General features: G+C 41.6%; 2 protein-coding genes across 3 annotated transcripts; one reads left to right on the top strand and one right to left on the bottom strand.

Moving 5' to 3' along the window:
• Positions 1 to 3,852: 3,852 nt before the first annotated feature.
• On the bottom strand, positions 3,853 to 65,385 carry DMGDH (dimethylglycine dehydrogenase). Of its 2 annotated transcripts, none has more exons than XM_008516561.2 (16): positions 65,156 to 65,385; positions 64,130 to 64,304; positions 57,740 to 57,838; positions 56,301 to 56,465; positions 54,753 to 54,957; positions 48,382 to 48,630; positions 45,935 to 46,133; positions 39,757 to 39,926; positions 39,227 to 39,380; positions 37,346 to 37,511; positions 36,751 to 36,881; positions 35,262 to 35,479; positions 33,730 to 33,887; positions 31,476 to 31,535; positions 10,199 to 10,333; positions 3,853 to 5,002 (listed from the first exon to the last, which is right to left on the bottom strand). In XM_008516561.2, the coding sequence occupies exons 1-16, from the start codon at positions 65,251 to 65,253 to the stop codon at positions 4,787 to 4,789; spliced, it is 2,598 nt and encodes an 865-aa protein (XP_008514783.2). In that variant the 5' UTR covers positions 65,254 to 65,385; the 3' UTR covers positions 3,853 to 4,786. The 2 variants fall into 2 exon arrangements, with proteins under 2 accessions (XP_008514783.2, XP_070427650.1); XM_070571549.1 differs by having other exon boundaries at positions 63,453 to 64,304; positions 65,156 to 65,303.
• LOC103548669 (S-methylmethionine--homocysteine S-methyltransferase BHMT2) lies at positions 65,237 to 86,329 on the top strand. Its single transcript, XM_070571550.1, has 8 exons — positions 65,237 to 65,422; positions 75,849 to 75,981; positions 78,130 to 78,221; positions 79,184 to 79,375; positions 80,955 to 81,102; positions 81,342 to 81,524; positions 81,782 to 82,010; positions 85,326 to 86,329. Exons 1-8 carry the CDS (start codon positions 65,252 to 65,254, stop codon positions 85,405 to 85,407), a joined length of 1,230 nt encoding a protein of 409 aa, XP_070427651.1. The 5' UTR covers positions 65,237 to 65,251; the 3' UTR covers positions 85,408 to 86,329.
• The last annotated feature ends 16,987 nt before the right edge of the window (positions 86,330 to 103,316 follow it).

Here is a 103,316-nt window from a genome sequence, read left to right as displayed (position 1 = left end):
TTAAATAAATGTTATAGTATAAAAAAGCAAGGAGTTAATATTTTTAAATTATTGTATTTTTGCAAAAGGAAAACATTTAGACCTATATATTGGTCTGTTGTAATAAATTGGTCTGTTGTCTGTAAGTAATGAAGTCACCTTTTCTGTTTTTAAGTCTTAAGCTTTGCAGTGACTTCACTGAAATTAATCTTCACATATTAAGGTTTAATAGACAGTATAGAACTCTCCTTTCAAAAAAACTCCAGAAACTGCAATACTATCTTTGTTTCTTTAGGAACAATTATAGTGGCTTTCAAATACCTCTGTATTTGAAAATTTTCTACTAAAATAACTTCATCAGAAAATTCATCATACATTTCTATCATATACAGTAAAAACTTCTGAAGTTTTTCTCCATCTGCTAAAATTGGAGGAAATGGCTGAATGATAACAAACTTTGACATTATTTGATCTATTGCTTTAGAGCAAGTGCCCAATTACTGGTGAAGAAGATCAAGGCATTCAAACACTGCTCTACTGATTTCGACCAGCAATGTAAGACCAGCATCTTTTGTTGCTTCTGGCATTCTTTGAAATTTGATTATTTATTCTGAATAGATGACCATTTCCTTAGATTTCGTTATTGCATATTTAATTGCCTTCTTCACAATTTCTGTGTACTGCTCCTTTGATTAGAGTCTGATATAATATTTTATGTGAATAATTTGTCCAGTAACTAATAAGTTACTGAAATGTTATAACTTAGGTACCACTGATGTAGAATTATAGTTTCTTAATTCTTTCTTTAGTTTTAACACAATTAACAATTTAAAAAGAAGACATTTGAATTTTAAAGATACCATTCAAAATCAGTAAGATATTTCATGTATGACCTAAAATTTGCACTTAGTGAACACAATATTATACTTCACAATTTGCCCTGTTTCATAATATTTATAATAAACATAAATAGAAACTAAATGACCACATAGAACGACAGAACTGAAGAAACTCAACTTCTGCTTCTTTGTATTTACAATCACTCTGCTATCCTTGTTTATTTCCAACCTACTGTTTAAACGTAGGATAATTAGTTCCACAGGGATTGCCCAAAGTAGACTTGAATGATTCCAGCAAAGAACCTCCTCTCGAAATGAACGCGTGTGGCTGGGTCTGTGAGCAGCAGGGGCCTATGGTATAACTAGGAGTTTTCCAAATTAATTCCCATGTAGACTATATTAAAGGAAGTAATAAAAATGTGCTAATTTGAAGTAGATAGATAGATAGATAGATGATAGATGATCAAAACATCAATAATTGCTACAACAAAAGATTTAGACTAAAAGTGTTTTTAGGGGGAGAAGGATTTGACAGCATGTGAAAAAGAGAACTGAGATGTTTAATGATGCTATTAAGCTTCCTCCAGACTTCTCGCTCTGTGATTTAATAAAATAAATAATGGCTCGCACTGCTGTTAGTGGGGTATTTTCTTACCTGTGACTGAAAGCTTCTGAAATGATACCGTTTACGACCAATCTTTTTAGGATCTGCTCCTGGATAGTGAGGTTCCGCTCCTTGTCTCCGACTCCCTACCTTCCATCATTTTTTGATGCACTGTGGCTTTTGCCCTCACTGGTCCCCTGCAGTAGTTCATGCCAGTGGCACCAGTGACACTCTGCTGCTTACCCTGAGGGGTAAGCCTTTAATCCTACCTGACGTCTTTTATCTTCTGACACTGTTTGCCATCCTCTCCTCAAAATGTTCCCTCCCCTCGGCTTTCATGACACCTCAGTTTGTAGCTCAATATAAACCTGCTTTTTTTTTAGTTAAATGCTTGACCTCTCTGGTCTTTGAACTCCACAAAGGCAGGCACCGTGTCTATTCCCTACTTTTCTAGGCCTGGCCTGTAGTAAGTACTCACCGAACACGTGTAGACCAGCAACACTTTAGTAAGGAAAGCAATTACTCACAGAACTTTAAATACAGGAAAGGACTTTTGTAGATGCTTATGTAGTCTGTGCTTGACTGACAACAGAGCTGGGAAAAGCAAGTCTGGTTTTCAGCCCAGCGGCCTCTGACCACCCCAGCACCTCTATGCCTCACGACATGGTAATACCTCCAAAACCCATACCTGGAGGAAATATGTGTTGCCCTTTTATAATTCATGATGTAGCTTCTATAGGCTACTGGACTATTCTAGGGAAAGATTCTAGCAGGGACATAAGTAAAGGCAGGATGATAATTTTTATTTTTACATGAAGATTCATCAGAAGAAGGGTATAATTAACTTGGTTTTTAGCTAACTTGATTTTTTGGTTTTCTGCTTTTTTGAGAACTTGGTTAAAGGATGCCATTCGTGTATCTCAAACTTTCTTCTTTTCGCAGTCCCAATAATGTCAACCTTTCTTTTTGTTCAATTCAAATATACACAAAATCCTCTCAGTAAAATTCTAGAATAATCTGTCTGCTATTTAATGATCCACACAGCATACTTAAACATTGTTTTCCTCTCACGTTTCCAATCAGTAGAAAAGGAGAAAGACACAGATCAGTCACATCCAACCCAAATCCATAAACGTCATGTAAAGTGTTGATGCAAAGTGCTTTTGCAACTCTGAGAGGCTTTCCTGGCTCGAGGGAAGAAAGTGCCTGTCATTCACCACCACTTTCTTGAGCACACTTTTTTCTAAGCTGCAGACACGGCCTCTGTACATCACTAGGGTACTTTCAAGCCTGCTGGTGTTTGCTGTTCACGGCTGATGCTCACCCTTAGCTCATTCCTTTGAGGCCTCCCTCAGTGCAGAGTCCACTTTCCAGCAGCCGGTAGTATCCCAAAGTTTTCACCTGAGAACTGGGCGATGGGCCGTCAGGAACTGAGAGCTTCAGGAGCTAGTCTTTTACTCTCAGTCTCTGCCTCAGAGCCTCTCTCCTTGTCAGGAGCTCTCATCGCCCCAAGGCCTCAAAGCTTCTCTTACATCTATGCATCTTCTCAGCTCCAATTTTTAGTATGAATCAGTTCACTCTCTGATGGCTCAGGTCAAATTCCCACAGGAGGAAATCCGATTAACTCGGCCCATCTTCCCGCGGCCAAGTTGTGTTGTGGATCATCAGTCAGCCTATGGACTGGCTGATGCCAAACCTGGTACCTAGGCCAGGACCACTGGCTGGGTGGCAGTGGGAGGGCTGGGGTGACCTGATAGCACCCAGTATACCAGAAAAGAAGGAATGAGAGAAACTTCGCAAGGAAATCAGGAAGTTGACTTCTTTTATACTGTGGGTAGGATTTCTTTAAACATTTAATATTCATCTAAATGTTCTATTCTTTTTATTGATGTTTTAGTGCTATCTTAACTGTATGACATGAATTCAATGTTGCACTTTCATTATGGCTTCTTGTTATTATAGTATCAAAAAAACCTGGAAGAGTCTATTTTGCAGAGGAGGAATCCAGAGATGGTAATAAGTATCCTAAGGTCAAGGGGCTACAGAGAGGCAGAGAATGAGAAGCGAGATCTCCGAGCCCCAGCCTAAGGCTTTAACCAGCTCCTGATACCAGAACGGAGATGGAGGGTCTGGTACATTCTTGGTAATTAGGAAAGGTTTGTTACCAAGAGGATTTCCCCCTTTTCTCCTGTAAAAGGATATACCAAAAAGAAGTGAACGGCATGTTGAAGAGTCCTAATATGTGATTACTTTTACCAAACATTTAAAATGTAAATTTGGCACCTTTGCAAAACTTACAAGACATTATTTTAAAATGTTTTCTAATTACAGAATCTTATTGTGCTTCACATTTAGCTTTAATACCTAGGAAAAGCTCAATAAATGTGTAACAAATGCTTGTATAACATAAATTATAAATGACAAACTACCTTTTACAAAACATTTGATTTATTCACTCAACTACACCCTAATAATTTCAAGAAGTATATCAAAGAATTATTTCTAAATGGATTTTTTTCTTGCTGTACACAGTGCTAAGGGCAATCCTGTCAGCTCTTAAGCTCTTGTTTGACCTGCTTTGTCAAATGCTTTGTGAAGTGATACTCGGAACGGCATGACGTGATGTCAACTTGCATTAATTCTTTCCCAAAGAGAAGTGTTCAGTATTCACATTGTGTTTGTACTGGCACAATCTATTTATGTTTCCGCTTCATTTCAGAAGGTTTGCAACCACTGCTTCCTTTAGAAGACTGTTCTTTTTTGCTATTTTTTTTCTAAGACAACCTTTGAAAGGACAATAATGATGTCCCATAAAACTGCTTTCAGGAAAGCCACTGAAGATAAATATTTCAGAGAATTGAATAAAAATGTTATATATCAATATTAAACTTTCCTGTTTTTATCATAGATTTATTGTGAAAAATTAAAACTATCCCCTATTCGACTAATCTTTCTCAGTGAAGTAAGTCCATCAGCAATATTGCATTTGTTTTTATGTAAAACATATCGAGAACCATATGCATATGATCCTAAAATTGTATAACATCCTCTAATTCAGCTGTAATAATGATTGTGTATTAGCAAAAACTTAAAAGTTTTGCAATTGAGATCCACAAACACCAATATAGGGTAATAAAAACATTCATTTCAAATTTCTCCACTTGAAAGAACAATGTAAATCACTAATCCATTATTCTATTTTGCTTAGAGAAGAATTAAGAGAAAGGTTTTATTCCGATTCTAAATCTAGATTTCGATGATCTTGAAGTGAATTCTTGTTTTCCCATACTCCCTCAGGAATCAACCGTCATTTCGAGCACAGGCACAGTGCAATCGTAAGTCAGTTGCCTGCTGAAGGTCTTTTTCAAATTTTGTCCTTCCCACCTTTTTTCTTAAGCCGGTTTCTGGTTGGTTCTGTCAATACCAAGGGCTCTTGTATGACGATTGCTGGGTAATTTTTGCCGAGGAGTTCAACTTCCACTTGCTGTCCTACTTTCCCGAGCTCCACAGGGACATACGCAAAGGCCAGGCTCCTCTGGATGCTGTAACTGTAGCTTCCGGAGGTCGTGTTGCCAACCACCTGAAAAGCCAGACCCAACAATCCTCAGCATCTTGGTCACAGCTGGGTGTCCTCCTCCCTCCCCAGAGGGAGACACTCAAGCTATAGACTCAACTTACAATCCGAAAGTTTTATGATACACTACCTGTGGGGATAACACCAGGAAAAGAAACTTCACTTTTGTGAGAAGATGAATGAAAATTGATAAATTAATGAAAAATAATTTTCAAAATACATACCTAGATTACTCTGAAATTTCTCAGTTTTAAATAATAACAGGTAGTTTCTTAATACCTGGCACTATTTTGCTCAGTTTTGTGCCAAGAGCTCTGATAGGAAGGAGAATCAAATATTTTCATTTTAAACCAAAAAAAATTCTCTTCTATCATCAAACTAGCATCGCAATAACAGGTACAAGGGAGAAAAATCTAAAAGTCCAAATGCAAATGTAGTCAACCGTTCCTGTTGGGGTATAGATAAATGGCCTGCCAAAATCGTGCTGAATTAAACCATTTATTAATATATCAATAGTCAGTGTGACTGGACAGTCTATATGAACATATAGAGCATTTAAGAATTCCTGACAATTGCTAGGCACTTAAATGAATGTTAACTTTACTCTCTCTAACTCTACCACGCACAAAACATTTTGCTAGACACTCAGGAGAATGAGTAGAGGCCGGGTCCCCACCCTCAGGAGCTTCCAGCCTAGTTGAGGAATTAACGTGGAGAGACAAAACAAGATAACCAGGAAGCCAAGGCAATAAACGTGAGGAAGGCAGCATTTTTCCATGTTTTGAAGGCTGGGGAATGAGGGGGGCAGAGAAGGGAATGAAACTTTCCACAATGGGTGGACACATGGAGTTAGGCGTGAATCACCAAAATTAAGGAGGATGAAACAGGATAACTTGGGAGGGCAAACCAGATCTAAAGACTGCAAACCAGGAATCAAAACTTAAGAGATGGAAACAAAGGCTTTATGCTACAAAAACTATCCATGTAACAAGGCTGATTAGAGGAAAAGAGGATTAGAAGAAACCAGATCTAAAGGAAAGGATGAAAGAGAAGGAAAAGCAGAGTAAAATGGCAAAAAATACGATACAGAAATGTCAGGTTAAACGCTACATTCTAAAATAAAGGAAGACAATAGGAGCAAAATATGATCGATAGCCCTACTCAGAATGGCTTCTCCCGGCTACACAAGGTTGCATGAATCCGTGCAGCCTCGCTCTAGCACAGCCGGCTGCTCGCGCTGGTGCTCACCAACATTCCCGGACTTGAACCAGCCTGGGGATCTTTCAGCTGCCTCAGCAGAAAGCCCGCTACAGTCAACAGTCTTATTATAGCATTTCTAGTCTTTTCAATGCTAACACACTTGTGTCATTAAATACAGACTCCCATCTCTGCAGCTCCAGTTTTTAATTATCTCATTGAAACCCCAAATCAGAAGCTCTCCATATAATTTCTGAGGTTATTATGGTGAAGAACTGGTTGATTAAAGAAAAAAAAAACCCAACGTGAATGCATTCATTAGTAAAAGCTTCTCTCTGGCAGATGATTAACTGCCGAGGTGCTGCAGCGCTCACACGCGTTTCAGAACGGCCTTTCTCCCTCAGATCACAGCGATGTGGTGGAAGGCCGGGATTTTGGTGAGGGAAGTTGGGGTTTTAGTCATTGTTCTTCAAAAGACTTTCTTGGTAACTTTGGTTTCAGTTCCCAGTCTGTAAAACAGAGATCTGCGCTTGGAGCCCTGGGAAAGTTAAAGTGATTTGCTCGGGCATTTTAAGGGACCAGGAAGAGGCCTGCACAAGCTCTTGGCCAGAACCCCTAACTCACTGGGTCAAGAACCCACAGTCCCTTTTCAGAGCCTGTGCGCGCCCTTTCCTCAGGTCCACCCATCCCTTCAAACCCCCAGTCATTCGCCTGCAGTTAGTTCTGCTTTAGTAACTTTATTTATTTTGTGAGTGCTATTTTAAAAATATTTATTGAATGCTTTGCTTTCCGCTAGATTACTTTCATTTCTCCTTTAATTTCTCTCTAGCCCAGGGGTTAGCAGCCCAGAGTATTTCAGAAGTCTGACCTTTCCTTTTATCTTATTTCTTCATTTCCAGGGAAAGGCTTCTCCTAGCATCAATTTTATATTGTTCTACCTCAAAATCTTCTGGATTCAATTAAATCCATTCCTTCCTTTTGCTCAGTAAATTGCAAGAACCACCTGTCCCCATGCTCTTCCTCGTAGATTCTCATGTTCTTTGTGAAGTCAAACATTGGCTTTCATCTTACCGATGTAAACAACCTCATTTCTTTTTAGCCTTCTCTCACGCCTCCCCTAACGACGAGGCTAAAGACGCCTCTAACTGACCTAAAGAAGGTAGCAGGGCGAACGGCCTTTGAAGGAGGCAACATAATTTATGCTGGATGATGTATTGTGTTTCTTTGGCTATCCCTGTGTGTGTTAGTTTATAAATAATGGTAAAGAAAATTTTCTAAACTCTCCAAACTTCCTTTCTCTAAAACCTCCTCTTCAAAACTTACTTCCCAGCAAAGCTGCCTTGCTAATTAATGAAAGCCCTTCTCATGTCCACCCTTACGCCTTGAATTTTAAAAATTAAACCTTATTTAAAATCACAATCCCTCCCTCCAACACGCCCATCTCCCAGCTGGACTTTACTTTTCCCCAGGGCACTAATCACTCTCTGACATGCCATTTATTTTATTTATCTTGTTCATTGTGTCTCCCTCCCACCCCTCGAATATAAGCTCCGTGGGGGCAGATTCTTGTCTGTTTTCTTCACTGCTGTATCCTAGTATCTAGAATATTGCTGCCACATAGTAGAAACTCATATTTGTTGAATAAATGAATAACTGTGTACCCTATCTCTAGCACTAGAAATATTTGCAAGAATAGAATACCAAGTGCCAAAGGCAGTGTAAGTCAAGACAACGTCAGGAATGAAAAGCAAAAGATAATTCAGTGCATTCCAGAGCATGAAGAGGATCAAAGAGGGTCATGGGCACGATAAAAGGATGACCCTACCAAACAGCAAAGAGCAGACAAACTGATATCAGGAAATTCAAGAGATATTAATAAGAGAAACTACAATTGGATTAGCAGCTCTCTAAGCAGATGGCATGTAGTAGGAAAGACGAAAAATATAGCACATAATCTCAGTGCACAGATACGGCAAGGGAAATAAAATTCAAAAATGGAACTTGGGTTTCCATCCAGCGTTGGGATATAATTAACATATAATACTGTATAAGTTCAGGTACAGGTTTCCAAGTTTTTAAACTCTAATTTGGGTATGGCCATATTTAAGATGGCTAAAAATCTGCCATCTTAAATATGATCATCTGATCAACCAGTTGATCATGGTTGATGTGGGGTTGCATACAGAATATTACAGCATAATCTCTCTTTCACTCCATGACCACATAAAACAGAATGTTGGTGGAAGGATGGGCATGGACCACGCTAGGAAGACTGAGGAAGCTGGATGGGAATGAAGTGAGAAATGCAAAACAAAAGAAAGATGAGGTGGGGAAATATAATGACCGGGAAAAACTTAATTAGAGGTGGGAAGAACCTTAGACGTGATCTCATCCAATGGTTTCACTATATAGATGAGACGACTGAGGCCAGAGAGGCTAAGATCTGGACAAGCAGTTAGTTAATGGCAGAGGTGGGTATCAGTGGAAATCGTGGGCAGATACGAAACTGGAGGAAGAGCCTGTCAAGAAAAGAGGGCTGAACCAGAGATTTAGAGTAGAAAGAGGAACAGGAGACAGTGGGGTAAGAGTAGGAATGGTTCAAACAGAGGAGCGAGCTCAGCACAATTAAAGGTGAGACGTCTAAGAACTGGAGATCGGAGAGAAGCCTGTTGGCTTCCTAGTGTCTAATAGTATCCACCTGCTACTCAGATGTACAAGAACTGTGGCTAGATAATTAAATGCTAAAGAGGATACAGTGGGACATCAGCAGAGACTGAGAAAAGTGAATTGGAGTATTTAGCGAGGCTTAGAAGAAAGGAGAAGCAATTCAAAGTCCACCTATACCTGGGTCAGAAATCAGCTCCATCAATCACTAGCTGTGTAATGTCAAGCAAATTACTTCACCTCTCTGAGCCCCAAAGCCTCATCTTTAAAATGGGGTTGGTCATACTTATCTGGGAGGGGTGTGGTAAAATTAGATGAGAGAGCACATGAAAAATAGCCAGCACATAGTAGGAAGTCTGTAGATGTTAGTTCTACATCAAACTGACCCATGCCTCAGCCCAAAGGGCCATTCCTTTAGTGATCCAAAGGCTAAGATTTGACACCACTGGCTTTCCCCACCTCCAGGGTTCTTTGTGTCAATGAAGAGGGGGGGGAAATGGAAACAAATAACAAGTAGGCTGCAGCGCAAGAGAAAAGCCCAGGCACGGAATCTCTGAGTCTCTGGGTATTGACCAAGCAGACCCTATTCAACGTGGAACAGCTGTTTAGATAAGCCCGGAAGGCCCTGAGCCAGCCCCAAGGTCTAAACTGAGTGTCCCACACCTGCCTGGTAACACCAGCCAAAACACTGCAAAATCTTTACCAAATTGAGTTTTACAAACACTTGTAAAAAGCAGAGGAAATGAAGTTCTATCGGTAAGATATCTGGTTTTACTGATTACCTATAGAGACAATGAAATGCAACATTCCACAGTGAGAAGGTCATTTTTTCTGAATAACCAAATGGTTTCTACTTTTTGCTTTCTTTCTAAGGTTCTACCCTCTATTGTCATAGATGTTTTCATTCAGAAATTTTTTTCTGCTAATGTGCTCAGGTTAGATTTGCCTCCTTCCAGAAGATCCCCAAGAAGCTAAATCAGAATGCCAAATTCTTTATAAAATCCATCTCTTGCATTCACAGATAGGAATCTGGTGAGCAAATAGATCATTTTACCCTCTAAATCAAACTTTCCCCATTGCCCAAGGTATTTCAAGTCCTTGGGTTTATTTCCTTAATCAAAGCATATAGAATTTTATGTTTTCAAACATGAGCAGCATTTCATTTTCCTTTCAGTTAATTGATTCTGTTTCTTGAATGTCAGCTCAGAAATCAAAAGTGTGTCATCCCACCATAGACAAAGAAACAGCAAAAAACTCTAAAAGGAAACTGATAGAGACAAGGAGAGTTTCTGTGGCAGAGAAGTTGCAGTGGCCCCTGGCCACGAGGTCCTCAGCACTCACCTTGCCATCGTACCAGATGCTTTCATTTCCCTCTGGATCAACATCATCGGTTGCCAAGGTAAGGCAGACCAGTCTCCGTTTCAGCCCCTCGGCTTTAATCTGTTTCAGTGCTTGCTTTCCTATGAAGTCTGCTGGCTGCAGGAAGCCAAGATAATGAAGATGAATGAATGCTCAGACACTGTGACAAGGTTAGAGATGCAAGCATTTAAATTTGTCTTTGCTATTTTCTCACCAATTACACATTAAATAAAAATACAGATTGGATCAAATGTCTAGACAAATATTTCTTAGTCCTCAAATGACAGTATCAGCCACCTATTCCTTCAGAATAGGTTGGACTTCAGGGTAATATCTTGGGATAACAATGTTACCAGAACCACCGGGGCAGAACAGTGTAAGACATGGTATTGCAGTGATGGATTATGAAAGGGACCCTGCATCTCGTGGTTCTAGACAGTGGTACTGGCTGGTAGTGGGCAAAGTGCTACTCAGTTTCTACCTACAGTGAGCCTTTCACAAGAAGGAAATTCACTTCTTTGAAATGTGATGCCAAAACAACCCCAAAATGCCACACGGTTTTTTCTTTCTTCAGAATAATGGTCTGGGGAATGTATTAACCTATTGGGTCACACTCATTCGTTCAGTCAGGAAATGGATCGAGCCCCTGCTCTGTGTGAGGCATCATGCTAGGCCCCGTGTGGGTTATAAAATTAGTCAGATGCAGAGATTTTGATCAAAGAGCTTATGTTCTAATACTGCTTTTCAACCTCTTTTTCTCCTGCCATGTAGCACATGACAGATGACCTTTCTATTCCTCATACAGTCCCCTGGGCACACTCAGGGTTATTCTCAATGCGATGCAAGTGAGTGAGAGCGACACGGTGACGGCATAAACTTGAATCCATTCTTACATGTTAAAAAAAAGGAACCATGCCCACTTCAGGCCTTTCACATTTATTAGTAACACACCTTCCAGCAAAGAGGGGAGCAATGACTCCCCAGTGGAGACACTTAGCCTATGGAGGAGATACAATTCTACCCAACCAGAAGGCCAGGGACACTTGACAAGTGTGAGAAACTGGTCAGGGGCTACGAGTAGTGAGGGCAGGGGAGGAAGGCTGCCCCGGGTGGGACGGCGGGACAAGGCTTCTACGTAAGTGTGCCCAAACAAGCACCTCTTATCTTAGGCGGGAAGAGGGGAACTTGTGATATACAAGCCACATCTCTGTGAATGAGATTTCATTAGTGATTACAATGTGGGAAACAAAATTCTCAAAACAGTTCTCATGTACGTACAGAGGAACTATTCTGTGAAAGAAAGGAAATAACTTTAATTTCTTCACTGGCCAAAGAAGAAAGAAGACAGTATTTCATGCCAAAAATGTCCTCTGCTGTCACCATTTAGGATTTATGCAGCTCTTTCTGCACACAAAACATTTAGGATTGTGTGTAATACGTCCCCTTAACCTCTCAGTGTTGCAGCAGGAGGGGTCCTCACATACCTTCTGCCTGATCCACGCCCCCTCACCCCCCACCAGTTCACTCCTTGACTGATTCAGAACTTCTAGGATAAGCCCACAATGAAGTACAATTTCTATGGATATTGCAACTTTCAATTGCTGACCTACACAGGAAGCTAAAGAAAGTTCCCAATGGCCAAGGTTAAAACAATTGGAAAATGAAAGTCCAATTCTTTCCCCTTCCTCAGTTTGATCCAGATGGTGAGAACCAACAACAAAGTTTTAGTATGAAGCCCAAGAAAAATTCAAAGAAGACCGGACCCACATTATTTAAGACAGGACTACCGGGAAAAAACAAAACAAAAAACCCACAGAAAGAGCTTGATTCATTTGAGTTCATATGTAGGATAAATTCATGATAACAAGAGTCATAACACATCACAACACACCGAGTCCTGACATTATTCCATCTCCTCAATGTCTTAACAGAGCAGAGGAAAAGAGAATAATGTGAGATGACTGGAAACATGGTAGAACACGACACACGACAACATAAAAATTAGCTATACCAATGTGAAACATGACTCAAAGTTGGTTCTATGAGAGTGTAAACATGACATTTTCTAAATTTAAAACAGACACTGTCTAATGTGTGGAGGCAGAAATGCAAACAAACAGATCCTATGATGGGATATATACAGAGGAGGCTCAAGAAAGAGTGTGATCGATTCTCTCTGGGGCAGGGGCAGTGTTCTCTGGCAGCAATTTTATAGAGGAAGCAGCCGGAACTGAGTTGTGAAAGATGAGTTTCATACTAACTATTGTCTGCATGGCCTTTTCCAAAAGCCCTTGCACTTATATTATAATTTGACCTTCACAACAACTCATAGATGGTGGATTTGAGTCTAAAAGAACTTAGCCAAAGACAACCAACAAACTGGTAAGAACCCAAATCTCAGAGTCCCAGCCCCGCCTACTTTGAGCTGCCTTCCCTGAGCCACTGCAGCCAGTATCTGCTACACCTTTGGAGGGGCTGCGGGGAAGCTGGGCACGACCAAAGCTTTCAGAAATGGGTCTTTTTGGGGTGCTGGATGAGAACTCCTGGGGAAGGAGCTAGAGGGGCAAGGGGGATAAGATGTGCCGGAAAGGGAACCAGCTCTATCTTCACCAAATTCACAATTTTACCAAAGTCTAAGCAGGAACATAAGGTATCAGCTAATCACAAGCAATAAGAAAAGGAGAGGACCCCAGAAAACTTCCTTGAGGAGAGAAAAATTAAAGTAATAAATTCAGTACAAAATAAAAAGTAGTCGTAGTATCTACAATTTATTGGGCACTTGCTATGTGCCAGACACTATGGTGAGGGCTTTACATTCATGAGCTCATTTAATCCTCATGACATTCCTATGAGATAGACAATTTTATCCCCAGTTTACGGACGAGAAAGGCCCAGCAAAGTTAAGGGTCTTTCCTGAGGCTCAGTTACATGGTGACGTAAGTCAGCACCTTTAGATTTATCCATGTATGTTCTTAAATGACTGTACCTGGAGTCCCTCATTGGAAGGCACAGCTGATGTAAACACTCTAAAGATGGTTTCTCTTAAATCATTTCTAGGTAGGCTGAACCTATTTTGAATGACATTCACTACACAATATTTTTGTACTATGTCAAAAAATTTGAAAACACACCACAGGTTAATGTTAATGAAATTTGACATATCTGGATATCCTTGAATTAGGAAGTGATCTTGTCAGCAATATTGTCCTCAAACATGAATGAAAATAATACTCTAACAAGTGACAACAAAAACCTCATTAAAGTAAGGAGCACAAACTTACAACACAGGCAAGGGGCGACACCTGCCCCTTGAGACAGCTCCCCCTCCCCAAGCTAGCCCTATGCCCGACGGGAAGACGTAAAGTGGGGTGATGGCATTTCATTCTCGTTTTACTTGGCTGTCCTCCCAAGACTGTAGCTTTTACCTTATTATACAGTTATTAATTAATAATGAGAGAGGAAAATGTGTCTGAAGGTAAGTGCTGTGATTAAAATTAGTGCTTTCAGGATGACCTGAGAACAGAAATATATTTCTTTAATGAGTCACTGCCAAATTAACTATATAGATAGCTATTAATGTCTTTGAGAAACACAAATTTCTGGGCACTGAGACTACAGCTTAAAAATAGTCTTGGCTTATATTTTTTTAATTTATTAATTTTATAAAGCAGTAAGAGCCATTAAAACAGCCACCTGGAATACATACCAACGATAACATCCACATAGATGAAAACATTAAGTGAAATGTAATTACTCATCTCTTATTAACCCTATTAAAAGCACATACATTAGCTAAAAGCCCATGGAAATGAAATAAATTAAACCAGTATATTTTTGGTTGTGATTCTCAGGGCAATGGAGAGTTCTCAGATGTGTAGCTAAAGCCGAATTTGACAGCAGCACTGGGAGGAAGGAAGGTCCTGATACGGAGAGTCAGGGTAATGGACTCAGACCAGGAGAGAAACTATAAAAACCCAGGTTTTGACCTTTTCTGTTCCATATATTTGGAGTCATAACCCATCAGAAAATTCAAGGAAGTCATCAGTTTGATTTAATGGTTTAACCATAATCCTTTTAACCTAAATATCAAACGTTTCCAAAGGCATAAGAGAATCAGCATAATATCCTGGGTCCCAAGAAAGCCCCTTAGAAACCAGGTGCAGCGCTGGTTGCGGAGTCATGCTCCTGCATTTACAGGCATGGAGAGAGGTCCAGAGAGACCCACTGGCCACCAGTTACCGCAAGAGGCAGAGCAGAGATGAAAATCCAGGTGACAGACTTCTGCCACTGTCCCTCAATACCTTCCTGAAAAGTTCCGCATCTAAAATGGGGCTCAGGGATCATCATTTAAAAACAATCCTGATGGGAATCCCGTTGTAAAGCATGTGGCCGTTCCTAACCTATGGTCTACGGTCTACGTAAATCTCAACTTTCTCCACTCAGCTGTGAATGCCAGGCGCTTCCGTGCTCGTCTCACAGCCACACTGATAAAGCCATAGACGGGATTGGTTCATTATGGGGAATGCATCGACTGACCTGCCAGCCCATCAAGACAAATTACACCATCATTCATTTCACAGTCACGTAACTAGAATCGGAAGTTTTTAAGCAGGCAGACAAATGTAGTCCAATCTCACTTTTCATATGAGAAAATTAAGTCTCATAGATAAGGTCTTGCCTGAAGTGACAGTGGGTTAGCACCAAACCTCAAACCCAGGCTTCTCAACTGTCGCTTCCTTTTCCACTGCGCAGAGCTTCATAACACTCCACAAAAGTTTATAATAACCACAATTTCAGTATCTCTTTATTAGCAAAACTTTAAATTACCGGTTCAGCAACTCAACACTGTTCTTATTGGCTGGAAATGAATACTCCCACATACACATAATTTTCATTCTCTGCTCTCAGCAATTTATTATTTATTTATTATTAATATTTTTTAATCTGATTCTTTTTTTTATTGAGGTCATATTTGTTTTCTTGGTAATTTAAAGATTTTATTTTTCCCTACTTTTCCCAAAAGCCCCCTAGTACCTAGTTGTATATTTTTCTAGTTGTGGGTCCTTCCAGTTGTGGCATAGGGGACACTGCCTCAGCATGGCTTGATGAACAGTGCCACATCTGTGCCCAGGATCCAAACTGGCGAAACCCTGGGCCGCTGAAGCAGAAGGCGCGAACTTAACCATTTGGCCATGGGGCCAGCCTCTCTTGGCAACTTAAAAGAAACAATTCATCTAGCATTTTTCTAACCAAAATTACCAATCACTTAAGTATTCCTTCTCAAAAAAAGTCTTTAATATAACTAGAAAAAGGGACTCTATTAACCAAAAGAAAGGCAGGGATAAATAGAAACCTGGAGAAAATATTTAAAATATTATTCCTAAGCCAGGCCAATAATTTGGTTAATTAGCATTCAAACTAAACTAGATTTTTCAAAACTAGAATAACCTCCATTACATGTGTTTTGTGACTTTCACTGGATTCAATATTAAAGGGAATATTTAGTTTTCAGTTTTTGAGTCTAATGATTCAAAGGAAAACGGTGGAATGGACCCACAGCTTTGTCAGATGTACTGTCATGTTTAAGTGCATTGGCAACAATTACAATATAGACTTTTCATTAATAGTTTCCATCTCTAGACTGGAGGGAAGAACAATTGCCCATTTGATGTTTTAAATAGGGCATGCAAGCCCAAATGCAGAGTAAATAATTATTAAAGGAAATAAGAAAAACAGGAAGAAATGAGGCCTCAATAGGACCCAAGATCTCTTTTGCTGGGGTCTTCAAAAAACTGAAAGGATTTTACCTATAGCAGTTTCCCCCTAAAAGATTTTAGATTCAATTCAGTAAGATGGAAGGGAATTAACATTTATTGAGGTATCAAATGTTCTTTATCTCATCTAATACTTATAACAAACTCAGAGGTGGATATTTTCTTCACTTTATAGAAGAGAAAATTGAAGTGTTTATAGGTTAAGCAACTTGTTTACTTTTAGGATCAGTAAGTGGCAGAGCCACGACTCAAATCCTTCAACAAATACTTACCAAGTCCCTACTAATTATCAGACATAGTGAAGGTCCTAAGGATTCTTAGCCTCTGTCCTCAAGGAGCTCAGTGCCTGGCGGCAGAGGCAGCCAGTATTGTGGGGTACAATAAGCACCATAGCAGAAGAGGGGCTCCCAACACTTCCTAGCGTTAATTACCACCATTATGTGAATGATCCAAATTCATACTTTCAGAACACATGTCTCCACACCCATGTGCTTAGCTGCTGTCTGAGACTCCCCACTTGGCTGTCCTATAGCCCACAAGTCCTTCCAACCTCCTAATCACAACCCTCTTAGTTCATCAACAGTACCCTAGATGCTCCTTTCCGCTCCCTTCACATACAGTCCCTCGTGTGGTCTCCATTCTGCCTTCTTAGTATCACTTACACCTTTTTCTTCTCCATCCTGTGGCCGCTGCCTTAGTTGAAGTTCTCGACATCTCTCTGTTGGATTTCTTCAATAATCAGGAAGGTGATCTCCCAGTCACCAGACTGATTCCCTTTTAATCTGTTTTCCATCACCAGAGTATCACTCCTTCCTCAAAATCTTTCAATGGCATCCTGATGTCTCTAGGATACACTCGAAATTCCTTAACCTGGCGGATGAGTCCCTTTGTCACGAGATCCCAGTACCTCTCCAGCATCATCTCTTGACACTGCCTTCAACAACAGAGTATTTGCTGGCATCTGCTATGTGCCAGTCCTGAACTAGGTGTTGGGGATAAAATAGTAAACAAAACATATTTTGTATTTCCAGAAGCTGTACTAAAGATGCTTACATTCCATTCAAAAGAAAAAAAACCAAAATAATTGCAAGCTGTAACACATCCTATAAGGAGGATGTAGCTACAAAATTTCTTTGAGAAATTATCTAATAAAATCCAACAACATAGAAAAAATAATACATCATTACTAAATGGGTTTTATCCCAAAACTGAAAAGTTGGGTTAACATTTGAAAATTAATAAATTTAATTCACCATATAACAAAATAAAAAAGAAAAACCATATGATTATCTCAGTAGATGCAGAAAAAGCATTTGCCAAAATCTAATGTTCCTGATTAAAAACAAAACAAATTTTTAGCACTAGGAGTAGAAAGGATTGTCCTCATCCTGATAAACACCATCTCCGAAAAAACTATAGCTAACATCATACTTAATGATGACAGACTGACTGCTTTCCACCTAAGATCAGGAACAAGAGCTCTCATTGCTTCTGTTTAACTTTGCTGAAGATTCACTCAGGGGAGGTTCCAGGCAGTACAATAATGGCAAAAAAAAAAAAAAAAAGAAAGAAAGAAAAGGCATCCAGAGTACAAAAGACAAAGAAAAACATATTTATATACTTATTTACTAAAAACTTATTTTTACACAACATGATCGTCCATACAGAAAATTGAAATGGAATCTACAAAAAAGTACTAGAGTTACTGTGTGAATTTAGCAAAGTTGCAGAATATGAAACCAATATACAAAACCCAATTGTTTTCTATATACTAGCAATAAACAACTGAAAATTGAAATAAAAAATACTGTTTACAATAGCATCAAAATATGGAATACTTAAGGATAAATCTGTAAAAATATATGCAAAACCTATAAACTACAAAACACTTTTGAAATTAAAGACTACCTAAAAAAATAGAGAGATACACCTTGTTCATGAGTTGGAAGACTTGAAGTGACCCAAAGATATAATGCAATTCCAATCAAAATCTCAGCAGACGTTTTTTGTATAAACCGATGAGCTGATTCTAGAAATTCATGAAAATTATGGGGCTGGCCCCATGGCCTAATGGTTAAGATCAGCACACTCTGCTTCGGCAGCCCAGGTTTAGTTCCCGGGCACAGAACTACACCACTTGTCAGCAGCCATGCTCTGGGAGCAACCCACATGAAAAATAGAGGAAGACTGGCACAGATGTTAGCTCAGGGCAAATCTTCCTCAGCAAAAATATAAATAATTAAAAAATTTTTTAAATCATGAAAATTCAAAAAAGCTAGAATAGCTAAAACAACTTTGAAAAAGAAGAACAAAGTTTCAGGGCTATCACAACCTGATTTAAGCTGCAGTGATCAAGACAGTGTGGTTTTGGTGTCAGAAAAGACAAATAGACCAACACAACACAACAGAGTCCATAAATAGACCTAAACATACATGGACGACCGACTTTTCACAGTGGCACAAGGCAATCCAGTTCAGAATGGATAGTCTTTTCTACAAATGGTGCTGGAAACAACTGGACGTCTACATGCTAAAACGTAAACTTCAATCCATACCTCACACCAGATACAAAAACTAAATAAAAATGAATCATAGGCCTAAATGTAAAAAGATGGTAAAACTTCTAGGAGAAAACAGCAGAAAATCTTTGTGACTTTGGGCTAGGCAAAGATTTCTTAGACATAATACCAAAAGCATCATCTGCAAAAGAACAAATTGATAAGGACTTTAAAATTTTTTCAATTAAAAACTTCTGCTCTTTGAAAGACACTATTAGACAAATGAAAAGACAAGATACAAACTGGGAAAAAATATTTGCAAAGCATGTATCTGATAAAGGACTTGTACCTAGAATGTATTCAGGAGAGTGACATTAGCATCATGGCAGAGTGGGTTGTTTCCATTGTCTCTCTCCTCTAAGTTACAAATACTAGGACATTCATTGACCAACAGAGGAGTCCCTGCACAGTACATGAGAATGCCTGAGAGATCCATACACCTATACATCTGAAGGTGGGTGGACTGGACCTCCTGGAGGTGGTAGGACTAGGGGAGCAGTGGCAGCAGCTCCTGAGACCAGAGGTTCCAGGATCTGTAGCTGTTCCCATGAACAGAGGCCCCAGGAACTGAGGTAAGCCCTGTGAACAGAGGCCCCAAGAATCCAGGCAGCCCACACTTCTAGAGGTCTCAGGAACACTGTGGGCCCGTGACCAGAGATTCTGGGAACCGTGAGATATCTGTGACCCAGGCCCCTCACTCTTTCTCAGTGGCAGAGCCCCTGACACCAGCCCATCCAGCAGTGGGGGCTGCATCCAAGACACGAATCTCTCCCTAGCAGTGGCAGCAATGCCCGTGAACTGAGGTTTCAAATGGTATGGGCAATGGACACCAGAGGCTGCAGAAGGAGCAATGGACTCACAGCTCCGTCCCCCCTCCTCCCCTAGCAGTGACAGGTGGTGCCTGTGACCTAAGACTTCAGGGGCTACAATAATACCTGTAACCCAGCCCCCAGTGGTGGCACCCCTGACACTGGCCCTACTAGTAGTAGGGGCTGCATACAAGATCCTGGGCCCCTGGCAGCAATAGCAACACCTGTGAACCCAATGCTCCTGGCAGTGGTGCTGCCAGCACCCCCAGATAACCCAGGAGCCCCAGGACAGTTAGTGCACACAGCAGCAGCACCCAAGCCCATGGAGAGCCCACAGAAAGCCAGTGGTGAACACAAGACCCAGGTGACCCTGGGAGCAGCTGAGGTGCTTGCAACCTGGTGACCCCAGTGGCAAAACCCATGACTGCAGTGACATCATAAGCAGCAAGGTACCAGCAAGCTCAGAGGCATAAGCAGCACAAGGAGGACACTGATGATGCCTCTGGCAGATGCAGTAGAAGGTGGAAAGAGCAGGCTCTCAAATACAACCAGAAGCAGCTCAGAATTTTAAAACAACCAAAGCCTTACCCAAATAAGAAAGTGTTTACTACTACAAATCTGCTAGCAGAGGAACAACTCATCAAGCACCATGAAGAACTATAGTAACATGGTAGCACAAAAAGAAAACGACAACTCTCCAGAAACCACACTTGAAGGCATGAAAGATTGTGATGTAACTGACAGAGAATTCAAAATAGCTGCCATGAAAAATTCATCAAGTTACAAGAAGACAAAGAAAGACAGTTCAATGAGGCCAGGAATAAAATTAATGAATAGAAGGAGTACTTCACCAAAGAGATTGAAACTCTAAAAAAACAAAACAAAACAAAACAAAAACCCCAAACAGAAATTCTGGAGCTGAAGAACACAATTAATGAAATGAAAAATAAAGTACAAAGCACTGGAAATAGAGCAGACGATATGGAAGAGAGAGCTAACAAGCTTGAAAACAGAAATCTAGAAATGATTCAGGTGGAAGAGGAAAGAGAACTAAGATTCTTTAAAAATGGAGAAATTCTATGAGAAACATCTGACTCAATTAAGAAAAACAACATAAGGATAATGAGTATCCCAGAAGGAGGAGAGATGAAGAAAAGAGCAGAGAGCTTACTCAAAAATATAATAGCTGAGAACATCTCAAACCTGGAGAAAGAACTGGATATACAAGTACATGAAGCTAATAGAACACCTAATTATCTCAACACAAAAAGATCTTCTCCAAGGCACAGTATATTTAAACTGTCAAAAGTTGATGACAAAGAAAGAATACACAGGGAGGCCAGAGAAAAGAAAATAACTTATCAGGGAACAGCTGTTAGGCTATCAGCAGATTTCTCAGCAGAAACTCTACAGGCTAGGAAAGAGTGGAATGACATTCAAAATATTGAAAGATAAAGACTATCAGCCAAAAATACTCTATCCAGCAAAGTTATCCTTTAGATATAAAGGAGAAATAAAGGCTTTGTCAGACAGACAAAAACTGAGGGAGTTCATCAACACTAGCCCTGACTTACAAGAAATGTTGAAAGGAGCCCTCCTACCTGAAATAAAAAGGCAAAGATATACAAAGCTTTGAGCAAGGTGATAAATAGACAGAACCAGAAAATTGCAACTCTATATTAGAATAGGTTAGTAAACAATTATACCATAAAGGCTAAAAGAAAAGAAGGCATCAAAAATAACTATAATCACTTCAATTTGGTAACAAAGATACAATACAAAAAGGGGTAATTTGTGACAACAAAAATATAGAAGGAGAAGAGGAAAAGGAAAGAACCTGCATAGGCTAATGGAGATAAGACACTATCAGCAGAAAAAGGACTCTCATCTACGAGATCTTTTATACAAACCTCATGGTAACTACAAAACAAAAAATTCAGAGCAGAGTCACCGAACATAAATAAAGAGGAAACTGAGAAACACATCACAGAAAACCACCAAACTAAAATGGTAGACAGAAACAAAAGGAAAAAAAAAAGGAAAAATAGAACAACCAGAAAACACAAGATAAAATGGCAGTATTAAGCCTTCATATATCAGTAATCACTCTAAATGGAAATGAATTGAAGTCACCAATCAAAAGACAAAGAGTGGTTAAAAAACAAGACCCAACAATATGCTGCCTCCAGGAGACCCATCTCAGCTCAAAAGACAAACATAGGCTCAGAGTGAAGGAGTGGAAGATGATACTCCAAGCAAAGGGCAACCAAAAGAAAGCTAGTCTAGTCATACTTATATCAGACAAAATAGACTTTAAGCCAAAAAAGATAAGAGACAAAGATGGACATTATATAATGATAAAAGGGGCATTCCACCAAGAAGACATAACATCTGTTAATATATACGCACCTAATGTAGGAGCACCAACGTATATAAAGCAACTATTAACAGACCTAAAAAGAGAAATTGACAGCAACACAATAGCGGTAGGGAACTTTAATACTCCATTAACATCAATGGATAGATCATTCAGACAGAGAGTCAACAAGGAAACACTAGCCTTAAATGAAACACTAGAACAAATGTACTGACTAGATATGTATAGAACATTCCAGCCAAAAGTCACAGAATATACCTTCTTCTCATATACATAGAACTTCTCAAAAACAGACCATATGTTGGGAAACAAACAATTCTCAATAATTTTAAGATTAAAATCATATCAAGCATCTTTTCCAATCACAATGTGGTAAAACTAGAAATCAACCACAAGAAGAAAGCTGGAAAAGTCACAAATATTTGGAGACTAAACAACATGCTACTGAACAACTATTGGATCAAAGAAGAAATCAGAGGAGAAATCAAAAAATACCTGGAGACCAATGAAAAATGAAAACACAACATGCCAACTTTTATGAGATACAACAAAAGCATATTAGTAGGGAAGTATATAGCAATACAGGCCTACTTCAAGAAACAAGAAAAATCTCAAATAAACAATCTAACAATACACCTAAAATAATTAGAAAAAGAAGAACAAAGTCCAAAATCAGTAGAAGGAAGAAAATAATTAAAATCAGAGTGGAAGTAAATGAAATAGAGATAAAAAGACAATAGAAAGATCAATGAAACCAAAAGCTCGTTCTTTGAAAAGATAAACAAAATTGACAAATCTTTAGATAGACTCACCAATTAAAAAAGAGAGAAGGCTCAAGTAAATAAAATCAGAAATGAAAGAAGAGAAATTACAATGAATAACACAGAAATACAAAGGATTACAAGAGAATACTATGAAAAGCTACATCCCAACAAATTGGATAATCTAGAAGTGGATAAATTCTTAGAATTATACAACCTTTCAAAATTGAATCAAGAAGAAATAGAGAATCTGAATAGACCAATCACTGGTAAGGAGATTGATACAGTAATCAAAAACCTCTCAAAAAACAAAAGTCCAGGACCAGATGACATCCCCGGTGAATTCTAATAAACATTCAAAGAAGATCAAATAGTTATCCTTCTCAAACTCTTCCAAAAAAATTGAAGAGAAGGAGACACTTCTTGACTCACCCTACAAGGCCAACATTACCCTAATACCAAAACTGGACAAGATCAACACAAAAAAGGAAAATTACAGGCCAATATCACTGATGAAGATAGATACAAAGATCCTCAACAAAATATTAACATCAAATACAATACATTAAAAGGATCATACACCATGATCAAGTGGGATTTATTCCAGGGATGCAGGGATGGTTCAGTATCCACCAATCAATCAATGTGATACACCTCATTAACAAAATGAAGAATAAAAATCACATGATCATCTCAATAGATGCAGAGAAAACATTTGACAAGATACAGCACCCACCTATGAAAAAAACTCTCAATAAAATGGGTACAGAAGGAAAGTACCTCTATATAATAAAGGCCACATACAACAAATCCACAGTCATCATTACTCAATGATGAAAATTCAAAGCTATCCCTCTAAGAGCAGGAAAAAGACAAGGATGTCCACTGTCACCACTCTTATTTAACATAGTATTGGAAGTCCTAGCCAGAGGAATCAGGCAAGAAAAAGAAATAAAAAGTATCCAAATTGGAAAGGAAGAGGTAAAACTGTCACTATTTGCAGATGGCACAATTCTATATATAGACAACCCTAAAGAATTCACCAAAAACCATTAGAAATAATTAATGAATACAGTCAAATTGCAGGGTACAAAATCAACATACAAAAATCAGTTGCATTTCTATACATTAACAATGAACTAGCAAAAAGAGAAATCAAGAATACAATCCCAATTACAACCACAACAAAAGGAATAAAATACCTGGGAATAAATTTAACCAAGGAGGTAAAAGGCTTCTACATTGGAAACTACAAGACATTATTGAAAGAAATTGAAGAAGACATAAAGAAATGGAAAGATATTCCATGCCCGTGGATTGGAAGAATTGACATAGTTAAAATGTCCATATTACCTAGAGCAATCTACAAATTCAGTGAAATTCCAATCAGAATCCCAATGATACATTTCATGGAAATAGAACAAAAAATCCTAAAATTTATATGGAACAACAAAAGACCTTGAATAGCCAAAGCAATCCTGAGAAAAAAGAACAAAGCTGGAAGCATCACACTCCTTGGTTTCAAAATATACTACCAAGCTACAGTAGTATAAAACAGACACACAGATCAATGGCACAGAATCAAGAGCCCAGAAATAAACCCACATATCTGTGAACAGCTAAACTTTGATAAAGGAGCCAAGAACATACAATGGAGAAAGGAAAGTCTCTTCAATAAATGGTGTTGGGAAAACTGGACAGCCACATGCAAAAGAATAAAAGTAGACTACTCTCTTACACCTTACACAAAAATTAACTCAAAATATATTAAAGACTTGAATATAAGACCTGAAACCATAAAAGCCCTAGAAGAAAACATAGGCAGTATGCTCTTTGACATTGGTCTTAGCAGTATCTTTTTGAATATCATGTCTCCTCAGGCAAGGGAAACAAAAGAAAAATAAACAAATGGGACTATGTCAAACTAAAAAGTTTCTGCACAGCAAAGGAAACCATCCAGAAAATGAAAAGACAAGCCACCAACTTGGAGAAAATATTTGCAAATCATATATCCAATAAGGGACGAATATATATACAATGGAAGACCACTCAGCTATAAAAAAAAGATGAAATCTTGCCATTTGTGACAACATGGATGGACCTTGAGGGTATTATACTAAGCAAAATAAATCGGATGGAGAAAGACAATTACCACATAACTTCACTCTTATGTGGAAGATAAACAAACACATAGATATGGAGAACAGATTGGAGGTTACCAGGCTGGAAGGGGGTGGCGGGAGCATGAAAGGGGTAAAGGGGCACATGTGTATGGTGATGGATGGCAACTAGACTTTTGGTGGTGAACATGATGCAGTCTATACAGAAGTCAAAATATAATGATGTATATCTGAAACCTATATAATCTTATAAACTAATGTGACCTCAGTAAGAAAAGAACTTTCAAAACTCAAAGACAAGGGGAAAGAAACACAAAAATGAGTGAAAGAGTTGACCAGACGCTTCACAAAAGAAGAGGTGGGAATTATAGACAGGCATATAAAAGTATATTCAACATCACGTCATTAAGGAAATAAATTAAAACCATGATGAGATATCACTACATACCTCTTAGAACAACTAAAGTTAAAAAGACTGACCATGACAAGTGTTTGGTGAGGACGTGGAGGAAATGGAACTCTCATATACTGCTGGTGGGAATGTGAAACATAAAATGGTACACCACTTTGTAAAACAGTTTCTTAAAAAGTTAATAAATATGTGCCATTTCACCCAGCCATTCCACTCCTAGGTATTTACCCAAGAGAAAAGAAGGCATGTGTCCATACAGATACTTGTACACAAATGTTCACAGCCATTTTATTTGCAATAGCCCTAGGCTGGAAACAACCCAAAACTCAAGGAGTATTTAAACAAATTGTGGTAAATACATACAATGGAATCCTACTTAGTATAAAAAGGAATGAACTATTGGTGCACATAACACTGCAGATGAGTCTCGAGCTAATTATGCTGAGTGAAAGAATCCAGACAAAAACCCCAGAATGTATAGCATGACTCCATTTATATAAAACTCTAGAAAATATTAAATAGTCGTTAGTGAGCAAAAGTTCCTTGGCGGCATGTGGGAGTCCAGGGAAGGTTGGCAGGTAGGGATTGCAAAGGGGCAGGAACAAACTCCTGAGGGTGTGGGTTATGCTCACAATCTTCATCGTGAAACCCCTGTGATGGTTTCATGGGTGTACGCGTGCATTAAAACTTATCACGTGGTTCACTTTAAACATGTCAATTTATTGCATTTTTTAGGTAAGCTCTTAAAATAAAAATAAAGTACAAGCAATCTAAAGAATTACTTCACTTCATGCCTGGGCCAGGGTTTCCACGGACTTACAAATTATAAAGCAGTCAGCTAAACAGCACACTTGAGCTTTTAGGCTGGAATTAGAGTATTATTTCTTAACAGAAATTGGATATATTTGAGGATAATGGTTCAATGGCTGTTAGTTTAATATACTCTGACAGATGTTTCAGGAATGATAAACTATGTCTCAGCCTAGGTTTTACTTTCCTTTTTCTTTTCTTTTTTTATCATTCAGCAACAGAAACAGGTAAGAGAATAAGGATAGCTTAATTAAAATGACCCAGTTATACATAGTACCAATGTCTTCAAGCACTCTGCTAGGTGGTATTTCATAGGATTGTAGACATGCAAGGGAGCCCTCATTTTACAGATTAGCAATCTCAGGAGCAAAATGAAGTTAAGTAGCTTTCTCGAGGCCACACGGCTAGAATTTCAGGACTTTTTTTTTTTAATTCACTTACTGCCCAGTTCAAAAAAAAAAAAAAAGAGAGATTTGGGGCAGAATATAATCAGTAGCGTAGCCGGAAGAGGTCACACATCTACTGATTCACTTCCAATCCACCACAGACGCCATAGCACCATCCTCTGACCAGCCCACCTGTTCTTCTGCTTTCCTGTTTATTCACAGGACCACAACAGGCATGAGATTAGAAATAAGACAGTGGTTCTCGATCTTCATTGTGTAATAAAATCAAGAATCCCAGGCCCCCGCTCCCCAGTTGATCAAATTGCTTAGGTCAGTGTTCTCAAACTTGAGCGTGCCTCAGAATCACCTGGAGGGCTTGTTAAAACAGACTGTCTCGGGGGCCAGCCCAGTGGTGCAACGGTTAAGTTCGCGCATTCCACTTCGGCGGGCTGCTGATTCTGATCCTGGGCGTGGACATAGGCACCACCTACCAAGCCACGCTGTGGCAGGCGTCCCACACATAAGAAGAGGAAGATGGGCACGGGTGTTAGCTCAGAGCCAATCTTCCTCAGCAAAAAGGAGGAGGATTCGCGCTAAATGTTAGCCCAAGGCTAATCTTCCTCAAAAAAACCCCCCAGATTATTGGGCCCCAGAGTTTCTGATTTTTGGGGTCTGGGACGGTACTCAACAACTTGTATTTCTAACAAATCCTGAAGTAACATTGATGCTGCTGGTCTGTGAACACACTTTGAGAACCATTCCAGGGAGGGCTTTGGGTAATATAAGTTCTCCAAGTTGTCGAAAAGCATTGGTCTAAAGCAATCATTTGCAATCTTTTCTGGAGTCACCTGGGGAATTAAAAAAAAAAATACTAATGCCTGAGTCCCTATCCCAGAGATTCTTTTTAAATTGACCTGAGATGCAGCCTGAGCCTTGGGATTTTTTGAAGCATCATATGATTTAAAAGACTCACACTCCAGATTATTGCAACGTGCAGCTGAGACGGAGAGTCAGTGAAAATCTTCTGCCTCCTCGATTCTTATTACTCCAATGGAGTTCGGTACTTTTGCCACTGTGACATATCAGAAGTTCCTTTCTATCTTGCCATCCATACACAATGATTTATTTCCACTTCGATGTTTTAATGATGCTAGCATTTTTGTATTCTTGGATGTAGTGGCCTGGTGGTGAGTACTCCGTTTTTTTGGTTTTGTTTTGCTTCCTGAATAGTTATGCTTTAAAAAATCCTTTCTCCAAGGGAGAAACTGTATTTTCTAGAATGAACATTGTCTTCTAACTTGTGGCTAATATGGATCACATTTATCCTGTTTCTGCTGGTTACAAGCCCAGGACAGGAAAAGAGATGGAGAGAAAGGAAGAGGAGGGTCGGGAGAGAGATCTTATAAAAAAAAATAATTCTTCTGATCCGCTTAAACATTTTACACTTAGTACTCGATTCTCTGTGAATCTTGGCTGGGGTCCTCCAGAAATGGAAAAGGACTCAGTAATTCCAAGAGGAAAATTCCAAGAATACTCACGACTCCATCTCAAGGCACTTGATTTTCCTTTACTCTTAATTAATGCATTTCTTTCATTTCCAAGTAAAAAAAAAAAATGCCACTAATTTTTTTCCCAAAAAGGAATTTTCCTTGGAACAAATTATAACGCCATTAATAACAATGATATGAGTTGTTTCAGGTAAAGTCGTTTTAGTTCAGGAGATTTAGAAGTCGATGTTCAGCTATTTTTACCTGCATCACAGTTCTGGTCAAGGCTTCCTCTCTCTTCCGGCTCTCTGCTCACTCTCCACAAGATGGCACTGTTGTGTACCTCTAGACAACTCTCCTTAACGCAGAATGTCTTCAGAATTAACCTTAAGAATGTTTCCTACAGCTTTAGTTCCTGAAATACCATTTATTTCAAGCTTTCTGAGATCTCACAGCCATCGGAAGTTATACCTTTACCTCTTAGTCCTATGGCCTAGCAAGATGTTTAACAAATGATACTTAACAAATGTTGACTGGACAAATGAATGCATGCACAGGTGTATCTACTGCACATGAGCCAGCACCATGGAGGGACGAGGCTCCCACAGCCCTAAGAAATCAGGAAGAGCAAGTGCCATCACGCCACCTTCCTTTGCCACCTAGGATTTCTTCAATATTCCATTTTTCTTTTCCCTACTTTTGTACCGGTTTTGACAAGAAAATAGTTCACCCTAATGGGGGCTGGTGGCCCATCTCCTCAGCCACGGGTTTTCCTTCTCAAAATGGGCAAAGCAGCTATTCTGATCTTACCATAGGACACAAAGTTAGTTGTAACAGAAACATGACTGTGGGAGGTATCAATTAATAAAACATAGTCCATGCAAATTCTATGCTATATGTTGCCAGAAAAGAAATTCCGGAGCAGTTATTCAAGGCTGATAAACCCATTATGGGAAAGGACCTTGCTGGGGAAAGCAGTGAGTGAGAAAGCACAGTGAGGTCAGAGTTCAAGCTGGCTACCCAAAGCACTGCAGCCAGCTCACTTGACCTCTTTGTGCTTCCCTCTCTCGCCCTCAAATGAGGGGGCGGTGCTGAGCACTCCAGGGCCCTCCGAGCTGGGACACAGCCCGCATCTCTGTATTTTCTTCATGTTATGGCTTATGCCATCACTGCGTAAACTCTCCCAGGCCAAGCAGGGACGCTACATATCTGCTTTGAAGGGAAGGAAAGAATTGATTTTAAACAGTTGTAAAATGCCAGGATTTTGGGGGGTTTTTTGTTTTGTTTTTATTTGTATCGAATAGAAATAATCTTCTGTATTAGCTGCTGCTTTGCTTTTCATATCCCATCAATTTTCCAAAGCAATATGGACTTGCATTATATTATTCTTTAAAATGTTCTATGGAGCCAGCTTGGGTAACACTTTGGTTCCTATGCATAGAACTTGAACTATCAAGTTACAGAATGTAGTTTGTAATGTACGTAAGTTTTTCAGGAATCGGTTTCACGTTCTAGCTACAGTTATATAGTTGCCACGTTACTGCTACAAAACCAGGTTAAGTTGCTGTGAAACCACCAAATAGGATCTGGACAAAGTTGATCCATCCTGTTCACCTGTTTTGGAAATTAGCAAGCAACCCTAGGGTTAGGCTGATCCCCACTAACCACCAAGTCAACGTGATTGAAAAAGACTGGCTCGGTTAGGGCCAGGTCCTTGTGCTACATCAACGTTCACCCAATGAAAGCATGAAGAATTAACCGTGTGACACCAGAACAAGAACAAATGATTCAGAAATCATAAAAACATACCGTAAATCAAAGTCATTATCTAATAAACAACTTACTTCTGAGCTGAGCTTTGGTTATTGAAATAATTGCAAGCAACTAATAAATGCACAATCCACACCTGCTTATAATCATAAAGGGAGTTTTAAAAATCCATTGTCAATATGAAGAGATCATTTATCACGCCTTATCCCCAAACAATAATAGCCAAACACTGAAGCAAGAGTCAGTCATCTATTTACCTACTGGTGACCAACAACAGAACTTTAGTGCTTTCAAGAGTCCGGCCATTTTCACCCTGATTTTAAACAGCTCAGCTAGGACTTCTGCTATCAGAAGGAGCAGTCTGCTGCTAGGGTCTGCCCAAATTCCAAGCACCTGCTGTCTCTGGTCTGGAGGCAGATGGCACATCATAAAACTAAAAGTCATGGGGAAAATGTGCAGAAAGATATTCCCTTTAAAACCCTTTAGGAGGTTCTTTTTCCTAAAATCTAATACTATAAATATACATGTTTATGTTACTGTCTTAGCTTAGAATTTTGGGAACTGATGCAGGGGCATTAAAAATTTTTCTTAGGCTGATTCATGTGCCTGTGTTCACATACTTCCATAGGATGGGAAAACAGCCTTTGCTTTAGCTTCTTAGCCCTAAGGCAGGCCAGTTTATTTCTGGAATTCTAACGAGAATCCTGAAGAGCAGCAGCCGCTGTCCTTATCCTTCGGTATTGCCACTAACCGCGCCTCTATCAAGCCTCTCATGGTAACAATGACACCGCCCAGTGGGTGTCTGAGTCAGCTCGGGCTGCAACGAAGCACCACAGGCTGGGTAGCTTCAACAGCAGGAATCTATTTCTCACACTTCTGGAGGCTGGGAAGTCTAAGATCAAGATGCCAGCCAATTCGGTTCCCCCATGAGTCTTCTCTTCCTGGCTTGCAGACGGCTGCCTTCTCACCGTGACCTCACATGGTGGACTGAGAGAGAGCTCTGGTTTCTCTTCTTCTCACGAGAGCACATGGGGCCCCACCTCATGACCTCATCTAAACCTGATCACCTCCCAAGGGCCCACCTCCAAAGAGGAGGTAGTAGGGGTTCGGGCTTCAACATAGGAGTCTGGGGAGGGGCACAAGCATTCAATCCACAACAATGGGGTAACCTCATTTATATTTGTAGGACTGTATAGATGAGCTAGGCTGTAATAAATTGGCTTCATAATATGCTTTTCCACAATAATTACATCAGTTGGTGCTTCTCAAACTTTAGGCGCATCAGAATCCCCTGCAGCTTGTTAAAACATAGATTTCTTGGCCCGACCCCCAGAGACTCTGGTTTAGTAGGTTCAGGAGGGGACCTGGAATTCGCATTCCTAACTGGCTCCCAGGTGATGCTGATGCTGTCTGAGAACCACACTTTGAGAACCACTGATGGAGGGGTTCCCTTTGGAATGTTAGTATCGGTTACGATTCATGGGCCTGTATTGGCTTGTCAGTAAATACCCATTTTATGCTGAACACATTTGAAATATGTCATTTGGTTATACTCAGATGTTGCAGTAACACACAAAGATGCTTAATAAGCAGATGGAAAGATCTGCTGAGGCAAGGCCGCCTCCTGCTGTGAGCCCCCAGGGAGAGTCAATTACTGCAGTATGTTTCATGAGCTAATGTGTGACTTCACAAGTCACCAGGATTTACAAGGATGTCCGCTGACATCTTACCCCTACTAATTTTTATCTTAGAATTTAGATTTAGTCTTTAAAGCTGCTGGATTCTGCTATCTTATATCTACAAGCACACTGCAATGGCCTGAACTGATATCAAATTTTCACAAAGCTTTATATGAAGCCCTTCAGCAAGGCTTACTATTGAAGTTCAACTCATTTGTCCTGCGATCACACTTAGTTACATTTTAAAGCATGGTTGTGTCGTGGAACAGCATAATTTTCAGATTTACTTCAAGTATACTTTGGAATGTAAACGTACCTTATTTAGCTTTACAAAATATTCCAGTCCAGCTTCCAAGGGATTTGTATCACAGTTCATCTAAAAGGGAAACACATATTTTAAATCTTGGACGAGTGCAAATCATTTCAGTAACATCGCTTTCATATATTATTTTTTTAGAGAAGAGAACACTTTTTGAGTTTGAATATAGATTCTGAAAAAGGAAAATTATAGACTGGTCTCTGAAGTAATTTTTTAAATCTAAAATTCAAATGTAGCCTTTCAGTAAATACTGCTATTTGAATAGCAAATTAGAAACTAAAATTCACAGTTGTTTCCATGGCTCTTTTATTATAATAAACATGCGAGGGATACCACAACATGAAGTTCCTTTCAGAAACAAGACTTTCATATGTTTTTATGCAATAATTTTACATAGTTAGGTTTTGAAAAGTTATTAAGTAATCTACATATCTTACAATTATCCAGGGATCAGGATAAGTAGAGGAGAAAGCAGATGGTAGGAAAATGGCTTCTACAGAGTTCAGAAGAGAGAAAAGGAAAAAATAGAGGTTGAAAATCTTGTCAAATACAGTTGAGGTTTACAATATACTTCAAGTCGGAGCTAAAGCCACTATTTGGGACTAGCCCTGAAGTTAATGGTTTTTGTTTGTTTGTCTATTTTGTTGTTATTGGTCTCTTTGGCTCCAAGAGAATTGGTCTAAATCCCATACAAAGTAGCCAAAGTTTTTTCAAAAAAAGACATCACAGCCCTTGTATAAACAAGATGAGTAACATGAACTTGTTTTACAAGATATAAAATTTGGTCTCATATTTCCTAATCAATTTGAGTAACTCCAATATTATTTTTATCTGCTCAAAGTTTCAGAATTTCTCCATGAAGAAAAAATTAAAACAAAGCACAGAAGATTGATTGCTGTAATAACACCAGAGGGCGTGCTGGCGCTGCTGGGAAATCAGAGGGACCAGAGATGGAGAAAAGCTCTGAAGAGGAGGCTCCCGGAGAGGAGGTGCGAGAAAATGAAAGGCAGGAGGGTGGAGAGGGCCTCGTTCCCAAAGGCTGCTGATGCCCTGCCTTCCTGTGGGGTGTGGACACAGCCGTCCTCTGTTTTTCTCCCTGCAGCAGCCTCGTCTAAGGTGCCCATTGGAGGCTGAGAATCCCTCAACAGAGCACCACCCCCCCTGCAAAACGATGGCTTGCCCAAGGAGGCTGCCCATCCAGCTCAAAGCCCATTTAAGCTTCTCCCCAAGGGGCCCTGCCTGTGCTTTCAAACCCACTTTGCCCTCCAATTAACTTCATTCTACTATGTGCGAGGCGCCTTATTTAACATCTATGATAACTCTGTAGGATAAAGACTATCTCTATTTCAGAGGAAAGTAAACGGAGGCTCTGGAGGGTTAAGGCCATGTAGCTACTTTGTGGTAGAAAATAAATTCAAATCCAGGAGTCCCCACTCCGAAGTCCACCTTTACCACTATCCCTCATCTCACCTCCAGGCCTAAAACCTCAAAGTCTTCCAAGGAATAACTAGCAAATCCGAAAAAATTAAGAGGTCTTGAGACACCCTGCCACTTTGGAGATAAAATAGGAGAAGAAAGTTGGCCACTTCTGTGTAATCTGGACCAAGTTGCTCACTGTTTCTTAATGTAACTGTGTGTAGAATAGGAATAATTTAGATGCCCCTACTCCCAACCCCTTGTGCAAGAATCACCAATACCTTCTCCAGGGAGAGTTGAGAGGGTACATGAAATCAGGCATATGAAAATGGTGTGCAACCATACAAATAGAAATCCTTAGTTCTCATTATTAATGGTGGGAGTAGGCTGGACCAACACAGCCCACACCATCCACCCTGCCCCTCAGAAATACACCTTTTATTGTTATTTCGCCAAAAGGTGCGTGATAAGAAGGAAATGAGGATGGACAGCACGACAGAGGGGGAGGAAGAATCTGAAAGGTGGTCCTCCAATCCTGTGCTAGGCAGGCTCCCTTGGAGCAGTCACAGCTCCACACACAGTCAGAGACGGATGTCCAGGGCTCCTTGCCAAGCAGGAGGAGTTAAGGCAGAATAAACATTATGTCATAATTCCACTGAACTTTCAACTGGGAAATTGAGGGGAAAAACCTCTTCCCCTAATTAAGTAAAGTTATCTAATAATACATAATTTCTCTTACAGCCAGAACCAATGTTAATACACTTAAAACTAGCCCTTACATAAAAATTAGATACAATAAACACAAAATTTTAACGAAGATGCTAGCATTTCAAACCTCTGACCCCCAGGCTCTGAAAGCTTTCTCCAGTCTTAAGGCATTCAGGGCATATGTTCCAAAATTGTCAATTCCCTCTTCCTGGCCCGCATTCATGATAACATCATAAAGTGCAGCGGAATCTTCTCTTCTGTGGTACAGCTCCCAACCCAGCTCACCTGAAAAAAACCCACAAGTGCCATGCCAGATTAAGAGCAATGATAACCAGGTCTACTGTGCATCAGCTAAAACACATAAATAAAGGGAGAGATTCCATTTATGCAACAGAGACATTGTTGAGTTTTAAAAGACCAATTCACAAAAAAGTTGCAACCAAACCCACTGCAAAGCAGCCCGCCATATCACAGACGCATTCGTGCCCAATCCTGTCTCCCACACAGGGGCTGGTAAGGAAGACACCTCTTCTAATGACACAGAAAGACTGTAATGCAGAAGTTAATCTTGACCCCTAACCTCAGCTTCATAACGTTAGATGAGTAATTAGCATGCCATAGTTTACCAAGATAAGGGGTTCAAGGTTTAGACACCTCAACCTGCAACTCTTTGCCCCAAAATCACAAGGCTTAAAAATATGGACAACTCACAATTATTTAAATGATCTTCATTGTGGGATAGCCATAGTCTGTAATGCCCCCCTACTCCTCACTTCTTCCCCACTTGATCATTTCATTCACCATTAGAGCTGTGGGCCAAAACCAAAGAAAGTGAAACCCGACCCAAATAGTCTTCTTATTTTTTCTTCTGCTTATGTTTTATTCTGGTCACCATTTTGCCAAGGTGGAAGAAGGTGGAAGGTGGAAGGTGGAAGAAGGGTGGGAAGAGGCACAGCAGAGGCCCAGGGAAGAGCGGTGGCCTTCATCCTGTGTGTTCTCCTTGTTCCCCAGTGTCGAGGGCTGCTGGTGATGTTTTTCCAGAACACCACCAGAACATGGGCAACATGTAATTGAATGAATGCCTGGGCACCAAGTACTCCTTCTGTGGAGGGACAGCTAGATCTAGACGAAGTTAGAAGCCCAGAGCACCAATGGGGGACTGAAGAGCATTCACGCATCTCTGTTTTGAATACCTACTATGCAGAAGGTTAGGTGCTATATGAAGACTTCTCTAAAGCACTTAGAATCTAGAAGGAAAGACGGACAGTGGTAATGCTTGAAGAGGTGCCTGATAAATTCAAGATGGTCTCTGTGGGAGACTCTACCTCTGGGAGACCATCTTGAATGTTCCCATTCAAAGTCAGCTGGCCTGAATATTCTGTCAACGCTTCCAACTATTCCAACAGGCATCCTCTTCCCACTTTCTTATCCACGCTTCCAAATGATAGGCAGCTCTGGGACTGGAACAACAGTCTATGGAATGACTCTCTCAGAGTAGGAGCGAATAGACAGACTTGTCCTAAGTGTTGGGCAGGAGAAATCTCCCTCCAAAGTTGCATTGACAGAAGCAGCTGTGTGTGGGTGTATGCACATGCCTGCATTTCTAGTCGCTTATTTTAAATTTTAGAGACTTACTCTAGGTTGTTTTCCAATTCTTACCAGTATAAGATATCCTAATAGCAGTGACAGGAATGTTGGAAACCTGTAAAGACTTGGTTTGAAGAAACTTGAAGACATCGTCACTAAGATCTTCAGAGGTCAGTTTCTGAAGGACCTTTCTTGCCTGTGGCCCTGCAACTCCAAGGACTCCAAGCTCATCGGTTACGTTCTTAATTTCAACATCATATCCGCCTCTGACTGCCACTTCTTCAATCCATCTGCATTTGAGTCATAAACATTGTGTTAAATCTTTCTTGAATAATGCATGTTGGTAACATATTATCTCTCTGAAGACATTCTCTGTGTCTAGAATTACCCAAAAGTCCCCAGAGTGCCATTTCATATAATCACCTAATTTTTAAGGTTGAGGAAACTGAGTCCCAGAGACATTAAGTGATCCTCTTTAACCTCCCCCTTATAAATTTGGGGATAATTGTTCACAGTACAGAAGGATCCTTCTATTTAAATGGGCTCTACCACACAATTCTTTTAAATAGTGACAGACCCATTGCATTTAAACTAATGATTCAATGTTCAAAAATTAATTTAAACCCCAATTTTCTCTAATACCTGTACATAGGAGGCACACTTGTGTGGCTAAAGGTTAGTAGAGTGCCTGCCACCAGTCACACAATTGCTTTGACAATCATAAGGAAAAGATAAAAATTCTAATGACAAGTATCAATTTCTAAGTCTTGATGAATCATTGGAACCCAGTTATAGGGTTTGTTTATAATTTATTGAGCAGTCCCTGGAGGTACATAAGTCTAACATAAAATGACCTTCTGGATTTTCACAAGGCTAAGCTAAGCTCACTCCCAACACTTGCAGTCATATTATTTGGAGCACATTATTTACATTGTTTTACAACCAGAGTGAGAATTTATCAGAGTAAGACATTGATTAAACAATAATATTTCAAATATTTTTGGAATAGTAGACCAAAGACTACAGATTTTACAGGAGACGAGATGGTAGACTAAAGGCTCATGTGAAGAATTGACTCGGTAGGTCAATGGCTTAGATCTAGCTGTGGGACAGAGAGCACAAAGCATGGAAAACGGAGAAGACGCCCAGGAAGGCAGCTCACTGAAGTGGACCGGATGACGGCATCAGAGTCGGAAGACTGGCTCGAGCAGCTTACTTTAACCCAAACTCCAGTTTCCTATCTGAAAATGGGAATAATATATACCTCGCAGATATATCTTTTAAGAGAATAAATTGAGATAATGTATAAAAAGGGTTCTGACATATCGATGATGCCTAATAAGTGGGAGTTAGTAAAACCTATGGATGGATTACCTTGTGGAGGGGAGTGGGGACAGGGCCCCTCACTTCCAATAATTTCCTATAAAAGACATGATGTTTATTTGAAACAATAAGGTTTAAGAATTAAAGTTGTACTTTCAACTACTGGTAAAAGAAAAACTCAGTGCAAGATTGAGTCAACATAGTCCATATAAAATTTTCTGACTAGGTGTGCACTTACCTAAGATCATGAAGTTCTGATCCAGAACCAGTTATTAACAGAAACTCCCCAGGAGACTGATGGGAAACAGTCAACTCAGCATACACCCGACCTTTGGGTGTTAACATGTGACTTATATTTGTAAAACCCACCTACACAAAAGAATTTAAAATGACCTCAGGATAGAGTAAAAATCTTTTGTATCCTTTTAACACAACATGGAAATTAAAATATGGGTGCCAACAATGAAAAACATCTGAATCTTATCATTTACATCAATTGTATAAACTATCTATAAACCTAAACCCAAGATTGATTCTGAAGTTCTCAGATTAAATGGTCATTACAATTATTTGTCATAAAAATTACACTCCAATTTTGCAGTTCCTATTGACACAATTAAGCAAAGTTATAAGGTCATGGGAGGATAAGTCATTCACCAAAAATTTAAATTTGAAAATTAGCAGAATACTCTTGGTCAGATGAATAGTTCTAGTGTTCATACAGAAATCTTTAGGTAGACTAAAATAACACATTGGTGTTTTAAAAACAATGAGAGGATAGAGAATTAAGCAGGCCAGAATCCTGGACCTTTTACCCCTGTAAGATTATTTACCTTTGGAATGACATTTGCAAAGAGATGGTCCAACAGTCTAATGGAGTCCTGGCCTTTGATGTTGAACTTGCCAAATGGCGACAGGTCAATCACCCCTACCCTTTGCATAACCTGTTTATACTCAGAGCCCACAGGCTCAAACCAGTTTGTGCGGCGAAAACTTGGCCTGAAACACAATGTTTGTCATAAAACAACTGTCATTTGAATAGTTTCAGAAAATTATAGAATAAGGATATCTTCATAAGCCCTATTCATGTAGAAAATCCCATTACGGGGCGGGGGGGGGGGGCGGAAACGCAACCTAAAATTCTGTTCTGTAAATCATACATATATGTTGGAATCTGATTTTTTAAAGTTACTCATCTATCTCTTTGACCCACTTTATAGTGAGTGAAGTATTAATTAACTAGAAAATAAGATAGGACGCGTGGGCACTCAGATCTGAAGAGCTTAGAAGTCAACCAGTCATATGGGTTTCAACTTTGGTTGCAAATTAGAATCACCCAAGGAGCATTTAAAAAATACCAGTCTTTTGGAACCTAATTAAATCAGAATAGAAGGAGGTGGAGCTATCGTGTTCAGTACTCCTGAAACAGTAACGCAAATATGAGTCACTTGCATTTCTTAAAATGCAGGCTCTGATGCAGCAGGTCTCCGGTGGGGCCCTGTATCCTGCCTTCTCACAGGCTCCCAGGTGATGCTCATGCTGTGGCCCATTCCTGGGTAAGCAAGAACTGGTCTAACAGCTTCATTTTTTAGAGAAAAGGCACAAAGTGACTTCCAAGGCCTTTGCATTAGTTAACGATGGAGCCGGGCCTGGCACAAAGGTCTCCTGCCTCATTTGCAGAGTCCTTTCTACTTTACCAAGCGGGCTGCTAATGTGGTATTTGAACTTTAGAGCAGGATGCTAAGTCAGTGAAATGAGTTTTCAGTAGTTTAATGATTAAAATAGTAGGATAAACAGGCCAGATCCAAAGAGCACAAGGTGAAGACTAGGTCTGGCATTTATCTGAGTCATTTAGGAAAACCAAACCCGTATGCTGCCCCCAGATAATCTAGACTGGCTACCTGCAGAGCCCAAATACATCAATCAACAACTGGCCCTCTACGAGACTTTGCACCATTTAGATAGGATCTTAAAGTAGACATAACAACCTGTTTAAATAAGCAAAATGACAGGTCAAAAAGAAGGTAACTCAATTTCTAGATTTCTGATTTGTTTTCTCTTGGTTTATGGATTCTCAGGAGAAAACATATAATCATTATTAATCCCAAGTACAACAATGGCATGTAATCCAAGTACAACAATGGCAATAACTTTAGACAATTCAGAGTTGTTTTACTGACACGCTTTATGTTTCAGCTGAACCTAAAACGTTAAGTAAATGATCTTTTCCCCTAATGTATCAACAGTGCATTTAATTTGCATCACTCAGTGCACACACACTACAAAGCAGTTGCTTTGAGCTATTCCTTGATTAAAAAATCCATATTTTTTTTACTATTTCCATATTTGGGGATTCAACTAGGCACCCTAAACCAGGACAAATCTTTTGGAGCCAATGGCAGCCATGTGTGGATTTGGAGGGGTGGGGAAGGTTCCTCTGAGCTCCCGGAAAATACCAAACAGAGGCTTCACCTGGGCTGGTTGTAGGACTATCAGGGCCATGTGGTTCCTAGATATGGGCCAATGTCATGTGGGATAGACTAATGCCTCTCCTGCCAGAAAATAGTTTTCGTAGGAAAAGGCTCAATGCTCTTTGGAATGGGGTGGTGCGATGGGGCGGCAGGGGAACCAGCACTCCCCTGATGTCCCTCCATTCCAGGTCCGGAACTTCATTCTGCAGTCAGAGCCACCGGCAGCTTAAGTCATTCACTTACCTGTACTGAGTGTCCTGGCCCGGTTTGTAGAACCAGTGTGGCTGCTCCCAGCCCGCATGGAACCCCATGGAACACTTAGACTGCAGAATTTTATAAAGGCCACTGACTCGCTGAGTTGGCCTCCCGGCAAACCGTTCTTCTTTAGGATAACCAACTAGAAAAGCAAAACCGGTGCTCTAATGAGCATCTAACCAAACTGAAGATACTTTGAAGGGATTCAGACAATGGAAAACATAGTACTTAAAATCCAGAAGCATATATATGTATTAAATTTATGTAAAAAAAACCCCAAAGCTGTCATTTATATTGATCATCAAATGGTAAAGTAAAAGTAGATTTAAAACTTAAAATCACTGATGCACTCCACACACTAAATATATACATTCCCGGTTGTGCCTTAGAGGAACAATGCTTTTCAGAATCCCTAACCACTCCCACCACCACATACAGAATAAAAAGCAGCTAAAGTCAGAGGCGCTGCCAGTCAATTCTGTGCACACTTTGTAGACAGCAGTAAATTTGCACTTTACCAATATTGTTGAATCCATATGACTCTCTTGCTTTGGCCTCAGTGTACTCAGTTGTTGTCCATTTGCCATAGCGATTGGGATCCAATTCTATCAGATCAAAAGGAGGCTCTCCATGTAGGATCCAGTCGCTGAGATATTTCCCTACCCCACCAGCGTGGACTATGCCATATCTTTCAAATACAGAGATAAAATATCCTGTTACTGACATGTGTTGTTTTCAAATAATGAAATACATCCAAGCATTTTACAGGCCCTCGAAGTTGGAGCGTTCTGTGCTATTCAGAATACACAATCAACATAATCTTTATGATTTTTTTCCTCAAAAAAATACATGTTTAGGCATCCAAATTAAATGTGCCTGACTTGATAGCTAGTCTCTTCCCACAGCTTCAAGAGATACATACCTGCAAAATAGCCTATGACTCTTAGCTAGTAAGGATGCTCACTTTAGGAAAATGGGAGAAAGGAACTAAACAGGCAGTTTTGGTTGGCACCTTATCAGCCCTCTTGAGCTACAATGATCCTGACTGATAGGAGCCTTGCAGGAGAAATATGGACACTGTAGAGGGGCACGCCCATCTCTTCTCAGACTCACTTTAGTTCAGGTCCCCTTAGGCGATGGCCTTCATGCAAGGATCTTGGGCCATTATCTTAGAAGCATTCAGACAAAGAGGCACTCACCTAGGAACTTGTGGGGAGGTGGGGGAAAGGAACACTGGCCCCCATATTTTGCAATTAATGGGTCACTTGGTGGGGAGGGTGAGCTGATTTTCTATTTCCATATGAAGATGATTTAAAACCAAAAACATGATTGTGGCAAATAATTTGATATCAGATGAAGGGGTCACAGTTTAACACTGGCCATATGTAGTTCTGTCCACCCACTTTTGTCTAATGAAGGACTTTACTGTGGGTTTATCTGTGCTAAGTCAAGAGAAGCTTCTGAGGAACTGGATGAGCAGGAAGTCAAGGCAAGATGACCAAGAAAAGGAGCTACGTGAGCAGGCCTCAAAATGCAAGAAATTCTAGTACCCCAAATGACAGCAGCTTAACAGCCAGAATCACAGGTTCTAAGAGCTTGGAGGACCTTAGCAAAGCCTGGAAATGTTAACTAACTTTTCCCACAACAAGATACCAGTTTTGCTATTTTATAAAAGTAAACGCCTAAATTTGTTACAAGGATATTACTCAAGCAGAATAAAAAGCCAGCAACTTACACGTCTCTGGTTAATTTATTTAAAAAAAGACATGGGTCATCCAAATTACCCACCAATAATCTAAGTTTCAAGAAAGCAAGAAAAATTACTAAATGTATGCTTAAAATAATTTGAAATATATGCTTAAAATATTTATTCACTTAACGAAGCCCAACACATGACATACAACAGCTGCCATTTTTGAGAGCTAGAATATTGTTTACAAGACTTGAAACTGTATAAAGTTTTACTGACATTTATTGAGTGCATACCACTTACCAGGCATTGTTTCTATCTAACATGTACCAGCTGACATTCTTTAGCAATTCTGTTTCACCAGTGAGAACACCAACCCGCACACAGGGGTAAAATGAGGTCACACAGCAGTAAAGAGCAGAGTCAGGATACAAACTCAGTCATCTGACCCCAGTGTACACTCCCTGTTATTGGACCTTACTTCTTCAAAGGTTCTCAATCTTTTTTCAGTGTAGACACACATGACAGATAGAATTCACATCCTTGGCAGACTCCTTGGGCATAGCCAGGGTTGTACTTCCGTTTTCTGTGGTCTCACTGCTACACCACCACATTCTTTCCCTTTCAACAATGCACACGAGCAAACGCATGGGGCAGAGTATTGTTATTTGAGGATAATCCTGAATCAAATCTAATTTATTTTTAAAAAGTAAATGTTTTACAAACTTCAGCTCTCTAACCTTTAACAAGTTATATGTAAAATGCCACACAGCTGAGTGTTATGAAACATCTATCGAGAGCCTCTGGTTTAGTAGCTAAAACTATGGAAGCACGGAGTAAGAGAGATCTGGGTGCGACTTTTGTTCTGCCATTACGAGCTATGTGACCTTGGGCAAGTCGTGTAACCACCCTGAGCTTTAGTATTCTCTTGTGCACACTTTCTTTATAGTGCTGGAGGAGAATTAATGGACACAGCATTTAAAGGCCCATAGTAGACAAGCAATACCTGGTGGCGGCTGGGCCCTTGTATAACCAACAGAGTCTGCCTGTGCCCAGTCGATAAGATTTTCACAAGGAAGCCATGTGTGAAGCAGAAGTGGAAGGGAACTTGAGGAGGGGACAGTCAGGTTCTTCTTCTATGTCTAGCCTTAATCTGCAGACCCCGCTTCTTCTGAACGGCCCAGCTGCTGTCTTTTTGAGTGTTTGCATCTGCTGTTTAAGATAACTCTGTTAAACTGTCAGACGTTACATCTTTTGTACTCTCCCCCTCTTGAAATTTGCTGTTTATAATCTGTTATAACCCAAGAAAACTAGATTCAAGTCAATAGAAATCATTGAACATTTTGGGGGGTATTGTGTTAGTCACTTCAAAGCAGAAAAACTTGTTAGAACTGTGACAAAACAAAAGTGAACCAGCTTTGACTGCGGGTGATCTGTGAGCAAGATAAATGAGCACTGGTGCATATATCGACAGTTTGCAAACACCTATTCCCTGGACTGGTTGTACCAGAATAACAGACAACGTGGAAATGCAGATTGCTGGGCCCCTCTCCAGACGACTGAATCAGAATCCACAGGCCTGGTATCTGCGAATCTGTTTGCTTGTTGGTTTTCCAACTCAACAAATCTTTCACGGGTCCCAGTGACAAATAATGGGAATTTCGCAGGTAAGATGTCAAGGAGAATGAAACACACACAAGTGACTAACCCCAAAGCTGAGAGTCTGCTTTTTAACATCCCCATCAGGCGACTCTGGTGCTCAGCCAGGTATGGGAGCCACTGGCCTTCAGAACCATGCAATGGATCACTGTTACAAGCCGGGAGGGGCAGCCAATGTGAGCATTCCATCAACTTACATAAGAAGTATTTTAGCAATCTCAACTTTTAGATAACAAGAAGGCCTTTTCGGTCAAAGGGAGTGAGGCACTTTGCCCACCCCCACACCTGTCATCTTCCCCATTCCCCTTCCAATGTCTACAACCTGGGAAAATTACCCAGAGCGATCAGAGCAGAAGTCCGATATCAGCCCTGTGCAAATAGATACAATTTCTAGGTAATAAATAATTGGTGTTCTAAAGAAAGCAGCTTCCTAATTTCCTCAGCAATTAGTAACAGGTGTTCCATTAAAGTATAAATATCATGAGGCCAGGGATACTGTCTGCTTGTTCACAGGTCAGAACATGGCTTACGGTCAATGATTCACAAATCTTTGTTTACTAAGTCAATAATTCTGTGATTAAGTCAATTGCAGAATCAAAAATAAAATCCTTAGAAATAAATTTAGCAAGAGAAGCACAAAACTTATACTCTGAAAATTACAAATCATTGTTGAAAGAAATTTTAAAAGACCTAAATAAATGGAAAGACATCCCATGTTCATGAATTGGAAGACTTAATATTGTTAAGATGGCAATAATCCCCAAGTTGATCTACAGATTCAATGCAATCCCTGTTAAAATCCCAGCTGGCTTCTTTGCAGAAATTGACAAATTGGTCCTAAAATTTACATGAAAATTTAAGGGACCCAGAATAGCAAAAACAATCTTGAAAAAGAACAAAGTTAGAGAATTCACACTCCCCAATTTCAGAACTTAACATAAAGCTATAGTAATCAAGGCAGTGTGGTGCTGGCATAAGGATAGACTAATAGATCAATGGAATAGAATTGTGAGTCCAGAAATAAACCCATAAACACATAGTGAATTGATTTTTGACAAGGATGCTGTGGTATAATAAAAATAAATAAATATTTGGTGTCTGTCCTCAGTTCCTAGCACAGAGCTCCTAAAACTTTTGGAATTTATAGTCTTTTGTATGCTAATGAGATGGCTCAATGGGAGAGGAATGGAGGGGGGCTAGCTAGCTTCAGAATGGGGGCTGGTCACCAGAAGTCCAATCACCAATGGTCAATGATTTAATCAATTGTGCCTATGTAATGAAACCTCCATAAAAACTCCTGAACAACAGGGTTCAAAGAGCTTTTAGGTTGGTGAACCCATTGATATGCTAGGAAGGTAGTGTGCCAGAGAGGGCACAGAAGCTCTGCACCACAACCCTCCGCCACACGTTGGCTTATGCGTCTCTTCCATTTGGCTGTTCTTGAGTTGTATCCTTTATAATAAACCAGGAAACATAAGTAGTGTTTTCCTGAGTTCCATTCTACTGAATTAGCAAATCTCAGGAGGAGGTTGTAGGAACCCCCAAACTTACAGCTGGTCAGTTAGAAGTACAGGTGATCCCTGGAAGTTGCAACTGGTGTCCAAAGTTGGGGCAGTTTGTGGGACTGAGTCCTTAACCAGTGGAGTCTGCACTAACTCTGGGAGTTAGTATCAGAATTGAATTGAATTGTTGGACACTCAGGTGGTGTCAGAGAATTGGAGAATTGGATGTTGGTATCAGAAGCGGTGCCAGAAAAAAAATCACAGATGTCAACACAATTCAATGAGGAAAGAATAGTCTTCAACAAATGGTGCCGGGACAACCGAATAAAGTTGAACACCTACCTCACACCATATACAAAGATTAATTCACAACTGATCAAAGACCTAAATGTAAGAGTTAAAACTATAAAACTCTTAGAGGAAAACATAGGTGGAAATCTTCATGAACTTGTATTAGGCAATGGTTTCTTATATAGGACACCAAAACTACATAAAAAAAGAAAAAATACACATTCTACACTTCATCAAAATTTAAAACTTTTTTGCTTCAATGGACACCATCAAGAAAGTGAAAAAACCAACAAAATGGGAGGAAAATTTTGCAAATCGTGTATCTGATAAGGATCTTTTATCTAGAAAATATAAAAAACTCCTAAACGTAACAATAAAAAGACAAATAATCCAATTTTTAACATGGACAAAGGATACAAATAGACACTATTCAAAGAAGATATACAAGTGATGTACAAGACAAACACTCCCACGTGCACATGATGACATGTGGACTCTGTAGGTGATTACGTAAGCCCTCAGTTACATTATACCTTCCAGCCCCTTGTCTCCATCTGGTTTTCTCCCTCCAGATGTCCTACAGACCTAAACTCAACACTTCAAACCCAACCTGTCATAAATGGAACTCATTATTTTCCTGGTTCTTTCTCCCCATGGCCCCAGCATCCAACCAGGGGTCAAGTTAGAAAGGTTGCCATCTTTTGCCATTTTTGTCTCTCCCTCAAGACCTAATGCAATCGATCACCGAATCTAAATAATTTTACCTCCTTCTCTCAGTCCCCGCTGCTGCTTCCTTAGTTCAGACCCTAGCCTCTCTACTGTTTCAGCAGAAGAGCACCCCAACCAGCCTTGCACCTCCAGTCAGACCTCACTGCCTTATTCCCAGCTGTAGCCCAGTGCCTACCACTAGACCTGCCACAGAGCTGGCAATCATTAAACATGAGCTGAATAAATGGCCAAATAAAGTGTGGAACAAAAATAGAATATTAGAAGCTGTGACATGATAGTAAAGTGGGCTTGATATTAATATTCACCAAGTTAATGGCACAAATATTAGAGATGAAACATCAAATGGGTAATGAAATCATAAATAGTAAGCAACCCAAGGAATCACAAAGAAGCAAATCATGTTAGACAAACATAAATTATGGTGAAAACTGCATCAGATATGTTACACATTTGATATTTTGAATTATCTTTGTCACATTGTGTTATGAAAACATCCTTGTAAAATTGCAGCAAATTGACCTGTCTGAACATACAGAGCATGAAAAGAGACACAAATAATGAAATGGCAAGAAATATGCAAAGAGAGTTTCAGGACATCATTGCCCTTCTTTGTGTGACTCATTAAAACCTATACAAGTGATTAAAGCACTATATAGCCTGGGTTGTAAGACTGAAATTTTTCATTCCGCCAATTTCATGGGTCATGAAAGGGAGAACAGTTTCTCCCCCCGCCCCCATTTTCCATTTTTGGTCTGAAAAATGGGACAATACTTATCTAAAATATGTGACTCTTCAACAAATGTTGAATTACATGGAAATACTCACCCAAAGCCTACAGCCACCCAGTAGTTTCTGACCCCCTGATGGGGCCCCACCATAGGCAGAATGTCAGGAGAGTAGGTGATAGGACCATTAACAATAGTGATGATGTCCGCCTTTTTCAAGACTGGAACCAATTCCATAGCAGCTTCAACGTGTTCCGTGATTCGGTCCAGATCAGACTCAAAGAGTTCCTTTCCAAAACCTGAAAAGACACACCCTTCTGGTCAGGACGCCACATCTGCACTGACAAGTACTCTGAAGTGACTTAAACCTCTGAATCAGCATACATTTAAAGATGGCCTTTAAAGATGGACGTTATAAAGGTACTTCCTTTTGTCTTTTTTAAGTTCAAACTTAATATTCACCATCAATAGATGTGTACCCATTATATTAGTGACAGCAGTGCTATCTCTTGAAAGAATAAAATCATGAAAGTTAACCTTTTTAATTAATAGAACATTTAAATTTATGCATATTAACAGTTCCCAATATTTAACCCAATCGCAATTTTAAAAAACAAACAACAATAATTTGGTTTGTCAAGAGAGATCTTTTGTCCTTCAATTAATTGTACTAGTCTGTTTCATCCTCCCAGGCGTGGGCAAATGGCAGTTTACAAAGTCATGTCAGGACATTGGGAATAAATGGAAAACTCCTCTAGGATCTAGGATGATGGATTCCAGACACCTCTTAATTCTCGGCAGGGAAGGAATGGCACAGAGGCATCCTTCCTCAAGACTGCTCCCACACATATCGGAGGGCTAGAATTCTGTGAAAAGATTCGGGGTCTTGCCGTGGAACCAGCCTACATGCCCAGAAACTGATGATTGGATAAAGAAGATGTGGTATATATACACAATGGAATACTACTCAGCCATAGAAAAAGACAAAATTGGCCCATTCACAACAACGTGGATGGACCTCGAGGGTATTATGTTAAGCGAAATAAGCCAGTCAGAGAAAGACGAACTCTATATGACTCCACTCATAGGTGGAAGTTAGTATATTGATAAGGAGATCTGATCGGTGGTTACCAGGGAAAAGGGGGGGTGGGGGGAGGGCACAGAGGGGGAAGTGGTGTACCCACAACATGACTAACAAAAATGTACAACTGAAATCTCACAAGGTTGTAATCTATCATAACATTAATTAAAAAATAAATAAAAAAAAAAAGATTCGGGGTCTTGGAGTACAACCATCTTCTCAGTCCTAAAAGGCACCATGATTGAAGGCAGGGCCACAGATGAGCTTCTAGAAGAATGTCTCTGCCTATACAGGTGATTTTCCCACCCAGCAGCCAGCCAGCTGCTTCTTGTTCCTCCTGTGGCCTGCGCACTGGGTCAGTGGCACGGAAGCCTGCAGATCAGCAGGGTTGGACGAGGACATATGGGCGCCCAAGACCAGCCAACCATCTGGCTCTCCCTCCAACTGGAATCATTTAAATATTGGCTCAACATTTATTTGGAGGAAAGGCTGCCAGCAAAGGGGAAGAGCAGAGAGGGAGGCTCTGAGGTGGCAGATCAGCCCTCCCTCTGGCATCAGGAGCTGTTTCGCTCAGGCCCAAATGTGCAGAGTCCACTCAGCAGAACTAAAGCCCTCAGCTGGCCGACGCAGCTTCCGTGGAAGGCACTTGAGTGATCATCTGTTGTGACGTGGGCAGAGATGTTCCTTGAGGGGAAGGACGGAGGGATTCCGTCCCTATCCCAAGTAGCTCATCAAAGAATAATTCTGGAAAGTACAATTTCCTACTTTTCTTTATATCCTCTATAATATTTCAGTGTCCCAAGGACATTTCAGCTCCTTTTATAGATTAAAACCTGAGGTACCTCCTTATGTGACCCAATCTTTAATCTGGCTCTGCGGAAATGTTTCATGAAAAACAGAAACAGGTCCTTCTCCCTTACAGAACTTGGAAGAGAAACGATAGTACCTCCTGCTTTAGCAGAGAGGCCTACGCCCTTTCCACATCCATTTATGTAGTGGGGGAGGGCTTCCGTTTGCAGTGCCAACCTACCCTGCCCTGTGATAGACCCTCAGGCTTGCCTTCTTAGCAGGCTGGATATCCTGTCCTGTTTCCAACTGCCAAAGCACAACAGCAGCTCTACCCAAATCTGGAAACCAGACCAAGCAGGTGGGGAGTGAGGAAACGGGGAGGAGGCAGGAGGTTGGTGTGGGCAGGTAAACATTACCTGGAAACTTCCAAAGCGGGGGGAATATGTTTCTTCAGCTTCTCCACCACCGACTGCCTCTTCTCTCTTTTCTCTTACTCCCTGCTGTCATTGTTCAAAGGGACGCGAGAACAGAGCTTCCCTCAAACCCCTTGCCTCCAATGTCCCAGGCTTCTGCTGGTCAGTATTATGGTGCCATCTTATCCTGTAGCCAGCCCCCAGCCACAGGGAGGATAAAATGCCTATATGTGACATGCACGCACTTCCATTTCCTGAACCTACCTGGAGGGACTCCACTGGTGACCCAGGAGTCCTGAACTTTCATTTTCTCCTGACTTTCATATGGACCAAACAAAAGCCCATCCCTTTCCTGTCGGAGGTAAAAAGATCCTTCCAGGTCACGGAGCACAGGGAGTTCTCGTTTCAAAGCTTTCACTTCAGGTATAGTGGATGTGACAAGATATTGATGCTGGACCGGGATGAGAGGATGTTCTAGTCCGATCATCTTACCAACTTCACGGGCCCAAAATCCTTAAATATAAAATCATTTAAAAATGTCACCACATATATAAACACACCACATCTGACACTGATAAAGCAACTTATGTTACAATAAAATATTGAGAAGACTTCAGTACCCATGGCAAAGTCTAAAGAATGTCATAACAACTTTAAATTTTTTGTCATTGCAAAATTGAATGGGGGAAGAGAAGACAACACAATATTTTACGTCGTCCCAGAGTTTTGAAGATATCTATAATCTAAGGGAACTCCATTCCTGGGAGAGTATTTTGCCCATAAGCAAAGGTGGGCAGGAAAAAACCCAAACAATTTATTTGAAGGAAAAAAGAAATAATTCAAATATGTAAAATATACAAGTGTTGGTAAGAAAGACAATAACAGGCTGGCTCTACTTGCGGAACAGGGATGATCGGGCAGTGGAAGCGGCCCCATGTAGACGTGATTCACGTAGCACAGAACAGCCGTCCATCGTGAAGCCCTATGAGTCAGTCCCTCCGTCCCCAGGCCCTCCTCCCCACAAACTGTCAATGTTGAAAATTCCACAAATACGGAATGGTTCTGTTAACTTGAAAATTGAAAATGTATATACTTTTGGAGAGAGAACACATTAAGTTTTCCCTGTTATTTAAAAAGTTTAGCTTGAATATGTTTGTAAGATGCTTTCTTGCGAAGGGCGTGAGGCACCAAGAGTCCAGAGCAGGAGGGAAGAGCTGCCACAGCGAAGGGGAGGGGACCGTAAATAGGTGTGGGGGTTCCCATGACCAGTGCTGTCACTTCACGGTGTGCATGGGCACTGTCTGATTGGTGGGAATGAACGTTATTTTATCCTTTGCAAAGATGGAACCAGATAACTTGGGTTGAAAGGACCCTTGATTCTCCACCAGGAGACTCTTTGGCCTACAGACGTGGAGTTAAAGTCCAGAGAGGGAAAGAAACGTGCCCAAGGGCACATTGGAGATGCTGGAATCGTCACATCTTATTGGTTTTCTTGCTGCAGAAAGACTTTGTTTTAAAAATCTAAGGCTCATTCACTTGTATAGAGATATATTAGAACCCAAAATGATGAAAATGATTATTTGGCAGGGATGTGGTATGGCCCGCCCCGCTAATGGATTATTCGGGGGGAAGGGATGCTATTTGCTTGCTTGTCTCACAATAATTTTGAGCAATCATTCAAATGATTAGAGAATCTTATTTAAGTTATTTCTTTAGAGGTTGTGTTCTCCAAATTTTTCACCATATCTGTTTCTGCATTTCTCAGAATCTAACAAGGAGTCCAGAAGTCTCTGTCAGAGCTGGACACAGAATCATTAAGTAGTCAGTCCTCAGACCCAGATTGCGTGCACCTGCGTGCCAAAGTTTATTTCTATTTTAACCATCTACACATCACTCTTGTGTTTGTTGTTTTGTTTTGACCTAAAGGCTAAGTTAGTCACACTAGTACAATAGCCCCAGAAATTGGTGCTCATTTGCAAACCCAAAATCTTACCTGTGGGCACTAGAGCCGTCTGTTGGTCCTTTAATAATTTAGAGAATTTATTCTTTCTGGTAGGAAGATGTGAATTACCAATGTCGGGACTTTGTAGGAAAATATAGAAACGCTACTTTTTCTAATTATATGCACTAGAGCAGTCTTAAAATTTAAAAAGCCCAAATATTTAGCCTAGCAATTCAAACCACTGCAGTATCCTCAATATACTTGTTTCAATTAAAAACATAAATTGAAGAAAATAAATTCTGTCCTATTCAAACATATTTATGCATTTCTGAGTCTAATTGTTTTCTTATTAATGCACTTCATCATTAAAATAAAGTGGAAACATATACATAAGGATCATGTAACTAAATTACTCCAAACCCCAAAGCAAGCTCTATACAATTTTACCCTATGGTGGTGGTGTTTGTGGGCATTCTAAGTGACACTCTAAGTGTCAATCAAGTCAACCTAAAGCTAGCCAGGATTACACTTCAACCCCTGCTAGATCACCCACCCACCAAGTTCAAAGGGAAGAGAGACAAATGCGGAGAAATCATCTACAATCTACCACTGTTAGCTGAAAAACACTGAAGAGAAGAGTCAATAAAAATGATCATTGGAAATGTCTTCCATTTTTTTAAAACAGAAAATGGGGTAATTAATAGAAATGGAGTTAAAATGAAGGATGCAGGTTTGTGGACAAGTTTACTTCTACTAGATGGTTTATACTGTGACAATGATGGTTTACACAGTGACATTCTCTGACCCAGAGTATCAGGCAAAATTAAGCAATTCTTTTTGGCTGAACACTGGGCTTCATGTTGGCATGATCCGATCACATTTCTGATTTACCATATTAGGAAAATTCTCAAGTGAAGTTTACAAAGTTATCTCAGGCTTAATGAGTCAATTGGAAATGAGGTCAAGAGAAACATTCATCACCATGCAAAGAAAAAGCTTGGATCGTGATAAACAGTCCCTGCCCGAGTCCCTGCGGGGCACCTGAGGGGAGGGGAGAAGGAGGGTACAATGAAGCAGCACTGAAAGCACGCCAGCCCCCTGCCCACCAAGAGCCAGGAGGGTCAGGAACACTCCTCTGCTCCGCTTGCTCAAGAATAAGGCTACTATGTTCTCTCTCCTGTAGGAACACCTACACAGGAGCGTTTCTCAAAAGACATTTTGCAGACCATCTGGTACAGACAGTATAGTACCTGGAGTACTTGTTTAAAATACAGCTCCCACCCAGACCACCAGAATGAGAATCTTTTTGAAGTCTGGGAAACTTCCCATGATGACTCTATGCACACTAGCTTGAGAACCAAGCTCTTTAAGAAGTCAATTTACCAGCCGAACAGGTGCTGGATGACTATAGAGCAATTGAAAGGAGTTGGGTAATCTTAAGGCTGGTACCAAGATGCTGTGGTAACCCGATGCTAGTGTTTCCAAGACCAGGGCATAGACTTTCAAGGAAATAATTTATAATAATCATAATAATTATTATTATCATTAAACTTAATTTTTTTAGTGCTTTCTGTGGTATTAGCCCTGTTTTGGGTACTTTATATTATTAGAGCATTTACTGATCATAACAACTTTTTAAAAATTTATTTATTTTTATGGTGAGGAAGATTGGCCCTGAGCTAACATCTGTGCCAATCTTCCTCTATTTTATGCATGGGATGCCACCACAGCATGGCTTGATGAGTGGTGTGTAGGTCCTCACCAGGGATCAGAACCCACAAACTCTAGGCCACTGAAGCAAAGCATGCAATCTTAATCATTATGCCACTGGACAAGCCCCCTTAATAACTTTTTGAGATGGGCACTATTATCTCCATGTTACAAATGAGTAATTTGCCCAGGTAATGAGGTTGGCAATACATGTGTGTCTGGTAGGAGAGCCCCACTGCCCTGCACAACCCCGGAGACACATCAGCAGACTGACAAGTTTCTACTTTCAGACTTTCCTTTTCACGGATATCCGGAAAACTCAGCAGCCTTCTGTTATGGCTCCGCATAAGGAACTCCTAGCAGGTTATGGTACAGCTGAGTAGATAATAGTGGCCTTGACGTCTTTTACATTTTGGTGATATGTCCAAGTCTATATCCTGGTTACTTTAAGTGGATTTCAGAGCTGGTCTGAGGGCCTTGCCTGAATTTGTGAGACGTCGGGTCTCACTGAGTCACCCTGGGAAACATCCCATCAGACACACATTCCCAAAGCATGTTAGCCTGACGCCTTCTGCAGAGGTTGCTTTTATTCATAAAACTGATCTTTGTTAGCTTTAATTCTAGAAGGGGGCATATCCAAAACTTTGCCCCCAGTTACTGAAGCTTATTTTTGGAGGAGCGCCTACACTTTAAATGAGGTTTTTTAGAAAACAGACTTACAAATAATTCACCACACAGCCCTCCACACCTTCCACGGAGTACTAATATGTAATCAGTTAGGTTTTTCTCTAGTAACTTTTGCCCAGTGGAAGAGAAGAGATAGAGGAGGAGAAGAAAGAAAAAGATATGGGCCAGAGATCTGATCTGAAGGAGATAAAGAACTGAGGGCTGAGAGAGCATAGTTCTTCACACAACTTTCAACAAGGAGCTGCCTGCAGCTACCAAGCGCTGAGGGTGGGAAAGGGAGTCCCTCTGGCTGGGGAAAAGGCCTAGGAACAAAGGACGTAGAAGGACGTCCTGGAGAGCAGTTTGCCTGGTGCTGGCCTGGGCCAACAAATCCCAGGAATTCCGTTAAATTAGGATTCGTTTTCCCAGGCCAGCACCAGGAAACCTGTTGCCCTGGGCCTCCTGCCCCTGGCCTCCCCGGCCCCATCACCCGGCAAGACTTCACAGCTGCAGAGAATATTTCTCTGGTAACCAATGTCCTGGGTTTAGGTCAGAGCTCCTCGGAAATTATTCTTTCTCTTCAGTGATTCCTTATACCTCACAGTTTGTGGTTTAGGAAAAAAATTATGATAATGGCAATAAATTATGCAAATAAAAGTTTATCCATTTTAGGAAAACGATAGACAAATGTGTTAAATTAAGGTCGTCTATGTTATTTCTCAAAATACCAGTTGGGAGTGTGTGGCTGCCTGAAGCACGGTGTTGAGAAAAATGGCGTTCCTGCAAGCCCCTCTGCAATGAGGGCAGCGGTTGACTGGCAATGTCTGCCACCAGCACTGGATACGGAAGCCAGAGATGTTTACTTGGTCATCACTATCACTGTGAAAACAGTCAAATGTTTTTACAGGCGGAATTCATGAGATTGGAAAGAAATTTGAAAGATTACAAAGAATCCTTGCTACTTGGAAAAAAAGGCTGAACAATATCATTTCTTTAGACCTAACAAAATTTAGACCAGGGGTACCCCAAGACAGCGAGGGGTGGGGGGAATCAGATGGGGAGGTGGGGGGGCCAGTGAAGTTCAAAAACTAAGCCATGTTTTATGCCTTTGCTTTTATTTTTTAGGAAAGTCATTTTACATTATTTTAAATTTTAAATGATATCAAAGAAGATATGACGTATCTATGCTTTTGAAATGTAAAGCATGGGTGAGAAAGATTCAGAAATACTAATTTAAATTCTTAAATACTGAAGACATGACTTTTTCCGGGACCACTAAACAATATTTTGTTAAAAAATAACATCAATCAGAAGTCACAATTTGGAGGAAAGAATCTTAAGAGTACATGTTTCTGGTATGTCCTTACGGCATGCGATTTAATCTAATAAATAATAAAGATTGTTTTCATTTTATAATTTAAGCAATGCCTCAAAGAACAGACCCCAAGAAAATCAGTTACTGCTTCACGCTTATTTTAGGGTTTAAATTAACCATTACAAACTATAGGTAAAAATTAATTATTAGCCCAGTTTAGACTGCACAAGCATTTTCATTTGCACAAGAATTTATTTTTGTGTGTGTGACAGTTGAAAACAACTTCACAGGCAAATGACCTGTTAGAAAGCGTATTGACCCAAGAATCAAGAGACCCAGGTCCAAGTCCTGGCTCTGACATAACGATGTCACTTTGCCAAGAACCACGACCTTTCTGGACATTGGTCCACAATCGGAAAATGAGTGGCTCATTGGATTATCTCCAATATCCCTTTTGGCTTCATTACTCTGAGTCTAAATTGTAGCAGAGCAAACTAAAGAAAAGACTATGAAACAGGTTTAATAATGTTCTGAAAGGAAAAGGGCTAAAAGTGTTTTGACTAGAGTCAAGTAATCAGAAATGGATGAGAGAGAACCCAAATGATCAAATCTGCTCTAAAAAGCAAATTGAGAACAAAGAGGATGCTCATGAATTTGAACACTAGAATTTGGTTATTAGAATAAAGAAAGAATGAACATAGGCAGGAAAAAGAAGCATAATTTGGCAAAACATGGTCTGGAGCAGATCATGAGAAGAAACAGCATGGAGAAAAATACCACCTTTCTACAGATAACCAAGGACGGAGTGGAATGTCACACTCAGAGCAGAGTAATGGAGGGAGGACTCTGTAGCTTAGAAACAGATAAAACATCCTCCTTGGGAGCATCACAGTGTTTCACAACATTGTTCATAGTGTACAACGTTACTTCATGGCTAAATACCTTATTTCTTTGCCACTTAAGAAAAGCTCACTAATTTAAAAAAAAAGACGTGATGCTTACCTGCAGCATTCACAACTCGATTTGCTCTCATAGATCCCTGTGGTGTTTCAACATCCCATGTTCCATCTGACCTGGGTTTCAGAGAAGTCACCGGTGCAGGATATTTCAAAAGGGCACCATATTTCCTAGCCCCAGCAGCTAGGGCCATGGTTAGAGAGTAAGGATCAATGTGACCATCTCCAGGATTATACAGTCCAGCTAAAACCTAAATCCATCATAAGAGAGTCAGCATTCAAAAGAGTATATACTCAGTACAGAGTATAACTGCATCCTACCAGCAGATGTTTAATAAAATTGGCCATTAAAAGCGCATCCCGGCATCAGATTGATCAGTCTGCACTTATTTTTCCTGTATCAAAGCTCAAACTTAGGCAGGACTCACACTGAGAGTTAAGTGGACAGACTATTTGATAGAGGCTTCCAACTGCCTCCAACATCCATTCTCCCCTCCCCTGCAGAGCAATGGAAACCGAACGTTAATTTAGACACATGGCCACTAAGAACAAAGAGTTTCCAGTACTTGGCAGCTATTAGTTCCAGCTGGTAGCTAAAACTATTACTTAGTTCTAGTCAATGAAATTCAAATGAAAGTGTCATGTGGCAGCTTCCATGAATCATTTTAAAAAGATAACTGGCATATGCCCTTTGTCCCTTCATCTTTGTCCCTTCCTCCATCCTGCTGTCTGGAATGCAGACATGATGGTTGGACTCTAGCTGCCATCTTGGAATAAGAATACAAGACTCACACTCTAGAAACAACAGAGCAATGATCTAGAAGGTGACTGGATTTCTGAAGTCTTCCTGGAAATGAGCCACCACCCAAGACCTGGACTGCCTAAATGAAAGAGAAAGAAACTTCTATCTTATTTAAGCGTTATTATTTTGGTTTCTGACATTTGCAGTCAGAAATCTAATACTAACTGATCAATTGTTTATATTTAATTGTTTAATACTGTTAACAAATTCATATGTGAAATATATATCTGGTGTCAGGAAAATGTGTACGTACTTGATTTAGTCATTCAACAACTAATTCTTGAATAGTATCTGCTTTGTGCTAGGGATTGAGGCTAGGTCCTGGGGGGAAGAGAGAAGGATGGGACTCAGATGAGACAAGGAGAGAGCAATAGGAAGGAGTCTAGTTAGGCGTCACCCATTCAACAAAAATCTGCTGAGCACCATTCAATAACACAGTCTTTCTATACACATATTTATCATATAGGTTATTGTTTTCTCTGCAGTTCTCATACAAAGGTTTATGTATGGGAATCCCTAATTCTGGGGGCACAGCAACAGAAAGGTATTGATAATGTTTCCTCATTGGTCATAAGTGGAAAACTAATCAGATTTTTAATCAGCTTTTCATATTTCATTTAGCATACACAAAAGCCCACCTTGTAATTTACCCAAATTCCAGCATTAATCATCTGATTTTGCCATTCGAAATGTGTGCACAAAATTTTTCTATTTTTAATTAACTTTTTAAAATAACTTTTTCTAATCTTAATTCAAGTTAGCACATGGTGGAAATGCCCTTAAGATAAATACCTTACTCATGTTGAGTAAAGGGAACATCTCTTGAATTTTTTCAGGCTCAATAATATACTGTTCCGTGGCATGCCAGCCCGTCCGAGTCATCTGATATTTAAATTCATCGACCCTTACAGGAGTTGTAGCAATTCTGATACTACCTGGCTGATGGAATCCCACCACCTGTGACAATAATGTCAATAAAAACACATAAACAAATCATTATTTGGCACTCAAACATGGTTCTTCTCCAGCACAACGAAAATGCAGGTGTACAAGAAAAGAGATTTACTATGCAGTGAAAGAGATAACTAAATAACGTATTTGCATCTTATGAAAAGACATTCATTCAGCAACTGTCTACTAAGTGTTTCCTCTGTGCCCAGGGATGCTAAGCCCCAGGGATGCTGTTGTGAAAGAGAGGCAAAGCCCCTGCCTGCATGGAGCGCACAGCCTACAGTGAAGGCAGACAGTTAAACGCATCATTACAATAACATGCAATAGTGTTAATGTACAGAGGGAAATAAAATTATGTGAAAAAGAGAAGGACAAAGAATTTGAGGAGGGAATAGGAAGAATCAGAATGCTGAAGTGATGAGACTAAGTGTGAACTGAAATAAACATGCATTTGACATGTATTGAAGTCCTTCAGTTGGCCAAGCCCTCAGGTCAGCCCTGGGTTACAGAGATCCAGCAGGCAGCCTTTGCCCTCAGATTGCTCACAGTACACTTCAGTCTTAGCCTATGGATACTCTTTGCCTGCCACTCTATTTTGAAAGTACTAATAAATATGAGAAGAGATAAAAATAAAAGTGAGGGGCTTTGAGTGAAGTACTTTTCCAAGCCATGTGACAATATGGCACGCACATTATCAGATCCTTTGCAACCCAGTGGCTGAAAGCCTCTGATTTCCTGGTTTCTAGATATAATAACTGACAAAAAAGATATATTTTTTAAAGATTTTATTTTATTTCCTTTTTCTCCCCAAAGCACCCCCGTACATGGTTGTATATTCCTCATCGTGGGTCCCTCTAGCTGTGGCATGTGGGACGCTGCCCCAGCGTGGCTCGACGAGCAGTGCCATGTCCGCGCCCAGGACTCGAACCAACGAAACACTGGGCCACCTGCAGCGGAGGCGCGAACCCAACCACTCGGCTACGGGGCCAGCCCCCAAAAAAGATATTTTTAAAGTTGCTATTTATTCTTTTTTCGTTTAAAAAATCAAGAAGAGCAGGTGATTACATGGGTGATACACTTCAAGAAATTAAATTGATTATAAAGCAAACTCTGGGGGTTCTTTCCTTAAACTCTCATCAGATTTCTCTACCACATTAAACAGTTCACAAGTGACTGATGTCTCTACACATAGCTGTACACGATGATATCAAAATCCTGGGGAAACCTTACATATTTCTGAGAAACTGACCAAAAGATAATTTCAAATTAAACACATTTACCTGTCCAGTTTCTTCCTCCAGTTTCTCATAAAGTTTGATGCTATAATAATGTATTTTCTTCAAGTTTATTCCAGGATGAAAGTAAGTTGTTAAACCTGCCTTAAAAGTGGGGAGGAGAGAAAATATTAAGAAAAGTTAACATTCTCAAAATATTGCCAGTTTATCTGTTAAGCTCTAATTTACTGCTGGCAGGAAACAGAGAAGCAGCGGCCAGTCCTTTGGGATTAGAACACATCAGCACCAGCCTGAGCATAAGTTATAGGAACCAATTTGAACCATACAAGTAATGAGAGAGCCGGCCAACGAATATAAACATCAAGTCCCTAAAAGTTATTAGGGAAAGGGTTGTTTGCAGATTCAGAAATGGGAATATTTAGATGGAAAGTTTAAGAAAATATGCTAGTAATAGCAAGACTATGTAGGTACGGCTTATGTGGACTCAAACCAGCAAATCAGGTGTGTTTCCTTAAGCAGGGGTATGGACTAGCAAAGAGTTTTCCTTGACCCAATCCCCACCATTCCCTTCAGGGGAGCAGTCCTCCATTCCCCTTTCCTAAAACTTCCAAAATTCAGGAATTGGAAAATACCTGGGAATTAGAGCCTGACGAATTGGTGAACAGACTTCTGTGGTAGCTTAACCTGTGTGATGAGCACATAAATTGTACCCCACAAATATCTGCTGTGTAAATATTGAATAATTACTCTCAGGAAAAATATCTAAATATTAGCATGCCCAAACCCCTTTTATCAACTCTGAAAGATGCAATGTAGTATCCAGATAAAGAATTCTAAGCAAGTACATGAAGCAGGTTCTCTCAATGAAGCGTCTGAGGACCCATTTTGCAGCTAATTTATCCTGGAAAGCTCATCAGAACACAACATGTTCAAAATAAAATCTGTTTAGGAGGATTTATAAGGTTCTTCTATGGTAGTAGTGGGAATTTGATTCTCCTGAACTCAAACAATTCCATTTAAAGTTCATCAATCATCCTTTATGGACTGGAATCCTCGGATTTCCATCAACTATGTGGTCAAGCGGTTGGACACATACCAGAAAAATCCTGGCCCAGCTTTTAGGTCCTCTCATAGTGCAGCCCCATTACAACAGAACTGCAAGTCAGGCTCCCTAACTTTCAAGCAAACATCCCATTCTTCTTTACATGCTTGGTATCTCGTGTGCATGGGAACTTTTCTAGAGAATCCCTGGCCTTCAGGTATCTGACAGGGAACTCAATTGATCTTCCACATATCTCCTGTCAGATGATATTGATTGAGAGCCACGAGCACTGGCCTAGGCTTCTGTTCACCATTCACTCCACAAGATCCCCTAAGCTTAACCTAGGCTGAACCAGACCACCAGAAAGTTATAAACACACACTGCATCAACCCCTTCCTCCCTACCCCAGAAAGCTGTTTTCATAGAATGAGTTAATGGTCTTTCATCTGAAAGAGTCACATGGTTCATTTTTGTAAAACTGTTATTCAAAACATTTAGCCCAATGTCCTTTGTTTAGGGAAGAAACTCTTCTAGGAATTCCTGGTTAGGGAAAAGCTAGCCTCCCTTCCTGAAAGAGTACACTTATTTCCACAGACCGATTCATACTACCCTAGATTCCTTGCTGCTAGGACAGTCAGAAGTGAGGTACAAAATTATGCTATTTATTTTTTTTGTATCCTATGTATTTTTTATCAACTAGTTTTCATCTTTTAATTTGTGATTAAAAGTTGAGGTCAACCATATCTGTGCTTCTGTTGTACTATCTGGCATGGTATTTATTGTTACAAGCCAGTCTTGTGGTGTGGGATGTAGGAAGGTTACCATGTTTTTCTGCCCTGGGCTTCAGGAGGTATATATTAAATGGGAAGTTTGAAGAAGGAGAAAACACTGTTCCTACCTTTCAAGATTTTATAGTCTGACCAAGGTCATGAAACTTTCATACATGAAACAATGAAATCAAGAGGCTACTATTAAGTGCCAGAGCATATAGAGAAAGACAAGCACTAAGGGAACTGAGAGAAGAGAAGATGCTTGGAGGGTCACAGACATCTTCAAGGAGGATCAGGAAGGGGCTCACCTTTGCTTTGAAGAAAGAAAATGATTATAGTTGGCGGAGAAGATAAAAGAGGGAAGATGAAACAGAGACATGAATCATCATTAAGAATTATAACCCTTTGAATAAAATAAGAATTTATGAATCCTTGCTGATATAAATAAATAAATAGGGAGAAGGGAAAGCTCTTCCTTAAAGCAGATTGACAATTAATAAGTATGAAAGGAACGATGGAGTTAGAAAAGTCATCAATTGATGCTGAAGTTAGTGATGCTCTCCCTCTCTCCCCAATAATCATTCTTCCTCTTTCATGAGCCTCTACAGCTTCAAAAAGCCCAGTGACTGACCTCCAGCCATCCTACGTCCCAGTGGCTCCATGCACTCATATCCAATAAAGATGTGTGAGCATATCCACTAAAATACGTGTATTTTTTTATTTTCACGATATATAAATATGCATTAGTATATTAACAGAGATAAAATATACAAAAATGACTTGAAATGAATTAAATACTTTAAATAATTTTTATTTATTGTGTAGAAAAGCTTTTGAATATTAAGCTAATTAATATTTTAGCAAGGGCTATGAGATTAATATACTTTCTTGCTACAATATATATATTGGATTAACCTTGGTAAAACAGCAGTTTGAAGGCCTGACTCTAGGTTTGTCTTATTTTGAGAGCGGTTGGAGTGGCTGTGACAGCTGAAGAAGCTGCCTGTCACTGACACAAAGATCTAGGTGGGAGCAGTGTGGTCTCATGGCTGCACTCTCTGTGTCTTGACACCCTTGCCTCCAGCCCAGTCACCACCTGCGGAAAGGGTTCTGCTGAAATTTGCCTATTAACGTTTCCTGTTCTATTGTCCATCAGTTATTGTTACAAGACAATTGAAAGATACTGCATTTTTATATTTTAAATAAATACGTACAAATCCCACCAAAAATCCTCATTTGGAAAAATTTTAAATGAGTTAAAAAATTTCTCTCTTGCATATATGAGAGTTTTTCTACACACATCATTTTGGCCAGAAAAATCTAATAATGATACCGACATATCTAAACATCCCTTTTCAAAACGCTCTCTTCCCAACAGGACTATTTTGCAAAAAAACAATTACTTCTCACTTATTCTAAGCATCACCTTTACTTTGAAGAGATAGGTTGCATCTATTTTTTTATTTGTATTTGCCATTTGGAAATGACTTGTAGCCATTTCCACCACTACAAAGGTCACCAAATTTCGGACACTTGTCTTTTTGCAAAGGAAAAACTTTTCACAACTCTTTTAATTATTGTTACGAGATAACCAACAAACTTCCTTGTAGCACAACACTCTCTAGGCCATTCCCTCTCCCTTTCATCACAAGTTATATTATTTAAAGCCCCGGTTCTATAAAGTCAGTCACAACAATGATATCCTCCAACATGTGATCTGCAACATGTCATGATAGACGACTGAAGACAAGGAAAGAACGAGGACTCACCCCTTGGAGAACGCCACCTGCCCCTTACTCAACCCTGGAGTCCTGCCCACTACGTCACCCACATCAAAGGGGAAGGCTATTTATCAAGATTAGGAAAGCTTAATCTCTGTCTCATGTTTTCAGGTAAAAACAAATTAAAAGTTCTAATATTGTCTTCCTACACCTCAAATGGATCATCTTGCATCTTTAGTCCTCAGCCCTCCAAAACATCCACTTTGCACCATCCCCAGGGGCAGCATCCCCTGGGGACCTCATGCTCCCAAACTGCTTCTCACTCCACCCTCTCCCCTGTTCCTCCATCCTGCATGACGTGTTCTATTATCAGCAGTAGTGTCGAGTGCTGACAAAGGAGTCTCGTTAAAATACAGCAAAATCTCAAGATTTAGGGATTAGTGACTCCATTTTGAATATTCACTTTGCAAGCAGTGCCTTCCTCCCCAAGCACTTGATTCCCGCCCTCTCCAGACACACTGAACCCTGAGCACGTGTTATACTCCAGTGAGACTGCCTTTGTTTTTGCAGTCTGCTCCTTCAACTGGCTCCCCAACCTTCCACATTCTCACATCTGCTCCAAAAATTTCTCTGTGTTAAAAATTCCTCATATGTGGAATTTCTTCACGTTGCTCCTCAGAGGGAGGCCTCCTTGACTTGCAAAAAGTCCTAGAATCAGCTTCCTAGGGCAACCTTCTTTTCTTTTCCTTTATTCCTAGGAGGCCAAATAACCCAGCTTCTGCCGCCTGAGTCCATCTTGGGCTCCCCCTGCGTGGATCTCATCTAAAAGTTTCATACCTTGTGCATAGAGCAGGAGAATGCCTTTTCCACTCCCTTTGGTATCTTTGCTTAAGGGAAAATTACTGTGCACCTTTAACAAAGAGCTATCATCTTAAGAACTTTGCCCATTTTTCTTAAAAGAACCTGGGTTAAGGGTATGATGCTTTTTTTTTTTTAATTCATGGGATGTCTAAGCAGTAATATTGCAGAGAATCCAGTAATTATTCTAACATGCAGACCACATCAAATCAATCAAACATAAATGAGCAAAAAAGTCGTTAAAATGTTAAAGTGTATACCCTCCTCAACAGCCTGGAAGTGTTGAAAGGATGTAAGGCCTCCCTCTCGGGATTGTCCCACTTGCCTAAACTGCCCTCTGCCTCCAGGCTCTGACCTGGACAGCCTCATGGCCCCCTTGCTCCCTCACCTCTGCCCAGTCTCCGCTCATGTGTGACCTCTTTAAAACAGCCCCCTGACTCCTCCTTCCCCCTCATTCTTCATCTCTTTACCCCGCCTGGCTCTTCTTCAGGGCACTGACGACTCTGGCATTGTTTGTGTGTTTTCTGGCATTGTTTGTGTTCGCATTCTGTCAGAATGCAGCTTCATGAGGGCAGGGACATCATTTTGTTCACTGCAATGTGCTCACCTCTTAGAATGGTGCTGGCCGGACACAAAATAGGGCCCTAGTAAGTATTTGCTGACAGTGTGCCTGAGTGTCCACTAAGGAGAAGCTATAGGAGACAGGCAGGCTTTGTTTGACAGGATAATGGGAAACCTGCGTAGAAAATCTAGTTCAGGGAGGGGAGAAGAGCCAGGAGTGTTGGTGGCTTCTCTCACTGCTCTCTCCAGGTAGGAGGAAGCAAGCTGAGAGAGAACTGGTGAAACAAGAGGCAAGTGTGCCTGCAAAGACTCTGAAATTACACCCAGGGAGGACCAGGGACCCTGGCCTCCCTCCCAGGCTGAGGGGTGAGGAGGTTGGAGGGAGAGGAAAGAGGCAAGAGGAGCTGGGCTTGGTGCAACTCTCCTAGGAGCCTCCATCCACCCAATCGGTGTGTGTGGTCTGACTACTTGACCACTGGGACTCTGGAGCCAACTGGGCTTAAGTCTGGGCCACACTCCCCCCCACACTCAGCTGGAGGCAGGCAGCCCTTTTAGCGCTCGACCCTCCGCCCCATACCTTGAGCAGGTTCTGGATGTCCAAAGGCCCCTAACAGCGGGGTTTCCTCTTGTCCCAATAGAGGAAAGCTAATGAAGGAAACGGATGATGAGCCATGGCTAACGATGCCCAACTCTTCCTCCAAGAGAAATGTGTACCGACAGTCATGAAAATTTCCTCTCCCGTCCTTAGCAGACTTCAGGGATAACTGGCTTGGCAGTATGAAAGCAGTGTCAATCACCTCATTTACCTGAGCAGCCTTCCACTGAAGTCCAATCATTGTGCAGCACTGGAACAATTACATATACCATTAAATATGCGAGATTGACTTGGTGGTGTGTTTTATTTTACACAAGATGCAGGCTGTGTCACATGTTCTCAGTTCTCATAGTTAAGTCTTCACGAAGCCAAGCTGTTGTCTCACAGCACAAAATTAAAATCAGAAATAAATAAATGTAAAAGGACCACTAAAAGCAGATGGGAGAGTACAGGCGACGGTCTCGGGCAGCATCAGGATCACCCAGCCACTATCCTTCCAACAGAGCTAACAGACCAAATACTTACCACGTGTTTAACAACTTTACACATATTAACTCAATTTTCATCACAACCCTAGCAGGTAGGTGCTATTAATATTCTCATTTGATACATCAGGAAATGGAAACTTAAGTAACTTGCCAGAAGTCACACAGACAGAAAATGGCAGAGGAAGGATCTGAATCCAGAAGCCATAGGCTCAAGATAAAGACATCATAAATGTTGATCACGGTGAAGAAGTCACTAACCAAGGGGGAATGGCACTTTCCAACACTATTCAAAGGGAACTCAACCTAAAGAGCTCACAGTGTGGAGTTGCGAATGGGAAGGAAACTGATGGTGCTCCTGCACCAGTCAGTGCATCTGACAGTTCTGAGGTGCTTTTCTTACTGCATGCCAGGTGGATCCAGCGGTGAGCTCCAATTTCTCCAGGAGGACCACATCCTTCATCCCTGCTTTGGCCAGGTGATAAGCCAGACTCACACCAACGCAGCCACCTCCAATGATCACTGTTTCCGCTCTGTCTTTCCATCTTGTTTCTGCAGATAAGGGTGGGTTTTCCTCTCTGGAAGACAATTTTTTTTTAAAACGGTAGCTTTACTAGGCTATAGCAGTCATAGTTTTTTTTCTGACTAATGTGCTTGTCCTTGTTTCTCTCATACTTAACACGCAGTGCCTGTGGGATGTGCATGAGGCTGATGCAATCATTTGGGGCTTCTAAACCTTGACTTAGGCAACCTGGTCCCAGGAAGAAGGAGGAGGCCTGGGAGTCCCCTTCCATGAATTCTGCTCCATTGTTGATAACTAACATAGCTAAAGAACTGAACAGGTGACTTCTTTTTTCAAAGAATCTAGAGAATAATTTTTCTCAATCTACTTAAAGAACACCACCTGAAAAACCATAATCATCCTCAAGTTTAGTATCTATAAATCTTGGATCATCTCCTCCCTCCAACGTTTTCCAGGCTGAAGAGAGCCAGATGGAGTAACCTGTTCTTCCTCTCACGGTGGAGATGCTTCTCTGATTATAATTATTACACAGCGGTTGAATATATTACTTGCATGGCTGTCTTCCCAGCTGGACCGTGAGCTTCTCCAAGACATATTGTAAAGAGCAACGTGTAAGTCAGGCAAAAAAGAACACACACACACCCCTGTGTTTGCCTACACACAGGCCATGTCTGGATAGATACAGAAGACAGTAGCGACAGGTGCAGGGAAGGGATTGGGGCGGGAAAGACTGCACCGGGAACCCCTTGACACTGGTTCATTTTGTACGGTTGTGCATGGAAAAGAAAACACAGATAATCAAGAAGAAATCCGAGCGCCCATTTCTCGGAGGCCGCAGCGCCCCTCACCCCGAGACCCTCCGGCCCTGGCTCGCAGCTCCGCAGCCACAGGCCGGGCCCCACTCACCCTCGGCTGCAGGTGGAGCGCGGGCGCCCGAGGAGGCCGGGCAGCGGGAGACGGGGCAGCGGGAGGCCCCGCAGCCGCTGCGCGCCGGCGCGGAGCATGGCGAGGCGCAGCCGAGGGCGCAGTCCACGCGCGAGGCCACCGACGGCGCGGGCCGGGGCACTGGGCCCTCCCCCGGCGAGGGGCGGGCTCCTGGCCGGCGCGCCCCCGGGTCGGCGTCCGCACACCCGCGGCGCGATGGGAGCGGCAGGAGGCCCCGGGGCCAAGAAGGTGAGTGTGCGGGGCGCGCGGGTCCCCAGGCAGCCGGCCCGGCCCTGGGCTCCCCGCGCCGGCGTCCGGATCCCGCCTCAGTCCCGAGGAGCTCTGGGCTTCGGTTTACCCGAGAGCGAGGAGCCGGGAGGACGACACTACCTCGCTGGGAGGATCAGATAATCTTGCGTCCCGTTTACTGAGCCCTGACTCGGTGCCCAGCACTGCGCGAGGGCTTTACGCAAATTCTCTCCTCTTCACAGTTATCCCCATTTCACAGATGGGGAAACTGAGGCTCAGAGAGTCTGGCGAGTGGCTCAGAGTCACCGATCTAGTCCGGGGGAGCTGGGATTTGAAGTCTAGCCTTCGGACTCAGAGGCTGCGCTCACACTTTGCACCCTCACCGACGCGCACCCACAGCCCTCCGGCTCATCCCGCCCCGCCGCTCGGTTCTCTCGTGTTTTGGGAAGGGCCGCAGTCTGACCCGAAACCAGTCCCCGGCGCGGACACTGCGGGTCCCGCGGCGGAGGGTGGACGGTGCGCGGGGACCCCTCTGCCTCATTCCACTTGGCAGTCCCCGTGCCCTGGCTCCTTCTCTGGGCTCCTTTCCCCATTTGGTCGCCAGCAGTCGGCTTCGTCTCCCATTTCTACGCCGGGTGCGTGCGTGGTGGGGAGAAGAAGTGACGAAACAAAATCAGGAAGGGCATGAACTTGGACGTGTGACTCCTCCCGGACCCCTTAGAGCAACCCACCTGCGTCCCATAATTCAGAAGAGAGGGTTGGGAAGGAAGGGGCGGTAGAGACATGGAAATGAGCACCACCGATTTATCTGTAGTAAAAAGGACCGACCAAGATGGCCACAATAGTGGGATCCCTGAATAAGTTAAGGTTCATCCGCTTAATAAGTTATTAGGAAGCTAAGTATGGGAACAGGCAAAGTGCTTTGGCCATGTTCAGTTAGAAAAGCAGATAGAGTACATCACAGACTGATCCCAACCATATGACAATATTTATATACACGCTGTAAGGGAGGACACAATAATGGTAGTAGTTACATAAGATAGGAAAATGGATTCAAAAACAAGAAAAAATACTTTGGGACATGTTTTTCTGACCATAAAAGTAAAATATAGACGTTGAAGAAAATGAGTGTAATAAAAAGATAAAGAACATTGTGCTGATTTCTTTCTCTAACTTTCTCTAATACTGTGTTCACTGTTACAAGTTCATTTTTTTTAAAAGGTCTTTAAAATTTGCTGCCCCTGTTCAGCTTCTTCACTCTCTCTCCTCTTGCCACACGGAGATCATCGTCCACTAGCCCTGTTACTGTGCACCTGGGAGGGTAAAAACGTCAGCGGCAAGGAGCCGATCTGCCTCCCTTCTCAGCTACGCTACATTTTAAGAATTCCTTTAATTGCCGCAGACAACACCTCTAATTGCTTCTTGAATCCAGAGAGCAGTCCAGGCGGCAATTCCAGGCAGGTGGGGAGAGACTGTAGGCAGCCTGGATGTCGGGCTGCCTCCTGCCATGCCTGCAGTCATTCTCCCCTCCGTGTGGATAGAGGTGCCCTGAAGCCAGATCTTAAATCTAGAGATCTGATTACTGGGATCTGCAAAAGGCGGGCACAAATGCCTCCTAGAGCTCACTGCCAGATCCTAGGCGGACTCACTGGCAGACCAAAAGGGAGGATGGGATGGAAATATAAAGGTACTGCAAATTAGCTTGCAGCACCCTTTACCTTACACAGTCCTCTGTCGTTCTGGAATGGTCTTTAGATCACCTGGGGTAGCCCTTAATGCAGGTGGTAAGTATAGCAGTGAAGGAGGGGCTAAAACATGCTCTGAATTCAAAGCTTGATAACAGATATGTTGCCAATGGCTGTTTAGAAAATTGGCAAATTTAAAATGTTGGACAAGCATCTAGAGAACAGATGAAAATGTCCCTCGCCAGGAAAATGGAGATGCTGCACCTGTGGTGGCCCGGTACTTAGCCTCCAGTGCAACCCCTTCTTGTGCACCTTCCGGGACTGCGGATACGACTGGTTAGAGGGGGCTGCGGGAGGCTTTCTCCCCCGTTTGTGCATTGCTCTGTGTCCAGCTGTACGCAGGGCTGGACTGAACTGGCTTTGTGTTTTCAATAAAAGCTTGTATCTTCAACGAATGCAGTCTATCCAAGAGAGACAGGGATTGCCATGGGGTGTGTGCAGTTTTTTATGAGGTCATCAGGGAAGGCCTCTGAAAAGATGACACTTGACCAGAGACCTGAAGGAAGTGAGAGGGTGTGCCATGCAGGGACCCGGGGGAGGCCCGTTTTAGACGACGGGGGACGGAAACCGTAGCCCTTGGGTAACTGCTCTGGATACAATGTTTATTGAAGTTATGGTTGGGCTGAATAGAAAGGTGGTAAAATAGAAAGAGACTTGGAATTTAGAAGATCTGAACCCTGCTTTTTTACCACTTAGCTCTGTGATCTTGGTCAAGTCACTTGGCCTCTCTGAACCTCAGTTTTCTCACTTATAAAATGGGAATAAAATCTCTCTGTCCTGCCTAGCTCACAGAGTTTTTGAGAGTGCCAAATGATAACTTGTACATGAACATGCTGGAAAGTGTAGGGCATAATTATTTTTTTTTTTTTTTTTTTTTTTTTGTTTTTTTCCTTTTTTTTTTTTTTTTTTATTAATGTTATGATAGATTACAACCTTGTGAGATTTCAGTTGTACATTTTTGTTAGTCATGTTGTGGGTACACCACTTCCCCCTCCGTACCCTCCCCCCACCCCCCCTTTTCCCTGGTAACCACCGATCAGATCTCCTTATCAATATGCTAATTTCCACCTATGAGTGGAGTCATATAGAGTTCGTCTTTCTCTGACTGACTTATTTCGCTTAACATAATGCCCTCGAGGTCCATCCACATTGTTGTGAATGGGCCAATTTCGTCTTTTTTTATGGCTGAGTAGTATTCCATTGTGTATATATACCACATCTTCTTTATCCAATCATCAGTTTCTGGGCATGTAGGCTGGTTCCACGTCTTGGCTATTGTAAATAATGCTGCGATGAACATAGGGGTGCAACGGACTCTTGAGATATCTGATATCAGGTTCTTAGGATAGATACCCAGTAATGGGATGGCTGGGTCATAGGGTATTTCTATTTTTAACTTTTTGAGAAATCTCCATACTGTTTTCCATAGTGGCTGCACCAGTTTGCATTCCCACCAACAGTGTATGAGGGTTCCTCTTTCTCCACAACCTCTCCAACATTTGTCGTTCTTGGTTTTGGATGTTTTTGCCAATCTAACGGGGGTAAGGTGATATCTTAGTGTAGTTTTGATTTGCATTTCCCTGATGATTAGCGATGATGAACATCTTTTCATGTGTCTATTGGCCATATTCATATCTTCTTTTGAGAAATGTCTGTTCATGTCCTCTGCCCATTTTTTGATCGGGTTGTTTGTTTTTTTGTTGTTAAGCAGTGTGAGTTCTTTGTATATTATGGAGATTAACCCTTTGTCGGATAAGTGGCTTGTAAATATTTTTTCCCAATTAGTGAGCTGTTTTTTTGTTTCAATCCTGTTTTCCCTTGCCTTGAAGAAGCTCTTTAGTCTGATGAAGTCCCATTTGTTTATTCTTTCTATTGTTTCCCTCAACTGAGGAGTTACAGTGTCCGAAAAGATTCTTTTGAAACTGATGTCAAAGAGTGTACTGCCTATATTCTCTTCCAAAAGACTTATTGTCTCAGGCCTAATCTTTAGGTCTTTGATCCATTTTGAGTTTATTTTGGTGTGTGGTGAAAAAGAATGGTCAATTTTCAATCTTTTGCATGTGGCTGTCCAGTTTTCCCAGCACCATTTGTTGAAGAGACTTTCTTTTCTCCATTGTAGGCCCTCTGCTCCTTTGTCGAAGATTAGCTGTCCATAGATGTGTGGTTTTATCTCTGGGCTTTCAATTCTGTTCCATTGATCTGTGGACCTGTTTTTGTACCAGTACCATGCTGTTTTGATCACTGTAGCTTTGTAGTATGTTTTGAAATCGGGGATTGTGATTCCGCCGGCTTTGTTTTTCTTGCTCAGGATTGCTTTAGCAATTCGCGGTCTTTTGTTGCCCCATATGAATTTTAGGATTGTTTGTTCAATTTCTGTGAAGAATGTTCTTGGGATTCTGATTGGGATAGCATTGAACCTGTATATTGCTTTAGGTAGTATGGACATTTTAACTATGTTTATTCTTCCAATCCATGTGCAAGGAATGTTTTTCCATCTCTTTATGTCATCGCCTATTTCTTTCAAGAAAGTCTTGTAGTTTTCATTGTATAGATCCTTCACTTCCTTGGTTAAGTTTATCCCAAGGTATTTTATTCTTTTCGTTGCGATTGTGAATGGGATAGAGTTCTTGAGTTCTTTTTCTGTTAGTTTATTGTTAGTGTATAGAAATGCTACTGATTTATGCACGTTAATTTTATACCCTGCTACTTTGCTGTAGTTGTTGATTATTTCTAATAGTTTTTCTGTGGATTCTTTGGGGTTTTCTATGTATAAGATCATGTCGTCTGCAAACAACGAGAGTTTTACTTCTTCGTTACCTATTTGGATTCCTTTTATTTCTTTTTCCTGCCGAATTGCTCTGGCCAGCACCTCCAGAACTATGTTGAATAGGAGTGGTGAAAGTGGGCACCCTTGTCTTGTTCCTGTCCTCAGAGGGATGGCTTTCAGCTTTTGTCCATTGAGTATGATGTTGGCTGTGGGTCTATCATATATGGCCTTTATTATGTTGAGGTACTTTCCTTCTATACCCATTTTACTGAGGGTTTTTATCATAAATGGGTGTTGGATCTTGTCGAATGCTTTCTCTGCATCTATTGAGATGATCATGTGGTTTTTGGTTTTCATTTTGTTGATGTAGTGTATCACGTTGATTGACTTGCGGATGTTGAACCATCCCTGTGTCCCTGGTATAAATCCCACTTGATCATGGTGTATAATCTTTTTGATGTATTGCTGTAATCGGTTAGCCAAAATTTTGTTGAGGATTTTTGCATCTATGTTCATCAGTGATATCGGCCTGTAGTTCTCCTTCTTTGTGTTGTCCTTGTCAGGTTTGGGGATCAGAGTGATGTTGGCTTCATAGAATGTGTTAGGGAGTTCTCCATCTTTCTCAATTTTCTGGAACAGTTTGAGGAGAATAGGTATTAAGTCTTCTTTGAATGTTTGGTAGAATTCTCCAGAGAAGCCGTCTGGTCCTGGACTCTTATTTTTGGGGAGGTTTTTGATTACCGTTTCTATTTCCTTACTTGTGATTGGTCTATTCAGATTCTCCATTTCTTCCTGATTCAGTTTGGGGAGATTGTAGGAGTCTAGGAATTTGTCCATTTCTTCCAGGTTGTTCAATTTGTTGGCATATAGTTTTTCATAGTATTCTCTTATGATCTCTTGTATTTCATTGGTATCTGTTGTGATTTCTCCTCTGTCATTCCTGATTTTATTAATTTGCGATTTCTCTCTTCTTTTCTTGGTGAGTCTGGCTAGGGGTTTGTCAATTTTGTTAATTCTTTCGAAGAACCAACTCTTTGTTTCATTGATCCTTTCTATTGTCTTTTTTGTTTCAATATCGTTTATTTCTGCTCTTATTTTTATTATTTCCCTCCTTCTACTGACTCTGGGCCTTGTTTGTTCTTCTTTTTCTAGTTCTGTTAGGTGTCGTTTGAGGTTGCTTACGTGAGCTTTTTCTTGTTTAGTGAGGTGAGCCTGTATTGCGATGAATTTCCCTCTTAGGACTGCTTTTGCTGCATCCCAAATGATTTGGTATGTCGTGTTCTCATTTTCATTTGTCTCCAGATAATATTTGATTTCTTCTTTAATTTCTTCAATGATCCATTGTTTGTTGAGAAGCGTGTTGTTTAGTCTCCACATTTTTGCACCTTTCTCTGCTTTTTTCTTGTAGTTGATTTCTAGTTTAATAGCGTTATGATCAGAAAAGATGCTTGATATTATTTCAACTCTCTTGTATTTATTGATGTTTGCTTTGGTTCCCAAAATATGGTCAATCCTTGAGAATGTTCCATGTGCACTTGAGAAGAATGTGTAACCTGCTGTTTTTGGATGAAGTGTTCTATATATATCTATTAAGTCCATCTGGTCTAATTTTTCATTTAATTCTATTATTTCCTTGTTGATTTTCTGTCTGGATGTTCTGTCCATTGGTGTTAATGGTGTGTTGAGGTCCCCTACTATTATTGTATTGTTGTTGATGTCTTCTTTTAGTTCTATTAAGAGTTGCTTTACAAATTTTGGTGCTCCTGTGTTGGGTGCGTATATATTTATAAGTGTTATGTCTTCTTGGTGGAGAGTCCCTTTTATCATTATATACTGTCCCTCTTTGTCTTTCTTTATCTGTTTTGCTTTGAAATCTACCTTGTCTGATATTAGTATAGCGACACCTGCTTTCTTTTGTTCATTATTAGCTTGGAGTATTGTTCTCCATCCCTTCACTCTGAGTCTGTGTTTGTCTTTGGGGCTGAGGTGTGTTTCCTGGAGGCAGCATATTGTTGGATCTTGTTCTTTGATCCATCCTGCCACTCTGTGTCTTTTGATTGGGGAGTTCAATCCATTTACATTTAGAGTGATTATTGAGACGTGGGGACCTACCACTACCATTTTGTCTTGTTTTCCGGTTTTCTTCAGTTTCCTTTGTTTCTCGTCCCATGGTTTAATCTGTTCTGATGTAGAGCTGCTACTCTCTGTTGTTGTCCTTCTACTTATCTCCTCTGCTCTTGGTTTTGTAGCCCCTTTCCTTTTTTGGATTTTTCAGGAATGAGGGTTTTCCTGAGGATTTCCTGAAGAGGAGGTTTTGTGGCAATGAACTCCCTTAATTTTTGTTTATCTGGGAAAGTTTTTATTTCTCCATCGTATTTGAAGGATATTTTCGCTGGGTAGAGAATTCTCGGCTGTAGGTTTTTGTCCTTCAGATTTTTGAATATATCATTCCACTCTCTTCTAGCCTGTAAAGTTTCTGCTGAGAAATCTGCTGATAGCCTGATGGGGGTTCCTTTGTAGGTTAGTTTCTTTTGCCTGGCTGTCCTTAATATTTTCTCCTTGTCGTTGACTTTTGCTAGCTTCACTACTATATGCCGTGGAGTTGGTCTTCTTGCATTGATAAAGTTTGGAGATCTATTGGCTTCTGTCACCTGAAGATCCATCTCCCTCACCAGATTTGGGAAGTTCTCAGCCATTATTTCTTTGAATAGGTTTTCTGCCCCTTTCTCCTTCTCTTCTCCCTCTGGTATACCTATAATCCTTACGTTGCATCTCCTAATTGTGTCTGATAATTCTCGGAGAGTTTCTTCATTTCTTTTAAGTCTTGCTTCTCTCTCCTCCTCTGCCTGCAACAATTCTATATTGCCATCTTCCAAATTGCTAATTCTTTCCTCCATATTATCGGCCCTACTGTTCAGAGCATCTAGATTTTTCTTAATCTCCTCTATTGTGTTCTTCATTTCCAATATTTCTGTTTGGTTCTTCTTTATCGTATCAAACTCTTTTGTGACATAGCTCCTGAACTCGTTGAGTTGTCGGTCAGAATTCTCTCTTAACTCAGTGAGTATTTTAATGATGGCTGTTTTGAAGTCATCATCATTTAGGTTATATATCTCATTTTCTTTGGGATTGTTTTCTGTGTATTTGTTACTTTCTTTCTGTTCTGGAGATTTAATGTATTTTTTCATATTGCTTGATGATGTTGATTTGTGCCTCCGCATGGAGATAGAGTTTAGTTGCTCCTTTCACTTGTTTCAGCTGCTGCGGTGGGGGGAGCAGCTGTTTATACTTCACCAACCAGGAACCCTGTCCGTAGTTGCTAACTGGGCCTGGGCCCCTCTTCGTAGCCACAGTGGCCCTTTGGATTCCCTCCTCTGCCGTGGGGGCCGTCACGGGGGGCTTCAGGCTGCAGGGGCCTACTGTTGTTGCCCACCTAGATGCGCTCTCTCCTTGGGGTCTGCAACGGTGTTATGGGCTTTTCCAGCGGCCAGGGGTGGGATCACTTATATTTGTCGCTCCGTTGCTGTCGGCACCCACCAAATCTCACTTGTCCTCTATGGGTCGCAGGAGAGCTATTGGCATCTTCTACAGTCTGTGGTTAGTACACCTAGCTATGCTGCTTTTGCCCTGGGGTCTTCCAGCCTTGTGGCTGGCGGCTGGGTGCCTTCTACTGGTGCTGTGCAGAGGCTTTCCCTAAGGCTTCTGTGAGCCTGTAGGGTTTCCCCCTAGGCTACTAAGCTGGGTCTCTGGAACTCTCTCCAGCCCCAGTCCTCTCCGAGATCTCCGGCAATCCCTAGCCTCACCGGGTGGGCAACGGCAGCTGGGGGTCGCCCCGTCCTCTGGGCTTCTCTCCGGGCCTCTGCCGGGAGCTCTGAATGCTCAGCGTGGCCCCTCTGCTACCGGCAGACAGAGAGTTTCGTCTGCTGCCCGGCGGAGCTCCGGCGCCTCCCCTCCGGGTCGCCGGACCCGCCCCCGAAAGTTCCCCCGCCCCGGTCCTCTCCGAGATCCCCGGCAATCCCCAGTCCCGCGGGGCGGGCAACGGCAGCTGGGGGTCGCCCCGCCCTCTGGGCTTCTCTCCGGGCCCCCGCCGGGAGCCCCGAGTGCTCAGCGTGGCCCCCCCGCCACCGGCAGACAGAGAGTCCCGTCTGCTGCCCGGCGGAGCTCCGGCGCCTCCCCACCGGGCCGCCGGATGCGCCCCCGACAGCCCCCCCGCCCCGGTCCTCTCCGAGATCTCCGGCAATCCCCAGTCCCCCGGGGCGGGCAACGGCAGCTGGGGGTCGCCCCGCCCTCTGGGCTTCTCTCCGGGCCTCTGCCGGGAGCCCTGAGTGCTCAGCGTGGCCCCTCTGCTACTGGCAGACAGAGAGTTTTGTCTGCTGCCTGGCGGAGCTCCGGCGCTTCCCCACCGGGTCGCCGGATGCGCCTTTGAAAGTTCCCCCGTCCCGGTCCTCTCCGAGATCTCCGGCAATCCCTAGTCCCCCGGGGCGGGCGTCTCTCTGGGACCCTCCGGGCGCCCCGAGCACCAGGCTGGGTCTCCCGCCAATGGCGGGGAGAGACTCTCCCCGCGGGCTCAGGTGTGCAACTCCAAAGTTTCCCTCTGCGTTTAGGAGTAATTGCAGGGGGTTTAAGTAGGGTTCTGGTCACCTGTTTCCACCGTCGCTCCTCTGTTGTGTTCTCGCTCCTGCCCTAGATGTGTGTGGATCCTCTGGGGGCGTCCGTTGGAAGAAAGCCGCTTGCGGGTACTAGGCTGCCCGTCGGGGTCGGAGAGTTTTCACCTATTTCCACATCCTCCAGGAGGAAAGTCCGTCCGCCTTCCGATGTATAGTCGCGTGGGTGTCTCAGACGTCCTGAGATGCTGTCTGGATATCCTTTGTCAAGCGATAAGTGTCCAAATAATTGTAGACTCGAAGGGCGAGAGACAAAGAGGACTACTCACGGCGCCATCTTGGAATCCCCCCTCACTGTACCCTTATATGGCAGAAAGGGAGGGGAGCTCTCTGGAGCCTCTTTTCCAAGGGCACTAATCCATTAAAGTTTCCAATCAAAAGACACAAAGTGGCGTGTTCCGAGGCACGGCGCGAGCTAGCGGGGGAACGCCGACCCGGGCCGGTGACCGGGCATGTCCAGGCACCTCCCGTACCCTGTAGGGCATAATTATGAAACGTTGTGGCCATTATGTTCAATGGTTTATGCAAAGATGAGGTTTATTTTTCTCTCCTAGCAAGAGGTCTAGCGGTCCATGGCTGCTGCAGCCACTCAAGGATGTCATTAAGACACCAGGCTGCTGTTATCAGTCGGCTTCCCCAACCTTAGCATGTGGCTTTCAATGGCATGGCTGCAGGATGACTGCTAAACCTCCAGGGCTTATGTTGACATTCCAGTCATGGAAGGAGAAAGAGTGCCAAGATGGAAGGGAATGAGCATCTGTATCAGGAAAGCAAAACTCTTCCAGAAATCTTCAGCAGACTTCCACCTATGTGTCATTGGCCAGCACTGTGTCACATGGCCACCTCCAGCTGCAAGAGAGCCTGAGAAATTTTTTTGTAAGCTGAGGACGTCTTTTCCCCAAACAAAATCCACTAGCAAAGAAGAAGAGAGAAACTCCTTATTAGTTAGGCAACTAGCAGTGTCTGCCACAAACATGTGGAAAAACCAAAATAACTATCATAGAATCAGCACTTTCTCTCTAATTTGATTCAGATTAAATGTTGTTAAAACAGTCACAGCACTTTGCACAAAACAAGTGCCTGGATTGTGCAAGAAACACATGTACTCAATCTTGCTCAAACGCTGTTAGATGCTGACGATTTTGACAGAACTGGAGCTGTAAGAACATAGCCCCCCTTTCCTAAAATTACAAACTGCTTTTAGGAAAAGAAAAGAGGGGTCTTAGGTGGTTGTTCTTTCGTTTCTCCAGGGTATTCTGGAACGTCTGGAGAGTGGGGAGGTTGTGGTTGGAGACGGCAGCTTTCTCATAACTCTGGAGAAGAGGGGCTGCGTGAAAGCTGGACTCTGGACTCCAGAAGCCGTCGCTGAGCACCCGGATGCCGGTTGGTGCCCGCATCCCGCGAGGGTTTGTCTGGGTGATGGTTTGCTTAAATCTGAGAGAAGATAAAAAAAAAAAAATAATAGCAAGTGTTTTCTTTTTCTTCAAGATTGGCTCTGAGCTAGCATCTGTTACCAATCTTTTTTTTTTTTCTTCTTTTTCTCCCCAAAGTCCCCCAGTACATACTAGTGTATTCTATTTGTAGGTCTGTCTAGTTCTGCTGTGTGGGACGCCGCCTCAGCATGGCTTGACGAGCGGCGCTAGAGCCGCGCCCAGGATCTGAACCAGCAAAACTGGTGCCACCAAAGCGGAGTGTGCAAACTTAACCACTCGGCTATAGGGCTGGCCCCTAGTGAGTGTTTTCTAAGGACTATCACTTGCCAAAATGTGGTGACAGTGACTGTACATGGGCTGAAGCGAATAGAAGAAAATGGCCTATCTCCCCCTGCCTACACACACACACACACACACACAGACACTTGCATCTTCATACTCAGGGAGTGCTAAAATATACATCCTAATACTTGTTCCATGAATATTTCCCTTGTGGATATTGAAGAGTTTCCTTAACATAGTAAAACTGTAATTGCTTCAGATTCATCCTTCTGGCTAATTTGCGTATTCTTTTATAACAGTGTGTTTGGTAGGGGGACTAATGGGAACCACCAGCTTAACGGAGCATAGATGATAGACTATGTTCTGTTGCCAGAAGGGGAGGGATGAAGAACTAAACATGGTTTCACCTCATCCTTCTGGCTGAAAAAAAAAGGAGTTGGAGGCAGAAACTGTGATGGGATTGGTTAGTAACATCAAATTGGAACTTTAACTCTGTTTTTACTCTTTCTTGTGTGTGTTCTCCTAAGTTAAAGTGGGAAAGACAGCCAAGAACGAAGTGGATGAAACAGGGTACAAGACATGGATGGAACTTTTGATTCACTCAGATTTTATTCGTGTATGCACAGTGTACCCCAGAAGCCTGGGATCCTGTCTCGGTTTTGCACTGACCGGCAGTGTGACCCTGGACAAGTCGTTTGACTTCTCCGAGGGTCAGTTTCTCCATCTGTCACATGGGGCGTGACCCAGGCGTGTTGTGAGGATGCATGAGTTAACCCGCATGAAATGCCCACATTGCAGAAGTCCCCGATGGCTGGTGCTATTGTTGCATCAGACTCCCACAGTTACGTGGTAGGGACAAAGTTCTGTCTCTCTGGTGCTTAGCAGGAAGTTTTCTTCCGGCCTGAGAAGAACTTGTTGTTAATTTGAGAAGACCTTTTGGCTAAACCGGGAAGAAAGTGTTGAAACAGCAAGGCTAAGGGTTGGGGTCGGGGAGAGAGGGGAGAGAAAAGAAGGATTTTCTGATAGGCCAGGGAAGCCCACTGACTGTCTCCCAGCTGCTTGCTGTTGAATCCGTCTGCTGGGGGGTACCACCCCTGTACATTCTGCCCGCGAGGAGAATTTCCTCCTTCTGCTCTGAGGGCTCCCCGTGCTGACTGCATGCAGACCCGGTACATCCTTCACTACACTGGCAAGTGAATAAACCCTCTAGACCAAGAGACCAAAGGACAGTTGGCCAGCCAGGCCTTAATCTCTGCATGTGACTGCACCAGGCCATGAGGCCCGTCAGCGGGATGATATGAGGCAACTCTAAACAGTCCCAATTTGGTGTGGACTCTGCCGTGTCCTGTCCTTGAACGCTAAAGACCTTAATCTGCAATTTTTTTTAAGTACTAGGTTTGAAATTGTGTATGAGGGGCCGGCCCCATGGCCAAGAGGTTAAGTTCACGCACTCCCCTTCGGCAGCCCGGGGTTTGCTGGTTTGGATCCTGGGTGCGAACCTACACACTGCTCATCAAGCCATGCTGTGGCAGCACCCCACATAGAAGATCTAGAATGATTTACAACTAGGATATACACTATGTACTGGGGCTTTGGGGAGAAAATAGAAAAAAAAATAGGAAGGTTGGCAACAGATGTTAGCTCAGGGCCAATCTTCTTCACCAAAAAAAAAAAAAGCATACCTTCAAAAAACAAAAAAAGAAATTGTCTATGACTGAAAGAGATGTGAGTGAGTGAGCTGCTGCTGCTGCTGAAAATGATAGCTTCTGTGGTTTTTAATTTTTTAATTTCAATTAAAAAAACAACTACTTTGTAGTCCGTCAGCTTCACATGGAATTCTTGAGAGCAGGATCAAATGTCATGCAGACTTTCACCTTTTCTGCGAGTGAGGAAAATATGGAAAGCAAGGTAAGCTGTAATGGCGGTCTGGTGGGGGGTCTTGAGGGTGGGCAAGGATCATCTACAAGAAAAACAACCTCCTGATGGGAAGCTATGCTATTGACCTGATGTGTGACTACACTCTATTACAAACTCCACATAAAATATCTGTTAAGTAGTTAATGATTATGTAAATGTGTATATACTAAATAAATGAGCTTTTTCTGTCTTTTTAGCTAGGGGAGGGGGCGGGGATAGAACGAGGAAAGAACAGGCTGTTGGAAGTGCACAGCCATCCTGTACTATTTTTTCGTAGAGAAAGAACACTTTATAGATGCGTTTTTTACTTTCTCATTTCGCGTTCTTCTTTTCTGACTTGCCCATCTGGAGACAGAGTGGTCCTAGGGAACACAGCACTGGCCTAGGAATGAGAAGAATTGGGTCTGATACCCAACCTTGCAGCCTATTAGCTGTGTGACTTTGTGCAAGACACGTACCTGCATGGACCATTGGTCTTCTCTGCAAAATGGAGACAACTTATGCTTGAGACACATAGGGGTGTTGAGAAAAGTAGTAAAGGTGAAGGATGTGGAAGTATTGTGAGATATTCTGCAAATGTAAAGCATTAATACTCGTGAATATTAATGCCCATTTGTTCATTCAACCAACCAACCTTTACCGAGTACCAGTTATAGTCCGTTCTCTGTGCTGGATACAAAGGGGACACAAAGGCATTGACCCTATTCTGAAGTGGGTCATGGTCAAGTGTGGGGGGCCAACAAATAAACCTTTACTAAAACCCAGTGGTGAGTACAATAATGGAAATAGAAGCTCACAGGTAGTAGGGGAGATGGCACCCAGCTCTGCTGGTCTCCTCAAATTGCAGTTTAAACCAGTGACGTGTACTCATCTTACTTGCTCACTGCTCCCTGTTTTCTCTCATATTTTACCTTTAAAATGCCACCATCTGAACTCTTGCTCTCTAACCCCAGTGGGAAGAGGTAAACGCCGCTGCCTGTGACCTCGCCAGGGAAGTGGCTGGCAAAGGTGATGCTTTGGTAGCAGGGGGAATCTGCCAGACATCAATGTACAAACACCTCAAGGATGAAGCTAGAATTAAAAAACTTTTTCGACAACAATTAGAGGTCTTTGCCAGGAAAAATGTGGACTTCTTGATTGCAGAGGTAAGCGTAGTACCATAGGGAAAGGAATAAACTTACTTTGACAAGTCTAACTGCATAGTTTTTAGCTTTCGCGACAGTGTTGGACTGCCTTATGCCCTTGTTCCTCCACGTAGATGGTCAGAGGTTTATTTGAATGCACTCTAGTCAAGGCCAACATCCTCTCACTTGTACGCAAGGTTCTCTGTGAAGCCAAAGGACAGACCCAGGAGAGACCCGACTGTTGCCTGTGGGTTTCTAAGGTCTGGGTGGGTGCAGACTCTGGGGCCCCCTACAATGTGGGGTGGGAGGAAAGGGACAATGATTCAGGGAGCATCCTTTCCTATGGGAGGGTCAGGCTAGAAGGAGCTGCTTGTCTGGGTTAGAGACTTGAGGGAGCAAAGCCTAGGACACAGGTGGCTGCTCAGGCCCATCCAGGCCCCACCAATATACTCAGTCCTGAGTCGTTCCTTGCTCTCTTCCGTGCATGCCTTGCTCACTCCTGCCACTGTGCTTTCGCTCAAGCTGTAACATGTGAGTGATATTTTGAAGAGTCAGTAAGAATTGGTCGCTGATTGGACATGAAGGCCCAGAACATTCTCTTCCTTCCACTTTCAAGAATTAAAAAGCCCTCATTCCCCTTTTCCCATCACAATTGCTGCCACCTGGAGTTGAGCCCTCAACCCAAGTCTTTACCCTGAACAAGTACAAGCCTTGCAACTGCCGTTTCCCCAGTCATTCCACTGAACCTGTTGAAAAGCTTGCTCCATCCACCCTCCTGAGACTGAGGGCCACCCGAGCCTGGCTAGCTCACCGGGGAACACTCACCTGCAGAAATGAGCACAGACGCCACCCTATGTGTCCTCCAGATGGACGAGAACACAAGTCTGTTTTTTAAGAACCTCTCTTTTGACTCCGTCGTCATTCCTCACACACTGCTTCTGCAGAATCTAAGTCAAGAAGGAAAGAAACAGGGAGATTTCTGCTGACTTTTCTCTACTTCCTTAAGTTCTGCTTTTAATTGTGGTACTTAAGGGGGTTCCTGGGAAGCACCCCTGCAAACAGCACGGGTTTACCAGACAAGGGTCCTGGCCGCGATCAGCAAAGAAGCTGAGTAGCTCTCCCTTCCACCCTGGGCGTCAGTGTTCTCATCTGGGGAAATAATCATATTTCTTCCTACTTTATGAGCCCTTATGAATACCAACTAGAAGTGGATATAAAGGAACTCTGAAGTATAAAGCATGATAAACTACTCCTTATTTTTCAGAGGTTACCCAGGCCCATAAAAGATGAGGCCAAAATTTATTAGCAAAACTTCTGTTCCTTCAAAATTATGATTTTAAATACTCAATTACTTTTTAACAGCCATAGTCTCACCGAATTGATGATCTCTGAGTGAAAATCTATGTATTATTGTTAAAGGAACTAAAATATTTACTCAGAATGGTCCTCTGTGGTCAGACGGATAGAGACACATTCCTCAGCAAGTTCTACCACATATTATATATTCAGTTATTTTTATAACTGTTTCACAACATGTGCGTTCTACCACTTAAAATCTGCTTTGTATTTGGACCAATAAGAAAAATGAAATTTCTCTTAGTATTTTGAGCACGCTGAGGAAGCTGTGTGGGCTGTGGAAGTCTTAAAAGAATCTGGCAAACCCGTGGCAGCTACCATGTGCATAGGCCCGGAGGGAGACATGCGTGATGTGCCCCCTGGAGAGTGCGCTGCGAAGCTGGTGAGAGCAGGTGATTGGCACCCATAATGTGATAAGTACTTCCGTTACTTTTTATGAAATTTAGCAACATTTGCTTAATATCGTGAGAGCAGTTTAGAAATAAAAGAATGAACTGGAATCAGTTTCGTTATTCCTAAAACTAGGGAGGTAGAGGGGGACAGCTAACCTCTAAGGCACCTTCCAACTATTAAAAAATAAAATAAACAAGTAAGTGAATAAAATGTAAGCATTCTTGATTTCTCTGTGTAGGGGCTGCAATCGTCGGCGTAAACTGCCGGTTTGGGCCCAGGACCAGCTTGAAGACGATGACGCTCATGAAGGAGGGCCTGCAGGCGGCCGGGTTGACGGCGCACTTGATGGTGCAATCCCTGGGGTTCCACACGCCCGACTGCGGCAAAGGAGGGTTTGTGGATCTCCCGGAATATCCCTTTGGTAAGATCTGGCGTGTATCCAAGGTCCTTGTGATTTCTGGTTGTGACAAAATGGAAACGCCTGTCGTGAACAATTATGGTCCAGTCTTCCAATAGGAGACTGCATAAGACAAAAACGTTCAAGGTTAACCAAAACTGAGCTATCCGAAGAACACTTAATCTAAAGTTCATTGTTTTTAAATTTTAAAAAATGCCCATCAGAGCACCTCTCATTTGAAAATGGGGATGGTAACAGAAACGCCGTAATTGCTGTTACAGCACTGGAGCCCAGACTTGCAACGAGATGGGACATTCAAAACTACGCCAGAGAGGCCTACAACCTGGGGGTCAGGTACATTGGTGGGTGCTGTGGATTTGAGCCCTACCACATCAGGGCGATTGCAGAGGAGCTGGCCCCAGAAAGGGGCTTTTGGCCTCCGGCTTCGGACAAACATGGCAGCTGGGGAAGTGGCCTCAATATGCACACCAAACCCTGGATTCGAGCCAGGTAGGAATTTTTAATTCACATGACTGTTTTCCTCTAATCTCAGTTTACTTATTTTTTATAAACACTGTGCGTGGACATGGCAATAAAAACTCAAACAGTAGAAAAGTGTGTAAAATGAAGCATGCAACTTGCCCCTCCTGACACCCGTCCCATTCCCAGAGGGAATTATCTGTTTGCTTTTGTGTTTTGAAGTCTCGTTCCTCCATTTCTTGTTTATCAATTTTAAGCAGGAATTATTGATAATCCTTTATGAAAGCTGACGGATTTAAATCACGTAATCTTCCCCTTTTCCCCCTGTTCTCCTTCTCCCAATTTTATTACATTTTTATTTCTTCTGTTGGTTATTTTTCTAAGTTTGAATTTCACGTGTAACCACTGTTTCTTAATCCATCGATATGAGGCAGTATCTCTTCATTCGACTCTTTAATATAAAAGCTGACTCCTTCTGCTTTTCCTCCCCCATCTGCCTCTCGGCGTCTTTAAGTTATACCATTACTTTTCCATCATCAAGGTTTATAACCATTGTGTTCTGCTCTGTAATTATAATTCGATCTTCCAAGCTTGTCTGTAGGTTTGTTACAAAAATGTAAAGCTAGTAAATAACATTTACAATATTATTTTAATTGTCGTACTAAACAAGCAAGACTTGTGAAGTATAATCGGAATGCAACTTTATTTTTGTCTCCTCTGTCTGTTTAAACCTGCCCAATGGGTGAATCCTTTCCTCTGTCCTTGTTTGAAAATACTGACATGCCCCAGAACTTCTTCGGGTACTCTTAGGCAATAGAAAGCCCCGTGAACAGTTGACTTAGCAAACACAGTCTTAATTCAGTAGTTAAAAGTGTTCAGTTCCATGTGAAATCAAAACTTAGAACGTTTCCCACTTAAATCTTCTCCTGTTTTCCAGTAGATTCCTTTCATGGTGGGAAGGCCAGCCTGATCCTTTTCTTTCTCTGTCTGATGCTTCCAGCCCTCCCTTCCCTTCTTGCTAACCGTGGTTTCTTACCCCTTCAGATTCAGAGTGAGAGGAGAGAAGATGGAAAAGGGAGTAAAATGTTATTACTTGACAGCCTCCCTAATAGGAAGATGGCACTCTCTAGGCCTGGCAGGTCTTAACAGGGACTGTCATGGTTCTTCAGAGGTTGCCACTGAAAACTTTTGTCCATACTTCTCATGTCACAGGCATTGCATTTTTCTCTGACTGCTGCTTCCACCTCAGATCCTGGCTTTTTCAGCAGATCACTCCAGATATCCCCTATTTGGGGGGTCCCATTGTCCTTCCTGGTGATTCTAAATACCCTCCAGATTTTGAATACCTCCAGGCTGGCGCTCTCTCTCTTATTAGGCTGAAAACTGGCTAGAGGACCTTTCTCCCTTCCTTCATGCAGACAAACTCTGAGAGTGTGCTCTGACCCCAGTTTAACTGCACCCTCTTCACTCACAAGCAAAGTAACTGGCCCATTGGTCTCTGGGGTCTAGATTTTCCAGTGTACATTCAGCTGAGTCGTCTGACCAGCTCTTGCCCACCTACTTTGAAACTGCAGTGTCGTCCTGCTTTGATACCTGATATCTATCATATCTTGGTGCCTTAGATAAAATTTCCAATGTAATATCCTGGTACCTGGTAAGGATTTTCTAAACATTATTCACTGCAGAACCAAGTGGTAAGCATGGAACTACGGAGAAAGAGAAATAATCCTATTTTTAAAAACTTGAGCTACTTATAGGAGAATGTTCCAAGCAATAAGGTCAAATTGATTCTCTTTTCTTACATTTCATCCTTAGTCCAAACTCATGCCATATTTTAATTTGCCTCATACTTGACTGTGACTTTCTTTGTACAACGTTTGGTTTTCTAGGAATTTCTAATTAATTTCTTTTTACATTGTTGAAAGAAGAACAGGCCTACTCTAAAGTCTCCCAGTATCTACATTATACTGCAGTCATGAGTCTCATAACGGCATTTCCATCAACGAGGGACCACATATACTTTGGTGGTCACATAAGATTAGTACCATGTAGCCTGGGTGTGTGGTGGGCTATCCCATCTAGGTTTGTGTAAGTGCACTCTATGACGTTCCCACAATGACGAAATCACCTAATGACACATTTCTCAGAAAGTATGCCTGTCGTTCTGCAACGTGTGACTGTGTTTGTTATGATCAATCACTTTATTGTTGAAGACATTTTTCTGGGAGCCTCTTAAATGACTGTTCTGTTTTGAATCATTGCCTCTCTTTCTCTCTCTCTCTCATCTGTCAATACAATGCCATCTCTTTTCCATCATCTAGAAACCAGTTCCAGCCTCTGCTTTCTCCTCGTCTCTGTTCAGTGCTGTTATCTGTTATGTATTTAACCCATTTTATAGAGAACAGTCTTCATTCTGGAACTGGAACAACTTTCCTAATGTAAATTTATTTAGACTGTGAAAGTAGGCAAGAAATCATTTAGCCAAACATTTCTTCCAAGACATATGGATATTTATCAGAGAAGATGGTTTTTATGGGTGTCATGCTTAGAAAGAAGGTATTAAAAATAAATATAATAATTAAAAGGTAAGGAAAGTATACTTTGGTGGTGATTAAAATGGTTCAAATAAGTGAGAAATGGCTTATTTTAATTATCATTTTTTAGAGATCCTTAAAATGCATCAGCAATTAAAGATAGAACATTGTTTTGTACAACAAAACCAAACATCCCTTCCTCTCTGGGCTCCCAAACACACTGATGTTCACAAAAATTTGTGATTACACAGAAACCTGTAGACAGACACCCCAGATTTCTGACATTTTCATCATCCAAAAATATTGGTTTATTCATTTTCATAGTAAAGTGGAAGAAACTGTAAAAATATATTTAACGCAAAAGTCTGTGACCAGAAACTTTTGTAGTCTCCTTTGTCTATAAACAAGGAACAAACACTTACGAAGTAATTTGTATTCTGTTTATAGTTAGGTTTTTGGTCTCATTCCATCTCCCTTCATATACTTGTCCTTATGTTAAAATATTGAGGATAGCTAGAAATTGCAGAATGAATGTAATTCACAAAAACATGTAAGATTCAAACACGTTGTGTTTTTCTGAAAGGTGGTGTGAAACCCAGTGATTGTCATGGAGGATAGGAATGTGAGAAAGACCCCTGGCATTAATAGATACGGACGTAGTTTTTCTGTCCATATGTTGAAACTCAAGTTCTACTTTAGCCTGATTTTCCACCAAACTTATGTATATTTTAGCAAATATATATATAATGTATTGGACTTATAAGATAGGTGTGTCTTTTAATTAATTGACTATATATTTTTTTAAATGCAGGGCTAGAAGGGAGTATTGGGAGAACCTGCTGCCAGCTTCGGGCAGACCTTTCTGTCCTCCACTGTCAAAGCCAGACGCCTAAGAAGTCGTGAAAGAAAACCCTAGAATAATAGAACAGGAAGAAATCCCCCTCGAGCCCTTCTGGAACTCTTCCTCGCCTTTGTCCTCTGCCCACCCTGAGATCTCCAGCTGCTGGACAGCTACCATGCTGCTGGCCCTTCAGTTCAGTCAGCACATGGCACAGGGCACAGCCCTCCTGCTGCGGTTGAGCACCGAGAGCGGAGGCTGCGGGAGGAGCAAAGATGATGAGAAAGGCCCCTTGTTCTGGATACTCACTGTCCAGTAATGCTGCAGTACATTCTTTTGAAGTCATTAAGAATAGCAAACTTTGTCTTTTAGGGTGCATCTGAGATTTTAAAACAACCAGCAGTCACTGAGCACCAGGTGACTTAATTCAGGTGACTAACCTATGTGCTTAAGAAAGACAGAACGGCGTTCTAAACTAAAAGGAGTCCGCTTTCTTTAAGTGATTTTTGTAATGACTCCAAAGCAATCCCAAAAGAAACGATGCAAAGAATGTTTTGAGCAATGGCAGGATTATTGAAATAAGGGTATAACTTTCCAAAGCGATTACTTTCAAAAGTGATTTTACTTAAAGGTGTTAGGTCCTAGAATTTTTTAAATGTGTCTTTACAATCACAACTAGATTATAAACTATTTAAGGACAAGGACCATGCGATGTGCTGCTTATATTTTTCTTTAAAGTATTTAGTATTGTGCTAGGTATAATAATAGATGCTCAATGAAATACTTATTGTTGATTGTTTAAAATAAATAAAAATAGATAAACAGTTTTAGAAGACCATTATAAAGGTCAGAGTTCAAATCTATCTTGGCCTAATAATTTCTTAACCTGTGTTTATGTTATTTGCTAGAGCTGATTTCTCTGTCTTTTCAAAACAATGTATCAATTTGTGACAATTAATAAAATTAAAAATAATTTACCTTTTATAGTGTTTGAATATTTAAAATTTCAAGGAAATTTTTTGGAATAACAAATATTTATTACTTATGTTCCAGGCTCTTTCTTCTCTCTTAATTTCCTCGAGAGAGAGACACACATACACACATTTGATCCTCACAGGGATTAAAAATGAGATAGTGTTTAACATAGTAGGTTACATATGAGGGAACTGAGCTATGATGAAGCTAAGTCACTCGCCTGAGGTCACACAGTTAGTAAATGGTAGAACTGGGATTTGAACCCATGTGGTCTGGCTCTGGAATCCGTGTTCACAACCTCTATAGTGCGTGACCTCTATTATGTACACAGCTGCTGCTTCTATCAGAGTCTATCCAAATTTTTCTGTTGCAGGATTTAAGGTATTTTTATCAACTTTGCTTTATATAAATCAACCCTTCAATCCTGATATGTTTGTTTCTTAATGTAGGCAACCTGGAATTCATTAAATGTTGCAACTTTACCAATAATACACAATTCCACACTGCTGGCAATTAGAGTAAATCATTTACCATCATCTCAAGGCCTTAGGGGTCCTGAGAATGATTAATGCAAACCACTAAGTAAATGCCTGAATATGTTTGTCAGCATCCCCAACCAGGGCCATCCAGTCTCTGTTTAGACTTTTCCAATAGGAACTCCCTACCTCTGAAGATCACTTATTCTTTTTTTAAGATACATCTCATTCTTTGAAAGTTATTCCATATATTAACCAGAAATCTTATCAATAACTTTCACCTATTGATCCAAATATTACACTCCAAGCATCTGTAGAACAAATTTATCCTTTCTTCCATAAGACAGCTCTTCAGAAATTTAAAGATGGGTGTTACGGCTTCCCTGTACTTTCTCTTCGTCATTTCCTCCAGCCGAAGGCATAGGTTTTTAAGATGTGCTTGGCCATATACTAGCTGTGTGACATTAGACAGTTAATTTTCATCTTAATTTCCTCATCTGTAAAATGAAGCCATAACAGAACCATCCTCACTGGGGCACTCTGAGGATTAAATGAGATAACGAGGTGCTTGGGAATAGTGCCTGGCATATAGGAGGCACTGAGACTTGGTTTTCAATCCCCTCACCCTCACGGTCATGCTCTTCTGGCCACACTCCAGCATCAAATCCTCTGTTGAAGTCTAGTGCCTGGTCCTGAATGCCCCACTCCAGGAGTGGATGCTTGTACAATAACAGCTTGCTTAGTAGATTAAGATTATGTGAAAAGAACAGTGCGTGGCATTGGACAAAGAGCAAGAGCTAAGAGGCTGCAGTGGAGAGAGAGCTGTCCTGCACTCTGAATCCTTTTCTTGGGTCTGCACGAGCACGAACCGAAACCCCCATCCTGTTTCATACCATACAGTTTAGAAGTGGTGTAGCAAACACGAATTACACATGGTAGGTGTAAGGAAGTGTTTTTAAATCTAGGTCCCTTGGCCCATAAAAACTGAAAATCACTTGAGGTCCACATTAGCTAAGAGCAGCTCCTTTAGACTTTTAGAAAGAGGAAAGGTATTCATCTTTTCAGATTGCCAGTTGTGATACCTAAGAAAAAATTAAAATATGTTCTTCAGATTTTGTTAGGCGCAGGAGTGACATGGATTGAAAGATGTGAATAAGGAAAATAACACGGAAAAATGAATCTGAAGACAATACGCAGAGTGAGAGCAGGAAGAGAAGATGAGACGGCTTAAAGACTGGCCTGAGCAATGGAGGGCACGTCCACGTAGTGAAGCAGTGCGCAGCTGCTGAAGGTTGTGTGCAAGAAGAGTGTTTAATAGCTTCGTCGTATGTGCTGCTTTGCTTTGATGACTTGTGTTCTGAGCACTATTGATAAGACAAAAGTCACCTTAGATTTGTTAAACACACAGGTTTCACTTCGTGTGTCATAAGTGCAATGCCTGGAATAGAATGTTCATGAGATGGAAGCTGGTAAAACTTTCAGGAGACAAGCAGGTAACCAATAAAGGAAAGTCTTTAAGAGAAAGATTTCCTGCATTGAAAGACTCCAAAATTCATGTAGAGATTGGATCTCATTTTAGATAATAATAAAAACAAATTGGGGGAAAGTATTTCAAATCATGTAGTGCTAACTCCAGTTTAATTAATTGTGTCCCAAAATAAAGTCAGGAAAGTACGCTCAGTACCCCCAATCTTACTTACCTTGGTCTGACAATACTAGAAAATACAGTTAGATAAATGAAAAATTGGAAAAGCAATGATAAAATTATCATTTTATGCAGATGAACTGGTTATGTAGCTGGAAATCCCAAGAAGATATTTTGGAAAGCTATTACAGACAATAGGGGTTTTCAGTAAAGTGGCTGGTTCAAATTGTTACACACAAAAGTCGTTGCTTTTCTATAAGCACTCGACAACTATTTTGAAAGTATGATGGAAGAAAAGCTCTATTTTACATTTTCAGCAAAATGATTAGATATCTAGAAATAAAATGAACAAGAAATGCATGAGAGCTGTTGAAGGAAATTCGAAGATGCTATTGTGGGATGCAGAATAAGACAAATCTACGCATGTGTTTATAGAGAAAAAGACAATATTTTAAGATGCAAAGTTGCTCTAAATTGATTAATAAATGTAATATAATCCCAATGAAAAATATCATCAGGATCGAGGGAAAATAGATATGCAAACCCTTAAATTTGGGAATATGAGGGAAAAAACTGTAGGGCTTATGGGAAAACTAGAAAGAGGGCTAGTGAGGAAGGTGTGACTTCACCAGAGAGAATGAATAGATATATACATGAAGTTAAAGCATGATAAAGGGGCAGTTCAGGTCCGTGAGGAGAAGCTGGATTGTTTAATTGTGATGCACATTTGGTCAATCCTCTAGCAAGAAAAAGTTGGATCTCTTAGAATAAGTTCAAAGTTGATCAAAGTTTTAAACGTAAATCCATAAAAGAAAAGCCATAAAAGAAAAAAACTGATAAATTTTACCATATAAAAAATTTTAATACATGCACAAAACCCAAAATACTCTGAACAGAGGTTAGGTAAAACAGCAGTGATGTGTAATGAGGGTTAGTAACCACTATTCCGGCAAGGGAGTCTGGATCTGTTTTAGTTCAACCCTCCTCCCAACTGTGCAGATGTTGTGAGGGGGGGCTCATGTATGTGCCTGGCATTCAGAATTCCACTATACCCCATTTTCTTGTGCTTACAGGAGTTGCGAGAGAGACATATACTCAGCTGGGGACCAAGCAAAGCCTTGGGGTGAGCACTAGCATCATCACCCCTGCTTGACAGTCACTAATCCACTGTAGGATGTGATGCTGTGAATCAGTGCTCCAGGAAGCACAGCGCACCTGGTGGAGATGACGTGAGGTGCTGGGTAGCAGGTCTGCAGGCACTGACAGAGAGTTCAGGCAGCTTCTGGGGCACATTACCCCTTAATGTGGTACCTGCCAGGCCCAATTTGATTTTTCCCTTTCCAGGCAGGGGGTCCTCTCCCTTCTTGGGTGACTTCTGGGTCCCCTACATGCACCTCATACTGCCGCCTCCCTCACTTGCCCCAATGCCCACAACCTTTTAAGACTTTCTGAAAAACCCTCTTTTCCTCTTGCTCTGTTGTTGTAGCAGGACTTTAGGCCAAAGCAATGAAAAAATGAGATCCACTTTCCTAAAAGGCACCTTTATTGGAAGTGGGGAAAATATTTGCTTTTTATCTTTCCAGTGCGGAAAAAAGAGAGGGAAAGAATAATAAATTTACAGATTAAAGTAATCTGAATGCTAATATCCTGCCACAAAATTTACATACATTTGATAAACTAAAGGAGACTTTCCTCACCTATAAATTAGGAAATAGATTTCCTTAATCTATTAAATATAGGAAAAGATAAGCAACACATTTAGAATTAGGTAAATGCATATCAAACCAACTAGATACCTTTTTTTACCTATCATTGACGAAAACCAAAAAATTGATAATACTTTATATGATGAGGGTGTAGGGAAAAGATAGCATCATACATATTCTTTTTGTAGGGGTGTAAATGAGCACAAGCTGTTTGGAAAGCAATTTGGCTGTAACTACCAAATTTAAAAATTACACACCCTTCAACAAGCAATGTCATTTCTAGAGATGTAACCTACAAGTATTTTCTTTGTTTTTTAAAGCTAAGCAATCCTTTTTTTTTCTTAAAGATTAGCACCTGAGCTAACAACTGTTGCCAATCTTCTTTTTTTTTTCTGCTTTTCCCCCCCAAATTCCCCCAGTACATAGTTGTATATTTTAGTTGTGGGTCCTTCTAGTTGTGGCATGTGGGACGCCACCTCAGTGTGGCCTGGCGAGGGATGCCATGTCTATGCCCAGGATCCGAACTGGAGAAACCCTGGGCCGCCAAAGCAGAGCATGCAAACTTAACCACTTGGCCATGGGTCCGGCCCCAAGTATTTTGTTATTTGTGCAAAAGTACATGTCTGGAAGCCAGCAAAATATCCATCAATGAAAGATTAGTTAAGTGAATTATGGAATGTCTACAGGATGATAAACCATGGAGCCACTAAAAAAATAGATCAACATGTACTGAAACAGAAGGACCTCCTACACATGTTGTTAAATGAAAGTATGCTCCCTTTGTGTGTGCATAGAGTATTTCCAGGAGGAATGCCTCCCTCCTTTGAAATGGAGACGAGTGATTGAAAGTTTGGTGTGGAAGGAAGACTTCCTTTTCTCTGATATCTTTTTTGGCATGTAAATGTATTAATATGCATAGCTATTACTTTTTCAATGAAATAAATTAGTTTTAAATTTTACATCAAGATTTCTGATTGCAAGAGGGAAAATCAGATATTATGATTTTCCCGTGGTGATACACAATGACAAACACTGCATCACCAATGGTACAGACCAGCCATAAGTGCTTGCGTGGAATCTAATCAAGCCTTTAGATTTCACTTCCAATTTAGAGGAAATACAAGTGACATAGGAACCAGGTACACATTGATACCGACCCTGATATCAGTTTCCCCACATTAAACCCAGCATATACGGGGTTAAAACCAAAACACTCATTTCCTGCTTACTCTCTGGCTTCCTGGCCCCAGAATCCACTACCCTCCATGGAGACAGACACCATCAAGGACAAGCACCTGGATCATCTCCACCCTGCAAAGAGATACAGGCTGGTGGGAAAGCTGCTGACCAGCAAGGTCACGGGCTCCCTCCTCTCTGCAAGTAGTCTCAAGGCCAAAGACAGGCTGGTGGGAAAGCTCCGACCAGCAAGGCCATATGCCCCCCCTCCCCTACCTAAAACCAAATAAAAACCCTTCCTTTTAGCTTTTAGGGGAGTTTGGGATTTCATCGTTAGCTGCCCTCTCTCCTTGCTCAGCGCTGTGCAAAAATAAAATTCCTACTTTCTTCCACCACCCCCGGTGTCAGAGATTGGCTTGCTGCGCAACGGGTGAGCGAACTCACTTCAGGTTCGGTATTAACATCACCACAAGGAAGCAATCAAGAGAATCACATATTCTACAGGACAGCTGGCCTGGTCCATTCCACAGGTCAGCGACTTCAGATTGCTCATCTGTGTATAACAAACTGATGCAATGAATGGTCCTGGATCAGATCCTAGTTTTGACAAACCTGCCAAAAATACCATTAAAAAAAACCTTTTTGGGTACAAATTGGAAGAATTTGAATATAGACTGGGTATTAAGGAATCAGAATTAATTTTGGATATGTAGGAAAACGTCCTTTCTTTTTAGAGATGTATACAAATTTTCTATATGCATACTAAAATGTTAAATTGCTATTTATAATTTACTTTAAATATTTTAAAATATAAAAATGAGGATTTTCTTAAGAAGCAAAATTTCTACAGGTCCTGATTTGGTAGGGGAAAATTGAGAAAAAGGTGATTGTAAAAAGTTAGGAATGATCAGTGAAACTAAGAAAAACCAATTTGAACCAGCTCTTTCCAGTTCCACAGCGGGTGTTTACTGTACTAGGGAGGTATCAAGAGTAGATGGCCCTCTGATAAACTCTGCTGTGCTGTGTGCAGAATCAGCAATGCCGACCAGCAAATAGCTGGCATGGAAACCAGCGAAAGGGATCGAAGAGCCACGCTGAAACTAAAGGGCGAAGTTCAGGTGGAAAAACAATTCCGGCTCTGCAATGAACACAGCCATGATTTGATACCTTATGCAAAATCATAAGCAAAGTTAAGCAACCCATTTTGGCTGTGTAATCAGCTGCCTTGAAGACGAGCACATGTTTTGTTTAACCAATAACAAAACTGCTGAGAAGAGTTTCAGCAGGGTGCGATTTTGCCTGACGTCAGAGTCATTTTATTAAAGAATCTTGAGCAAAGTGGATGGGGCATGCTGACCGCGGCATTGCTGGTACTCTGGCAGTCACACTTCATTTCATTCTGTTGGTTGGCCAAAGCAGAAAGGAGAAAAGTGGCAATGAAAGTTGTATTTCTCATGATATGGATCCAGATGAGCTGGCCTCTTCAAAATCGTGAAATTGGAGAAGATTGAACAGGGTTGCCCCAAGGACATCACAGGCCTACGGCATCCCAGCTGTCAGCAAAGCCGGGAAAGTGAGTTTGGGGACTTCTACGTTGGGAAGGCAAGACTCCTAGAATGGGAAATTGTCCCAAAACATAAGAAGGACACTCAAAGATTACGAGGCAGCCAGAGAACCTGACCACACTAACAAACAGAAATAAAATATTCAATTGACTAGAAATACCCCTGCGGTGCCATCATATTAGAATCTAATCATATGAATGAGATAAACATGATACTTAATGCATAATTGAGGTTATAAGTTGAGATTTCAAGTTAGAGATAATAATTGAAATGAAAACTACAAAGAGGGGAAAAAATCTATTTAAGTTTTTCAGGAACTTTAATGACCGTGAAGTTTTAAAATAGAGTATTCATATTAACTCTTAGACCTGCTCAATTTATTTCTCCAGATTTTCTTTCAAATTGAATACTAACATAGAAATATAGCATTTTCAAGCCCAAGGAGAAGAACTCTTCTGATTCAATTCTATTGTTATTGATGAGAGGAAATGGAGGCTCAGGAAAGTTCAGTGACTTACTCAAGGGGTCACTGTTGAAAAGAAGTCACGCTGAAAGGCCAAATAGTTTCATTGTTTTTCCAAGAGTCTTTTTCAGAGCCTCCCACAGTACAGTGGGGGAGCAGCGCGCTTTGATCAAAAGGACCCAAGTCTTGACTCCCTTCAACATCCAGCCAGAAAGCGTACTTCAGCTTGCTGCGTTCTTCCAGAGAGATTTATTCCTGCCCTCTCCCTGGTATGCTGTGTCCCGAAGCCTCAGACATGAAGAACGAGACAAATAAAACCAATTTCCACAGAGGTCATGATGTAGAAACACCGTTCCTTTTTCCCTGCTAAATCAAACCACTGATCCGGCTCTCCCTACAAATCCTCTGCCTTCGTTGTGGCATCACAGCATTCATTTGATGAATATTCCTTGAGGCCTGCTCTGTGTCAGGCATTACACCAGGGAGTGGCTTGCACCCATTAGCATCAGCGCTTTAGGACAAATGTGGAGAGCAAGGAAGCTTGCTCCATCTAACAAGAGGCTCTTCTTTAAAACATGGTGGAAAAACCCATCAGCTCTCATCACCATAAAATAGCGAGCAGTTGTTGAAGTAAACAGATAGCCTTTGGAAAACACGATCTGATTCTTAAAGACATTTCGAGAAACAGAATAGAACATTTTAAGGAGGATATGATGGAGAAAATTAATTAAATAAATAAGTTAGCTAATTAATGTAACTGAAGGCACCCAGGTGCTTCTTGTGTCTCTGTAAGCATCAGCACTGGATGATGGCAGAGGAGAGCTAAGAGCGGAAAGCAGCGAGGGCCCGGGCCATCCGAAGGACCAGGTACAATTCCATTACCTGGTACCCTGCCTTTTCAGCATCAGTTGCCGTAGGACAAACTACTTTTTATGTTGATGTGACCAGACGTTAAGGAGTACGATGAGATAGTGAAAAAAAAAGAGACTGGGTACAGAGCAGGAGACCAGTATTCAAGTCCCAGAGGCCCCAGTTAAGATATTTGTGATATTCACAAGTCACTAAATCACTCCAACCCCCACATCTTAAAAGCAAACAAAGAGTCAAGAAAAAAGGCAAACTACGGAATGGGAGAAAATATCTGTATATCATATATCTGATTAGGGTTAATATTCAGAATATATAAAGAACTCCTACAACTCAACAACAAAAAAACAAAACATAAAATGGGCAAAGGACTTGAATAGACATTTATCCAGAGAAGATATACAAATGGTCAACAAGCATATGAAAAGATGCTCAACATCACTAATCACCAGGGAAACAAATCAAAATCATAATGAGATATCAACTCACACACATTACAAATAAGTGTCGGTGAGGATGTAGTGAAATTGATACCCTGGTCACTCGATGGGAATGTAAAATGGTATAGGCCCTGCAGAAAACAATATAGTGGTTCCTTACAAAAATAAAAATAGAATTATCATATGATTTCACTTCTTATACCCCAAAAGAATTGAAAGCAGTCTCTCGAACGGATATTTGTACTCCCATATTCATAGCAACATTATTCACATCAGACAAAAAGTAGAGGTAACCCAAGGGTAAGTCAACAGATGGATGGATGAACAAAAGGTGGTATATACGTACAATGGAATATTATTAGCCTTAAAAGGGAAGGAAATTCTGACATATGCTACAATATGAATGAACCTTGAAGACATTACGCTAACGGAAATAAGCCAGTCATAAAAGGACAGGTACTGTATGGATTCCATTTGTACAAAGTACCCACAGTAGTCAAAGTCACGGAGGCAGAAAGTAGAATGGTGGTTTCCAGGAAAGGGAGGAAGGGCAGAATGGGCAGTCAGTGTTTAACAGGTACTGAGTTTCAGTTTGGGAAGTTAAAAAAAGTTCTAGAAATGGATGGTGATGATGGTTACACAATAATGTGAACGCACTTAATGCCACTGAACTGTGCACGTGGAAATGGCTAAAAGTGTTACCACCATAAAAGAAAAAAAAGAGTCAGGAGAATCCAGTAGGCCCCCTGGGTCCCTGGTTCTGCATCCTCGGATTCGACCAACCACGGATTCAAAGGCCTATGAGGGTTGAATCTGTACTGAACATGTACAGACTTTTTTTTTCATGCCGTTATTCCCTAAGCAATATAGTATAACCACTATTTACATAGCATTTCCATTGTATTAGGTATTATAAGTAATCCAGAGATGACAAAGTATGTGGGAGGATGTGCGTAGGTTACATGCAAATACTGCACCATTTTACATAAGGGACTTGAGCATCCATGGATTTTGGTACCTGCAGACATCCTGGAACCAACCCCCTTGGTTACCAGATACGGAGGCACGACTGTAATATCTGCCTGGACTATCTCACGGAGTTGTTATGCAATCAAATTTGAGGCCTTGTACAAATAAGTCAATAGTAATAAGCACCCAGAACTAGTTCCCCTATTTGATTTTATAAGAAGCTCCAGACCAGAATTTCACACCACAGCAGTGCCCACCGTTTTATCTACTCAATTCATCGTATAACTAGAGCAGAGAGCTCAGGTGCCCCGTGTCCCATTCCCTCCACAGCTCTGATGGCAATTCACCCATGGCTGCAGAGGCCAGTTCCCTGCGGCTCAGACTCACCTGGCACCAACAGCGCCCTCCTCTAGTGCCACCCGAGTCACCCTGCTTGCTGACCCAGGGCCCTCTCCTGTGCAGCTGCAGACCTCTCTCCCCACAGGCAAACAACAGAAAGTGTGAGGGAGTTAACGTCCTCAGGGCAGCCCTGCTCAATGGAGGACAGAGCCGGTGGATTAATGCTCCAGCATCCTGTCCTTCCAAGTAGACAATTCCAGTAGACATTCTGGATAATCCTCACAGGGTCCCACAGCAGAGGCAATGCAACCTCATTGCCTACAGCTAGCACCCTCTCTAGGGCACCACCTGTGGACTTCACCCCTTCCCTGTCTTACTCTATCCACTTCTTCACTCTGGCTTCCTGGAGCCACGTCCCAGATGATCTACCTGTAACCAAACCCAGATCTCTGGAAACCCAGTTAAAGACGTTATGATCCTGAATTTTATATTAATTTCTTTCATATTGTATAGCTTAAATTTTTTCTTTAGACATAAGCAGTTCAGAGTTGTGTTCTCAAGTATGTTTACACTTTTGTAAATGTTTTGAGACTCGAAACACGTTTTCCTACTTTGGAAGGTGATTGGGTTCCCAAGCCAGCACAAAGTTCCTCCTCTGGGGTGAAGTGGGAAAGGGTAGTCAGAGAAGGATTCACCAGGGAAAACTCTGACCTGAATCTGAAAGAATAACCAAGAACGCAAGGACAAGAAGCACACTGCAGGTGGAAGGAACAGCATAGTCTCAGCTTCTCACATCTTTCAGAAGAAATAAGACTGGCTGGGGGAAGCTGTATGGAGGTTTAACTTCTCCAGGGCTTTTTGCTTTCTGTGGCTGAACAAGCTGACCTGCATGGGGCGAAGGTGAGGGGAAGGGATGGCCCCAGAAAGCAGCTATTGGAAGGAGAAAGAGAAGGAAGATGGGGGGCTGGCCCCATGGCCCAGTGGGTAAGTTCATGCGCTCTGATTGGGCAGCCAGGCTTTCACAGATTCAGATCCTGGGCACGGATCTACGCACCGCTTATCAAGCCATGCTGTGACAGCCCCCCACACACAAAATAGAGGAGGCTTGGCACAGCTCAGGGACAATCTTCCTCACGAAAGACAAAAAACAAAAAAAAGAGAAGGAAGAGGGGAAATTCCAAGTGATGGCCAGGAGAGGGGTAGAAAACCAGCTCTCATGGCCCCCTAGGGTCACTAGGTGGGCATGGCCATTCTTTTGTAACTCACTTGCTGCCTAGTTTCTTCTGGCTAATTCAACAAGTAATTACTGAGAGCCAGACACTGTGCTATGTTTTCCTCTAAGAATTGTTATTTACTTACATCTAGAAATAGATAATAGACTCAATTCATAATTGTTGCACAACAAATGAAAACTAGTAACAAGTACAAAAGTAACCCGTATTTAGAACTTCTATACCCCTGCACTTTATATAAATTGTCTAATTTAGTGAGTAAACCAAACTTCCCCTCTTTTCATCTACAGCCAAAACCTTCCTCAGGTAACTTGCAAAGAGAAGGAAATAAAACCCCAAGCCCAGCCCCGAGGGGCAAGGATGAAGTGATTTCACGCGGTCTGTTGCTACGTCCATGTTTATCCCACATCCCTACAGAATTGGCTCAGGCTCCCCAGCTTGGAAGTTGGAAACGGAAACCAGCTTTTCTCATCACCTCCTTTGTGGCTACACTGTTCCAGCCTCCATCGACTCACCTGGCTTATTGCTTTTGCTCTCGTCCTCCTATGATCTCGTCTCAACCCAACAGGCAGAGGACAGCTTCTAAAATGTGTCAGTTGAATGTGGGCTGGACTTGGTGACTGCCTTCCAAAGAATGGAGAACCGAAAGGGGATATATTAACTTTAGAGTGGAGAGGCCTGGCAGATCCACCTGAACCAAGCGCTCAGGTTAACGTCACCTTCTCAGGTGGATGTCATACGGCCCTGATATGATGTAACGAGATGGCACTTCACTTCTGTAATATTCTTCCCAAAAATCCATCTCTCCACTCTAACCGTAAGGAAAATGTCAGACAAATCTAGACTGAGGAACATGGTACCAAATACCTGAGCAGTACTCCTCAAGACTGTCAAGGCCATGAAAAAACAAGGAAATACAGAGAAACTGTCACAGATGAGAAGAGACTAAGGAGACATAAGAAATAAGTGCCATCTGGTAGACTGGATTGGATTCTGTAACAGAAAAAGGACATTAATGGAAAAACTGGCGAAAACTTTTTAAAGTCTGGAGTTTAGTTAATAGGAGTATACCAATGTTGGTTTCCTAGTTTTGAGAGCTGTACCACAGTCATGTCAGAAGGCTACATCAAGGAAGCAAACGGGGTGAGGCCAACAACTTCTAGAAGTCCTCATCGTCAGGTTATAAAGAGCTGTGTGCTCATGCTAGGACCTATATTGGGTGAGAAACTGAATGATGTGTGCTATCTTTGCAACTTTTCTATAAACCTGAAACTATTTCAAATAAAAATGTTATTTTTAAAAGAAAGGAAAAGAAAACACAATGGAGGGAAAACTCTCCATAGCCCCAGCTCATGCGGGATCATTGCCAAATCCTTACAGCTGCCCGTCGCCCTATTTAAAGTTGCAACACTCTTCCTGGAACGACGTGTCCCCCACCCCTGCTTTACATTCCTCCAGACCATTTAATCTTTCCTAACACGTATACAATTTACATATTTACTTTGTGTATTGTCTGTCTTCTCTCCTCACCCCACCACCCCACCCCACCAGAATGTAAAAACATGAGAGCAGGGAATTTTGTCTCTTTTGTTCACTGCGGGGAGCAAGCTGGGGCTCAGCAAGTATTTGCTAAAGGAATAAATGAATGCACAGATCACTCACTCTCTTCCACCTGAAAATCTTTATGACTTGTAACTCTGAAACTCACTTCGATTGTTCCAAGTTCAAAACTAAAATGACCCAGTGGAGAAGCAAATGAATGTCTAACACAAAGTTAACTAGTCTTCCACATTTACCAGACAGATATCTATCTAAATGTACAAAATAACGTGTGTGGAAAGCTATTCATTTCAGCCTTATTGAAGTGGCAAAGCATGGAAATAATATTACTGTCCATTAGCAGGGACAGGCTAAATAAATCCTGGCATATTTTACAATGAAATATTATTAAGCCATTCAAAAAAATGAGGCATCTTGGGCCAGCCCCATGGCCTAGTGGTTAAGCTTGGTGCACTCTGCTTCGGCAGCCCGGGCTCAGTTCCCAGGTGTGGACCTACACCACTTGGCAGCAACCATGTTGTGGTGGTGACCCACATACAAAATAGAGGAAGACTGGCACAGATTAAGATCAGATTCAGGGCGAATCTTCTTCAGAAAAGAAAAAAAAAGAGGAAGCTCCTTGTCTGTTAATATGAAAGGACTGCAAAGATGTATTATTAAGTTAAAAAACAAGATAGAGACAGTGTCCATGGTGCACTACTACTTGGTTAAACGAGGGGCAAAGAATGTTCATACATATTTGTTGTATGTGCATAAAATATTTCTGAAGGGACACAAAATAACTGGAATGTTGGTTGACTGGAGGAATTGGGTGCCTGAGAGACAGGATACTCTTTCAACTTTTGAATTTTGAACCAAATGAATGTCTTACCTATTTTAATTAATTATTAACTAATTTAAATGACAGTAATTAACTTTAAAAAAAATGGATCTTCCACACATTGTGCAATGCTGATCTAACAGTCATTTTTCTTTTTAAAGGAAATTTTTTTTTCTGCTTTATCTCCCCAATCTTGCCCCTGTACATAGTTGCATATCTTAGTTGCAGGTCCTTCTAGTTGTGGGATGTGGGACGCCGCCTCAACGTCCTGACAAGCAGTGCCATGTCCGCGCCCAGGATCCGAACCCTGGGCTGCCGCAGCAGAGCCCGCGAACTTAACCACTCAGCCGTGGAGCTGGCCCCGGTCTAACAGTCATTTAAAATTAAATTGCAACTGATATCCTGAAATAGAGTTTTAATTTTTCATTTTTATTGCTTATTCTAGATCACGATTTTACAGTTAATCTCATTAACAATTCACGACCTTTTGAATTTTGAGTACCTTATGTATAAGTTAAGCATGGAATTTATTTTTCAAAATGGATTACTTTTATAACAAGGAAGCTATTAGAGTTAACACTGTCTGCCTAAATCATTCCTTACGACCAGTGAAAGGACTGTATCCAAAATCTAGACTGGCTTATTTCAGTTTTTTTACTTTAATTCATTGGAAGAAGCTGTTTTATGTTATTTTTATTTTTGTTTTTAATTTTTTATTTGAGTATAAGATATATACAAAAAAATACATGCATTGTAAATGGGAAGCTTGGTGGACATTCATACACTGAATACATGCATGCACACAGCTCTAAGAAATAGAACATTCGAGGCACCCCTCAAGCCCCCCATTCCTTTCTTGTCACTCCCTCCTCCCCCTAGGGTAATCAATGTTGTGACTTCTAAGAGCATAGCTTAGTTTGCGTGTTTTTGTACGTTATAGAAATGAAATCTTAGTGTTGCCCTTTCGTGTCTGGCTGCTTTGACTCAACACTGTGAGATTCATCCATAGTGTTACATGCAGTCAAATGTCAATCATTCGCATTGTGCACAGCATTCCATTGTGTAAATATGTCACAGTGCATTTATCCATTCTCTTGTTGATGGGCATTTGGGTAGTTTCCAGTTTGGGCCATTTATGAATGGGCTGCTGTGAACATCCTTGTATATGTCTCTTGAGGAACACGTTTCCACCCGCAAGCGGAATTGCTTCAGACAGATATGTGCAACTCTAGAAGATACTGCCAAATAGTTTTTTCCAAACAGTTGCACTAATTTACGCTCCTGCCAGCAGCAAGGGAGTTCCAGTTGCTCCCCAACCTCCCCAACATTTCATATTTTTCCTCTTAGTTATCCTGGGGGACATGTAGCGTATCACTGGCAGCTGGTTTCTGAAAGTACAACTTCTTTCAGAAATTCTATAAGCTGAGTAGATTCTAAATACCAAAAAGTTGAAACTGGGGAAGTGGAAGTTAGAGAGAACCTTATTTTTTTTTCTGCTTTTTCTCCCCAAATCTCCCTAGTACATAGTCATATATTTTAGTTGTGGGTCCCTCTAGTTGTGGCACAGGGGCTGCCGCCTCAGCATGGCTTGATGAGCGGCACCATGTCCGTGCCCAGGATCTGAACCGGCGAAACCCTGGGCCACCGAAGCAGAGCACGCGAACTTAGCCAGTCGGCCACAGGGCCGGCCTCAAGAGAGAACCTTATTTTTTATGTATCCCTTTTTTACTCTTTTGGGTTCTTATTATATGCACATATTAACTTGAAAAATATAAATGTTCCTATATTCTTGAGGTTTAGAAGCTGGTGGATGTTACCAGTTTTGCTGCTTATAAACGTGCTATTACTTTTCTAAGTCACTGAGGGCTGTGCACTGGTAATAATCTTAAAGTACTAAAGTCATATACCAGCCCACCCCCAGGAAATGCTTCACATGGACAAAGATTTCTACCATCATCAAAAACTAAAAGCCCTCCATAAACACTCCTCAGATGCAGCTGACTGGGAAAACAGTTATGTGCAGACCAACAGGAAACAGAAATGAGAAAACAGCAAGTTTTTCGTGAGAAAGAAAAAGAGAAGGGGGAATCTTTAGTTCCAGCCTAATAGTGAGTTTCCCATCACGTGTACGCTTCTCGATGTAGCGTTCGTGTCTGACGTTCCCTGGCTGGACACCACACCTCACCCAGCATAACCAGGTGCTCCTCAGCTGCCATTGGTCGGTTCTTTATGTCTCCACCTCCCCCTTCTCACACCACACACCCACCAACACGGTGTGTATTTCCCCTGCAGGTAGGTTCCAGACCAGGACACGGGGTTGTCTGTGGGGTATGACTCCCCATATCAGGAGCTACACACCAGAGCTGATGGATCCCATGGACATCATGTGCTGGCCCCATGGGAAAAAGGGGATCTTTAGCCTCTACTCCACCTTTTCCCATTCAAAGAAGCAACAGCTGTCTTGGTTCATCTATCAGCAGCTCACAAAGATAAGGGAAAGCAAGGTTTGATTAGCTATCCCAGAAATTGATGGCTTTTCTTTTCCAATACCCATTTAAAACAACTACAGAGTTTCAGAATGACTGGACAACCCAGGGGTTACACACAACACAACAGTCCCGGCACGTGTGGTGGGCGATGACTTGGAAGGGGGAAGACCGTGTCCTGTTAGTAAACAATTGTATGTCCAGTGAATCTGAACTTCTCCTGACCAGGAGAAGGGACCTCTGTGTTGGGCCAGGTGAGTGGGAGGGGCCATGAGTTGGATAAGGTTATAATGAGTTTGGGAAGTTTTCCTAGAAAAATGGTAGACTGAAAAGGAATTATCAAGTAGCTCTAAAGAGCGTGCTCTCCAGTTTCACTCAGGCTGGGATGAATTCCTACTCTCAGCTCTGTTCTTCCTATCGAAGTGATCTTAGGAAAGTTCTCATTTAATCTGTGTGCCTTAGTACTATCATCCTTACAATGGGGACGGCAAAGTCCCTACCTCCTAGGGTTACTGTGAGGATTACATAATGTCAATGAAGCCCTTAGCAAACTCCACATGCTCTGTTCATAAAGTTAGAGTTATCTGATGTTTTTTAAAGAAAAGAAGCAAAAGGACCCAGGACTGCAGCAGACAGGCTAATTATCCTGTTAGAGAGCATTAAAGGAAAGGCTGAAGGAGGAGAGAAAATTTCAGAGCTGGAAAGAGAACTCGAGATGCAGTTACCATGCTGGGAAACCGGAGGCATCCAGAATTCACAGGAACATTGGCTAGAGGACTTTCCTGTGGGATCCAGGAGACTGCACACTGGCAGATGTGAGAGCTCTGATGGAAGCATTTTTACCTGTGGTGGAAGGAAGCTCAGATGCTGTTTCTCCAGGAACTAGGAGTGAGCAGAAGTTAGAGGCACAAACAGGAGCCAGAGGTACTCTCCAAGCCAGCCTAAGGAAGAGCTTGCTGACACAAGGAGAAGACAAAGAGAGCACCCTGGGAAAAGGCTATTTTATGGTCTGAGTTCATCCCAAACCAACTGCAAAAAAATCTGAAAAGTCACCTAGCTTCAACTTGAATTTTACTTCTAAGGAAACCAAGGCCCTTAAAAGGGGAGTAATTGTGTGATGTGGCTTGATGTGCCTGGGGTGTTGGGATAAATGTGGGGTGTGGCCACTGTAATGGCCAGAGGGGATAAAGGACTACCAGAAAAGATAAACTGAGGATAGGCTGCACAGCCAGAGAAGAGGGTTTG

Source organism: Equus przewalskii, chromosome 13, assembly GCF_037783145.1.
Source record: "Equus przewalskii isolate Varuska chromosome 13, EquPr2, whole genome shotgun sequence".
Lineage (NCBI taxonomy): Eukaryota > Metazoa > Chordata > Mammalia > Perissodactyla > Equidae > Equus > Equus przewalskii.
This window is presented reverse-complemented; position numbering and strand designations above follow the sequence as displayed.

Bases quoted from the DNA above. Each gene is read 5' to 3' on its own strand.
- LOC103548669 (XM_070571550.1), top strand. From the start codon at position 65,252: ATGGCGAGGCGCAGCCGAGGGCGCAGTCCACGCGCGAGGCCACCGACG. The intron at 79,376-80,954 runs GTAAGCGTAGTA...AATTTCTCTTAG, and splicing joins TGGACTTCTTGATTGCAGAG to TATTTTGAGCACGCTGAGGA. The intron at 82,011-85,325 runs GTAGGAATTTTT...TTTTAAATGCAG, and splicing joins AAACCCTGGATTCGAGCCAG to GGCTAGAAGGGAGTATTGGG.
- DMGDH (XM_008516561.2), bottom strand. From the start codon at position 65,253: ATGCTCCGCGCCGGCGCGCAGCGGCTGCGGGGCCTCCCGCTGCCCCGT. The intron at 48,631-54,752 runs GTAAGCATCACG...TTTATATTTAAG, and splicing joins TCGAGTTGTGAATGCTGCAG to GATTTTGGGCCCGTGAAGTT. The intron at 36,882-37,345 runs GTAAATAATCTT...TCTTTTGTGTAG, and splicing joins TTGCAAATGTCATTCCAAAG to GTGGGTTTTACAAATATAAG.